The 132,618-nt window shown below is 42.8% G+C and overlaps 3 protein-coding genes across 6 annotated transcripts; 2 read left to right on the forward strand and 1 right to left on the reverse strand.

Annotated features, from left to right (window-relative positions):
* The first annotated feature begins 2,543 nt into the window (after window positions 1-2,543).
* Window positions 2,544-64,887, forward strand: LOC115204100 (nuclear pore complex protein Nup214). 4 transcript variants are annotated; one of them, XM_029769420.1, is made up of 37 exons: window positions 2,544-2,822; window positions 4,998-5,193; window positions 5,347-5,501; window positions 5,846-6,044; window positions 6,166-6,236; window positions 6,358-6,421; window positions 6,560-6,663; window positions 6,750-6,856; window positions 7,041-7,107; window positions 7,632-7,758; window positions 10,243-10,401; window positions 10,571-11,045; window positions 11,154-11,293; window positions 13,347-13,429; window positions 13,529-13,612; window positions 17,531-17,680; window positions 17,903-18,061; window positions 18,286-18,392; window positions 18,525-18,716; window positions 19,772-19,854; window positions 19,934-20,017; window positions 20,108-20,398; window positions 20,640-20,807; window positions 21,541-21,649; window positions 33,496-33,574; window positions 34,173-34,245; window positions 34,524-34,626; window positions 34,752-34,801; window positions 35,363-36,898; window positions 44,934-45,001; window positions 45,260-45,440; window positions 47,827-47,994; window positions 49,455-49,626; window positions 52,379-52,530; window positions 55,905-55,938; window positions 64,627-64,667; window positions 64,764-64,795. In XM_029769420.1, the coding sequence occupies exons 1-36, from the start codon at window positions 2,781-2,783 to the stop codon at window positions 64,628-64,630; spliced, it is 6,036 nt and encodes a 2,011-aa protein (XP_029625280.1). In that variant the 5' UTR covers window positions 2,544-2,780; the 3' UTR covers window positions 64,631-64,667; window positions 64,764-64,795. The 4 variants fall into 4 exon arrangements, with proteins under 4 accessions (XP_029625280.1, XP_029625279.1, XP_029625277.1 ...); XM_029769419.1 differs by lacking the exon at window positions 64,627-64,667 and having other exon boundaries at window positions 64,764-64,887; XM_029769417.1 differs by lacking the exons at window positions 64,627-64,667; window positions 64,764-64,795 and adding an exon at window positions 57,755-57,915.
* A 15,519-nt stretch (window positions 64,888-80,406) lies between these two features.
* LOC115204102 (protein FAM78A-like) lies at window positions 80,407-93,535 on the reverse strand. Its single transcript, XM_029769421.1, has 2 exons — window positions 91,576-93,535; window positions 80,407-84,969 (listed from the first exon to the last, which is right to left on the reverse strand). The coding sequence occupies exons 1-2, from the start codon at window positions 91,896-91,898 to the stop codon at window positions 84,444-84,446; spliced, it is 849 nt and encodes a 282-aa protein (XP_029625281.1). The 5' UTR covers window positions 91,899-93,535; the 3' UTR covers window positions 80,407-84,443.
* Window positions 93,536-94,037: 502 nt separating this feature from the next.
* Window positions 94,038-103,865, forward strand: LOC115204103 (inactive phospholipid phosphatase 7-like). The gene is made up of 2 exons (XM_029769422.1): window positions 94,038-95,197; window positions 102,474-103,865. The coding sequence occupies exons 1-2, from the start codon at window positions 94,720-94,722 to the stop codon at window positions 102,860-102,862; spliced, it is 867 nt and encodes a 288-aa protein (XP_029625282.1). The 5' UTR covers window positions 94,038-94,719; the 3' UTR covers window positions 102,863-103,865.
* The last annotated feature ends 28,753 nt before the right edge of the window (window positions 103,866-132,618 follow it).

A 132,618-nucleotide genomic window follows, 5' to 3' on the forward strand; every position in this document is an offset into this window, starting at 1 on the left:
GGATTTGATTTGGCCTTTTGTCTCCAGCACAAGGTGAACCTGTATAATGATCATGCAGTTTAATCAGCTTCTTGATATGCCACACCTGTCAGGTGGATGGATTATCTTGCTCACTAACAGGGATGTAAACAAATGTGCACAACATTTTACATGGGTTTAAAAGAGTGCTGGTGACTGTAACGGTTGTTGTCTGGAATGGAGGACCAAAACGCAGCAGGAATGTGGATGCTCATCTTGATATTTATTTGAAAATAAAGTGAACACCAAAATAACAACGCACTCACGAACAACCAAACAGTCTTGTCATGCTCACACACACACACACACACACACACACACACACACACACACACACACACACACACACACACACACACACACACACACACACACACACACACACACACACACACACACACACACACACACACACACACACACAAAACAAGAAACAATCTCCCACAAACACTAAACCTAACACATACCCATATATAGGACTCCCAATCAGAGGCAACGAGAAAACACCTGCCTCCAATTGAGAGTCCAACCCCAATAAACCAGACATAGAAATACAAAAGACCAGAGACCACATAGAAATACAAACATAGAACATTACCCAAAAACCCGGAAATAATAAATCAAACATAAAACAAATACCCTCTGCCACGTCCTGACCAAACTACAATAACAAATAACCCTTATACTGGTCAGGACGTGACAGTGACTCCTTACTCCACCCACTCCATTCACTGCAATGCAATACACTGAGTAAACCAAACATTAGGATCACCTTCCTAATATTGAGTTGCACCCCTCCTCTCCCCTTTTGCCCTCAGAACAGCCTTAATTTGTTGGGACATGGGCTTTACAAGGCGTCGAAAGCATTCCACAGGGATGCTGGCCCATGTTGACCAGCAGTGTTGCAATTCTTGACACAAGCTGGTGTGCCTGGCACCTACTACTATAGCCCATTCAAAGGCACTTAAATATTTTGTCCTGCCCATTCACCCTCTGAATGGCACACATACACAACCCTTGTCTCAATTGTCTCAAGGCTTAAAAATCATTTTATAACCTGTCTCCTCCCCTTCATCTACACTTGAATTTAACAAGTGACATCAATAAGGGATCATAGCTTTCACCTGGTCAGTCTATGTCATGGAAAGAGTAATGGTTTGTACACTCAGTGTTTATGGGACAGTTACTGGCTTGTAAAGAGAACTTTTCATACTCGTCTCAGCTAAGGTGGTGTGGGAAATACTCTGTAGGGCATCTAGTAACCAAATAACTCCTAGTAAAGTATAAGTGTTCAACTGGTTTAAAGTGTATTTCATCCTCATATTGTGCTTGCTTAGGTCTTTAAATAAGGCAAGACGAAGGCTAAGTAATAATCACTTTTTCTAAGAAATTACAATTTGGAGAGATGGAGAGGTGGGTTTAAGAAAATTGTTAGAACGCTGTACATAATTGGGGTGATATAAACATATATCAACATGATTTTGCTAGCATACTACCTCAAAAATATTTTATTTGGTCAGGCCAAGCGATTAACATGATGCATTTTTTGGTTCATGTCAAGACTGGCCTTGGGCTGGTTTATATGTGTAAAGGTGCAGCCATTTCCATTACCATTAGCTTAATCTAATTACTTTAACAGATATGTTAGTCCATCATTGTTTACATTGTGTTTTTGAAGCAGTTGACTTCTCAAGTAATCAATTGCTAATAATCGGCATTTGGTACCTCCATTGGGGCAAGGCAAGAGTGTATGAAAGTCTAGTATGGAATGACATTTTATTTCACACTGGAAGCAAGCAGGGTAAGCAAAAGAAAAAGTGTTATGGTGTTTTGTCTTCCCAAGTGATATTCATCAAAATAACAGTACATTTATTTATTATTTTGGAATAATATAACATTCAAAACTAAATGCATATGTCTATAACACATGTTTATAACACAGTCCCCCTCCAAAGTTACACATATTTGGTTAGTAGAGACATTACTGAGTATTTTCCACCCCACTTTAGATGATACGGGTAGAAAGGTTTTCTCTCTGCAATTCAATATGTATTCTATGTACAGTGTATTGCATAGGGGGCTATGGAGGGGGTGGAGTGAAAAACCATCAGCAGGCGGTGGGACACAGTCCCCCTCAAAAACGTAACATATCTGGTTAGTGTAGAGACCCTACTGAGTATTTCCCAACTCACTTTAGTAGAGGCAGGTAGAAAAGTTCTCTTTGCATCCCAATATTGTATTCCCCACATTTAAAAAAAAATGTTTTCATAAATTACTTATTGACTTTTCTTGTTGGCACAATAAAAGTGGCCATTGATTAAAACGCAATATCTTTTGAATAAGTTGTCCACATTGCAATGTTTTGATATTCAGGCTTATATTTTCAAGGAATTCCTCATTACCATACGACAGTGACGTCATCATTTGTGCTGCTGGCAGAATACCCGTTCTTATATTATGCCGCGTTCAACACAAATCGGAATTAGGAAACTCCAACATTGCTGACTTGCTGTTTTTTGAAAGTGGGACGTGTGAAACTACAACCAAACAGCATAATCGAAATATCCGATTTTCCTAGTTCCGACTATTACATGAACGCGGTATAATACCTTCGTGAATAATGCTTGTGTCACTTCCGTATTGCATTTCACAAAATTCGAGCGCGGTATGATTTCGTTTCATGTGGAAACGAAAAGTTAAGCCGTGTATATTTCTTAGAGTTCGGCTGTAGCCAAAACAAATATACCTGCTGTTATTTCAACATGAGTGACGACCCTGACTCTCCTCCCGAAAGGGAAATGAAGGTAGGCACACTAGTGTACGTAGTGTAGCTTGCTAGGTTCAGGTTGCGGCAGTAGCTTACTTGCGCAGCAAGTGGTTTGTTAGCTAGATAGATAACGTTAGCTAAAGGCAACATAGACGGGTTAACTCGTATTTGTTTCGGCCTGGGGATAACCTTCCAACTGAAGTACTGTATGGGCTATTCCTTACTGCCAAATCCCCACAATGTTACTGGCTAACGTTAGAAGCTTGCCTGAACTTTAGTGAAAGATAGCTAGCTAAGGCAGACTCCGCTAGGTAGCTAACAACAACATCACGAACATCAATATGTCTCCATAAAAGCAAAGGAACTTTATGGATTAACAGTTGATAGCTAACGTTACCTAAGCTAGCTGTGTACAATTGGGTGTCTAACACTGACCTTAAGCTGTAACTTAGTAAGTAACGTTAGTTAGCTACTAACCACTGTACATTTATTTGTTACATACATTTTTTGAATGAACAATAGCACACGTACAAAAACAGAAATATACAGACAAGCGTGCATAAACATAGCTACGTAGACAGGGGTATTACATGTCAAAATACATTTTAAATTTGTCAAAGTTTTATGGTACGTACTTTTTTGTTTTTACATTTACTGACCATTTCGTTTCAGTTCTATCTTAAACAATGTAAAGATGGGTTTGTTCTTCGCCCACTTCATCTATATGGATAAATAATCTTGACCTTTTAGGCATAGTGACAAAGAAAAAGCCATATCTCAGACTGGCCAATAAAAAGAAAAGATTAAGATGGGCAAAAGAACAGACACTGGACAGAGGAACTCTGCCTAGAAGGGCAGCATCCCGAGTCGCCTCTTCACTGTGGACGTTGAGACTGGTGTTTTGCGGGTACTATTTAATGAAGCTGCCAGTTGAGGACTTGTGATGCGTCTGTTTCTCAAACTAGACACAAATGTACTTGTCCTCTTGCTCAGTTGTGCACTGGGGCCTCCCACTCCTCTTTCTATTATGGTTAGATCCAGTTTGCGCTGTTCTGTGAAGGGAGTAGTACACAGCGTGGTACGAGATCTTCAGTTTCTTGGCAATTTCTCGCATGGAATAGTTCTCATTTCTGTTTCTGGCCATTTTGAGCCTATAATCGAACCTGCTGATGCTCCAGATACCCAACTAGTCTAAAGAAGGCCAGTTTCGTTGCTTCTTTAATCAGTACAACAGTTTTCAGCTGTGCTAACATAATTGCAAAAGGGTTTTCTAATGATCAATTAGCCTTTTAAAATGATACATTTGGATTAGCTAACACAACGTGCCATTGGATCACAGGAGTGATGGTTGCTGATAATGGGCCTCTGTACGGCTATGTAGATATTACATAAAAAACAAGCCGTTTCCAGCTACAATAGTCATTTACAACATTAACAATGTCTACACTGTATTTCTGATCAATTTGATGTTATTTTAATGGACAAAAAATGTGCTTTTCTTTCAAAAACAAGGACATTTCTAAGTGACACCAAACTTTTGAACAGTAGTTTATATTTACATTTTAGTCATGTAGCAGACGCTCTTATCCAGAGCGACTTACAGTAGTGAATGCATACATTTCATTTCATACATTTTTTATTTTCTTTTTTCTACTGGCCCCCCGTGGGAATCGAACCCACAACCCTGCCGTTGCAAACACCATGCTCTACCAACTGAGCCACAGGGAAGGCTATATCACAACAGGTGTAAATATATGGGTCAGGACAGTGTTATGTCTGCTGATATGACATTGTTATAACTGTCATAATGTGTTATAATGGTGGGTGTCAAGTAAAACCTACTACTAACCTACTAGTTACCTACTACTGATGACCTTTCCTTTAAATGTACCTCTTAAAACTGCTACTCTAGCGACAACCATTTATGAATGTTGTGCTCTAAATCTTGTTTTTGCTATTAATAGGAGCATTTTTTCCCCAGAAGGCATTCATTCAGCTACTAGCTATCCCAACATTGGTGATAGTGGTACTATAATAAAGCACCACTAACTACCTATTTGACTTATTTACAAATCTAACTCATCCAATCAACAACAAATGTTTATTAACATAGTCAAAATGTTCTTTACAGGTCTTAAACCAGCAGCCTACAGTACAAGACTTTCATTGCTATCACGGTCATTAATAAGTATTTTCTTATTATTTTATGCAGGATTTTCAGTTCCGGCAAATGAAGAAAACCCGGGTATTTGATTCACCTGATGACCTGCCAAAGGATAGATCAAGTCTACTTGCCATCTCAAACAAATTCGGACTGACATTTGTTGGACTAGACAAAAAGATCAAGGTGTACCGCACGCGGGACATCCTAGCTGCAGACAAAGTTGAGGGGAACTCCAATGAAATAAGTAAGAATGTCCTTAAATTGGTCATTCCATCGTGTACAGTTTTGGCTAAGCAAAGACTGTTAATGGCTTGCCTTGGCCAATTTGACTTGATTTCTACCTTTTTCTCTACATCTTACTCCCTTCTCTCTCTTATCCCCTTTCTCTCTCCCTTAGTTGAGGGGATAGCAGCCTTGACTGATGTACCTGTGGAGTTGCCTGTGCACAACCTGGGCCTCAGTAGTGATGAGCTCACCCTGTCAGTCAGCGGCATGTCAGAAGAGTCTGGCCTGTCATTGGACTTCTACGACGTCCGCACCTTCATCAACAAGGTGATTTACTAACTCTCATAACAACCCCCACCTGCTAATGGAGCAGATGGATCGGTTTATGTTCTAGTATCTGCTGCAATATGTGTGTTCTCTTCATTTTTCATTAGGATCTGTTATGGCCTGCTTTTTTGAGAGGCAATATGTCCATCTTTGGAGGACAGTGTTAGAAAACCACTTTTTTTCAGAGTGAAGTGATACGGTTTTGTCATGGTGAAACAGAGTTCAGAGTTCAAGCTTTGATATCAACCACAAGCACACTAAGACTAGTCACCCCCACTTCTTCAGTTCCATATTTTCCCCACACACTTAATCCCCTCACTTCTATGGCTGTCCCCTTTCTCCAGGCCCGACTGCAGAAGTTGCCATTTGTGACTCTGCGACCTGGAGTCGGCCTGGGCATAATTGTGCAGGACCTCAAATGGAACCCGGTGCAGGCGTCCATGCTGGCCACCTGTCTGTCTGACGGCAGCATGATGGTGCTTGAGGTCACAGACAGCGTCACAGTGCAGGCCCAGCTCCCCGCCACCGAAGGAATCACCTGTGGTGAGTGTGACATAATGTGTCATCACTTTAAAGATTACATGCTGAAATTATTTACATTTTCATGTGATTATCATTTATACAGTTTTGCTCACTATTTCTGTCATCTTCTCTCTTCATACAGTATGCTGGAGTCCCAAAGGAAAGCAAGTGGCAGCAGGAAAAATGAATGCAACAGTCAGTCAGTACACTCCAGTAAGTCTGACCCAACAACTCCAGCATAGTACAGTAATTGTAGACACACTCATTATTCCTGTGCCGTGTGTATGATGTAGTATACGCCCTGGTGTGACTCTGACTCTGCTCTCCTGAACAGGGGCTTCAGGAGAAGAAAGTAATCCCTTGCCCAAGCTTCTACAGTTCTGACAACCCTGTCAAAGGTAAACTAGACACAGATCCCGCTGGCCTGAAGCAATAAACCTCTTATCCTTTTTAGACATTTTCAGTGCCTTTATTCTCCGGCCAAATAACCCGAATCTCACAGATATGTTTTCTTTGTGTTGTCCTTTCTCTGCCAGTACTTGATGTGCAGTGGCTGAGTACGTTTGTGTTTGCCGTGGTGTATGCAGCAGCCGATGGCTGTCCAGAAACACCCCCTGAACTGGTGGTGATCTCCCTCCCTGTGAGTAGTACCGCTGCTCAGTGACAGAAATGTTTTCCTTCCTGATAGATTGTGACATTTTGACAATTAACATGATGATCTGACAGACAAAGACCGAGAAGAGGGAGGAGAGGTACCTGAACTTCAACGACCCCGTCTACGGCACCTGCACAGAGAGACAGCTGCACTACTTCCTCAGCCACATAGAGGACTGGTGAGACGCTGCCCACTCTGTATTCTGCCCTGCCTGTGTACAGAACACTGCGAAAGCTAAAAAGCTCTTGTTTGTAGAAAGTGGCTTTTGTATGCGTACTCAGTTGGTATAAGCTCTGTTCTGTTTTGAGGAACAACCGTGAGGTTGGTTAATCACATATACTCGTTGTTTCTCCTTCTTTCAGGGATGTTGTTCTTGCCGCATCGGCAGCCTCCATTGAAGTCAGTGTCATTGCCAAGCAAGAAGATAAGGTAATATTTGGGGACCAGCTATTGGTTTGATTCTCACCTTGGGTCTTAGAAACTATAGCAGGTCAATGTGGATTTCTCAACTTCAGATGTCTTTGTGCACCACATAGTCAGATCCATTAGGTACCTCCCACAAGCAAACATCACCTCAGCATCTTCTGATAAATTATTATAGAGTAGCAAAGCCTGGGCGGCAGGTAGCCTAGCGGCTAAGAGCGTTGGGCCAGTAACCAAAAAGTTGCTGGTTCGAAATCTGCCGTTCTGTCCTTGAGCAAGGCTGTTAACTCCAAACAACAACTACTCCCCGGGCGTGATGACTTGGACGTCGATTAAAGCAGCCCCCGCACCTATCTGATTAAGAGGAGTTGGGTTAAATGTGGAAGACACATTTCGGTTGAATGCATTCCGTTGTGCAACTGACTAGGTATCACCTTTCCCTTCCCAAAGGCCAACTGATGTTGATCAAGTGAGCAACTGAGTGTCTATGTTATGTAACATCTGCCATGTGCTGTTGTGGTGTTGTTCAGTCCAACTGGGAGCTATGGCTGCTGGAGGACGCCAGTAGGGGAGAGCTGCCTGTTTCACAGAATAACGACGACACGCTGCCTTTGGGCCTGGCCATCGTCTACACCAGCCAGCAGGAGATCCACATCAGTGAGTGGTTGCTGCTCTCTCCTCTTCCAACTTTCTAGATTCTTCTATGACCCCATTCCAAAACGGTCACTAGATCCTTGACCCGCATTAGGATTTGTAAATGTTTAAAGTAAGCTATTTGACAGACACTTCCGCCAACCTGCCATATTGTTACCAGTCCAGTTCGCTCAGATCTGAGAATGTAGAGTACACAGGAAGCTTCAAGCAAAATAAGATGGTGAACCATTTCGAATCAGCTGATATGTTGGTAAAACCAACAGTGAATGATGCACTTCAATTAGAAGCATAGTTCAACTTTTTTTAATACACTGTTGTCGTGTCTTTGGCTATGCCGGATTAAGTGATATGACATGCTAACTTATAAAATTATTTCTCTGTAATTGATATTACCTGATTAAGCTAATCATGTAAATGTAATTAACTAGAAAGTCGGGGCACCACAGAAGAACGTTTATAGAGCTGTTATCCTCTGAATAAACTCTTAAAATACTTAGTAATATTTTACATCGATAGCAGTCAATCTTAACCCGTATGTTGTTTCAGTCTCATCATGAAAGTTGTAATTCTTGGTTATCTGCACGAACCCAGTCTTTACTAAAATCATCCATACATCAATTGTCTTAAAATCATTTATTTACTACACTAAGTAATTAACAGAAAACATACAAACAGCAATTATCGTCACCAAGGATTGGCATAGTAATGTGCCCTACTGGCTAACAAGCATGGCTGGTCTGTTAGACAATGGGTCATAAAACGGTAAGCTGAGAAGTTACACAGAGTTCATTAATATTAACAATTGACAATTGAAGGCTCACTCATTCGGGAACATTTGCAATCAATATATATTTACGCTCATGTGTCGTCGGGATTCTTGTTGGAGAGTTTTGTTCTGATGGAGAGTTTGTCAGCGTTCTCTCTCTCTCACTCTCGGTTAGAATGGATCTGTCAGAGCGACATTCATGAATGTCGTCATAGAATGGATGTGGTTGGTCTTCGCGTTCGATGATATAATTTACTTAGCTGCAGACTAATAATTAATATCAAAGACTTGTTCTTATTCTGTCGATATCGATAGTCTAAAAGTTAACCACGTGGTATGGTTCACTTTCAGTAGAGTACTTGGCTGGTCAAACCTATGGGCCAAACTCACGATGGAGTGGAGGCCTGGTCTGTAGAAATGTAAATCAGGGGGTGTTTTATAGGGCCCAGAGAACAGGCTTGTCAAATGACGCCTGGTCCTGTATGTGTCCCTGGGGGCGTGCCTATGACTGAGCTAGACTTGGTTACAGAAATATAATTCTATCACATTAACATCAGTACATAGCATCTCAATGTATTACAAATAGCTTTATCCTTAATAATACATTGTATACAACCATGTGGATTCAGTCTCATCGCTGAGGCTATCATGTAGACCGTTTTAGGGTAATATGGCTATATTGTCTCTTCTGAGTATCACAAAATTGTACCAAGCGGATCAGTTCGTAGCTGGAGTCTTCATCAATCTTCCATATCTTCTCCAGAACACACATGTCGCTAGGTTCTCCAATTCTATGAGTTGGAAGAATTTCCTTTGTCTCTCTATGAAACATGTTGTAGTAGATTCTCCTCTTGGAATTTTTACAACCCTGGGTTGGGGGGGAAGGTAGGTTGGGTGATGGTACAAAGGGGAGGGGGTCAACTGTCCTTCCTGTACCCAAAGAGGCCAACGTCATGACACTGTGCAACGTTCATCTCCTTAGTAGCAGTTGGTAGGCAACGCTGGTTGGCGCAGTGGTCTTTTTGGGCAGCTGTGAGATGAAAAGTGACAAGCTACTGTCTCAGAATCTACTGTTTAAGCAGTCAGACAGTCACATAGCACCACTGATGTTGCTGTCTGGGCTACCCACTCAAAAGGACTCCACCAGCAAACCAAATCAGCAGTTTGTGCAGCATTTTGAAATGATTGTACTCTGATCAAACCCAAGTGAGACCTCAGCTGTATTGGAGAGAAAGAGCGAGGGAGAGATTGAGGCCCACGCTCATTACAATGACTCAGACAAAGGAAATGACAACAAACAGCATAGCCAGACAAGCATGTCTGAGAATGTTGATGAGGTTTACCTTGAGCTTTCCAAACTTGTGTTTTCTCTATGGAGAGCAGTCTCAGGCAATCACACTCATTATTTGTCTCATCACACTGGCCTTAGTGATGGTGCTCGGGGCTTTATTTCTTATTAAGACCTTAAGGTCTCTTAATTCACACAGAAATATAGCCCTTCCTATGCTCTGTCCTTGTACTTATCTCAGCTTTTGTGTGTGTGTGGGCGTGCATCTGCCTCAAGAGCTTTAGTGTGTTTGTGTGCCTTTCAATGGCTGTGTGTTTGCTTTTGTGTTGAAGTCTGTGTGTTTATGCCTGTGGGTTTCTCTCTGACTACCCATACTTGTACTGCACTTCTCATTGGCCCTCTAACATATCTATCACCTCAACTGTCATTACAGCTGATGAGAAGACTCTTCCCCCGGTACCCACTCTGCTGCTGCTGTCTACAGACGGAGTGTTGTGCCCCTTTTCACTGCTCAACCTTAACCCTGGGGCCAAGCAGCTGGTTGCTGCCCCCACCAACCTGGCTCTGGATGGAGAGAGACTGCCCCCTGCGGGTCTGGAGGAACTTTTTCATATTTACAAATAGTTGTATTTATTTTCTGTCTCACTGGAGACATTTGTCTTATGATACTTGCTATACCTATACTACTAACATACTGTGGAGTACTTATAATAGTGTTGTGATATGGCCCACTAAAACCAGCGCTCTCCTCTGCTTTGCAGGTTCTGCAGCTCCCCCGCCCCCTTACCCAACCACACTCTCATCAACCCTTGGGTCGTTCCCTCCTCTCCGCCCCCCCTCGTCCCCCACGCAGACTCCCCCTGCCTCCCTGTTCACCACCACAGCCCCTGCCCCAGCTCCAGTCTCCTCATCCGGCTTCTCATTCTCCATGCCCCCTTCCTCTTCCACTGCTCCTCCCGCCTTGTCCCTCGAGGGCTACACGGCCTTCAGCGCGGCCCCAGCCTCGGGCACCTCCGCTGGTTTCTCCTTTGCCTCCAAGCCCCTGACTGATACCCCCGCCGCAGCCTCCTCCTTCTCCTTCAGTGCCCCCAAGCCTCCAGTGGTGGAGACTACTCCAGACCCCTCCCCCACTTTGACGCCCACCCCCCAGCGCCTGGCCACCGCCTCCCCTATCACGGTGCTCCGAGGTACCCCCGAGCCAGCCACTCCCGCTGTGAAGATGAACCTCAATGACCGGTGAGAGGAGAGTTTGATATAACTTGTTGAATAACTTTTACTGTGTTCACATATCTCTTAGATGCTAGCTGGCTGACTTGGCTAGATATATTTGTTTCTGTTGCTCAGGTTCCTGGCAGTGGAGACCCCTGCTCCAGCTGCAGTTCCAGCCTCTCTGCCCTTCTCCTTCACCCCCAAACCTGCCTTCTTTGAACCCACTAGCCAGCCCGCCCCGCTGCCCATTGCCACAAGGCCTACAGCCTTGCCAGGTAAGGAGAATGATGAGCTTTACAGCATTATTTATACATATTTATATGAATGGCTTTGATAAAATAATACAATTTTAATTTGTATACCAACATTAGCATATTTGTCAAATCAAATTTGATTTGTCACAAACACATGGTTAGCGGATGTTAATGTGAGTGTAGCGAAATGCTTGTGCTTCTAGTTCCGACCATGCAGTAATATCTAACAATAATCTTAACAATTTCACAACAACTACCTTATACACACAAGTGTAAAGGAATTAATAAGAATATGTACATAAAAATATATGAATGAGTGATGGCCGAACGGCATAGGCAAGATGCAGTAGATGGTATAGAGTACAGTATATACATATGAGATGAGTAATGTAGGGTATGTAAACATTATATAAAGTGGCATTGTTTAAAGTGGCTAGTGATACATTTATTACATACATTTTTCCATTATTAAAGTGGCTTGAGTTGAGTCAGTATGTTGGCAGCAGCCACTCAATGTTAGTGATGGCTGTTTAACAGCCTTGAGATAGAAGCTGTTTTCCAGTCTCTCGGTCCCCGCTTTGATGCACCTGTACTGACCTCGCCTTCTGGATGATAGCAGGGTGAACAGGCAGTGGCTCGGGTGGTTGTTTTCCTTGATGATCTTTTTGGCCTTCCTGTGACATCGGGTGGTGTAGGTGTCCTGGAGGGCAGGTAGTTTGCCCCCGGTGATGCGTTGTGCAGACCTCACTACCCTCTGGAGAGCCTTACGGTTATGGGCGGAGCAGTTGCCATACCAGTCGGTGATACAGCCCGACAGGATGCTCTCGATTGTGCATCTGTAAAAGCTTGTGTGTTTTTGGTGACAAGCCGAATTTCTTCAGCCTCCTGAAGTTGAAGAGGCACTGCTGCACCTTCTTCACCACGCTGTCTGTGTGGGTGGACCATTTCAGTTTGTCCGTGATGTGTCCGCCGAGGAACTTAACTTTCCACCCTCTCCACTGCTGTCCTGTCGATGTGGATAGGAGGCTGCTCCCTCTGCTGTTTCCTGAAGTCCACGATCCTCTCCTTTGTTTTGTTGACATTGAGTGTGAGGTTATTTTCCTGACACCACACTCCGAGGGCCCTCAATCAAGCCTACCACTGTAGTGTCGTCTGCAAACTTGATGATTGAGTTGGAGGCGTGCATGGCCACGCAGTCGTGGGTGAACAGGGGGTACAGGAGAGGGCTGAGAACGCACCCTTGTGGGCGGGGTCGAGACCCAGGGACTCGAGCTTAATGACGAGTTTGGAGGGTACTATGGTGTTAAATGCTGAGCTGTAGTCGATGAACAGCATTCTTACATAGGTATTCCTCTTGTCCACATGGGTTAGGGCAGTGTGATTGCGATTGCATCGTCTGTGGACCTATTGGGGGGGTAAGCAAATTGGAGTGGGTCTAGGGTGTCAGATAGGGTGGAGGTGATATGGTCCTTGACTAGTCTCTCAAAGCACTTCATGATGACGGAAGTGAGTGCTACGGGGCGGTAGTCATTTATCTCAGTTACCTTGGCTTTCTTGGGAACAGGAACAATGGTGGCCCTCTTGAAGCATGTGGGAACAGCAGACTGGGATAAGGATTGATTGAATATGTCCGTAAACACACCAGCCAGCTGGTCTGCTCATGCTCTGAGGACGCGGCTGGGGATGCCGCCTGGGCCTGCAGCCTTGCGAGGGTTAACACGTTTAAATGTTTTACTCACATTGGCTGCAGTGAAGGAGAGCCTGCAGGTTTTGGTAGTGGGCCGTGTCAGTAGCACTGCATTGTCCTCAAAGCGAGCAAAGAAGTTGTTTAGTCTGTCTGGGAGCAAGACATCGTGGTCCGCGATGGGGCTGGTTTTTCTTTTGTAGTCCGTGATTGACTGTAGACCCTGCCACATACCTCTCGTGTCTGAGCCGTTGAATTGTGACTCTACTTTGTCTCTATACTGACTCTTAGCTTGTTTGATTGCGTTGCGGAGGGAATAGCTACACTGTTTGTATTCGGTCATGTTGTAGTTTGGTTTGTGATCCTTTATCCTTTCTGTCTCATCCCCAGTTCGCCCAGTCCAAACCAGTACACCCCCCATGGTTGCACAGAAACCTGCCCCAGCCACCCAGACAAGTGCACCCACTCCACAGGTATTAAAACATCAGCCTTCTCAGGTATTAGGCCAATCCATTTCTTGTAGTACTGGTCATAATTGTAGAGACAAAATCTGTCTGTGTTCCCTCCTGTAGGCAGCGCTGAGTGTGAAGGCCCTGGAGAGACAGCTGCAGCAGAGGAAGGACTCGGACCCAGTCATGGCTGGAATACTGGAGGAGGTAACAGATTCATCTAATGGTGTTTCTCTTAACCTCTTACATCTAGACATTCCGCTAGGGGAACACCTGCTCCAATATCCAATGATGGGCGTGGCGCGAAATACAAACTCCTCGAAAATCCGAAAACTTCAATTTTTCAAACATATGACTATTTTACACCTTTTTAAAGACAAGAGACTCCTTTATCTAACCACACTGTCCGATTTCAAAAAGGCTTTACAGCAAAAGCAAAACATTAGATTATGTCAGCAGAGTACCCAGCCAGAAATAATCACACCCATTTTTCAAGCTAGCATATAATGTCACAAAAAACAAAACCACAGCTAAATGCAGCACTAACCTTTGATGATCTTCATCAGATGACACTCCTAGGACATTATGTTATACAATACATGCATGTTCTGTTCAATCAAGTTCATATTTATATCAAAAACCAGCTTTTTACATTAGCATGTGACGTTCAGAACTAGCATTCCCACCGAACACTTCCGGTGAATTTACTAAATTACTCACAAAAAACATAACAAATATTTTAAGAATTATAGATACAGAACTCCTTTATGCAATCGCGGTGTCCGATTTTAAAATAGCTTTTCGGTGAAAGCACATTTTGCAATATTCTCAGTAGATAGCCCGGCCATGATGGCTAGCTATTTTGACACCCACCAAGTTTGGTACTCACCAAACTCAGATTTACTATAAGAAAAATTGGATTACCTTTGCTGTTCTTCGTCAGAATGCACTCCCAGGACTTCTACTTCATCACCCAATGTTCTTTTGGTTCCAAATAATCCATAGTTATATCCACATAGCGGCGTTTTGTTCGTGCGTTCAAGACACTATCCGAAGGGTAGCGAAGGGTGACGCGCCCGGCGCGTATCGTGACCAAAAAATTCAAAATATTCCATTACTGTACTTCGAAGCATGTCAAACGCTGTTTAAAATCAATTTTTATGCGATTTTTCTCGTAAAAAAACGATAATATTCCGACCGGGAGTCGTTGTTTTCGTTCAAAAACTGAAAATGTAAACATGGAGTCGTCTCGTGCACGCGCACCCCAGTCTCATTGTTCTCAGATCGACCACTTACCAAATGCGCTACTGTTTTTCAGCCAGAGACTGCAAAGTCATCATTCAACGTTCTGCCGCCTTCTGAGAGCCTATGGGAGCCTCAGAAAGTGTCACGTTACAGCAGAGATACTCTGTTTTGGATAGAGATGGCAAAGAAGGCCAAGAAATGGTCAGACAGGGTACTTCCTGTACAGAATCTTCGCAGGTTTTGGCCTGCCATTTGAGTTCTGTTATACTCACAGACACCGTTCAAACAGTTTTAGAAACTTTGGAGTGTTTTCTATCCAAAGCTAATAATTATATGCATATTCTAGTTTCTGGGCAGGAGTAATAACCAGATTAAATCGGGTACGTTTTTTATCCGGCCGTGAAAATACTGCCCCCTATCCATAAAAAGTTAAATCTGTAGTCTGCACAGGTGAAACAGCACCACTGTTTGTCCCAGCGCCTTTGTTATTGTTTTTTTTTGGTTGAGGAAACAGGCGAGAGTTTGGACACACCTACTCATTCAAGGGTTTTTCTTTATTTTGAGTATTTTCTACATTGTAGAATAATTGTGAAGACGTCAAAACTATGAAATAAAACCCCAAAAAACAAATAAAAATATATTTTAGTTTCTTCAAAGTAGCCATCCTTTGCGTTGATGACAGCTTTGCAGACTCTTGGCTTTCTCTCAACCAGCTTCATGAGGAATGTATTTCCAACAGTCTTGAAGGAGTTCCCACATATGCTGAGCACTTGTTGGCTGCTTTTCCTTCACTCTGCGGTCCAACTCATCCCAAACCATCTCAGTTGGGTTGAGGTTGGGTAAATGTCCCACTAAGCGCAAACCAGATGGAATGGCGTGTTGCTGCAGAATGTTGTGGTAGCCTTGCTGGTTAAGTGTTTCACCTGTTCACCTGTACATAGCCCATCTATAATTTAGCCCAAACTACTACCTCTTCCCCTACTGTATTTATTTCTTTTATTTATTATTTTGCTCCTTTGCACCATATTATTTATATTTTAACTTTGAACTTTCTTCAAATTATAAATCTACCATTCCAGTGTTTTGCATGCTATACTTTATTTACTTTGCCACCATGGCCTTTTTTGCCTTTTTTGCCTTTACCTCCCCTATCTCACATCATTTGCTCACATTGTATATAGTCTTATTTTTTTCTACTGTATCATTGATTGTAGTTTTACTCCATATGTAACTCTGTTTTTGGATGTTGTCGAACTGCTTTGCTTTATCTTGGCCAGGTCGCAATTGTAAATGAGAACTTGTTCTCAACTTGCCTAACTGGTTAAATAAAGGTGAAATAAAATAAAAGTGTGCCTTGAATTATAAAAAATCACTGACAGTGTCACAAGCAAAGCACCATCACACCACCACCTCCATGCTTCAGGGTGGGAACCATACATGTGGAGATCATCCGTTCACCTACTCTGCGTCTCCTAAAGACACGGCGGTTGGAACCAAAAATCAACAATTTGGTCTCATCAGACCAAAGAGCAGATTTCCACTTGTCTAATGTCCATTGCTCGTGTTTTTTTGCTCAAGCAAGTCTCTTCTTCTTATCGGTGCCCTTTAGTAGTGGTTTCTTTGCAGCAATTTGATGATGAAGGCCTGATTCACACAGTTTCCTATGAACAGTTGATGTTGAGACGTGTCTCTTACTTGAACTCTGAAGCATTTTTTTGGGCTGCAATCTGAGGCTGGTAACTCTAATGAACTTATCCTCTGCAGCAGAGGTAACTCTGGGTCTTCCTTTCCTGTGGTGGTCCTCATGAGAGACAGTTTCATCAGAGCACCTGATGGTTTTTGCAACTGCTCTTGAAGAAACTTTGAAAGTTCTTGAGGTTTTCCACATTGACTGACCTTCATGTAATGATGGACTGTCATTTCTCTTTGCTTATTTGATCTGTTCTTGCAGTAATATGGACTTGGTCTTTTACCAAACAGGGCTATCTTCTGTATACTACCCCTACCTTGTCACAACACAACAGATTGGCTCAAACGCATTAAGAACATATTAACCTTTAGCAAGGCACACCTGTTAATTGAAATGCATTCCAGGTGACTACCTCATGAAGCTGGTTGAGAGAATGCCAAGAGTGTGCAAAGCTGTCACCAAGGCAAAGGGTGGCTACTTTGAAGAATCTCAAATATAAAATATATTTTGATTTTGTTTGAATGCTTTTTGGGTTACTACATGATTCCATATGTGTTATTTAATAGTGTTGAAGTCTGAACTATTATTCTACAATGTAAAAAATGTAAAAAATGGTACTGTATAGAAGAAAGTATGTGGACACCCCTTCAAATTAGTGGATTTGGCTATTTCAGCCACACCCGTTGCTGACAGGTGTATAAAATCATGCAATCTCCATAGACAAACACTGGCAGTAGAAACTAGTGAAGACATCAAAACCTTACTGAAAAGCTCAGTGACTTACATAGTTTTGATGTCTTCACTATTATTCTACAATGTAGAAAATAGTAAAAATAAAGAAAAACCCTTGAATGAGTAGGTTTGTCCAAACTTGACTGGTATTGTATATTCTGGTGTTCTGTTGCGCGTGCAATGATGGCCGTTGTTTAAAGTAACTTTGTTGTTATAATATTCCAAACTGGCGTAGCTGTTTCACCAAGTAAGGATTCCAGATTTAAACTACTGCTATTTAATTACTTTTTAATTGTATTACTTAATGCTGTTTGTTGTCATAACCTCACATAATCACTGTAGTTAACCCACAAAGGAATCGAACCAACCACTTGGCTATTTCCAGCACCATGCTCCAATCATTTTACAGTGAGTATATTGTCATCATGGTAGCTTTATGCTGATTGTGTTCCTCTCAGATCGGCCATTTCCAGAAGGAGCTGGCTGACCTGAAGTCGCGCAGCCACAAGGCAGACTTTAGAGTGGGCACCATGGAGGAGATGAAGGAGCTGAGGAAAGAGTCTAAGGACCTGCACATCTTCACCCTGGAGATAAAAGAAACCACTGAGGTACGAACTGAATTTGATTACATTGTATTAAAATGAGAGGTAAGGCCAGTCTGAGTCAGGACATGAAGCTTGGTGAAGTTGCCATTGTTAATGTATCCAGTTGTGTCCAATTCTAAATAACACACAACAAACTGGTACCACACACACTATAACCTCCTAAAGACCTAGACCCTTTCTATCCCTCATAGGCTCTGACCATGTGTGTGTTCTTGTTCTCCCCAGTCTCTCCATGGGGACATCAGCACTCAAAAAACCACCATGCTGGAGGGCTTTGCCGGTGCAGAGGACGCCAAGGCCATGAGTGAGCTCAACAGAGACAGGGGCTACCTGCAGCTGCTGTACAAGAAACCACTGGACCCACGCAGTGAAGACCAACTCAAGGTAAGCCTGGGGGGAGGAGGGTGATGGCTCTATACATTATGGTAGGAAGAGATGGATGGTTGGGTGTGTAAAGGGAACTTCCATGATTCATCAGGGTGGATGTTTTAGAAATGGCAAAGGCAGAACACTATTGAAAAAGATGACCCATGTTAAACTGTTTTTCGTATAGCAGACTTTGTTTTGTTGGGTGATCATTTCCTCTTGTGGTTTTTCCCCATAACCAGGAGATCCGCAGGCTGTACCAGTATGTGAAGTTTGCTGTGGAGGATGTGAACGACGTGTTGGACCTGGAGTGGGAGAAACATCTGGAGAAGAAGAAGAAGAAACAGAAGTGAGTGAGAAAGAAAATAGATCACTTTCATTTTTGACCTGTAATTAATTTCCTATGACAATTTCTCATTATCATTGTATGTTAAATGTTTCCTTTCTAACCAATTCCCTCTGTGACTCCTGTCTCTCCCAGACACATGATTGTCCCAGAAAGGGAGGCTCTGTTCACGGCCCTGGCCAACAACCTGGACATCATCAACCAGCAGAAGCAGAGACTGGACACACTGGTCAAAGACCTCCATGCCCTGCGGCTCTACAACAAGACTGCAGCCTGGAGTACTCCTGGCCCCACCCAGCCCGCTGCAGCCACCCCCACAGAACAGGGGTATGTACAAGGGTGTATACCTGAAAAACAATGGCCAGATATGTAGCAGCACGAGGATGTTTTTGGTCTGTTTAGTTTTTTTTATATGTCAAATGTTCACTGGGGCGTGTGTGTGTTGCAAATAATTATGCATAGTGGATAAAAAATGAAGTAGGCTCATGAACTCAGTTCTCATGCTGCCAAACATACCCTCGTAAACTGACTATCCTACCGATCCTTGACTTTGGCGATGTCATTTACAAAATAGCCTCCCAACACTCTCCTCAGCAAATTGGATGCAGTATATCACAGTGCCATCCGTTTTGTCACCAAAGCCCCATATACTACCCACTACTGCAACCTGTATGCTCTCGTTGGCTGGTCCTCGCTACATATTTGTTGCCGAACCCACTGGCTCCAGGTCATCTATCAGTCTTTGCTAGGTAAAGCTCCGCCTTATCTCAGCTCACTAGTCACAATAGCAACACCCACCCGTAGCACGCGCTCCAGCAGGTATATTTCACTGGTCATCCCCAAAGCAAACACGTAATTTGGCCGCCTTTCCTTCCAGTTCTCTGCTGCCAATGACTGGAATGAATTGCAAAAATTGCTGAAGTTGGAGACTTATATCTCCCTCACTAACTTTAAGCGTCAGCTGTCAGAGCAGCTTACAGATCACTGCAGCTGTACACAGCCCATCTGTAAATATCCCATCCAACCAACTATACCTCATCCCCATTTTTTGTTTTTATGCTCTTTTGCACACCAGTATTTCTACTTGCACATCCTCATCTGCACATATATCACTCCAGTGTAAATTGATAAATTGTAATTACTTCGCCACTATTGGCCTATTTATTGCCTTACCTCTTTACATCATTTGCACACACTGTATACTAATTTTTCTATTGTGTTATTGACTGTACGTTTGTTTATTCCATGTGTAACTCTGTTGTTTTTGTCGCACTGATTTACTTTATCTTGGCCAGGTCGCAGTTGTAAATGAGAACTTGTTCTCAACTGGCCTACCTGATTAAATTTGGATGAAATAAACATTTTTTTTTTGTGTTTAATAGTTTGGACAACGAGCTGGAGAGTTTGAGAGATGCACTCCTGAAAGCCAGTCTAGAGACCATTCCTAAGACCTCAAAGTCTTCAGGTAAAATACTTTCCAACCCGTGTCTCACTGTGTTAACTATTGTGATGTAAATGTATTATGACTCTTTCCACTTCTTCAGCCAAGATGTCTCCAGTGAAGCAGTCTCAATTGCGTAACTTCCTCTCCAAGAGGCAGACACCACCAGTCCGCTCCACCGCTCCAGGTACTCCCAACACACAGAACATAGTGAGCAGTGTAGTGTCAGTAATGTGTGGAATGTACTTCTCCTGAATGGTTCCATCTTTTACCCCAGCCAACCTGTTCCGATCGGCCTTCCTCTCTCCCAATTACTACGAGAATCTGGACGATGTGAGCTCCACCTCCTCCCTGTCTCAGACCCTGGACCCTGACTACTCCCACTGTTTTGAGGAGGAACCGGAGCCCGAGCCTGCCCCCCTCCCCGTGCTGCCCACCTCTATGCCCCGCCACCCCACGGTGGTACGCACCCCTTCCATAGCCCCAGGGTTTGGTGCCATCCAGTCCACTCCTTTCAGCAAGGTGCACCAGGGCATGGGCCTGGGACTCAGCCCCATCCTAAGCACAGGTAGGAAACTCCATTGACTTTTTAGTTGATCTTTATTTAACCAGGTTGGTCAGAGAACAAGAGGTTCTAAAACTTTGCTGTTGTACTATGTAGTTTGTATTGTTTTATGTTCTAGTAACAACCATCAGGACAGAGGGGACAGCCAACCATATGACAAAGTGCTGTTCAATGTGGTTTTCAGAGAGCTGGTCTGTTGTACAATAAGTTATCAAATGTGCTAACATCTTTAGCGATTTTCTAGTTCCAACCAATAAGATCAACATGGGAGGTGCGGACAGCACGGCACTAGCCACTAAGACGGTGAAGCACGGAGCCCCTCCCACTGAGAAGGCCACACCCGTCCCCCTCCCTGCCCAACAGGCTGCTGCTAAAGCCGCTTTCCTCAGGCAAATGGCTAATCAGAAAACAGGTAGGCAGGGCATGACCTTTGTAGAGGTTGCAAATAATGGAAAGTGTATTGCCTTTGTGACTGTTTTTCTGTCACTGTAACTCCCATACAACGTTGCATTTACCTAGTAAAAAAATCTATCAATGTTTCATTTTCTGCTCTGCACAGGACATGGGACCTGTTTCCGTATTGTTCGACCATATTAGGCTCTTTTAACCTTAGTAGTATAACTTGCTAGTTTGTTAATTTTTCTATCTAGGAAGAAGCTTTCATTGGCTTTCATTCATCACTACACTGAAAACAGTTTGACAATCCGATGTATTGACCAGCAGAGCTTTAGTGACCGGTAAAGCTTTTCTGCTCACCATCTGTCTTCATGCCATATTCATACTCCGACACCATGGGGAGACAAAGACCAGGATCACTGGTGAACTGACAACCCCATGGTTTTACTATGCAGAATTATGGTTGATAAAACTTTAGTCAACAAATTAAATTATTTAAACAGTACTTCTAATCAATTAGGCCTATTCATGACAGTATACATCTGTGTGTCAGTAACCCAACATAACGTGACATTGAGTACTGTTAGATGCACACAATTATGCTATTATTGTGGATAGTCAGATTAATATAATAGTTTGATTAAAATGTTTACGTGCTTTGCAAGAATAGCAACATGCTTTTGCATGTATTTTATCACTTTTGTATAATGATGATGATCGTTTGATTTTTCTCCTTTGTGGACAACCAGTGGTCAGTTCCTCTCTGGCAGAGTCTACCCTGAAGACCGTTCCCCAGGTGGTCAACGTCCAGGAGCTCAAGGACAAAGGACCGCCACTGCCTGTATCCACTGTGATCAAGTAAGTCTTTATTACCATCCCTCTTCATCAGGGCTTTACCTGGGGCCTACTTTCAACAATGCTAGGCACCTTTTCTGATTGCTGTTCCCAAAACATCAAATAGATGCACATTATATAAAAAAAGATATATATGTAGGTAAGAAATGTGACAAAGTAAATACATTTATCGTGATTAGGAACACGGCTGAATGATTCCTATCTCATACCACTACAATATTACAATAATTGGATGATTCCAATCTGACTCACCATTACTGTACACAGAACCTACAGTCCACATAAATACTGTACACAGCAGCTTTCTTGTGTGTGTTTCTGTTTGTCTAAGTTAAAGTCCTGTGCACTGCAGTGTTGGGTCTGCTGACAGTGCTGTGTCCCTCACGGAGTCCCTTAGGGTCTGCCACAGTGATTCTGTTTCTCTTTTTTTAAACAACTCAAGTCACGGAAATACAACGTCTCCCGTAGTCTAATAAGCATAACGTGTATTTTTTTTGAGTTTGAGCGATGCAGGGTCTTCCGATTGGCCAGGCTTTAAAATGAGGTCACGCTAGAGGAAGAGAGGGGTAGAGGGAGAGAATCGCTATTTTAGCTTGGTGAGACATGTTTACAATGACTCACTGAGGCAGAAAGATACAGCCACACACAAATAGGGGCAATGAAAAGAATGTGGTGAGCGAGTGTGCCATACACAGTACACAAAACATACTGTGAACTATTTTCACTGGTCCGGCACATAGACGGTCACAGCACTAGACTGGCGCTGCATGGAGGGGCTGTGTATGATGGGCATACAAGTGGGCAATGGACCATGATATAAAGTATGTGTGTAAGGGGGCGGCGAAGGCCCACGTCAGTACTAGCCTATGCCGTTTGTCTATGCGTGTGGCTGCATACGCCCATATACAATATGTGTGGTTTGGGATCTTTTGTGCGAGTCCCATCACAGCTGGCATATCCCTGGGCTCTATTCCATATGCTGGGGGCCAGAACAGCACGAAGCACAGCACTGCCATTCTCTCTCTCTCTCTCTCTGCCTGTCAGGTCTGACATTTAAAACCTCGCCCCCCGTCTCCCTTATCAGGACAAGATGACCAGCAATAAACTGATCAATTAATCTGAGAGCACAAACACACACACAGAATTGAGCAATCATAAAACACAAGGGTGAAATAAACAAGTGTAGGACACCCAGGTTGTAACGCTAATGGGGTATATGTGAAGGTCATTGGTGTATAGACTAGACCAATGATATTGAACCCTTAAGATCAACACGCACAAAAAGACATCACATATTTTTATGTGAATATGTCTGGAGACTGAAAGCATTAAAGAGATTCTCCGGTACTTTTGTATACTTTTTAGCCAGTAGTTCTGAAAGTAGCGCTCACAAACCGTAAATTGCATACTATGTCACAAATTTGCACCACTTCATTGCTCTCTCTCACGCTGCTGTGTGTGCATCTTGCTAGCTGTCACTCAAATAGTGAGGGGCTGAAGTTCATTGGCTATAAATCGAATTGCTAGGGGGCTCGCCCAGGAAAAATGGCACATCAGTTTCCAGAAAAAATTACTTTCGAACTATGGATTTTGTGGCTAATTGAGGTAATACAGTAGTACTGCTCATAGATTATGCATATATGAAGTACACATTGACACACTCAGCCCAAAGCGGGAAAATTATTTTCAGTAGTCATCAAAGTTCCGGAGCATGTAACCAGCTGTTTTTGAGGCTGGATTGGCAAGATCAAGACCCTCCAAACATGCTTAGAGCAGCATTCATACAACAGTCCCAGACTTCTACCAACCATAAGCCTGTCACATGCTTCCCAGTGGAAACAGTTTGCGCACAAATTATGGAAGTGTTCGGACTTTTGGCGTTCGTCAGGTTTCTTTAGGCTGTTCAGCCACACACTTTTTTCTTGAGGCAAGTAGAAGTTCGGTAGCCGAAGTCTATGCCCCTTCGTCGGTGATTGGTCAGCAGTACTACTCCTAGTTGGAGTGGGAACTGTGGACGGGAGTCTTCAATGAAGTGTTTGTTATTCAATGAGAGACGACTAGCTTTCATGCACATTTTTTCGCTTGAGAAATACTGCACCAAACATCTTGGTTAGATGTTCTGCTAGGATCAAACCGAACCTAGTGTGCAGGCACCTTTAGAGCCTAGTGTAACGGTTAGATGGATGACGTCCTGACCTCGTGACTTTAAGAGTCAGATGGAACGCTGCTAAATAAAGACTTCACATTGCTCAATAATATGAGACGTGTATTAAAGAGCTTTGAGGTCACACACACACACACGTGTACACACGCGCACTTCCCAAAAAGTACATCCATTGGATGCACACACAGACTCCCGTCACGCTTGTGTGAGTGTGCTCAATTTTTGACCTCTTGTGTCACTGCAATTGCTGATATAAATGGCTGTTGATGACAGCTGTGCATGTCATGTGTCAATGCCAGAGGGACTGAGCAGTGCAAGGTTGGACAGAATGGACAGATGTTGGCAGCTGGCATATGGGTGCAGGCTAGTGATGGGGGGATAAATAGTTACATATTGGGATATTATTTTTGACGATGTATCGTTTTGATGTCGTAATATTGTTTTTATGCTAGTTAGTTGTACCTGCACCAAAACTCCAGTATTTTTCCTTCATAGTGTTGTTCTCCATCTTTTTAAATGGGGAGCAAATTTGCTTTCAGCACTTATTTCCATGACTGATCAAAACTAATTTACTCATGCTCTCTCTTGTCCCTCTGTAGCAGACATACGGTGAGCAATATGTTTGGAACATCGAATTGCAATAAAAAAAATCACCATATCGAATCACATTACATATAGAATCGTGAGAATCACATTACATATAGAATCGTGAGAATCGCACTACATATCGTATCTGCACTTAAGTATTGTAATATCTTGAAGCCCCTGGCAATTCCCAGCCCTAGTACAGGCCTGTGTCCCTGTTATCATAATGCCAGAGAGAGAATGTCACTCCCCAATGTCATAGCACATTCAGACTGGAGGGCGGAGGAGGACCTTCAATTTGTACCGTCAGCGGTTTCTGTTTTTTAATAATTGTTCTTGGGGGGAAGGAGCAGTTGAAAGTGCATTTATGCTTCTGAAGTGTAGATAACGAATAAACTCACAAATGTTCTACTCTTTGTAGACAGTAACTGGTATTTGGGAATGAATAAATTGATTTATTCAGAGGACTCCTTACATTTTCATTACATTTAAGACTGTTAAATGCACATTACCCATCATCCTTGTCTAGGGAGATCTTCTTTGTCTCTTACTTTGATCCTGCTCCCTATTTTTCACCATAGCATCAAGCTAAATCACCCATAGCTAATAGTCACCTATAAGCAGATGATTACTTCTCAGAAGAGCTGTACGCAGGAACAGCCATTTACTAATCCCATGTCCCCAGCCTGTCCTGCCCCAGCCTGTCCTGCCCCCGCCACGGTGTGTAACTGGGGACATAGTATAGATTATCAGAGCTGCTGCTGCCAGCCAGATGCCAAGAGCCACTGTGACCTTTCACTTGATGGCTTGCCAACGTCCAGACGGAGAATGGGATTTGGTGTATGGGGGAAAACCTAACCGCAGCAGTAATAGTGTTTTCTCTCACACAACCTCTCTCTCTCCTCTGTCTTCTGCTCTCCCATTCCTTTCCTGTATTTCTCTTTCTTGTTACTACATCTGTCATTTCATGCCCTTTTACACACACACACACACACACACACACACACACACACGACTGACAAAATGTATCTTAATCATGCCAGTCATTCTTTTTTTCCTATTAAGATTTACTTTGATTAATTCATTTCATTTTATCCGTGGGTGGTCTTTTAATTTCAAGCTTCAGTGGCTGTGTGATAGTACACTGTAACTCTATGTTCCAATTAACAGCAGGAACATTGCACTGGAGTGGGTGGTCACTGGTGCCTGGCCTAGCCTGGCTGGCAGTGTCAAAGCCGGCTGACTTGTAAACCTGGGCTGATACAAAGCAGTGCTTGTAAAGGTTACGCTGCACATGTGTGCGTGTTTAGGGCTGGCTCAGTTACCATGTAACCAACGGTTATGGATGAAGACCGTCATGGGGCGGCAGGTAGCCTAGTGGTTAGAGCATTGGGCCAGTAACCGAAAGGTTGCTGGATCGAATCCCCGAGCTGACAAGGTAAAAATCTGTCGTTCTGCCCCTGAACAAGGCAGTTGTTCCCCAGTACGCTGTCATTGTACATAATAATTTGTTCTTATCTGACTCGCCTAGTTAAATAAAGTTTTTTTTTTTTAAACAATGAATAACTGTCATAAAAAAAGTGTTTATTAATATTTTCTGGGAATGAACAGCTGATGCGTGTGTCTGCTTGACTTATAGCACCTAGGAAAGAGCAGGTGACAGCAGAGCTCTCTCCCATCTGAGTTAATGCACTGCTAAGGCCTGCCCATGCAACTTTGATGGAGAGACACTGAATAATTCAGTGGGTGTGGCTGACCCAAGGCAAGCCGCAGGGGGAGCGGTCAACACACAGGTGCTGCTCACTAAACTGACATGTTTTTAACTATGGATGTGTTGTAGCATGGAGAAACAACTCCTAGCCGCAGCCTTTGCAGATCTGAAATAATTAGTTGGGTGTAAGCAAAATGGAGGAAGCTCCAATAAAAACCAGCCATCACCATTTTGCTTACACCTATCTAATCCTTACCGTGCTTGGAGTAATTCTGAAATATTGCATGCTTCACTGTTGGTTAACTGCTTATCTACTCGTGTTCCAGTACACCGTACTGCCACAGATGGAAGGAGCCAAATGTCTCACAGGATGTAGAAATCTGAAACACCTGTTTAGTCTAGTGGTGTGAAGTGAGAGAAGATGGATCTAGATGAAACTTGGTTGACATTCTGCTAATTTTCTCATCGATGAAACATTTGATCTCAATTCAGGTTTCTGTTCCCAAAACTAGAATCTATTAAGAAGAGTACACCAAGTTTTGTAGACTTGATCCATTGCCAAAGTTTTAAAAAATGGCCTTGTTTAGGAGTGTATGGGCGAATTGAGTCATTGGATAACGGAAATATGCTAAAACACACCAGTATGATCTCGCCAGCTTGTGCTTGGCTATGCCCACCACCTTGCTTGTTCTGCGCACAATGCTTAATTTGCTCCCATTGAAAATGACACCGGTGACAGATCTTGAGTTAGTTACCAGTATCTTTGGCACTGCCTGATGAGTGAGCTTATCCCTGGAAGGGGCCCTGTTGGCAATGGGATTTCACTGGCCATTCTTGGCCTGACTTGGGCATGCTTGAGTGAGTGTGGGCTTCAAGATGACAGCATTGGCACCCCATAGTTCAAACTCATCACCATGTGATTAAACTTTGTCAGAGGATCAACTGTCACTTTACACTACACATCCTCCTCTGTCTGTAACCTCACTGGCTATACATCTATAGTGGATGATCCAGGATCTATTAGCGTTTAGATAGACACATTGCATATCTGTCAAGCCTGTTCAATCTTGTTTAGTGCTTAGGCTATTTCCTCCACACACACACCAGTCCTTTGCTTGTGTGTCTATTGATCCATGCGGGCTGCCCAGGGTGACTTGCTCATACTGATGCAGCACTGAGACGGCCGTGAGGAAAGCGGCTGATGAGCTGAGTGATCATCCCCAGCTCTGTCACCTGCTCTTCTCTGTCTCTGCGTCTCTCTCGAAATAGTTACAATGCAATTTCAGTTAACATGGAATTCTGAAGGCAATTTAGTTCTTAAAATGACAAGGCAATGCATTCTTGTAGATATTTTACAAAATAAATAATGTATTTCAAAATAACCAGGGTAAAGCAATGAATGTACAGGATGATGTGATGGCAAAATGATGCACTAATGTGATAAGATACAAAATCAGAGTCACAAACAGGGAATGGGGATTAGAGGGCCTAAGATCAAACAAACAGTTATTTTTGATATTTCAGAATGAAACAAGGCAGGCAGGGATTATAGGAGAAATATAGATTGTAATGATAAAAGTAACGGATACAGATTACACACACATTCAAAGCAGGGAAAAGATAGGTGGAATAGCATTCCTCGTGAAGCTGGTTGAGAGAATGCCATGAGTGTGCAAAGCTGTCATCAAGGCAAAGGGTGGCTACTTTGAGAATATTTGAGAATCTCAAATATATTTTGATTTGTTTAACACTTTCTTTTGTTTACTACATGATTCCATATGTTATTTCATATTTTTGATGTCTTCACTATTATTCTACAATGTAGAAAATAGTAAAAAATTAAGAAAAACCCTTGAATGAGTAGGTGTGTCCAGACTTTTGACTGGTGCTCTAGTCAAAATGTTTCAAAGCAATACCGTGTAAAATTCAAGTCAGTTGGGAGTAAGTTTGCATCGGGTCTATGAACTGACGTATAATACAACAATTGACACATCAATCTGTTCGTTTTGATTTAAGCTATTCTATAAAATACTTTCTACAAAAAAGAATCCTCAACATATGGGGCATTGAACAGTCAGCCTTGTGCAGACTCTCTGCCACGAGGAAGCAGAATCAATAGAACATATTTTCTGGTACTGTCCATCGGTGGCTCGCTTTTGGAGTCAGGTCCAGGAATGGTTGTTATGTCATAATATCAGGGTTCAGATAGAGCTACAAACTGTATTGTTAGGGGCTCTGAAAAACCAAGATCAGTCAATGGGAAATGCATTACATGACCAAAAGTATGTGGACACCTGCTATTCCAAAATCTCATTCCAAAATCATGGCCGTTAATATGGAGATTGCATTGCTGTGCTCGATTTTATACACCTGTCAGCAATGGGTGTGTCTAAAAAAGCCAAATCCACTAATTTGAAGGGGTGTCCACATACTTTTGTGTATATATATAGTGTGTCATTATACTCTTGGGTAAAGTATTTATTTTTTGGGCAATATTGGTAGAAATTGTACAAATAGGGAGGTCCAGGACCCTCATAATATATGATAGTAAAATGGAGGGATGTATTGCAATAGGAAATGGCAAAATGGCATTATACTGGGAAAGATGGGTTCATTTGTGGACATCGGAAGGTTGGCGTTAAGATCAGAATGAATGGTGGATTGGCCACTGTGGGTGAAAATCCTGCACTTAAAGAAAATTAGGAATATATGTATAATTATTTAACTACAGGTACTGTAGAAAATAGCTGTAAGTAGCAGTAAAAGTATTGCTGTCTGTTTACTCCAATCAGGGTAGGGTAAAAAAAATGATCAGAGGGAAGGTTTAGCATCAAACCATGGAAGCTGTCTGTTCAATGTCTAGGTAAGAGGAGTACTAATCCCACACGCTTAGTGGAGTTCCTCACAAATTCTAACGGTGTGAAAAGTCTGACTTCAAGTTGACTACGAGGACTATACACTAGAGCTTTACCACAAAGATTAGAAGATTAGAATACACAACCAAGACAATTGTTTATGGATAACCAATAGTAACTAATATACTATTCTGCAACTAAAGGTAAAGTTCAAATACATCTATATGTATGTGGGATACTATTTAGCGTTATCTGAATGCACATCTACCAGGGAGTGCCTGGCTTACAGAACGTGGAAGACCGTATAGGGTTTGGCTAACCCTGGGGCATTGCTGTACAGTCTATGACCAGAGTGAGACAATTTAGCATAATTTTGAAGTTAAAATGATGGTCACCCCCCTGGAACTCTTTTTGAGTTGCTTTGCAAAGGGGGTGTGACTGGTTGAAATTGGGAACAAACTAGGCAGATTTTGCCAGTAACTCAACTCAGAGGCACTATATTTAGCGGAGAAGGTAGGCTAATTCAATAATCACTGTTAATTAAAACACTACCTTAAAGTACGCCTTGACCAAAGGGGTCAACACCATGTCCACCAAGTTACAATATCAGAATAATATGATTTGTCCAAGTCCATAGGTTACACAATGCAATAGAATCCAACAATACAAAGGAGACATACAACGTGGGTCTAATCATTAGGAACAACTTCATAGGCTTAATTCACAATAAGGATTTACAGATTACGCACCTGTTTCAGGCTAACATAATAGATTCTTATTGACTCAAACTCACATGGGCTCTCAGAATAAGGACTGTTGTGTTTGGACGACGACCAGCCATATGGTTACTGTTATGAACTACAAAACAGTCCAAGGACACCCCACTCGGAGGACCTTCCAAGAATTCTCTGGACTACTGAAATGCTTTGTTTGAGCCAATCAATTGTGTTGTGACATGGTAGGGTTGATATACAGAAGATAGCACTATTTGGTAAAAGACCAAGTCCATTTTATGGCAAGAACTGCTCAAATAAGCAAAGAGAAATGACAGTCCATCATTACTTTAAGACATGAAGGTCAGTCAATACGGAACATTTCAAGAACTTTGAAAGTTTGTTCAAGTGCAGTCGCAAAAACCACGCCCTGTGCTAACTGGCTCTCATGAGGACCACCACAGGAAAGGAAGACCCAAGAGTTACCTCTGCTTCAGAGGATACGTTCATTAGAGTTACCAGCCTCAGAAATTGCAGCCCAAACAAAGGCTTCACAGAGTTCAAGTAACAGAAACATCTCAACATCAACTGTTCAGAAGAGACTGCGTGAATCAGGCCTTCATGGTCGAATTTCTGCAAAGAAACTACTACTTAAGGACACGAAGAAGAAGAAGAGACTTGCATGGGCCAAGAAACACGAGCAATAGACATTACACCGGTGGAAATCTGTCCTTTCGTCTGATGAGTCCAAATTTGATATTTTTGGTTCCAACCGCTCTGTCTTTGTGAGACGCAGAGTAAGTGAACGGATGATCTCTGCATGTGTGGTTCCCACCGTAAAGCAAGGAGGTGTGATGGTGTGGGGGTGCTTTGCTGGTGATAATGTTGTGATTTATCTAGAATTCAAGGCACACTTAACCAGCATGGCTACCACAGCATTCTGCAGTGATACGCCATCCCATCTGGGTTGTGCTTAGTGGGACTATAATTTGTTTTTCAACAGGACAATGACCCAACACACCTCTAGGCTCTAAGGGCTATTTGACCAAGGAGAGTAATGAAGTGCTGCATCAGATGACCTGGCCTCCACAATCTCCCGCCCTCAACCCAATTGAGATGGTTTGGGATGAGTTGGACTGCAGCGTGAAGGGAAAGCAGCCAACAAGTGCTCATCATATGTGGGAACTCCAAGACTTGGAAAAGCATTCCAGGTGAAGCTGGTTGAGAGAATGCCAAGTGTGCAAAGCTGTCAACGTAAAGGGTGTCTACTTTGAAGAATATTAAATATATTTTGATTTCTTGAAGTTTTTTTTCCCCCCTAGTTTTGATGTCTTCACTATTATTCTACAATGTAGAAAATAGTAAAAACAAAGAAAAACCCTTGAATGAGTAACCACCTGTATCCCTTACTTTTGTCATTACTATCTATATTTCTCCTATAATCCCTGCCTACCTTGTTTCATTCTGAAATATCAAGAATAACTGTTTGTTTGATTTTAGGCCCTCTAATCCCTGTTTGCGACTCTGATTCTGTAGCTTATCACATTAGTACATCATTTTGCCATCACAATATCCATTATTCATTCATTAATCCTGCACATTCATTGCTTTACCCTGGTTATTTTTGTAAAATATCTACCGTCTTGCATTTCCTTGTCATTTTAAGAACATAATTGCCTTCAGAATTGTAACTTAGTTATAATTGTAACTATTTGGTGCCCCGTCAATAATTGCATAGTAATAAAGCGTACACATTCCATTTCACTACCCACCAACCTTATATGAAACACACACACACTCTTATAACACACTCCCTGGCATATCTCCACTAGAGCGGGAGATGAGCTATGCCCCTAGTCAGGCTGATATACAGTATCTCTGATGTAGAGAGTCATGGCACAGTCGAGGTGAGTCCATCACACGAGCCATCAGCCCTTGTTTGTGTATGTGGCCCTCAGCCGAGATAAATAGACCCCAGCTAGATAGCAGGTCACTGCCTCCATCGCATCTGATTCACTGCCAGCATAGGCTAACAATCTGAGTGCATCTCTCCTCTCATTTCTCTCCTCTCCCAACTGTCTCTCCCTCTCTTTCATCCCTCACAGCACTCACTGCCCCAATCTCCCTTTTTTATCACTCTTTTTTTTCAGCCTCTCTCCCATTCTCTCAATCAAACAGCTCCCTCTCTGTCCCCTCCCTCCCTCCATCTTTGGTTCTTCCATCTCTCTCTCCCAGTCGCTCACTGTCTTTCATTTTCTCTCTGCCTTCTCCCAATATTTTTCTCTTTCCATCTACACTAGTGCTGAACGATTAACCAAATTGTCATTATTTTGTGGGGGTTATTAAACAAGTAATTGCCCGATGTCGGTTCATTCACACCGTTTCTCCAGAGGGAAATCAAATAATTCACAAGAGAGTTCAAGTCTAGAACTATATGGGACACTGGGCTGAAGGAAGTTGTAGTTTTCAGTAAGAAAATATTCAACCTAGTTCAGCACAGAAACATGGTAATTGTCTACAATGACCACAATCCATTGTGCCTGTTCTTTTCCGTCTATGACACAGATGAATACACTTTTACACCTGCTACTTTAGGTTAGATACACACAGACTGCATACGCCACCGCATGAGAGAGGAATGAACACAACGAGAGAAAGGGATAGAGTTCGTGAAAGTATGTCTTATCTACAAGTTAAATTATTTCATCTGACAGCTCTGCAACATATTTAGGCAGGCTAGCCTAGCTAAATAGATTGATTAAAGACTGTACAGTATGGGGAGAACAGAGATAACGTTAATGGTTGGTTGGCTGGCTGCTACTGCCTAAGCAGAGATGAGATGATGAATTTAAGGAATTAAAAGTTTTATAAAGTCATCAAATTAAACTAAGTAATATACACAACTGAAATATTTTTTTATTTAACAGTAATTTCCTATTTCTCGATGTGGAACATTTTCAATGTTTTGGCAATTGAATATGTTAATGTTTAAGAAAAATAATTGAAATCAGAAACAGTGATTTATTTTTTAATAATCGAACCGACCAGGCCTCAAAAACCACTAATCGCTCAGCCCTGATATCCAACCCTTTCCACTCTCTTTCTCGCCATCTCTATCGCTCTGAGATGATGTAATTAATGGACCTCTCTCACTTTCTGCTGGGCCAGGCCTCGTTCCACTGTTGTGTTGAGGTTGAATACATTTTAGGCAGGACTCCCCCTGGGGCCATTTTCCAAATTAGCCCTGCTCACAATAACGAGTCCACCCCAGCCAAACCGTCAGATAGGGGGCTTATTTTAGAGATGCACTCCCCAGCCAGTCAGTCTCAGTCACAACACTGGGCCTGTAATGTGTCTATCCACGTCAGTATGGTTCAGTTGGCTGTGGTCTGTCTGTGGCAGTAGTTATAGGGTTGATGCTAGAGAATAATTAGTGAGGCAGTGCAGTTCTCCATGGCTTTTGTTTTCTGTGTTCTATTCACTACTGTAGGTATTGTGCATGGCCCTGGCTTTTATCTGGGATGACATTAGCCTTGGATTATGCCACGTATTTGCAGATGGGGCAGTAAATTATAGGCTGATACAAAGTTCTAATGCGCGCACACACCCCAATTAATCAACGTGGCGTGAATTGTTATCATACCTCATTTGTAGATATGTGCATGTCTCCTCATGACTGACTTGCATTCACTTATTTTCAGAAAGCAAATCCTGATGAGATAGTGTGGAGAAGAGAAATTAGGCAACATTTAAAATGTGATGTGCGGTGTAAATCCAGCTCGTTGCTCACAATTATTTTATTTTCCCTCTCTCCCTCTCAGCTCGTCGGTCCCAGCCCCGGTCGGTCAGGTTGTTCAGCAGGTTTTGGCGACGGTAGCCAACACCAACCAGGCCAAACGAGTGAGTATGAAGAGTCCATCTGACATCCTCCCAACTGTCAAGGTGTTTCATCTGTGTGCTTTCCGCTATCAGAGGCTGAATATCTCTTGTACACCCCATCTCTAAGAACTCAGCAACTCTGTGTAGTTCCTGGAGTTCCAGTGTACTTGGCTGACCGCTGGCCTGCGATGTTATAGGATAGAGTGGAAGGTCATTATGACAGGGCTGTGAAATGCCCCAGGTTTCTCCCATGTGCCGGCGGAGGAGTGATACAAGTGGCGACTGGGTGGGAACTGATTCATACAGGGGAACTCTCTCACACATTACACCTCAGTCCGAACCAGGTTCAAGTTCATGGGATGCATGACTCATAAACCTACACACAGAAACACTCACAGAAAACACTGCGTATACGAACACTAAAACACTGTTTTGCAATAAACAGAATCCAAAGTCTGAGTAGTGAGATGAACTAAATTACATTTAGCTTTGACTTAAGATGAACATGAACATTGATTGTTAGGTTCTCTAAAACACCCTCTTACTTTGTGTTTAGTTATTCTTGAAGCCATGGCAATGAGAGATGTATAAACTTTCCTTCTGTTGTTTTTCTCCTCAGAATTCTACTCAAGGCATACTGAAGATGTCTGCTGAGAGTATCCGCTCAGCTTCCCCCCAGGGTTTTGTGTTTGGTAAGTACATAAAGATGAGATGTTTTAGATGCTCATCATATCAAGACACATTGGAAAATGCCTTCCACCTACTGTTGATGTATTTTTCCCAGGTAATATTTTTTTCAAGGGTTTTTATATACTACAAATCTACACAATTTCTGGGTGAACCATTCATACATTACATCCGTTTGATTACATTCATTATATTACATATTTTATTAGCTCTTAGTATAAGGTGTGTTAGAACTCTTTTGTCATGCTTATTTTAATGCCATCTCCTCCTGTCCCTATCCCAGGCGGACCCCCTAAACCTGACGCCCTAGTTGCCCTGGCCTCCTCCAGCTCCGCCCCGTCACTAGGGGAGCAGAGCAGCAAAGCCTTCTCCTCCTTTACCACAGCGTGAGTCACTGGGGGTCAGGGGTCAGAGAGGGAAACTTCATGTCGGACCTTGATCAGAAAACAGGAATGTTTTTTTTAGCTATGGCTGACTGTGTTTTCTCATACTTTATGATGCTTTCGGACAGGTCTGCCGGGGGCTTCAGTTTCTCCTCTGTGTCCCAAGGAGCTCCACCAGGTACCTCTCTCAAATGTACAGCCATATATGCCACTCATTGGTGTCATTAGACAGTAAAGTCAGTGCAATAGTTCATTGAATACCATATCAATGAATTACAGTAATTTCAGTTAATAGCCTGGGTGTTTATTTTCTTAAATTACTGAAGACGGGTGCATTAGAGACAGGCGGAAGACACATTTAAGTTGAATGCATTCAGTACTAGGTTTTCCCCTTTCCCTTTCTATTTGAGCCAGATGTCTATTTCTTTAATGCACACAGCTTTTTCTCATTTGCATAGTTAATTGTTTAATTCCAGCATTCACTTACATAATTTAAATCAATTAACAAATAAAGCATTAAACCTCGTAAGCAATTAATTTAGACCCGCCATTTATTTGACACAGGCAAGTATTTACTTAAATGTGTGCGGTTGCCCGGCTATTAAAAAGGACAGGCGGCTATTTGAGACTCAGCATTTAATTGAAGTTTTACGGTAGTCATGTATTAAATCTAGTTGTTCAAAGTGTTTCAATGTCTGGCATAGTTTGTAAATCTGCTGTCCATGTTTTTTCCTCCCAGTGAAGGACGCAAGTAAATTCTTCTTTGGCAGCGCTGGCGCCACCGGCAAGATGATGTTCAGCTCCTCTGCCGGGGAGGAACCCTTCTCCTTCATCCCAAAATCCACTTCCCCCGCCCTAAGGAGCACAAGCTCCCCTCCTCCCAGCATGTCAGGGGAGCCTGTGAGGCCCACCCCCACCTTCAGAGTGGAGCCCCAGGCACCCAAGGTGGTCGGAGGAGAGACCCTGGGGAGTTTCTCGGATCTACGCGTGGGCCAGGGGGATGAAGAGAAGCCCTCAGCGGCCACGTTTAGCTTTGGCCAGCCGGACAATGGAATGGGACTAGGTTTAGGCACGGGGACGACCCAGTTTAGTTTCGGGTCGACCCTCCAGCAAGGGAAGCCAGCTGAGGCTGCGTTTGGTGAGGCGGATTCTACCGTGACAGACTTATACAAGACTGCATTCAAGCCTCCCGAACCGGCAGCCCTGTCGATCACCAAGCCTGCGTTCTCCACGTCAGCAGCCACCTCCTTCAGCAGCCTCCTAGCTACACCTCTCTCTTCCCCGTCCCCCACCTTGGAGAAAGAGCCCCCCAAAGCCCCCACCCCCCCATCAGACCCCACTCCACCCCCAGAGCCTGTTCCCTCACAGCCCAGCCCCGCTGTTGCTGAGCCTGAGGTTACTACCTCCCCAGTTTCCTCAGTCATCCCCACCCATACCATTCCTGAAAAAGCCCCAACTCCCCCTGCCTCGGCCCCCTCCCCAGCTCCCCCCATTGCCTCCACCACCCCTGTCCCTCCTGCCTCTACCACCCCACCAGCCCAGGCAGCCCCCAGCACTACCCCAGAACCTGCCCCCGAGGCCCCACCACCCGCTATCACCCCTACCCCGGAGGCCCCACCACCAGCCTACCCGGCCCCCAGCTCTGACAAACCTGGCTCCATCTTCACCCAGCCACCAGCCATCACCACAGATAGCACCACTATAGCTGTCACCAGTCTCACGACGGTCATAAACACCGCAGCCCCCGCCGCCGCCACCACCACCACCCCTACTGACTCCAACACCGCAGCCCCGGCCACAGGCTCAGTTTTCGGACAGCCTGCTTCAGCGGCTGCCGGCGGCTTTAGTTCCACCGGCTTTGGTGCTCCACCTGCAGGTGCAGGGGCTGGCTTTGGAAAACCTGTATTCGGGCAGACAGTTGGCGGGTTCGGTCAGCCTGTTGCTAACGCAGCCGGTGGCTTCGGTTTTGGCCAGTCTGCGTTCGGGGCCAGCCCTGGATTTGGACAGCCTGCAGCAGCCATCACTGCTGCAGCTGCTAGTACCGCTGCTAGTGGAGGTGGTCTGTTTGGAGCCCCCAGTGCCAGCAATGCCAGCAGTTTTTCTTTTGGCACCCCCAATGCCAGTACGGCCGGCAGTACGGGCACAGGCCTGTTTGGGCAGCCGAGCGCAACCCCGGCCTTCGGGCAGCAGAGTGCTGGGTTTGGACAAGGCTCTGTGTTTGGAAGCAACACCACCACCACATCCTCTATTGGCTTCAGCTTTGGACAGCCTGCAGGTGAGTGCATCTGTGATATGTCACATGTTTGTGAAAATGCACTAATACGAAGTAGCTGTTAGTCCTCTGCATTCCATATCACAAAACTGGAAATGAATCGGCAATGTAATGTTATGTATTTTATATGTGGCAGACAGCTCAGGACAGTGGTCTTATTGGAAGAGTATCCCTTGGACATCACCATGACACTATTAAGTTGGTTTAAGCCTCTAGCATTTACACAGACGGCCACTCAAGCTGCCAATCTGTCTTATTGACTGGATGTACAATCTCTTTAGGAATCAGATGATACCTTAAATGTTTATGGATTGGATTACCAGATTCTAGTTGATTTTGATTGATCTCCAATATCCATATTTAAGACTACTAAGCTGGTATTATTTCAGCCATGGTATGTTGACCTATACAACTGCTGCATCAGTGCCTTCGGAAAGTATTCAGAGCACCTGACTTTTTCCACATTTGAAGTTACAGCCTTATTCTAAAATGTATTAAATATGGATTTTTCCTCATCAATCTACACACAATACCCCATAATGACAAAGCAAAAACAGGGTTTTCAAAATGTTTGCTTGGTTATTCAAATAAAAAACGTCATCATATTTACGTAAGTATTCAGACCCTTTACTCTACTTTGTTGAAACACCTTTGACAGAGATTACAGCATTGAGTCTTCTTGGGTATGATGCTACAAGCTTAGCACACCTGTTTGGGCAGTTTCTCCCATTCTTCTCTGCAGACCCTCTCAAGCTCTGTCGTGTTGGGTGGGGAGCGTCGGTGCACAGCTATAGGACATTGAGACTTGTTCCAAAGCCACTCCTGCATTGTCTTGGCTGTGTGTTTAGGGTCGTTGTCCTGTTGGAAGGTGAACCTTCTGAGGTCCTGAGTGCTCTGGAGCAGGTTTTCATCAAGGATCTCTCTGTACTTTGCGCCGTTCATCTTTCTTTCGAACCTGACTAGTCTCCCAGTCCCTGCCGCTGAAAAATATCCCTACCGCATGATGCTGCCACCGCCATGCTTCACCGTAGTGATTATGCCAGGTTTCCTGCAGACTTGACATTCAGGCCAAAGAGTTTCATCTTGGTTTCATCAGACCAGATAATCTTGTTTCTCATGGTCTGAGAGTCTTTAGGTGCCTTTTTGGCAAACTCCAAGCGGCCTGTCATGTGCCTTTTACTGAGGAGTGGCTTCCGTCTGACCACTCTACCATAAAGGCCTGATTGGTGGAGTGCTGCAGAGATGGTTGTCCTTCTGGAAGGTTCTTCCATCTCCACAGAAGAGTTTAGAGCTCTGTCAGAGTGACCATCAGGTTCTTGGTCACCTCGCTGACCAAGGCCCTTCTCCCCCGATTGCTCAGTTTGGCTGGGCGGCCAGCTCTAGGAAGAGTCTTGGTGGTTCCAATCATCTTTCATTTAAGAATGATGGAGGCCACTGTGTTATTGGGAACCTTCAATGCTGCAGTATTGTTTTTGGTACCCTTCGCCAGATCTGTACATCGACACAATCCTGTCTCGGAGCTCTACGGACAATTTATTCAACCTCATGGGCATGCACTGTCAACTGTGGGACCTTATATAGACAGGTGTGTGTGCCTTTCCAAATAATGTCCAATCAATAGAATTTACCACAGGTGGACTCCAAGTTGTAGAAACATCTCAAGGATGATCAATGGAAACAGGATGTACCTGAGCTCAATTTCGAGTGTCATAGCAAAGGCTGAATACTTATGTAAATAAGGTATTTCTGTTTTTATTTTCAATAAATATGCAAACATTTCTAAAAACCTGTTTTCGCTTTGTCATTATGCTGTTTTTTTTATTCATTTCTGAGGAATTTTTATTGTCGTTTTAGAATAAGGCTGTAATGTAACAAAATCTGGAAAAAGTCAAGGTGTCTGAATACTTTCCGAAGGCGCAGTATGTAGGGAACGAAGCAATGGGGCATCCTTGATCAAAGCAGTTACCTCAGTTACTCATCCAGTCAGAGCTGCTGCCAAAGTGCTTAAATTAATGTAGTTGTTTTCCCTCTGTGGGACTGAGCAGCATCATTAGGATGGGTATTTATCACACCATTAGGATAATGGAGCTTAGAGAGAAGGCCACTACTCTCTGATGGTCTTATCCAGTCCAATCCCATCCATCCATCAGGGCCTGTTAGGATCTGCTGGTATTGGCTGGCAGACCATACTCCTCCATGTGTCCATGGGTCATAGGCCTCTTTGAACCACCATGCTGGAGGAAGTTGGCATTGACCACTGGTATAGGGTCAGTTTTGTTTCACCTGGTACCGATGTGATTAGGGTTGAGGATGGTGGTTAGCTGATCCCTGATCTTTACTTCTAGGGGTAAGCTCTACCTTGACCCTGTAAACCCAAGTATAAGGTAAACACTCTACTTATTGCCGGGACGATACCATATTTCAATAGTCGTTAGTATCGTCACAAGGAAAACAAAAACAATGCAAATTTAACTTCTTTAGGAAAACAGCCCTAATTTTGGAAACAAACATTGTTTATATCCAGAGTCACATTTATTTATTTTCCAAAATATAGCCATATTTTACATACTACAGGTTTTTAAAGAACCAAAGAGTTTCTGTTTAAAATGTTCACGTTACTGGTATTGTCACAACCCTACTGTACATGTTAGCAAAAATTGCAGAACTGCAAATTATAGAAGATTCAATGTTTTGTTTGATTATGCAAATGATAGCATTTTAGCAACATTAAATCTTATTATAATCTGTTCATATACACCCCCAGGAAGAATATAACAGTTTCTTTACATTTTCTGACAAACGAGCACTTTAAATATGGTAATTTTCATGTTTTCATAAATTCTTAGAATGTTTGGGAATTATGTATACTAAGGCATTTGTGAATATTCTATAGCAATATAGTGGGAAAGCAGCCTTGCCTTTGGACAATTAATAGACACTGCAGGAAATAATACCTAATAAAAACATATCTCCTCCAGGACCGGAATCTATGGAGACCGGTGTGCCATAGCCAATCGGAGCTTCAGTAGGCCTTTATACAAATAACCCATTTGCCACACGGGCCTGCCATCATTCACTTTGAACTGTACTGTGTGTTTACAGGCAGTAGCAACTGGCGACTTTAGATCATTAAAACGCATTCACCAAAATCCACAAAATACACCTGAATGGATTTTTTCAAAAATGTAAATACCACGAGTTCTCTTACATTTTGGAACTTTACAGTCCTATTGATCAAACAACCATGAAAAGGTAGGCTCTCTCTCCCTCAGTTATGCACATCAACAATAAGATCAACAACTAATGCTAGTCAGAGCGAGATGAGCTAAAATCTAACGAGGGAACATTCCCTTTCACACTTTTTCAGCTTGTTGGCCATCAGAATTTCACTGATAAAAGATGGGTAGCCTGTTTGACCTTCTGCAGCTTGCCTGCCAAAGCATATTTGTCCCAACCAAGCACCCAAGCTAACTGGCTTAAGTTGTCGAACTTGCTAGCTAGCTACTTCCAGACACAAAAAGAACACCTCACTCTGACCGTTTTACTCGCACCAGCAGAGCTGATTATCTAGAGCGTTCTTGACTAACTTACTTTTTTTGCCTACGTTTACTGACACTGGTCATATTCAGTGGGTGTTGCACGTTTATGTTCATCAGTTATTCTGCACACTCAGATGAGTGCTCTGAAATCGGAGTAGATCGAGTGAATTTGGAAACGCAGGAGATATGCTAACTGGATAACAGTTGTTCAGCATAGCTAGCTAGCAAAGCAAAGCGATTCACATTTCTTGCTAGCTAACCAAATGACACCTGCATCTCTAGCTGTGTAGCCACCGAAAAATGATATGAGTGGAAAAAGTCACTCACCCACTCCACTGTGTTTTGAGCATGCTACATAAATATATATACTAGCCTATTTGCCACGTTATGACTGACTTGTCATCATTGCCCTTGCTAGTTTGATTGTATTGACATTCCCAGCCTTGGACTACCAAAAAAATGTATTGGTAAATAATGTTAATCAAACATTGAACTGTATCCATTTATTCTGCCAACAGTGCCTTACTGTATGTCATGGAATGTTGAATCAAACCAAACCTGTTTTTAAAACCTCTTGTAACATTGGTTTTGTAGCATAAACTGGGAATTTGATATTTTTTACTGCTATGATTCTGTTTCATAATTGCAAAGTAGTTAAAACACTGTCAGTTCCACTTTAATTAAGCCATTATTATGGCACCACGTAAAAAAAGAACTTGGGTGGTGAAGTAATGTTGAGCCAGGAGTTGCCCTATTCCCAGGGATTCTCTGAATTCCCACCCGTGCTAAGAGGGGCTGGGCCCCAGGAAGACAGTTGACCTGTCTGTGTGTGTCACAACAACTCAGCAGTTACTGAAGCAATGTCTCGGTTCTGACTGTCCTAATGTTATATAATAGTGACAATGTGTCTAGAGCGTTCTTAGCTAATGCCCGTCATGTGATCGGGTCCTTCTCACATGCAGCTCAGCCCCGAAGTAGGCTACAAGTGAAGACGGACACATCAGGGACGCAGCTGCGCATGTCCTTATTATCGAATTCTGAGGCGCATATTGAAGATGTTAAAACTGTCCACATTTTATGCATGTACTAATAGTGGAGATAGGCTTACACTTCAAAGCCACGTTGGGATTACTTTTTCATTTTAATTACACAAAGAATTGAATGTTTAATGCCCCACCGGCTAACTACGCAAGACTTGTGGAAGCAGGGTTAGTCACGCTGTCATAGTGATGAGGTGAACAGGATATCTGAACTAGTTATCTGTAACGGAGGAGGTTGTGATGGGGGTTAATTGAGCTCACTGGTGCGCATGGTCTGTACCACTGCCGGTGCCTTTCAGTCTTTACTGTATTAGATAGGCAATATGTGAGGAGAGCAGGCCTTGGTCAGTCATTTATCTGCGGAGCCCCACAGCAGGTTAAACATGAATTAGGCCTACTTACCCTGCATCAGAGCAGGCCTGGTCGATGTCACTCTTAACAGAGCTTGATTAAGATGTTATAGCCAAAGACCAGACTACATTAAATTCGTCTTGAAACAGAGGAGGAACTGCCTGAACTTGTCTAATAAGAAAGCTCGATTTTACATCATAGACATGGAAGAAATCGGAGCGACTTTGACTTTGCTCTGTAAGCCCAGGGGCGATTTCTCTTAACTCTATTAGCAGTTTGGTAGAGAGGGCAGTTAGAGGTATCTAAGGGAGTGTTAATAGCCAGGGTCATGTTTGTTTCTAAATGTCTTTGTGCAGGTCTGAGGTGACAGCAACCAGTCTTATAGCTACAATAGCCAACTAGCTAGTAACGCCAGGACAGCAACAGGTGTTACACTATAAATGGCCCTAGAATTCCTATTGAGTCTCTATGTGTTATGCATTCCCATGTATTATTTCTGTCCCCTTCATGGCTGGCTATTTCAGGCAGTATATTGTCAGCATAGCTATGTGAACTAGCAAAAGGGCTGCTGTTACATTTTATTTCGTTGCACGTCCGTCGTCCGCAAACTGCACATGAACATTCGTGAATGTATTCGTTAATAAAAATGAATGTTGACTGTTCCTTAGGTCTGTCCCCGGAGAGAGGAAAAAAAGACTTGTCACTTCTTTCGACCAATCGACTGGTCAGAATTTAATATATATATATTTTTTTCCATATATAGACACACCTTATGTGATTTGATAAAATCAACTATATGTAGGCTACTGCGCTTGTCTGATGCTTTAAGCACACTGTGATTAAATACTTAACACACAAATGACTCGAGGGAGCCAGAGATCAAGATAGCCTAACCAAAAGAGAAAAAAAATATGTTCCCAAATCTCCTCCCTCTGCTGCTAGCCTTCGCACAGTCTGCCACTCGCTCTAGAAGTTGCCGGTAATAGGCTACACCAGGGGTCAGTAACCTTTTTCCATTTGGAGTGCCAATTTATCTTACCATTTCTACCGATCTGTGTGCCAGTTACGATTTTCATATGCACATTCTTGTGGAACAGTTCAATTTATTTAATAATAAAGTCTTCGTATATCAAAATCATTGTCATGTGATTAATAAAAATGATATCTAAATGAAAATTATACAAATCTAAAAGTTACTTATATTGCCATTGCCAACTATGTAAAAATAGCCAAACTGAAGCCAACAAATAAAAACATTGCAGCCTGCAGGTAGAAAAGATCCTGATAAAAATAAATGACATTGGCTATTCATGGCCTGTCTGCCAGGAACTTCAGAAATTGTATCAACTATCAACTTTGTCCAGCCTGAAGCTTGCACTAACAAACTTGCAACATTGTATAAAATATTAAGGACCCTCAGTTTCCCAGGCCAGTGAGCTCCAGACAGACACAGCTGTAGTCTATTTGCTTAAGGGATAAGTAATCAGGTATGCCTATTTTAAGACGTTTCCACCGGTTTGGAGCATGACATTTTTCCCCCACTTTTTTCGAAAGGGAGAGCTGGAAAGATTTTTCAAATAGGCTACATTGAGGAACTATTGGCATTCTCAACAGACTAAGTTTACTTGCTGTTTGCGGTGAAGAAAAAATTCCTTTGACGCTCCACAGCTCATTAGTGGTGGTGAGTTAAGAAAATCTGAAATGCTATCAGATCCCCAAATGGACACATTTATAAGCCTACGTTTACACGCAGGCCAGGTAGCCAAAGCCTACTTTTGTGTAATCCGGTACGTGTCCTTACTCAACATTGACAGGAGCCCTCCATACAAAACACAATGAATAAATAAATGGACAACTCGTAAATGGAATGAATTTAACCAAAACTTGTTTCTCACAAGTGTAACCTAGGTTGTGTGCTCTGCAAACAATGTGTCCACTCCGACAATGAGAACTGTAAAAGATTGTAATATTGAATGCCTATATTGAATGCATTAACAGAAATGACTGTAACCAAACATTGTAGATGATAAATGATGGGAATTAACAGTACATGTGATACTGGTGTGCCATCCCTGCGTTCTCCACAATAGATTAGCCCACTCAGACAGGCGTCAATCAAGACATGTGCAATACATTTTTGTTGTTGCAACTGCTCAACTAAAATATTCTCGATCGACCAACAGCCTATCAACCAAACAATCGATCAGTCAACTACATGGAGTCAGCCCTACTGTTTCTTTTATAGAAAATTAGCATACACAGTCAGAAGCATTTAATCTACGCACTAAACTTGTTCACAAAGTCACCACATGGACTAATTCAAGCCACAGTAAATGATAAGGTGGGTGTCATGAATGAGTGAGTCATTGCCAAGTCCCAGGTCCAGACTAAAGGCAGTCCCAGCATTCATTTGTAGACCTGTCCCCATACTCTGAGAGAATAACATTTCATGTTCCGCCTGATTATTGTAGGGGAATTGACTCTCGGCATGAGGGATTTAATGGACAGTCGTACAGCCCGCTTTCTAAAAGCCACCAATTTAAAGGGGGAACGAGCAGAGGCCCAGGCAAAATGGAAGTGGAATAAAAGGGAAATGTGGAGTTGACTGGTGGAAGACATCCACCAGCCAGTATGGCTGGCTTTGTCACACACGCAGGCACGCCCACACACACAGCTTACGCTCTGCCACACACACAGCATGTACGCATCCATCTAGAGTTTGTCAGAGGGCTGATCACACTGCATGCATATCCAGTGTACATGGTGGCATTGTGTCAGAGATAAATGTGGGGATTTGTCTTTTTCTGCTCCACTGTCTTCCAGCCTTAGTCATCTATAACCTGCAAAGAAAATAGTTCTGTCGCCAAAGTCTAATGCTGCTGGAACGAGACCATCCATAAAACGACTGCACTGTCAGCGTACACACACACACACACACAAACACACACACACAGTTCTGATTTCCTACCACTGACATCATCGCTAACCTTAAATGACTGCACGTCTAAAGGACAAATTGTGATAGTTTGCATGGTTGTATTGGTAGTACAGAGCCTGCTTAATGTATTTTATGTGCTACTTATTATTTTCTGTCCTCTTCCCTCCCAGCTTTTGGAAGCTCCTCCACTACCTCAGTGTTCGGTCAACAGCCCAGTACTGGGAGTGTCTTTGGACAGGTAACGTTCACATTTGACAGTGTGTACAAATAGACAACCATCCTACCATTTTGATATGTAACACTTCAGGGAAAGACTCCCAAATGCCCCTCTTCAAATGTGCACACGCCGCACCACTCACATACACATTAGATGTATTATTGCATTTTGGTAAGAATCATGGACAGAACTCATCAGGGAGGCTCATATGTACTTATTACTGCATAACCAACACTGATCATTGTGACCTTGTTGTGACCGTGGCCCTATCCTACCCAGCAGCAGCCATCCAGCGGTGGGGGTCTGTTTGGATCTGGCTCTGCCCCGGCTGCAGGCTCCCAGCAGGCAGGGGGAGGCTTTTTCAGCGGCCTGGGGGGCAAACCCAGTGAGGACGCCGCCAACAAGAACCCTTTTGGCACTGCCGCTGCCACCGGGGGCTTCGGACAGCCCAACCAGACAGGTGGGAGAACCCACAGGGGCTGAGAAGGGTTGTAGCAGAAAGGATGACTGATCTTAGATTTAAACTTCCTGTTCAATTTTAAGACGGACGGGTGCAGTTATCATCAGCAGGGGGGACCCTTTGATTGACATCCCTCTTGCACAGGATGATAAAGTCCACTGCAAGCAACACAATGCAAATTACCAGAGTTCTTAAAATTATAGCTCAAATATTTTTGCATTAATGTTATCAAGACCGATGTTTTCATGTGGGGGGAGGTAGCGAATATAATCATATTTTTTGTTTCTAAACACAGCCTCACGTAAATTGATTTTCCTCAGCATTATGCTGCAAGTCTTAATCTCAAAAGCAGAGCAGTGATTTAGCCTGTTGCTGGAGGCACTGACAGCGTATGTATCTGTGCTGTCCTATCTATGACACAACATGAGTCTGCACCATCCTCTATAGCTCCCGGTCTTATGTTACTGCTCAACAGACTGGCATAGTTTTCCATAGCAAATAGGCTTGTTTCTGTATGTTTTCTTATTCCTCTAATGCACACAAACTGCATCGAATCATCCATGTTTGTTCTGTAGATGAATGCAAATATGCTCATATTTTCCCTACCTTTGAGACCTTGAGGTGGAACGTGATTCATTTGTGTTAAACGATGTTAATGAAATCATTAGTCTACTTTTCTTCCAAGCTATATTTCACTGTGGTACTGTACATGTAGGTTTGATGAGTAGAAATGTCCACTTGAGCCACCCCCATACTGTGCTCCTATGCCCTCTTTTGTTCCGAATTGAAATGGTGCAGTATTCTGATTATGGCTATGTGAATATGTATGACCCATTTCATAGGGACTATGTGATAGTATACTATATCCCTTGTTTGCCCACGGCTTTGATTCTTATGAGATATGTCATGCTATGGCACTCATGTATTGCTTTTTATGACATTTTCCCTGAACATATTCTTACCCACATTTTTACCCATGTCTTTGCTGCATGCAGACCATTCGCTTTTAGTCAAATTCCTCAATTCCATTGTTTCTTGGACAATCACCCTTGAGAAGAGCACTGCAAATTACTATTTTCCTTGAGTAGCTCTTAACTGACAGTAGGCGTTGTGCCATGCTGCGTAATACATCAACTGTCCGTCCTAATGTCTTCCACACACACCTAATACCATTCAGCCCCATATCCATTTCCTCCCTCCTTGTCTCTGATGAAAAGTGACCCCCTTTATCTGGTAGTCAGTCAGGTAACTTGTCTATGTAACCACCCAGCCACAGGAGAATCCATTTTGATTTGAAAGGTGATTATTTTATTTTCTCAAGTTGTTTGCTTTCAAGTTACTATGTTGCAAATTGTTGGAGCGTGAAGTGCTAAATTGCATCTCAAATAAGATTTCAGTGTTGCGTGTCATTTACACACAAGTACTTTCCATGCGCAGTATTACCATTATGGTGAAAGCATTGTGCAAAAAAAGTATGAAAATGGCTCCTAGAAAATAGTCTGGACTCTCTATGCTGATTTGATATATGATGTCTGGGACTTGGAAAAGATGTGTGAAATGAACATTGCTAGAAACCTTAATTCGAAAACTAGAATTTAACGATCGGAAATTAGGCTTTTAAACATCTCTCCAGTGTCTCTCTATCAAAAAGAGAGGAAAGATTTAAAAGATTCTTGAAACATTGGCAGCATTGACATGGGGGCCACATCTGCCAGTGCAGTCGGAACAGAAAGTGACCAGTGGGCTGTGAGGTTGCAACTGATCCCAGGTCTGATGAAGAGGCCGACTTCCCAGCCATTTAAAAGTGAGACGCACTGCACTGTGAAAATCAAAAGACAGAGGGAGACCTGGGTCAACCGGAAAGTGTGTTCTCATGACAACCCGAAACAATATTCCATCACATTCTAGAGATGAACATCTAATGAGCTTGGAGGGAGATGGATGGAGAAAGAGAGCTGAGTGGATGTGTCTGAGTACGGATTCGTGGGCAGAAAAGAGAGCTCTGTGAAGCTGTCAAGGGTTTCCCATAGCATTGCTTAGGCAGGATGCTTAGCTCAGTGGCGCTCTGTCTAGAAATCTTTTGGGATCATTTTACGTCTTTAAAACTAACTCTGGGAAATATATGGTTGGTTTACTTTTGTGTAGAAACTCTTGTTTTTCTCTATCTTTTGGAAACACTAAGGCTGTTGACTTAACTATACGTTAACTGGAACTGAGTACCGGCCCTCAAATGTTCTGCTGCTTGAGTTCCTGCACCTCTTATAGAATATTAGCTCAAAACTATTGCACCTAAATATGAACAGTCCCAGCACTCAAAATGAGTACAGGCACCTATTTCAGTTTAGCACTGCTATAAATCCACTGTTAACCTCTGTTTGTCCTACAGGAGGAACTACCCTGTTTGGGAACAGCGGAGCCAAAACCTTTGGCTTTGGCTCCCCAGCGTCAACATTCGGAGGGGGGGAGCAGACAGCCAGTGGAACCTTCAGCACGGGAGGGGGGAGCGTGGCCGCTCAGGGGTTCGGCTCCTTCTCCACCCCCACCAAACAAACAGGTAGGCTACACCCTCACCCCAAAACAAGTGACAAGTCACCCAGCTCTGTCAACTCCAGACTTTTGTGTCCATGGTGATGTACTGTATATGTTCAAAAGTGTTATCCAACAATGTTACAAATAACCCTTCTGTTGTTAGCCGCACTGCTTCTTGACACACTGCCCGCTTAACCGAAGTCAGCGTGCATGCGCCCGGCCAGCCACCAGGAGGCGCTAGAGCACGATGGGACAAGGACATGCCGGCCGGCCAAACCGTCCCCTGACCCGGACGATGCTGGGCCAATTGTGCGCCGCCTCATGGGTCTCGGGTTGCGGCCGGCTGCGACACAGTCCGGGTTCGAATCCGGGTCTGTAGTTATGCCTCTAGCACTACGATGCAGTGCCTTGGGCCTCCCGAGTGGCGCAGCGGTCTCTTTACAATACTTTCTACCCTCTGTGAACGCATTCCCCATCACTATCCCCTCCATTATCTCTCCCTCTCTCTGCCAGTACAGCACTAGTGGATCATGGTTAGGCTACATTCCACAATGTAGCATCTTTCCGAGCTACAGATAAACAGATATTGGCATCTACTTGGCTAAAGAAGTCAAAGCATCAATCAATTTAGTCAGCGCAGTTATATTTCCTCAATTTAGCAAAAATATGGCATATTTTTAACACCACCGCAGTTTTGTCTTGGCATTTTACTCAGATAGCTATATAGCGGTAGCATCTACCCCTAAACTCTTCTGGTCATATTCACAACGCATCTAAGAATAGGAGTGCTGATCAAGGATCAGGTCATCCCTCTTATTCATTACCTGATCCTAGATCAGCACTTGTACTCTGAGACGCTTTATTAATACGGAACCTGGGGGTTTTTGGTACTGCTGTCACTTCTATAGCTACTATCACTGGTCAGGGTCCAAGGAATGTAATCCCATTACATTAGCCCAATCAATTATTCACTGGGCGTGCTCGTAGCCAGGCTGTTATTTCAGTGATCCCCTCTCTTTTCATCCCAGAGTGTGTGGTTGGAAATTGATTCCCATCAAGCACTCATAACCCCAATGATGTGTGTGTGCGTGCGTGCGTGCGCGCGAGAGCTGTTGTCCCTGAACAGAAATGGAGGTGTTGTAGAGCAGACCATAATACAATAAAAACTTTATTAATCATGTTGGGGCAATTAGTTTCAGGGCAACAGCAGGTGTGACATACACATCCATAAAAGTTGAGGAAGAATATAAACATTGCCTGTGTTTGCTTCTATTTTTGAAGTATTTACTTATGTATGGTTAGTATTAGACTGTGGTAAGTGTCCCCTGAGACATTCTGTCCTGCCCGCCCATCTCAACGAATTCAAGAATATTGCTCATATACGTGTCAGCTTTATTCATGTAACCGTCCCTCTCACATATTGTTATCAAAGCAAAGTCAGCCAACTTACTCTTCCTCACACCCCCTCTATCTGTACCCCTTCAGGTGGTTTTGGGAGCGCCCCTGTGTTCGGTAGCCCCCCCGCTTTCGGGGGCTCCCCAGCATTTGGGGGGTCAGCAGCGTTTGGCTCGGCCCCATCCTTCAGCAGTCCCATGGGCTCCTCAGCCAGCAAGGTGTTTGGAGAGGGCACGGCAGCCGCCAACGTGGGAGGATTCGGGTAAGAGAGACACCCCTCTTAGACATTTATTGGATATGCAGAGTGAGATGTTTTGTATTATTCTAAAATGACAGTGTAGAAGAGCTCAATATTCTTGATAATACTGACCATAAAGGCTGTAGAATGTCTTGCAAAGTTTTTATGCATTTATTGCTGTATATTTGTTATTGTCTTGGTTTTGTTATGTATATTATGTATAGGGGCGGCAGGTAGCCTAGAGGTTAGAATGTTGGGACAGTAACCGTAAGGTTGCTAGTTCGAATCCCCGAGCTGACAAGGTAACAATCTGTCATTCTGCCCCTGAACAAGGCAGTTAACCCACTGTTCCTAGGCCATCATTGTAAATATGAATTTGTTCTCAACTGACTTGCCTAGTTAAATAAAGGTTAAATAAATAAAAAATAAATATGAAAAAGGTTGCCAAATTAAAGGAAAGCAATATAGGGACAAGGGGCTTTAGCCATTCCAACTGAGAGCACGCTGACACCTCCTAGCCACTGTTTTCATATTAACACATTAACACATACATTTTAACACATGGATTTTGTGTTATTTACTTACTGATAATTAAATAATACCTTGCTAACCCCCAACCTCCTTTCTCAATTTGGGCATAATACCCTAAACCCTGCTCGGCTACACTGGCACACGTTAATGAGTTTGACATTTAATTTAGAAAAGTCCACAATAGTTGAGTATTGAAGATTTACTTACTGCATTTACGTCAAGTATTTTTGTATTTCTGGTATTTGTTTATCAGTCAGCTATAACCACCCAGACCTCCTGCAGAGTCAACCTTTTTTCTGAATTTAACCTCAACCCTCATTGTACAATTATGGGAGAAAATGGGATTATTCCTCCATCGCCTCCCGCTCAGCTCCCTCTCCCCCTGGAGCAGTCCCCCTCTCCCCCGGAGCAGTCCCCCTCTCCCCCTGGAGCAGCCCCCTGGCACGTGCAGGCCTGCTGAGGCGTTGGGCACCTCTGCCAAGCCCCAAACCACAGAGGCATGCAGAGCTAGATTATTCCAGATAATCCCACTCTGAGGTCATACCGCCAGCAGATTAAGATGGGCTAGTTCCCCCCTTCTCTCTAGCCTCCCTCTCTCTCTCCTCCCTGGGGTTGTTGTATTAGGCACAGGTCTTCTAGAGGGAATTGCCAACTAAACCCCCACCCCTCAATTCTCTACCACGCCCTCTACACACTCACACACACACGCTTTACACCCTCTGCCTCGGGTCCTGTTGGCTGCAGGGAGATGGGAGCTAGCCTTGCTGTGCGTGAACTCATCTCTGTTTTTCTTATTCTTCTCCCATTCTCTCACTCCTTTCTCTATTTAAGTTGTCAGGGTTTCATCCTATTGGGCTGTCAGATGGCAGCAGGCCCAGTGGCTTGGTGTTTTCATTCATTCCCTTCCTCCATTCAGTCACACTTACTTCTTTTTAAAAAAAAAGTGTTATTATGTCAGGACTCGTGAGGTAATTTTTTTTGCACTTTATCTCACTTGTTATCACACCGTCGTCTTGTTTATAAGGATAAATATTAATAAAGTTGTTTACGAATGCCTGTCCTAGTTTTGTTGTTTTCCAAACCCCTGCAAATATTTCTTGAAAGATGGTTCAATGATACAGTACCTCATGACTCCCTACAACCAGTAAATGTCACCCTCCCTGTCTTTTTAAAGTGGCTCCTCAATTTAGCAGTGGGCCGTACAGAGAGATGAGGCGATTGACCCAAGGGCGGTAGAGGTGGGCGGGCTGACCAGCAAGAGATTGGCTCCTGTATTAGGGTCAGAGGTCAGCCTTTATTTCTGTCCAGGGGTCTACCCATGCTGCCTCCAAGATTAAAACCAGCAGAGCAACTGAGCTGGCTGGATGGCCCGGACTATTCTCTAACCCTCTCTTGCTTTCCCTCTATATTCTCACTCTCTTCTTTCATGTCTTTATTCATCTGTCTGTTTTTCCTCTTTCCCTCTCTCTCCGTCTCCTCTCTGACCACTGCAACACACTTATTACACATGCACATAGTATAGTATATCTGTCCTTCACTCATCCTCATCCCCTCAACTCTCTGCTGATGTTTGATGACTCTAGTCAAATAATCCTGGTTCGGTTGTGTGACTGGCACTGGTCTTGTCTGTCTCGCTCAGTGCACCTGAAGCCTCTGTCAGAAGTAGCTTCCCCTCACACTGTTCTACAACACATTTAAACTCAATAAAACATCAAACACATTCTGCTCCCTTACTGTGTCGCAGCTTCCACACACAGATCCCAGATCAGTAGGGGAAGAGTCGTGGGAGCATTAGCTACTTATTCCATTGTAATTTAAATCAAGGCTTATTGCAATATGCTTTGATGTAAAGGGCTCTGATATTATTCCAGGCAAGGCTGTTCCTCTGCATATTTTAGGTTACCTCTCCTCTCTGGGTTAGAATGGTAATGGGAACAGAGTAGAGGGACTGGGGTAGTGTGCTAGACTAGCTGTACTAAACAGTCTACAGACTGGAGGGAGAGAGAGTTAAGGAGTACAGAGCATAGTAATTCTTCCTCTGACTGTATGGTGTCAGGACTGACATAGAGTATTATAAAGTGGATGTAAACGGACCAGTGCGTCCATAACGTAAGAAATCAATTGTACCAATGGTTATTCAACACAGCCTCATGAAATGTTAATTAGGCTATTGTTAGACTGTAATATTGAATATTCAGTCTTTTAATGTTTTTAATCTTTTATGTGCGTTTCTCTTCCTTCACAGCTTTGCTTCCACTCAACAAAGCACACCGTCGTTTGGTGCTCTGGCCAACCAGAGTGCCCCATCATTTGGTAATCTGGCCCAGCAGCAGCAGGGGTCAGGGTTCGGAGCTCCTCAGCCCAGCGGCTTCTCTGGGTTCGGACAGCAGGGAGGAGGTGAGTCGTAATATCTCACCCATTCAGTTCTTTCAGATCATTGCATGGGAACACCGCTCTAGATTATCCAAGCCTTAATTGACAATTTCCCTTCCCTCCCCTCCCTATTCTTGTGACTGAACTGTACCAACAGTATGAAAGGAGTCCAACCCCCAGCTTAGTCATTACTGCCCCTACAGTCTCCTCCCCACTCCCCCAGCCACGCTAATAAGGAACAAATAAACAAGGTCCTCGTTTGAAGCCTTGCCAGTGAGTCCCTTCCCCTATTCCCCTGAAGTTTTTTTTATGTAACCTTTACTTAACTAGGCAAGTCAGTTAAGAACAAATTCTTATTTACAATGACGGCCTACCGGGGAACAGTGGGTTAACTGCCTTGTTCAGGGGCAGAACGACAGATTTTTACATTGTCAGCTCTGGGATTCGATCCAGCAACCTTTCGGTTACTAGTCCAACCACTCTAACCACCTGCTGCCCCTGGTTAACTAAGCCCATTAGTGACTGTTTAAATAGCAGTCATTTAGGCTAGTGGCTAATGATATCCCCCAGCACTCTGTCTGCTGTGCAGTACATCAGGGCCACAAGATGCAGTGCTAGGTTAATTCTAGGCTTGGCTAGCCGTGGGGATGGTGGAATCCCACAAGTGGCTTCCTATTAACCCACATTCCTACTACGGTCACATGCTGCCATGCAAGTTATCTTTTTTGTTTGTATATGTCACAGTTTTCTCAAGATGGGAAGAGGAGGGTGGGAAGAACTCTTTCAGAATCTTACTCTGAACAAAAATATATACGCAACATGTAAAATGTTGGTCCCATGTTTCATGAGCCTGAAATAAAAGATCCCAGAAATGTTCAAGAAGATGATTAAACAGCATGATCATTACACAGGTGCAGGGGCAATAAAAGGCCACTCTAAAATGTGCAGTTCTGTCACACAACACAATGTCACAGATGTTTCACGTTTTGAGGGAGGGTGCAATTGGATTGCTGACTGCAGGAATGTCCACCAGAACTGTTGCCAGAGAATTCTCTACCATAAGCCGCCCTCCAATGTTGTTTTAGAGAATTTGGCAGTATGTCCAACCGGCCTCACAACCGCGGGCCACATGTATGGTTTTGTGTGGGTGAGCGGTTTGCTGATGTCAATGTTGTGAACAGAATGCCCCATGGTGGAGATATGGTATGGGCAGGCATAATCTATGGACAATGAACACAATTGCATTTTATTGGTTGCAATTTAAATGCAGAGGTACCGTGATGAGGTCCTGAGGCCTGTTATGAGGCCCATTTCTTTGTAAGATAGAGTACCAGTCAAAAGTTTGGACACCTACTCGTTCAAGGGTTTTTCTTTATTTTTACTATTTTCTAAATTGTAGAATAATAGTGAAGACCTCAAAACTATGAAATAATACATATGGAATCATGTAGTAACCAAAAAAGTGTTAAACAAATCAAAATATATTTTAGATTTTAGTCTTCAAAGTAGCCACCCTTTGCCTTGACGACTGCTTTGAACACTCTTGGTATTCTCTCAACCAGTCTTGAAGGAGTTCCCACATATGCTGAGAACTTGTTGGCTGCTTTTCCTTCACTCTGCGGTCCAACTCATCCCAAACCATCTCAATTGGGTTGAAGTCAGGTGATTGTGGAGGCCAGGTCATCTGATGCGGCACTACCATCACTCTCCTTCTTGATCAAATAGCCCTTACACAGCCTGGAGGTGTGTTTTGGGTCATTGTCCTGTTGAAAAACAAATGATAGTCCCACTCAGCGCAAACCAGATGGAATGGTGTATTGCTGCAGAACACTGTGGTAGCCATGCTGGTTAAGTGTACCTTTTTGAATTCTAAATAAATCACAGACCGTTTCACCAGCAAAGCACCCCCACACCATCACACTTCCTCCACCATGCTTCACGTGGGAACTACAAATGCGGAGATCATCCGTTCACCTACTCTGCGTCTCATAAAGACACGGCGGTTGGAACCAAAAATCTCAAAGTTGGACTCATCAGACCAAAGGACAGATTTCCACCGGTCTAATGTCCATTCCTCGTGTTTCTTGGCCAAAGCAAGTCTCTTCTTCTTTTTGGTGTCTTTTAGTAGTGGTTTCTTTACAGCAATTTGACCATGAAGGCCTGATTCACGTAGTCTCTTCTGAACAGTTGCTGTTGAGATGTCTGTTACTTGAACTTTATGAAGCATTTATTTGGGCTGCAATTTCTGAGGCTGGTAACTCTAATGAACTTATCCTTTGCAGCAGAGGTAACTCTGGGTCTTCCTTTCCTGTGACGGTCCTCATGAGAGACAATTTCATCATAGCGCTTGATGGTTTTTGTGACCGCACTTGAAGACACTTTCAAAGTTCTTGAAATGTTCCCTATTGACTGACCTTCATGTCTTAAAGCAATGATGAACGTTTGTTTCTTTTTGCTTATTTAAGCAGTTCTTGCCATAATATGGACTTGGTCTTTTACCAAATAGTGCTATCTTCTGTATACCACACCTACTTTGTCACAACACAACTGATTGGCTCAAACGCATTAAGAAGAAAAGAAATTCCACAAATAACTTTTAACAAGGACCTGTTAACTGAAATGCATTCTAGGTGACTACCGCATGAAGCTGGGTTGAGTGAATGCCAAGAATGTGCAATGCTGTCATCAAGGCAAAGGGTGGCTGCTTTGAAAAATCTCAAATATATTTTGATTTGTTTTTTGGTGAGTATGTGTTATTTAATAGGTTTGATGTCTTCACTATTATTCTACAATGTAGAAAATATTAAAAATATAAATCATTGAATGAGTAGGTATGTCGAAACTACAGATGCATATCTGTATTCCCAATCATGTGAAATCCATAGATTAGGGCCTATTTCAAATCCTGTTAGGTCTAGAGGAACTAGATAAGCAAGCACATTATTATGGTTTGTGTTGGCACCCAAGTGGTTGACTGGCTCTGGAACAGAGGTAATAGGGTGGAAGTAGTAGTAACTCACCTGGGGTTTCTCTCCCTGTTATTCAGTCAACATTTTACAGAGTAATTTTAAATAGTCTCTACTGAAAGTTCTATCTAGATCAAGGGTGTCAAACATCTGGGTGGGCGGGCAACTCAATATAATTTAAAATGACTAAAACCAAATTGGAACTGTAGAAATGATACTGAACCTACATTCATACAGTTTCTTGACTGTGTCCATCTGGCTAATAATCACAGAAATGAAAGCTAGACAGTCAGAGAGCACTGAAAATACCAAACAATTTTTGCACATTTTGACGACAAGGAAATCTAATCAATTTTCAGTGCCCCTGGGGCAAAATGAGTTTGATCTAGATTAAGTGTGTTTTGTTTTTTTGTGTGTATTTTTTTGTTGCAGGCTTTGGGTCTGCTGGCGGTTTTGGATCAAATCAGTAAGTATCACTCATCTTTGTGTGTGTGTGGATGGGTGTTTTGGTGTCTGTTCACATTTGTTGTATTCATGAGTGTCTTTGTCTTTGCTTGAGTGTATACATTTGTATGTTGAGTGTTTGAACCCTCCCTCCACGCACTCGCTTGTGTCTCTGGCAGTAGCGTGTGAAGGAAAAGTGTGACCACAGCCCACTTAAAAAGAATCTGATGGGCAGCACGAATTCATAACAAGCTGCCTTAATATATCATCCCTCCTTCCCCCCTTTGTCCCTCCTGTACCTTATTCGACCCTCACCATTCTCATCTCTAACACCACTGATCTCCTCACCCTCGAGGCCTCACCCCAGACACTCGCCTACTCGAGCCGCTTCCCCCTTTTTGCTCTTCTACCTCTTCCCTTTCTCCCTCCTTTCTTTATCTCCTCCCTCCTTTCTTTCTCTGCCCTCCCTCGCTCGCTCCCTTCCTCCCTCCCTCTCTCCTCTTTCCTCCCTCCCTCTCTCCCCTCCTGCCTCCTGCCTCCTCCCTCCCTCTCTGCCTCCCATCCTGCCTCCTCCCTCCCTCTCTCTCTCTCCCCTCCTGCCTCCTCCCTCGCTCTCCCTCCCTCCCTTCCTGCCCCCTCCCTCCCTCTCTCTCTCTCTCCCATCCTGCCTCCTCCCTCCCTCTCTCCCTCCTTTTGTGTCTGCCCTCCTTTTCCTCCTCCCACTCTCCCGTGCCTCCTCTCATTGTGCTGCTGTGTCACATGGCCCCTGTGTATTCCCCAGGGTGCATTGCAGTGGAATGCGATCTGAAGTGCTCAGGAGAGTGTGGCGACACCGCCCAGCTCAGAGTCATTCACACGCTGTTAGATAAGCTCCTCTGTCTCCCTCCATTCCGCTTCACCCTCTCCCCTCCTCTTCTCCCTGTTCTTGTCTTCTATTGCTTGCTTTCTCTTCCTCGTCCCTCCTTTAACCACCCCCATTTCCGACCTTGCTCCCTCCCTCACCCCTACTCTTCCTAATTCTCCTTCTCACTCGCTCTCCTCTCCCTCATCCCCTCATCGTACCCATTTTATAATTGTTGATGAGAGCAAAATGCTGGTAAATGCTCTGATGGATCCTCTGTGTATGTTTTAGTTTCATTTGATGCAACTAGAATGTATGCTTAAAGAAACATGGTTTATATTAATACTCTTTGACACAAGCAAGCGTTGCGTTTTTAAAAATTAATAATAATAAAGTCTTGATGTCATTCTGAATACATTTTCATGAGGCAAAGTGTTTTCATGTAGACAGAATTTACAGTGCATAACTACAGCTATATGTAGTTCTTAAATGAAGTTAATTTCATCCCCTCCTCCGTCCCATAAAAACTGATGCCACTCTTTATGTAGCTGCATCCTAGTATGACTCTGACTACCTGGACAGATCTCAAGTCCCTCTCATCACTCTTCCTCTCCTCCTTCTAGTCCCATTCCTTCTTTCTTCTCTCCACCTCCCTCAGTTCTCCCCCCCCGCCTATCTCGACCCTATCTCTCCTTCTCTGTTCCACCCATCCATTTATGCCTTCATCTTCCCTTTTTAGTGTGCAATGTGTTTATGTGTGTCGCGTTCCCTCCAGGACTCCCTCCTCATATATGTTGTATGTCCCTGTGTATACAGTATGTACATCCCTCACAGTACTGTCAGACAGCAGTAGTATTCCTCATAATCGTCAGTCAGGGCAAGGCAGGGCCTAGGGGGAAAAGTCCAAACCATCACATAATAAGGTAGCTAACTTTCCAAGCAGAATTGTTTTTTTTTGTTGTTTTTTTTGTCTTCATTGTTTTGTTTTTTTCTTCAGATCATCTTCTCAAACGTTTGGAGCCGGTCCGGGTTGGAGAAGCTAGTTTTTGTTGAACCCCCCCCCCCCTCCCCACCCTTCGCCCCGGGCAAGTGCACCCCTGGTGTGTGACCAGCAACACTGCTCTCTGCAATCAAGCTCTTTGAGTAGACGACACCTAAAGGGAGAAGGGGGAGGAAGGGTGCGCATGTTGGGGGTGGAAGGAAGGGGGGTTGTGGTGAGACAGTGCAAACTAGTTGTAAAGTATGTAGACTGACCTTATAGACCATCGTAATAGTCTTACGTCAAGTACATCAGTGGTGACTACCATGTGGAATGTGTATTTGGATGAATGAATTTACATTTTGTGTGTATTTTTCAAATCAGAAGAGTAATTATTCATCACATAAATTGATCATCCACTGTGCAAAAACGTCAAGGGCACCTAATGTAGGTTTTTGTCATAATCCCATTAATACATTTATTATAAACTTTATTGGAATATTTAGATACTTAATAATCCATTCACTTTACTTCACCTGTGCAACACCTGTATTCATATGAAATAGAATATTGTGCAGATGTCTTCATTTCCATCCACCATTGGCTGTAATGAACATTGTTTTCCTCTATAATAATTCGGCAGTTCATAATTTAGCCTCGTTCTTACATTTTGAATCTGGGAAAGTTCTAAACTTTCAATTGAAGTTTTAAGATATCTTATATTCCAAGCATTAGTAGTTCTGATAAGAATCAAATTCTTAATGTTTCTCAAAACTTGTCTTGTCTCACTAAATGGAGTAGAAAATACCATCCTCCGCAACAATAATTCATAATTTACTGACTCCAGGCAAGACTTAAGCAGGTCGTTGATAGAAGTATCAACTCTTGATTGCGTACAATGAACTGCAATATGAGAAAATATTTTGTTTTTTATAATGCCTACTGCTGGTACCCCCTATTCCTATAAATATGTATATTTTATACATGGAAAGTGGGAAATAAACTTGGCAATTCTCAAATCTGTATCTAATGTAGTCTCTCATTTTTTGACAACGCACTGAAGATGAGCACTAATTGATCGCCTTTTGTTGTTTTAATGATGACAGCCTCTGGCTATTTTCCTATTGCCTTTGTCTGTTATATTTATTTTTTATTTAACTTGGCAAGTCAGTTAAGAACAAATTCTTATTTACAATGACGGCCTACCCCGGCCACATCCTCCCCTTACCCGGACGACACTGGGCCAATTGTGCCCTGCCCTATGGGACTCCCGATCATGGCCTGTTGTGATACAGCCCGGGGTCGAACCAGGGTCTGTAGTGATGCCTCTAGTACTGCGATGCAGTGCCTTAGACCGCTGCGCCCCTCGGGAGTCTGTCTGTCTGCTTATTTAACAATTAGATGTCTTTGGACTAAATACTTTACTGACTATTGTATCCATGGGGAAAATTCTTTGCAAATTTGTGGCAGTATCATGTAAGTTGATGTATTTAATTTATGTAATTCATTCATCAACCTTGGATTTAAGAGTATTTGAATCAGAGAAGAGCTGCTGAAGAGGGTTGTCTCTGGCATTAGCTGGCGAAAAATGAAATAATTGAAGGCAGCATAAGTAAGGTAAGGGAGCTCCAGGCGGGTGGAGGATGTGGAGGAATTCACTGGCCCTTATTAAGTATTAGACATTTGGATGTAAGCCTGAGACATTGCAGGAATAAGTGTATAGTGAAAAGAGGGGTGCTAGTGTTTCGTAGTGGTATCTGGTGTTTGTGGCTGTCACCAGAATGCCATCCATGGTCACCGCAATTGAGAATGTCACCGTTGCTCTGTCCCCTTAACTCTGGCGGGCCTGGCAATGGGGTGAATGTTGCAAGCCCGGACACTCAAGTGATTGGGGAATGTTGCAGTCACAACATGTGACCTAGAGTCCTAGCTTCCCACTGTAACAGTTGAATTTATCCTCCCCTGTTTGCTAGGATATGATTGGTCACACACACTGTGGTCAGGACAGATAATATTAGAGATGGATAACAGTCAGTGGTATCAGAGGTAGGCAAGACTACAGAGAGGGAGTTACATTTGTATTGGGCTTCTGGATGTTTTCTACTGCTTATCTTTCATACTAATGTACAGTACCAGTCAAGTTTGGACAGACCTTTTTCTTTATTTTTACTATTTTCTACATTGTAGAATAATGGTGAAGACATCACAACTATGAAATAACACATGGAAACATGTAGTAACCAAAAAACTGTTAAACAAATCAAAGTTGCCACCATTTTCCTTGATGACAGCTTTGCACACTCTTGACATTCTCTCAACCAGCTTCATGAGGTAGTCACTTGGAATGCATTTCAATTAACACGTGTGCCTTGTTAATTTGTGGATTTTCTTTCCTTAGTGTTTTTGAGCCAATCAGTTATGTTATGACAAGGTAGGGGTGGTATACAGAAGATAGTCCTATTTGGTAAAAGACCAAGTCCATATTACGGCAAGAACAGATCAAGTAAGCAAAGAGAAATGACAGTCCATTACTTTAAGACATGAAAGTCAGTCAAACATTTAAAGAACTTTGAATGTTTCTTCAAGTGCAGTCGCAAAAACTATCAAGCACTATGATGAAACTGGCTCTCATGAGGACCGCGAGAGGAAAGGAAGACCCAGAATTACCTCTGCTGCAGAAGATGAGTTCATTAGAGTTACCAGCCTCAGAAATTGCAGCCCAAATAAAGGCTTAACAGAGTTCAAGTAACAGACACATCTCAACATCAACTGTTCAGAGGAGACTGCGTGAATCAGTCCTTCATGTTTGAATTGTTGCAAAGAAACCACTACTAAAGGACACAAATAAGAAGAGACTTGCTTTGGCCAAGAAACACGACCAATGGACATTAGACCGAGATTTTTGGTTCCAACCGCCGTGTCTTTGTGAGACGCAGAGTAGGTGAACGGATTATCTCCGCATGTGTGGTTCCCACCGTGAAGCATGGAGGAGGAAGTGTGATGGTGTGGGGGTGCTTTGCTGGTGACACTGTCTGATTTATTTACAATTAAAGGCACACTTAAACAGCATGGCTACCACCGCATTTCAACTGGACAATGACCCGACACACCTCCAGGCTGTGTAAGGGCTATTTGACCAAGAAAGAGAGTGATGGTAGTGCTGCATCAGATGACCTGGCCTCCACAGTCACCCGACCGCAACCCAATTGAGATGGTTTGGGATGAGTTGGACTGCAAAGTGAAGGAAAAGCAGCCAACAAGTGCTCAGTATATTTGGGATCTCCTTCAAAACTGTTGGAAAAGCATTCCAGGTGAAGCTGGTTCAGAGAATGCCATGTATGTGCAAAGCTGTCAAGGCAAAGGGAGGCTACTTTGAAGAATCTAAAATGTATTTTGATTTGTTTACCACTTATTGTTACTACTTGATTCCATATCTGTTATTTCATAGTTTTGATATCTTCACTATTTGATATCTTCACTATCTACAAATAGTAAAAATAAAGAAAAACCTTTGAATGAGTAGGTTGTCCAAACTTTTGACTGGTACTGTATGTTTTGCTTTTATTGCCCAAGGGGAGGTGTGTGTGTGTGTGTGTGTGTGTATGAAATGTCAGTCATAGGTATACGTATGTGGAATATCTGATCCGTTTCAATATCTCACTTGGCAATTAATTATACATTTTGCTACCCGGGCTATCACGGAGCCAAAACTGCACCGTTTGGATTGTAGGTTTACAGCACAGTATCCTCCCTCCTTCCCACTATTGACTTATTTGAACAGATCAAGAACAGTCTACTTTGTGTTGTGGATTTGCTGCTGCTGCGCAATGCTGATACGTACTCCGTGTCCTGTGGTGCTCAACAATGACTCCCAGAGTGCAGCACTGCCTTCACTCTCGTCCTTTTCTCTCCCTCCGTTGTTGCATCGCTCTGACAGAGAGTGGGAGAGTAGAGCAGTCATACAAGCACCCGTGGGGACAGCAGCTGTTTTTGAGGAATTCAGATAAAAATAACCACTCGGTCGGTTTCTCTCTCTCTTTTTACAGAGGGATGATTGGCATTGTTCACGCTCTCGCTGCTTCATCGGTCCAGCCTTTTCTGCTCGCTGGCTTGTCTACAAGACGGCAGAGTGTGTAATGCAATAAGCCCACCCAGTGTTGGATGTGGAGGGGATTTCTTGGGGGTCAACCTATGTTGATGTACCCAGAGACATACAGTTGAAGTTGGAAGTTTACATACACTTAGGTTGGAGTCATTAAAACTTGTTTTTCAACCACTCCAAAAATGTCTTGTTAACAAACTACAGTTTTGGCAAGTCGGTTAGGACATCTACTTTGTGCATGACAAGTAATTTTTCCAACAATTGTTTACAGACACAGTGTATTAAGTTAAATAATCACAATTCCAGTGGGTCAGAAGTTTACATACACTAAGTTGGCTGTGCCTTTTAAACAGCTTGGAAAATTCCAGAAAATGTCATGGCAGTAGAAGCTTCTGATAGGCTAGTTGACATAATTTGAGTCAATTGGAGGTGTGCCTGTGGATGTATTTCAAGGCCTACCTTCAAATTCAGTGCCTCTTTGCTTGACGACATGCGAAAATCAAAAGAAATCATCCAAGACCTCAGAAAAACAATTGTAGATCTCCACAAGTCTGATTCATCCTTGGGAGAAATTTCCAAACTCCTGAAGGTACCACGTTCATCTGTACAAACAATAGTACGCAAGCATAAACACCATGGGACCACGCAGCTGTCATACCGCTCAGGAAGGAGACGCTTTCTGTCTCCTAGAGATGAACGTACTTTGGTGTGAAAAGTGCAAATCAATCCAAGAACAACAGCAAAGGACCTTGTGAAGATGCTGGAGGAAACAGGTACAAAGTATCTATAACCACAGTAAAACGAGTCCTATATTGACATAACCTGAAAAGCTCCTCAGCAAGGAAGAAGCCACTGCTCCAAAACTGCAATAAAAAAGCCAGGCTATGGTTTGCAACGGCACATGGGGACAAAGATCGTACTTTTTGGAGAAATGTCCTCTGGTCTGATGAAACCAAAATACAACTGTTTGGCCATAATGACCATCGTCACATTTGGAGGAAAAAGGGGGAGTCTTGCAAGCCGAAGAACACCATCCCAACTGTGAAGCACGGGGGTGGCAGCGTCATGTTGTGGGGGTGCTTTGCTGCAGGTGGGAACTTGTCTACTTCACAAACTAGATGGCATCATGAGGAAGGAAAATTATGTGGATATATTGAAGCAACATCTCAAGACATCAGTCAGGAAGTTAAAGCTTGGTCGCAAATGGGTCTTCCAAATGGACAATGAATCCAAGCATACTTCCAATGTTGTGGAAAAATGGCTTAAGTACAACAAAGTCAAGGTATTGGAGTGGCCATCACAAAGCCCTGACCTCAATCCTATAGAAAATTTGTGGGCAGAACTGAAAAAGCGTGTGCGAGCAAGGAGGCCTACAAACCTGACTCAGTTACACCAGCTCTGTCAGGAGGAATGGGCCAAAATTCACCCAATTTGTAGAAGGATACCTGAAATGTTTGACCCAAGTAAAACATTTTAAAGGCAATGCTACCAAATACGAATTGAGTGTATGTGAACTTCTGACCCATTGGGAATGTGATGAAAGAAATAAAAGCTGAAATAAATCATTCTCTCTACTCTTATTCTACTCTAAGCCACTCTAAGCCACTTTTAGGTTATGGGAAAGTTATTGGCTTTAAGTTGAAGGTTTGGTCGCATGTTGTCACTGGCTAATAGAGCTTACTTGCTTTACAACTCGTTCATCCTAGGAGAATTGGATTTGATTGTCTTCAAAGCCCCAGTGACTTGTTTAGCAACAGAGGCATGGGTGCCAGAGCACACCAGGGACTCCAAATTCAAGATCAGTGAGAGGTTTACAAATTCGCACTTCAAACTGTGGTTGCTTTCTTATTGCCTGATATACAGTGGCATTAGAGGTGTAGTTAGATGAGGTGTGTGTGTGTGCCATCTCCCAGCTGCCCAGTGCTATCCCAACAACACCATGTCATGCCAAGTGCATGTAGCCAATGTTTCCTTAACGTGGTCAGAGGTTTTGAAATACTGCTTGCTCTCTGTGTGTGTGATAGATAGATAGTTGACCCTACTCCCAGTCTGTATTGCCTTGTCTGATTGGACAGTAAGGGTGAGTGCAGGAATCAGTCTGTGTGCCCTCTAGGGCTTTTACAGTAATTACATGCAGACATTTCGTATTTGATCGCCGTCTGTGCGAGGGTGCGCCAGTGAAATCAGCCATGCGACCCTGATTTTAACATCACATCAGCCAGCCAGTTATCTGATGGAGCCACAATCCACTAACTGAGGAGAGAGGAAATAACCTTCCATATCTTAAGCTGTGTGCTGTCAGTGTTTCTGTGTGGATGTATAGATTTACCTCAGCCGAGATAAGAGTGCCGCGGGCGTACATCGTAAATGAAATGAATCACAATTAGTGTCCACGCTCATCACTGATACCGGAAGAAGGCCGGTATGTTATTTAAGAGGCTCTCGGTCTTAGCGCTGTTAGCGGAGGCTGGTTATTCATGCCCGGAGTGGAAGCGCTCTTTACTGTAAAAACAACCTTCTCTCTCTTTATACTCCTGTCTGATAATATAGTACTCAATGTGTAGGTTTATATATGCCATGGGTTTAGACTGCTTGCTGTGAGTTCAGCTGCTGAATGCATCCCATGTGATAGCCCACTATTCCTCTTATTTCATCCAATGATTTAACTCACCCCTTGGTTGGTGTTACAGTTAATGGTGCCCCCCACTTTCATTGTTTGGGCATTAGCTTATCAAGTAAGAAATTGTCTTTAAACACAAATAACCTAAAAAGAAGTTGTTTCTTTCAGATGATCCAGTGGGGTCCCCTAATCCAGGAGGAAACTAAATGGTGTGTTTTCAAGTTGAGAACAAACCTGCTACAGTTAATAATGGAGGCCTGCGCAGCCATGCCGTGTCTAACACTGATGTTTCTGTGCTTTTACAGACCAAGATGGCCTGGACTACAATAAAGAATCTACGCTGTTTTCATTTTGGAGGGAGGGAGATCTGTTATTTTTGCCCACAAGATGCTTATTATGTAAGCTTGGTCTACAGTATCCATAAAGAAATGATCTATTTCATCACAGGAAAAGAGCCTAATTAAACTCAAACTTGATGTTTTTAGTCATGCTTTACTGTACCTTTACAATATTGCGAGGGATTATGCTGAAAAATACTAGCCTGACAACTCAAACTAAATTCTTCCTCTGTTCTGTCGTTCGCTACATACTTTAGTCTGAGACTGCCATCATTTAAGTTTTTTGTGGTGACGAGGCATTGTACAAAATGTAATCAGCAATTGGATTGTCTCTGACCAATCAGAGTATGAAAGCCAATGACGAACTTTCAAACCACCGCTTTACTCACGTGTGTTCTGGCTCTGGCCCAACCCATAGGTTTCTGGACCAATCAGACGGTACCAAATGTGTTCCTATTCGGTGAAGGAGGTACTCAGATACAGACTCATTGCAGAGAAGAAACTAACATCCGTGGGCATGGTGTAGTGTTTGACCTGAACAAGGAGTGTGGGTAGCCAGGCAAGAAATACACTGGACCCTTGCAGTTTTTAGAAACAGTAGCACATTATTGACCTTTCACGGACACCATATTAGGAGTCTATCCAAAAATAGCAGAGTTGTGATTAAATTCCCTTCACATGATCAAATATTTACAGCCTGATATTCTCGTCATGATGTGGGAATATCCCCATGCTCTTCTTCGTTGGACATGGTAACCCTAACACGTACTTGTGTGTACATGGAGGTATTTCTAAAATTTTTGGTGACTGGGAGATAGATTTCAGGTTGACTACAGCGCTCAAATCATGACTTATTGCTCCCTAACTGCATTTTTTTTTTTACCACAGTTAAAGTGCCAGGGTCTATGGATGTTCTTATTATGTTTCAATAAACTGCAAACTCCTTTGGATATTTGGATAATTGTAGATTCTTGCAGTTATGGAAGCTACTCTGAAATATAGTTTATCAAGCTAGCAATTACTTCACAATGGAAGAAGTTAAGCTACATTAAAGCTACCTGTAAGAAATTGTTTACTTAATTAAAGTACTTAAATACGTTTTTTCACTACTTCCAAACTACTTTGTGAAAATAGCATATCTAATTCTGAAATGTCAGACTACAAATTGCAAGAACAGATTACTCTTGTCAGATGTTAACATAATGTGTGAGTTAGCCTATTAAACCCAAAAAGTGAGAATTAAGCACAGTGTTTCAAGTGAGAATTAGGCAAGTTGATGCCGAAGAGAGGAAATGGTTGCCTACTTCACCCATATTTTATTTTTGATTAAAATAATTGTGTGTAGTTCCTGTATTTAGCTGCTACACTACATGGCAGAAAAAGTAATTAACTAGTGAAAAACTACCAAGATTTGAATCAAGTTCAACGACCACCAAGGTACTGCAAAATGTCATTAAAAGACTAGTTCACTACTCCCCAACACTGGATTCTTGCATGAGCCGCCTTCGGAAAGTATTATGACCACCTTGACTTTTTCCACATTTTATTATGTTATAGCCTTATTCTAAAATCGATTAAAAAAACGAAAAAATCCCCAGCAATCTACACACAATATCCCATAATGACAAAGCGAAAACAGGTTTTTAGAATAAAAAAATTAAACTGAAATACCTTATTTACATAAGTATTCAGACCCTTTGCTATGAGACGTGAAATTGAGCTCAGGTGCATCCTGTTTCCATTGATCATCCTTGAGATGTTTCTACAACTTGATTGGAGTCCACCTGTGGTAAATTTAATTGATTGGACATGATTTGGAAAGGCACACACCTGTCTATATCAGGTCCCACAGTTGATAGTGCATGTCAGAGCAAAAACCAAGCCATGAGGTTGAAGGAATTGTCCGTAGAGCTCTGAGATAGGATTTTGTCGAGGCACAGATCTGGGGAAGTGTACCAAAAAATGTCTGCAGCATTGGCGGTTCCCGAGAACACAGTGGCCTCCTTCATTCTTCAATTAAAGAAGTTTGAAACCACCAAGACGCCCGGCCAAACTGCATAATCGGGGGAGAAGGGCCTTGGTCAGGGAGGTGAGCTCCAGAGTTCCTCTGTGGATATGGGAGAACCTTCCAGAAGGACAAGCATTTCTGCAGCACTCCACCATTCAGACCTTAATGGTAGAGTGGCCAGACAGAAGCCACTACTCAGTAAAAGGAACATGATAGCCCGCTTGGAGTTTGCCAAAAGGCAAGTAAAGGCTCTCAGACCATGAGAAGCAAGATTCTCTGGTCTGATGAAACCAAGATTGAACTCTTTGGTTTGAATGCCAAGCGTAAATTCTGGAAGAAACCTGGCACCATCCCTACGGTGAAGCATGGTGGTGGCAGCATCATGCTATGGGGATGTTTTTCAGCCGCAGGGACTGGGAGACTAGTCAGGATCGAGGGAAAGATGAACGGAGAAAAGTACAGAGAGATCCTTGATGAAAACCTGTTCCAGAGTGCTCAGGTCCTCCGCCTGGGGCGAAGGGTCTCCTTCCCACAGGACAACGACCCTTAGCACACAGCCCGATCAAACATTTCTGGAGAGACCTGACAATAGCTGTGCAGCAACGCTCCCCATCCAACCTGACAGAGCTTGAGAGCATCTGCAGAGAAGATTGTGAGAAACTCCCCAAATATAGGTGTGCCAAGCGTGTAGCGTCATACCCAAAAAGACTCGGCTGTAATCGCTGCCAAAGGTGTTTCAACAAAGTACTGAGTAAATGGTCTGAATACTTATTTCAGTATATTTTTTTAGAAATTAGAAACAACAAAAAAATCCTGTTTTTGCTTTGTCATTATGAGGTATTGTGTGTAGATTGAGAAAAAACAAATATCATTTTTAGAATAAGGCTGTAACCTACCAAAATGTGGAGGGGTCTGAATACTTTCTGAAGGCACTATAAACATATTGGTTTCAAAATCAATAGTGGTGTTTGAGAAATTAGTCCCATAAAATTCCAGCGCAATGAATATTTCATATTTCATGTCAAACCTTGCTTGTTGAAGATATGCAACATTTCAGACCGTGAGATGTGACTAAGAACCACAACAATATGAATACATCTCATTTGAGTTTAATTCCTTCTCAAAACTTCCCTTCCTGTTCCAGCAAATCTATAGCAGAATGATTAACTGTAGCACTGTAGAGGCAGATCTTTAACTGTTTCTGGTGATCATTCATTCTTCACTATTAGAAAAATAGGATCCAATTTATGCACAAGTCTTGCCTGTCGATCAGCTGCCTTGCTTTAGCATGGGAATAGTAGGCAACATGTTCGTGACCGGTTGTTGTGGATGTTGTAAGGTGTTACACTTGAAACAGGCATGTGGAATTTGAAGTGCACACCGATTAGACCCACACTTGGAGTGCAGTAAAAATGTTTTGTAGGTGTGCACCGTATAATGGCCTGGAGAAATGTAATCTAGTTTCAATGTGCAAAACGTTTTATTAATATGCTGGTACTATTGCAAGGCACATGCAACTGGATGCGGACGTGCACTCTACACAACTCTGACCATTACATTTACATCATTTAGCAGACGCTCTTATCCAGAGCGACTTACAAATTGGTGCATTCACCTTATGATATCCAGTGAAACAACCACTTTACAATAGTACATCTATATCTTTTTTGGGGGGGAGGGTAGGGGGGGAGGGTTAGAAAGATTACTTAATCCTATCCCAGGTATTCCTTAAAGAGGTGGGGTTTCAGGTGTCTCCGGAAGGTGGTGATTGACTTCTCTGTCCTGGAAAGTATATGGAAAGTATATGGAAAGTATATTGTTTCAAAGGGGCACTCCTTGTTCTGTCACACACAGATGCCAGTTGGCAGTGGTGCCCCCCCCCCCCACCTTTCTTAATCCTGCCATTCTTTACCTCGGTCCCCATCGAGTGTAATCCCTGTTGGATGATAAACTGTGGGGGATTGGAAGATCTGGGTGAAATGAGAGGAATCGGCCACATGTTTTATTAATGGCGGTGTGTGGGTGTGGGACTGACAGTGCCAGCTTAAAACTCTGACAGGAGAAGATCCCTTGCACAAGCCTATTTTCCTCAGTAATCTGTAAGGAAGCGTTGGTGAATTTGAAAGCAGTGTTGAAGCAACTGATCTCAGATGCAACCTCTCATAAATAAATTGCATTGGTTAAGTATATTATGCTTCAAAATGACTTTTACTGTGTTTGTATTGGTTGTAACAGTGAGTCTTGCAAATTATGCTGAATGGATTGAATTCTGCATGGATCCGATTTCAAAAGGCTTTGTGATTTATTTGACACACAGTATTGTAGTATCATTATTCAAACTGGCCTTTCACCACATCTACTTTTTCTCTGTTACCCATGCCGTTTCCCCCAGCTGCACTCTGTCAACTCTAATCTGCCCACGTAGCATCGATCAATCTGTTACATAATGTAGACATGAAGGTCGCAGCCAGGTTTTCTACACAGATCTATCTTTTTCCAAGGAACTGTTTTTGCACCCATTACACAGCATGTTACCACCATTGCAACAAAGCTTAAATAATTACAATTCTTAACAGGTATAAAACACCTGATTCTCTCACTGGCAGCTGTTGCTAAGGTGTTAGACTGACCAGGTGAATCCAGTTGAAAGCTATGATCCCAGTGGTGGAAAAAGTACCCAATTGTCATACTTGTGTAAAAGGAAAGATACCTTACATGTACATATTCTCATTCACCCCTTTAGATTGGTGTGTATTAGGTAGTTGTTGGGGATTGTTATATTACTTGTTAGATTTTACTGCACTGTCGTAACTAGAAGCACAAGCATTTCGCTACACTCGCATTAACATCTGCTAACCATGTGTATGTGACAAATACAATTTGATTTGATTTGACCTTCATACAAAATGACTCAAGTGAAAGTCACCCAGTAAAATACTGCTTGAGTAAAAGTCTAAAAGTGTTTGGTTGTAAATATACTTAAGTATCAAAAGTAAAAGTATAAATCCTTTCAAATTCCTTATTATGGAACACTGGTCATTTGTATAATGTACATACTGTTACATACAGTACTTACCTATTTCATATGTATATACTGTATTCTAGTTAAGTCCATCCTATTCAACTATTGCTGTACATATACTATTCTATTCTTTGTATTCTTCATATATATTACATATTCTTTCCACATACTGTCCATAATGTCTATACATCCCTTCACATACAGTGCCTTCGCAAAGTATTCAGACCCCTTGACTTTTTATACATTTTGTTACATTTGCCTTATTCTAAAATGTATTAAATAGTTTTTTCCCCCTCAATCTACACACAATACCCCATAATGACAAAGCAAAACATTTTTTTTTACATTTTTGCTAATTTATTAAAAATAATATCACAACATAAGTATTCAGACTCTTTACTCAGAACTTTGTTGAAGCACCTTTGCCAGCGATTACAGCATCAAGTCTTCTTGGGTATGACACTATAAGCTTGGCACACCTGTATTTGGGGAGTTTCTCCCATTCTTCTCTGCAGATCCTCTCAAGCTCTGCCAGGTTGGAAGGGGAGAATTGCTGCACAGCTATTTTCAGGACTCTCCAGAGATATTCGATCGGGTTCCCTCCGTTGTCTTGGCTCTGTGCTCATGATCGCTGTCCTATTGGAACATTCACCTAGCTGTGCAGCGACTCTCCCCATCCAATGGATCTGTAGCGTCATACCAAAGAAGACTCAAGGCTGAAATCGCTGCCATCTGTACTTCAACAAAGTACTGAGTAAAGGGTCTAAATACTTATGTAAATGTGATATTTCCTTTTTTTTTATACATATGCAAACATTTCTAAATCTGTTTTTGCTTTGTCATTATGGGGTATTGTGTGTAGATTGATGATGGGAAAAAAACTATTGAATCCGTTTTAGAATAAGGCTGTAACGTAACAAAATGTGAGAAAAATCAAGGGGTCTGAATACTTTCCGAATGCACTGTATGTTGGTGTTTCATTTATTTTGGCAGTTACATGTTTTAAAATTCAATATTGGTCCACAAAATATCAAAGGGATGCAAAATGAACCTATGTCATGGAAAGACCCTCCAATTGAAAAAACTACCCCCAGTTTAACTAGACACTAATGACTACATCAATTAATGTATACATACAATCAGGTCCATGATTATTGGGACCCTTGATAAAGATAAGCAAAAATAAATAATACAAATACTGAGCTATATTGTATGCTAAAAATGTATACAATGTATATTATTTTATACTAATACAATTGCTCAGATAAATAGTTTTTGCTTAACAAGTAATAAAAAATAAATAAAAAAAGATAGGGGTCAAAATTATTGGCACCCCTGTTTTCAATACTCTAGCAACCTCCCCTTGTGAGGACAATGACACTGAGCCTTTTTCTAAAATGTTTTTTTGAGATTGGAGAACATGTTTGGATGGATTGACCATTCCTCCAAACAGAATCTTTCCAGATCCTTGATATCCTTCGTCTGCTCTTATGGACTGCCCTCTTCAATTCAAACCACAGGTTTTAAATGGGTTTCAAGTCCGGAGACTGAGATGGCCGTTGCAAAATGTTGATTTTGTGGTCGATTAACCATTTCTTTGTGGATTTTGATTAGTGCTTGGGGTTATTGTCATGCTGGAAGACCCACTTGCAGCCAAGTGTCATCCTCCACGGCTCCACAGTGAGTCCCTGAGCCATAGGAAAAGATCATGGATTTTCCTGGCTCCTAGGTCTTGGAAAGCTTATTCTGAACTCCAACGTCTTCCATGTATACTGGGATGATATGCTATTTTATCAATACAATTCAAAAGGACTGGAAGGTGTGCTTTTAGAATCTTTTTGACATAAGGCTGAAGATTAAACCAAAGATACCCGCAGACTGCTTACAGTATTTCATTCGCAATGCTTTTTTTGAATGAGAATTTCTGTGCCACCGAATTCAATTTGTCTTTGTATACACAGCACTTGAGAAACACTGGATCTGTGTACACCGCTGTGAGACTTTGATTCTAGTTGCCAGTGTGTTATGTTACAAACCTGTGTTTTGTTTGTTTGTGTTTGTACCCCGGGGTGTATTTCTGTAGGTTAGCACTATGATTCTTAGACATACACTATGAGTTGGAACATGCATTCTATGTCCCTATGGGAATCTGCGCTGTATACACACACAGTATATCTCCCTGTTGTCATTTCCCCTGTGTGTCTGTCTAGTTGGCTATATCTATTCCTTTCTGTCTGTCATGTGACTCGCATCCCCACTCCCAGTGGAATGGCTACAGCCAGTATCAGACATTTGATTGGTGCCTCCCGGAGCAGACCGTTCCATCCCAGCGCTCCTCTCTCTCTCCATGGGGGACACAGGGTGCGCTTTGATTGACACACGTATGAGTCCATGTTCCGTGCCGCTAGTCATGCCCCATACCACGCTGGCAGCACTGTGACAGTCAGGCAGAGAGTCCAGTAATGCAAGTCCAAGGGGAGAGGGACTTACAGACAACGCATAGGTGGGGAGATGGCAGCTACTTCTCTTGCTTAATGTCTGTCTGCCTTCCACTTTACCGTGATAATTTAGCATTTTAGAGTCAATAGCGCCTCAATTGTCTACCCATGTGTTTATATACGTAGACATTCTTATTGTCTACTGGGGGAACAAATGGTTGTACGATCGGAGCAGTGAATATTTTCATTCATACAGTAGGAGAAAGGAATGGCTATTCCCAAAAAGATCTGTGAGATGGAAAGAAGGGATGAAAAGGAAGAGAGAGAACAGGGTAGAGCGATGGAGTGACTGTCTCCCTTAAAGGTTGTTTACAGCTGGGCCAGTGGGGGAGTTGATATTCTGCTCACCGCAGCAGACGGTACAGCACAGTCCACCCCTGCTTCAAAAGCACCAGCCAGTCAGTCGCATGGACTTGGCTTCAATCAAAGAAGATCCATCATTACTGTTTCAGTTATTTACTTTATCACCCAGAGAGGAAACGATTGAATCCACACAACCATGAGCTGTCAATCATTCATTACAAATGGCTAAAAGAAGGTAGTTGATGAAGAGAGAAAAGAGCTGCCATTGAATGAAATTACTGATTATCCTGCCCTGATTGAATCCATTGAGGTTCACACACCATACTCTATAGTACATGCCTTTATATAACTCGTGCTGTGTAGTTATATTGAAGCAGTGTAGAAATATGCACGTCAATTAAACATGTATAACATATAAGTTATAAAGTTTGTGAAAGGAGCTATTCTATACAAATGTAATTCATAATTCATGAACACACGACTTTAGCAAAACTTTAGAGCCCCCAATCTTCTGAAGACATACTTTTGGAATGTCTGAAAACTAGCTCACGGTGTGGTGGCTGTGATTCTATTTGCCTGCCCTTTCATACAGTTTGTCGAGATATCTCAGAGGAGCAGCCTTGGGATCCAATCTAAATGTCACCTCTCCCCATAATACCATAAGCCCCAAGGCTGGTCTGCTTGATGTGATATTTCAATCAGTCTGGACTGCTGGTTGCTCCTTGAAGGAGGCTTGGCAGACATACTCTCTAACACATGCACACACACAAACACATACACACGTGAGGAAGGTTAAGATCAATCAAGTAAGCTTTTCCATGTTGGTTGCTGATCTCATTCTAGGTCATTTTAACAGAAGCATTGGTCTTGAAGTCTAGTCACAAAATCATCACTATCAACCCAAGATGGGTGATATCTTTTAAGATTTCTCTCCCTCCAACTGACACACAGATGTATAAAACGTAAAGATATTTCCTCTAGGCATAATAAGGATTCAAATGTATCCAGGACAACTCTAAAGACTACTCTATAGTACCACAAATACACATCTGTTTTATTCTTCTGGATGTAGCAGCAGTTCTTGTCCCCCCCACTTAAAGAAAGTGCTGTGGAGGTGGTGAAATGGAGGTTTCGGGTCATAGCACAGGCTTGTCGCTGTCATGGCTTTGGATGTTGATGATGATGTCAGAGGTTATCATCACCACAGTGCTCTCTGTGCTTACACATCTCTCTTCCCAGATTATACTGCTCTCTATCAATCTCTCTCTATATTTATCTTTGTATCTATCCCCCAGGTTTATCCTTGTCTCTCTCCTCTCTCCCCCCCCCACTCTCCCCTCCTCTCTCTCTCTCTCTCTCTGTCGCTTTCTCTCTCTCACTCGGTCTGTCTCTCTGTACAGTAATGGTGTTTTTCAGAGGTATTTCACAGCCCATGCACATCAGCTCATTGATTTATTGCTCCCCTGTGGCAGAGACACTCACCAGGCCCAATGCCCGAGCAGCATCATTAATAACCTGCCAATCCCCACTTTTCCTTTTCTCTCTCTCTTGCTCTCTCTCACTCACTCTCTGACATCCTCCTTGACCATCTCTCCCTCGCTCATCCTCCCCTATTCTATCACTCTTTCCACCCCCCTCTTGTTTGTACAAGGCTTACATCATCAGAACTGATGAGATCAAAATAAGTCATGTTCAGCAATGTGTGTCCTATGCACAGCAAGGTGTCCAACCCCTGGCCAATAGGGGCCCTGATGCATACAGCGTTCTTTCCCTTGACACTATAAGTAAATTAGTCATTGCGGTGTCTACACACCTGAGGGGTACGCGACGAAGCAAGCTAGATCTCCTCAGGATTTTCGAAAGATTCAGTTAGCTTCCCATTTCAGCTAAGGCTTCATCCGTACAATGACGGTGGATATTGCTCTCCTCCTGCAGCTAACTAACAGGCTTGTAACTGCACGTGCATGTCGCACGTGGCTATCCGAACGCCAAACTCTTCATTGAGACAATGCTAAAATATCAATCCATGGGCAATTCAGTGTCATGTTTTTATTTGTGCCGAAATCAAATGAAAGAAAAATTGTTCCAAATTCAGCAGGTTGTGGTGTGAAATAGGCTTTCAGAAGGGCCGTCTTTATTTTATTACTTTGATGTGTTTGGGTGTGCTTATCAATGCACAAGCACCTTTTTTCTACTCCTATCGATTAAAATAATTGTATTAAGTCATACAAAAGTTTTACTGTGTATGAAGTTTCAAATGCATTTGTCATTACTGAATGTGTAATGTAATAGGTATTTTAACATGTTTTAGCACACACATACATGTAATAATAAAATATTTAATCAGTTGTCTTCCTCAAATGAAGTGGATGATGATGCAATCTTTGCGAGAGGGAGGGGATCTGATTTCATTGGTCCTCAACTCGGGGCTCAGACCCTTCATCAGAGTAAATGGAGTTAGTCCTGAGTTATCCTGCCCCGGAGCAGGTTAGATCTGAATGATTCGTTGCCATAGCAATTTACCTGGCTTAAAGGTGACCCGCTTTCGTGGTACCGGTTTTTCCAAGTTGATCTCTGAGTTGACCAAAGTTACCTTACTAACTCCTCAAACTACATTCGTAGTATAGGGCTCTGATTTTGCTCTGAATCGGCAGTTTAGTAGTAAGAGGAGACAAAAAAAACAGCAGACACATCATATGTGGTCCTTGTGTCCTTGCATAGACACCCACTTAGTCAGGGTGGCGCAACATTAAATCAAAATCCATATAAAATGTTATTTGTCAGATGCGAATACTGTGAAATGCTTACTTACAAGCCCTTAACCAACAATGCAGTTAGAGAAATGTAGTTAAGAAAATATATACTAAATAAACTAAAGTAAAAAATAAAAAAATATATATAAAAAGTAACACAATAAAATAACAATAATGATGCTATATACAGGGGGTATCGGTACCGAGTCAATGTGCACAGGGTACAGTTTAGTCGGGGTAATATGTACATGTAGGTAGGGGTAAAGTGACTATGCATAGAAAATAAACAGCGAGTAGCAGCAGTGTCAATGCAAATAGTCCGGGTAGCCATTTGATTAGCTGTTCAGTAATCTTATGGCTTGGGGGTAGAAGCTGTTAAGGAGCCTTTTGGTCCTAGACTTGGCGCTCCGGTACCGCTTGCTGTACGGTAGCAGAGAGAACAGTCTATGACTTGGGTGACTGGAGTCTTTGACAATTTGTTGGGCCTATATAGGTCCTGGATGGCAGGAAGCTTGGCCCCTGTGATGTACTGGGCCGGACGCACTACCCTGTGTGGCGCCTTATGGTCAGATGCCGAGCAGTTGTACTTGGCGTTGATGCAACCGGTCAGGATGCTCTCGATAGTGCAGCTGTAAAACTTTTTGAGGATCTGGGGACCCATGCCAAATCTTTTCAGTCTCCTGAGGTGTTGTCGTGTCCTCTCTTGGGGCGGCAGGTGTGGTTAGAGCGTTGGGCCAGTAACCAAAAGGTTGCTGGATCGAATCCCCGAGCTGACATAGTATAAATCTGTCATTCTGGCCCTGAACAAGGCAGTTAACCCACTGTTCCCCAGTAGGCCGTCATTGTAAATAAGAATTTGTTCTTAAATGACTTGCCTAGTTAAATAAAGGTTAAATAAATAAAACATTATAATAATTCACAACTGTCTTTGTGTGTTTGGCCAATGATAGTTTGTTGGTGATGTGGAAACTCTCGGCCCACTCCACTACACCCCCGTCGATGTTAATGGGGGCCTGTTCGGCCTGCCTTTTCCTGTAGTCCACGATCAGCTCCTTTGTCTTCTCTTGTCAGTGTGGCAGATATATTGTTGCCTACCCTTACCACCTGGGGGTGGCCCGTCAGGAAGTCCAGTTGCAGAGGGAGGTGTTTAGTCCCAGGGTCCTTAGCTTAGTGATGAGCTTTGTGGGCACTATGGTGTTGAACGCTGAGCTGTAGTCAAATAACACCATTCTCACATAGGTGTTCCTTTTGTCCAGGTGGGAAAGGGCAGTGTGGAGTGCGATTGAGATTGCGTCATTTGTTGGGGCGGTATGCAAATTGGAGTGGGTCTAGGGTTTCCGGGATGATGGTGTTGATGTGAGTGATGACCAGCCTTTCAAAGCTCTTCATGGCTACCGACGTGAGTGCTACAGGGCGGTAATCATTTAGGCAGGTTACCTTTTGCTTTCTTGGGCACAGGGACTATGGTGGTCTGCTTGAAACATGTAGGTATTACAGACTCGGTCAGGGAGAGGTTGAAAATGTAATTGAAGACACTTGCCAGTTGGTCCGCACATGCTTTGTGTACATGTCCTGGTAATCAGTCTGGCTCAAAATTGTGCCCTGTTACTCAAATAATTAAATTATGTAATTTGTTACACTATACCCCAGCCTGACTCATAGCACTGGAATACAATGTTTCAAATGTTGCAGAGAGAAATGTCATGTATAGAGCTGATGCAATTCCCTATTGAATAAACTGGAGGATCATTTCTGTTGTAAGCAATACATTTCTATCTTAAGGCTCTGTCATGGTGGTAATGTCTTCAAGGAGGGGGACACTAATCCGGACGCTTATAAGAAATCCTGCTATGAGGCAAGCAACACTGAAGCATGCATGAGTACACCAGCTGTTTCGGATGACTGTGTGATCACGCTCTCCGTAACCGATGTGAGCAAGAACATTAAACAGGTCACCATTCACAAAGCCGAGGGGCTGCAAGCCCGAGTTGGAATTCCGAGTTGGATGACCATTCAAAACGATTTTCCCCAGTTGTCTTGAACACACTGAAGTCGGAAGTCAGAGAATTCCCAGTTCCCAGTTGTTTTGAATGCGGCATCAGATTGTAACTTTGGTACTTCAGAGTTGCCAGCTCAGACACCCCCTTTCCAGGGGTTTTATTTTTATTTAGCGTATAAAATTATCGTGTTTGCCCCCCATTTATTGATAAATCTCTCATCATTGTAATATTTCCTGCATCATATGCCCCCACGATACCTTTGTCCCCTCCAAACCCCCCTAAAATGGTTTTGGGTGATGATCTGTGAGGTGATAACATTTTATTTGCTTTGTGATTGGTCAAAAACTGAAAACAACTTGTCAAGTCATGTGCTCCGGTTCTTGTATACACTAACAAGTACATTAACAATTTGTAATATGCTGAAAAGTGGCTAAACTAAGTTAATATTTTTCAGGTAATGAGCGCAGCCATCTTTGACTTTGTTTATATGCGTCTACAACATTACAGTAGTCTCTTGTGCTCACCAGAGATGTGGTACATTGTAAACTAGTCTAGCTGTTAGGTCGCTAACTTATGTTTTGTTTTTTTATTAGCGCAACCTGTTATTTAGACTGCTTCATGGAATGAGTTTGGCTGTGGATGTGTTCCGTGTGATGCTTGGATGATGAAGTTCGCATTTATCTTTTACAATAAAAGGTCAAATTGAGGAATAAAGTGTAAGACCTTTATTTTCCATCAGTACAAAAACAATATTTAGATGCTGTTTAGACATCAATGCTGTTTAGACGCGTTTGTTTCGTCATACGTTCTGTTGCTACTGTTCCAATCACATATTTGAGATCGTTCGCTGCAGGGACCACTCAACAATGATCACAAATACATGATCATATGGGTCAAAGGGTTAACAAGTATAACACTAGATTGGGGTGAATAGACTAATTAGTCAAATACATACAGTGGTAATTGCCCATTAAAGCTCTGGCATTCTGATCAAAGCCTGGAAATTCATATTAGCAGGGCCAGAGCAGAGGGGAAGGACGAATGCCTCTGGTCTTCAATGGGGAGTTAAATTAATACTCTCAAACTCTAAACCAAGTCTGCCTTAGTGAAAAAATAACAAGAAAATGACTGAATTTACTGATGTTAATAGATAGTACAGTGAGGGGGAAAGGTATTTGATCCCCTGCTGATTTTGTACGTTTGCCCACTGATAAAGAAAGGATCAGTCTATAATTTTAATGGTAGGTTTATTTGAACAGTGAGGGACAGAAAAACAACAAAAATATCCAGAAAAATGCATGTCAAAAATGTTATAAATTGATTTGCATTTTAATGAGGGAAATAAGTATTTGACCCCCTCTCAATCAGAAAGATTTCTGGCTCCCAGGTGTCGTTTATACAGGTAACGAGCTGAGATTAGGAGCACACTCTTAAAGGGAGTGCTCCTAACCGCAGCTTGTTACCTGTAAAAAAGACACCTGTCCACAGATGCAATCAATCAATCAGATTCCAAACTCTCCACCATGGCCAAGACCAAAGAGCTCTCCAAGGATGTCAGGGACAAGATTGTAGACCTACACAAGGCTGGAATGGGCTACAAGACCATCGCCAAGCAGCTTGGTGAGAAGGTGACAACATTTGGTGCAATTATTAGCAAATGGAAAAAAAAAAAAAAAGAACTGTCAATATCCCTCGGCCTGGGGCTCCATGCAAGATCTCACCTCGTGGAGTTGCAATGATCATAAGAACGGTGAGGAATCAGCCCAGAACTACACGGGAGGTTCTTGTCAGTGATCTCAAGGCAGCTGGGACCATCGTCACCAAGAAAACAACTGGTAACCCACTACGCCGTGAAGGACTGAAATCCTGCAGCGCCCGCAAGGTCCCCCTGCTCAAGAATACATATACATGCCCGTCTGAAGTTTGCCAATGAACATCTGAATGATTCAGAGGACAACTGGTGAAAGTGTTGTGGTCAGATGAGACCAAAATGGAGCTCTTTGGCATCAACTCAACTTGCCGTGTTTGGAGGAGGAGGAATGCTGCCTATGACCCCAAGAACACCATCCCCACCGTCAAACATGGAGGTGGAAACATTATGCTTTGGGGGTGTTTTTCTGCTAAGGGGACAGGACAACGTCACTGCATCAAAGGGACGATGGACGGGGCCATGTACCGTCAAATCTTGGGTGAGAACCTCCTTCCCTCAGCCAGGGCATTGAAAATGGGCCGTGGATGGGTATTCCAGCATGACAATGACCCAAAACACACGGCCAAGGCAACAAAGGAGTGGCTCAAGAAGAAGCACATTAAGGTCCTGGAGTGGCCTAGCCAGTCTCCAGACCTTAATCCCATAGAAAATCTGTGGAGGGAGCTGAAGGTTAGAGTTGCCAAAAGTCAGCCTCGAAACCTTAATGTCTTGGAGAAGATCTGCTAAGAGGAGTGGGACAAAATCCCTCCTCAGATGTGTGCAAACCTGGTGGTCAACTACAAGAAATGTCTGACCAATGTGATTGCCAACAAGGGTTTTGTCACCAAGTACTAAGTCATGTTTTGCAGATGGGTTAAATACTTATTTCCCTCATTAAAATGCAAATCATTTTATAACATTTTTGACATGCGTTTTTCTGGATTTTTTTGTTGTTATTCTGTCTCTCACTGTTGAAATAAACCTACCATTAAAATTATAGACTGATCATTTCTTTGTAAGTGGGCAAACGTACAAAATCAGCAGGGGATCAAATACTTTTTTCCTCCACTGTATTTTATGTATTCCAAAGTTGACTAATGGACATTTGACTATTGATTATGGTTAAGAAATAGTTTATAAGCAGACTTTCAAATAAATGTCACCAACTCTTTTCCTTCATAAAGTATGACATGGTATCAGAGTTGATAAAAGCTAGGGTGTTGTGGGTGTGTGTGAAGCATCTTGGCAAGGCGCTTCTGTAGATAGAATCACCATGTCACAGGGTGTATATTCTCCCATCACAACACTTTAGGAGACAGATGCCAGGGAACAAATAACATTTGCAAAAAAATATTTTATCATGAAAAATACCACTCTTTTAGTTTTCAGTATTTTTTTTATCATTGTGCATTTTCACAGTTTTAAATATTTACCAATACTATTCCATTTTCAAGTATCGAGTATCAGTGTCAATGACAAAGCAAAACAAGAAAATACCGTATTTTTGTTTCAGTGCGGTGAAATATATTAGAGCATTTTTCAGAAGACAAACCAACAAACCCAAAGAAATTTGAAATACATAGCCTATTGTGTATAATCTGCTACAGTTAGCCATAGGGCTGCTCTACTGAAAACCTAGTCAGAGGTGAAGGGAGCGAATAGTAAGATGGACAGACAAATGGAATATCCAATCAACTCTTTTGTTTACATGGGGTAAGCCAATAGCAAAGGCTAGGAAACAATGGTGGGTGATCCTGAGAGTGAGCTTGGGCCTGTTATTGGTTGAACTAAAGCGAAATCTTTTCTGCTGGTCTATGAAGAGTTGCTGGACTGTTTACAGGACTCTTTTACATAAAGATCCATAGAAAAGGTGGTAGCCCTCAACTAGGAGTTGTGGTTTTAGGAAAGGAAGGCTCTACCCAGTGGCACAACCCCAGAAGGAGAAACATGAAGTCCATGAATTCCGCTCATTCAATGATGGCATCGTAATCTCATAAGAATGTTTACGTAAATGTCCATTTTTAAAAACAGAACTCAGTTAGAGGCGTGTTTCCAGGAGGCGCTTGTACATTATGAGATGGCCTCATCAGTAGCACATAACAACACGGTCAGAATCAGAGACACATTGAGGCAATCATCTCCTCTGTGACCTCCCTCTCGTGTGTGTGTTTTGCTGGGGGCCACGTGCTCTACCAATAAGCGCTGTTCACACTCGGTCCCAGTGTGATGTTGTGACGATCCGATAGGATGCAAGGAGAGACCGCCCCCGGGGGCCTCTGTCCCTGCTGTCTTATGACAACTGTGTGTGTGCCCCACCCCTTCTAACACTGACCATTGCCCTCTAGCCCTAAGAGCCCATCATATATCACTCCAGCCACCCTTGGCACAGCCCAACACAGTGCATCTGAAGGGAACTCAGTATTTCACAGCAGATATAATAATGGCAGCACTTCCCCCACCAGTCCCCTCCTCCCTCCTCCTCCCTCCTCCCTCAGCCCAGATGATAGAGACCAGAGCAGAGGCTATTTCACAGAGCTGACGCAGGGCAACGAGGGCCATCTGATTAGGCTATTATGCGGGTCCAAAATGTAATTATAACAAGGGAGAGCTGCAGTATACATACTGTATCATAGCTATCATACTGAAGATCTCATTTGGCGAGGCTATCAGTCTATCTAGTTTCCTAACCCTGTCTCTTTTTTAATTATGTTCAGCTGCTACACACTTGGCTGCTCTGTCTTTTCTCATCAGGCAAAGATGTCACATTAAGGTTGATATTTGGTTGAGACGTCAACAGATTTGAGTAATTTTAAATAAACCAAACCACGAGGTAGGCTAAAATAACGAAGGAAACAATGGTGACTCAACACATTTTTGGCCAGTTGTTGGTAGCATTTGATGGTAATATTATTACTCTATCAAGAAAGCTTTGCCTCCAAAAAATATCAAACCACAATGGCATAACATCTATACTAAAACAATACCATCTTTGACAAAAGTGGAGATGCTGTTTTCTCAACCACTTCAAAATGGTAGCTTGACCCCAGTGTTACAAAACACAAACATTGGTCCCTGTTCCTTTTTTTTAGCTCTTGTTGTCATTGATTATGTTATAAGGAGATAAAAAAGCCTGATGCCAAATTCTGCCCCACAGTCGTCCCTCTACCACACTCCCTCCCTCCCTCCCTCCTCCATGAGAGAGATTTCAGCCCGGGGTAAAGCTGCCCTTCCCACAGATAAATGAATGACTAGACATTGTCCTGTTTATGGAAGTATTTAGCTAGCCGGGGCTCTGTGCGTTATCCCTGCGAGAGGAGGAGAAAAAGCACCACATTTCTACAGCGGGCTACAACTGTCAGTGGCTACCCCTCAAGTGGGTTCATCTATATGCCAGGCTGAGCCTCGCTTTTCTACTACTGCCTGCCCTTCCTCCACACAAGGAAGACAGAGGACAGCGTGAAGAGAGGAGGGATGGAGGAAATAGAGAGATGGATCGAGGGGAGCAGAGAGAGACAGATGGATCAGAGAGAGGAGAAAGTGGGGACAGGGTGAGAGAGGGTGAATGGGGACGAACATCAGAAGTGGAGGGAGAGAGGGTGAGGGGAGCGGGGGGGACAAGGAGAGAGAATAGAGAGGGAGGGCAGTGGACTACATCCAGTTAACCTCTGCAGAGCCACCCCACACACAGGGACCCTAAAGCCAAGATTATTTATCTCCAATAGCATTGCATGGAGGACTGCTTTCTTATTGCCCCGGGATTTGAAACACAGTCATTTCCCCTGGCTACTGCTTGCTGTGATTGCTTATTAATACCAATATTGATTAGGTGCTAGCATGCCCCTCTCTTCTGACAGCTGTAGAGAGGAGAGAAGAAAGGCAGAGGGATGGATGGATGGGGCGTGGGAGGTGTGTGTGACAAACACTTTACAGTGGCAGGGGCCCTGAGATGTAGGGAGTGGTGATAAATCAAATAAAAGATAACATGATGAAAGACAGTATTCTCTCTGTAAAGGGAGGTTGTTGACAACCCTTGCTGTCTATCTGAATGTCAGCTGAATGTCACTCTCAATGGGTTTGAATGTTGTCAGAAAACCTTTTACACTGCCAAACATAACATGTGCGTTTGCATTGATGAGATGAGCAAACTGGCATTGTGAAAGGGTTTGTTTGAATGATTTTTCTCTGTATGTTCTGTGGGAGTAAAAGAGTTCTAGCAGTATTAGGACCCAATTTGGTTCCCAGTAACCCCGTAAATAATGCTAATTTAACCATTCTCCCATTTGTATAAAATGCTATATATCCTGCTACAGTGGTAAATATTTCTACAAGAATGACAATTGCTGAATGTCATTACACTTTTTGGTGTTTTGTAACAGATGTCTCACATGTTTGGGATGCTGGAATTATTTTGGTGTGGATGAACATGTGCAGGTAGCCTACTTTTTGAAGAGATTTGTTTGACAATCAGATGAAACCATCATGACTGGTTTTGTACATACCACATTAAAAGGTAATATATTTAAACTGTTAAATGACATGTGTTTACTATTAGGCCCGTAAAAACATGTCACGGTATAATTTGCACTCTGTTGCCACTGTTCCGTTCCTAAACCCACACACAACAGCACCAACAATCTGGATGGAAGAAGAGACGAGACATGTGAAGGAATATTGCATTGCACATGATTAAAGGCTAAAAGTTAAAAGCGATGTAAACTTAAGGCAGCATGGATTGAATGTCTCGCATGTTTAAAAAAGTACTAAAACTACATATGTCTCCCCGATGTGGTTCGTATTCTCTATCCCTCATGTGGAGCACAGAATAGCGCTTATTCACAAAAAGTGCACTCTCTCCAAGACCATAAATAAAAACACAACTTTGTGCATGTACCATGTACATACACACGAACATAAATACTATGTTATTTTTTCAACCCACACACGCTCCCCAACCCTCCCAAATTCCAATCCCCAAAATGCAACAAAAAATGCAAAGTTTCTGTGGGTAAATATTTTTCAATGACTTAATCTAGCACAGTGAAACCCGACCCAGATTGAAGGTAGAATGGTTGCAGTTTGTTCATTCCTGTTTTTAAAGTCCGCTCCAGCTCCCACTTATAGGCAACGAGTGTCCTCTTTCTCCAAGCTGCTCTTGTCCTTGTTTCACTTTCTCTCTCTCCCTCTCTCGCTCAATTCTTACAAAAAGCGAGAGAAGAGGTAGAAAACGTAGAGGCAAATAGAGGCAACGAGCTTGAGGGAAGGTTAAAAGGAGAAGAAAGGAAAAGGAAAGTAGATAAAAAGAGAAGAAAGGAAAAGTTAGGTGTAGGTAGAAGAGTGGGAGAAGAGAAAGAGCATTTTACCCCTAGAGGTCAGTCAGTATTTGGGCGGGATGACCACGACGGCTTCCCCGGTCTTTGGCCGCCACATGAGCACCTGAGCGTCGTTGGCATTGGGCTTGACCATGGCATTGGGGGGGATGGGTTTGTTCTTGCCCAGGATGTGGGGCTGCTCCTGGGCCACGGGCTCACGCAGCATAGCCCTCTGGCCCAGGGGCTTGTCAGAGTCCACCTCGATGTGGAGCTGCATCCTCCAGCGGATGGTCTGCAGCACCAGGGTCTCGGCCGAGGCCTGATTGATGGCCACCAGCCAGGTGGTGAAGCTCTGGTCGCGGCGGATGCTGCTGAGCTGCGGCAGGTTGCTGTCGCTCACAGGCACTCCCCACGTAACGCTGGGGTAGAAGTTGTCGTTCATGCTGACCGTGAACTTGGTGTCCTTCTTGGTGGGGCCCACAATGGTGCACGTTTCCGTGGTGTTGCCATACCAAGGGTAGTTGACGCCATCCGAGTCGCTGATGGCCTGGATCTTGCCATCCCGCAGGTCAGGGAGTTCCCAGCTCGACCTGGAAGTGGAAAAGCAGGTAGTTAGATTTAACCCGGAAGGTTAAAAAACAGAGTGAGGCTTAAAGTTCACGACAAAATCAAAGATGGTGCCAATCACTCACATTCATATGGGATTGAAGTATCCTTGTGTGTATATATATATAGCTAAATCTACACAACAGATGGTGTGAACTGTCAACGGAATTCAATTTTAGAGCACTTTTTTATGTGAATTTTGGAAAAATGATTCCTTTAACCTGGAAGTGGAAACAAGGGGAAACTTGTTTTACACATGGGAATCTCTCTGCATTTGGTTACTGCTTTCCTGACAAAACTTGTTTGAGAGATGTGTCAATCGTAATAGGCTTTTACCCACTGTTAAATAATGGCTGGAGGATAAGAAAAGTGGAGACTATCTCCCTGAGAGGCTGAAACAGCCTGGCTGAGTGGGTTTGTTATTGAGAATCAGGGCAGGGCAGCACAATCACAGCACATCCCAGGTTCCCATTGTTAACAGCCTCCCCGCCTGCATAACCCACTCCTGTGTAGTAAGTCACAGTAGATGCATGTCAATGATCTCAAATGGCTTCCTTTTCTCATTTCTCACTAACCAATGATCTGTCAGCACAGGATAGGTGAAAGCGATATGTCCTAAGCCTATCGGGATTGCTTTGCCTCGTCCACCCTTAATTCAGATCTGAGTGAATTAAGTGAAGGTGAATTTTGTAGTATTGAGACGTAGCGGGTGACATTGTGGGACAGAGGCACATCATAAACAATCCTGTCCTCCCCCTCGGCAGGAAGAAAATTAGTTTCTCCCAGAAGTGGAGGATCAGCAGAACTGCTGTAGATAACAGTGTGATCACCAGCCACATGACAGGTCTGCATGGGCATTGGTTCAGTTTCTGTATAAGCACTTTGTGACAACTGCTGATGTAAAAAGGGCTTCATAAATCGATTTGATTTATTTATTTATTCAGAGGTTCTAGATTGTGATCTTTAGGCAAGCCCCCCCCCCCCCCGTGTGTGTGTGTGTGTGTGTGTGTGTGTGTGTGTGTGTGTGTGTGTGTGTGTGTGTGTTATCCGTGTCCATTCTTGTCGCTACAAATCACTACCCTCTCTATCGATCTGGCTCCAAAACAACTTGAACAATCTTTACATCTATAAATATATCTCTGACAGGAGCCAAATTGTAACATCAATTTCACTGTGAAGGGCCAACGACTACAGACAATGGCCAACAAAGCACTACCCGTATTTTTATCTTGATAACACATGGTTTCATGAGAACAGAACATGCCCCAGAGCAAGAACATTTGGCTTTTTCTTTCTCCCCCTATTGGAGGTCTAACGATACTACCGGATCTACCTACTCTTTATAGACGGTATTGTATTATAGTACTATACTATTTTCAGTACTGTATTCAAAACCATGGGAGGTGCTCTATTGAAATAGATACTAGGAAGAACCCAACAGACATGTATTTGTGCCATCTGAGGTGATAGCTGCTCTGAGAGAGAGAGAAAGGCCTGTTAATACCAGTTTCATCTCTCTCTCGCTCACTACCCTCTCTATTCTCTTTTCATATTATGTTTCGTTTGCAGAGCCGAGGGACGTCTCTAATCTCCACACAGCATAAAAAAAAAAAATTTAATTATGTTTTTTCCATTCAGTGGCTCTTTAGGCCCAGTGCGAGAGATTAACACACACACACACAAACACACAGACAAACACACAAACACACATCTCAGAGCAGCTATCACCTCATATGGCAGAAATACTGCACACATCCTCTATTCTGGGCAGATCAATGGCCAAAGTAAATGTGCCTCTCCTATTTCATCTAAGCGACACATTTCTGCTGGTTTGGGGTTCAAAAGAAGAATGCCCCGGTAGTCTGATTTGTAAGAGGGCACAACAACACCTATTCCCCCTCTGGAGACTGAAAAGATTTGGCATGGGTCCTCAGATCCTCAAAATGTTCTACAGCTGCATAATCAAGAGCACCCTGACTGGTTGCATCACTGCCTGGTATGGCGAATGCTCGGCCCAGTACATCACTGGGGCCAAGCTTCCTGCCATCCAGGACCTCTACACCAGGCCCTGAAAATTGTCGAAGACTCCAGCCACCCTAGTCATATAATGTTCTCTCTGCTACCACATGGCAAGCAGTATCGGAGCGCCAAGTCTAGGTCCAAGAGGCTTCTAAACAGCTTCTACCCCCAAGCCATAAGACATAACATCTAATAAAATGGCTACCAACTATTTGCATTGCCCCCCCCCCCCTCTTTACACCACTGCTACTCTCTTCTGTCATCTATGCATAGTCACTTTATTAACTCTTCTTACATACATAACCACCTAAAATTAGTTCACCATCTACAGTTGAAGTGGGAAGTTTACATACACCTTAGCCAAATACATTTAAACTCAGTTTTTCACAATTCCTGACATCACCACTTTATTTTAAGAATGTGAAATGTCAGAATAATAGTAGAGAGAATGATTTATTTCAGCTTTTATTTCTTTCATCACATTCCCAGTGGGTCAGAAGTTTACATACACTCAATTAGTATTTGGTAGCATTGCCTTTAAATTGTTTAACTTGGGTCAAACGTTTCGGGTAGCCTCCCACAAGCTTCCCACAATAAGTTGGGTGAATTCTGGCCCATTCCTCCTGACAGAGCTGGTGTAACTGAATCAGTTTTGTCAGCTTCCTTGCTCACACACGCTTTTTCAGTTCTGCTCACAAATTTTCTATAGGATTGAGGTCAGGGCTTTGTGATGGCCACTCCAATACCTTGACTTTGTTGTCCTTAAGCCATTTTGCCACAACTTTGGAAGTATGCTTGGGGTCATTGTCCATTTGGAAGACCCATTTGCTACCAAGCTTTAACTTTCTGACCGATGTCTTGAGATGTTGCTTCCATATATCCACATAATTGTCCTCCCTCATGATGCCATCTATTTTGTGAAGTGCACCAGTCCCTCCTGCAGCAAAGCACCCCCACAACATGATGCTGCCACCCCCATGCTTCATGGTTGGGATAGTGTTCTTCGGCTTGCAAGCTTCCCCCTTTTTCCTCCAAACATAATGATGGTCATTATGGCCAAACAGTTCTATTTTTGTTTCATCAGACCAGAGGACATTTCTCAAAAAAGTACAATCTTTGTCCCCATGTGCAGTTGCAAACCGTAGTCTGGCTTTTTTATTGCAGTTTTGGAGCAGTGGTTTCTTCCTTGCTGAGCGGCCTTTCAGGTTATGTCAATATAGGACTCATTTTACTGTGGAAATAGATACTTTTGTGCCTGTTTCCTCCAGCATCTTCACAAGGTCCTTTTTTCGCACCACAGTACATTCATCTCTAGGAGACAGAAGGCGTCTCCTTCCTGAGCGGTATGACGGCTGCGTGCTCCCATGGTGTTTATACTTGCGTACTATTGTTTGTACAGATGAACATGGTACCTTCAGGCATTTGGAAATTGTTCCCAAGGATGAACCAGACTTGTGGAGGTCTACAATTGTTTTTCTGAGGTCTTGGCTGATTTCTTTTGATTTTCCCATGATGTCAAGCATCATGAAGGTAGGCCTTGAAATACATCCACGGGCACACCTCCAATTGACTCAAATGATGTCAATTAGCCTATCAGAAGCTTCTAAAGCCATGAAATCATTTTCTGGAATTTTCCAAGCTATTTAAAGGCACAGTCAACTTAGTGTATGTTAACTTCTGACCCACTGGAATTGTGATACAATGAGTTATAAGTGAAATAATCTGTCTGTAAACAATTGTTGGAAAAATTACTTGTGTCATGCACAAAGTAGATGTCCTAACCGACTTGCCAAAACTATAGTTTGTTAACAAGAAATTTGTGGAGTGGTTGAAAAATGAGTTTTAATGACTCCAACCTAAGTGTATTCAAACTTCTGACTTCAACTGTACATACTACCTCAACTAACCGGTGTCCCCGCACATTGACTCTGTATCAGTACCCCCCTGTATATAGTCTCGTTATTGTTATTTTACTGCTGCTCTTTAATTACTTGTTACTTTTATTTATTATTCTTATCCGTATTTTGTTTTAACTGCATTGTTGGTTAGGGGCTCGTAAGTAAGCATTTCAGTATAAGGTCTACACCTGTTGTATTCGGCGCATGTGACTAATAACATGTGATTTGATTTAGATTTGACATAGCCAGACTAGGGCAAGGGGAGGAGGTCATGTTTGGGATTGTAGTATTTGGACAGTGTGTGTAATCTTTAACATGCAGACCCGAAACATCCCATCCTGCAACAGGTGAAGATAAACCCTCTGCATTCTGGGTATACAGTGCCTTCAGAAAGTATTCACTCCCGAGTGAATCCAGGCTGCATCACATCCGGACGTGATTGGGAGTCCCTTAGGGCGGTGCACAATTGGCCCAGCGTCGTCCGGATTTGGCCAGGTTAGGCCGTCATTGTAAATAAGAATTTGTTCTTAACTGACTTGCCTGGTTAAATCAATAAAATAAAAATTCACACCCCTTGACTTTTTCCACATTCTGTTGTGTTACAGCCTAAATATAAAATGGATTAAACTGAGATGTTGTGTGTAACTGGCCTACACACAATACCCCATAATGTCATAGTGGAATTATGTTTTTAGAAATGTGTACAAATGAATAAATAATTAACTTCTGAAATGTATTGAGTCAATAAGTATTCAACCTCTTTGTTATGGCAAGCCTAAATAAGTTCAGGAGTAAAAATGTGCATAATAAGTCACATAATAAGTTGCGTGGCCTCACTCTGTGAGCAATAATAGTGTTTAACATGACTTTTGAATGACTACCTCGTCTTTGTACCCCACACATACAATTATCTGTAAGGTCCCTCAGCCGAGCAGTGAATTTCAAACATTGATTCAACAGCTGTAATCGCTGCCAAAGGTGATTTTAACATGTATTGACTCAGGGGTGTGAATACTTATGTAAGTTAGATATTTCTGTATTTAATTTTCCAAACATTTGCAAAAATGTCCAAAAACATATTTTCACTTTGTCATTATGGGGTATTGTGTGTAGATGGGTGAGGAATAAAAATAATAATCAATTTTGAATTCAGCCTGTAACACAACAAAATGTGAAACACGCCAATAGGTGTGAATACTTTCTGAAGGCACTGTACGTCAACTTATGGTCCCCTGCCACAGGATGTGGCACGAACTGAATTTGTGTAAATCACAGACATCTGTCAATAGACAGGGGGAAGTCAATTTGAGCTCACTTTAACTCATTTTGTAATATTTGGAAAATAATGTGATTTCTCATCCCATACAGTTTCTGTTGACTCCAGTAGCCTACCTAACAGAGTGTTTATGAAAGCCTTGGCTTTAGAGAAAATTGTGGACTCAGTCCTTGCCCACCACCGCTCTATAGAATCCAACAGTGCTAAAGCGTACTGCATCTTCAAGGACACTATCACCTCTCTATGCACCAGAGACAGTGAATTGATACACTATATATGCCAACGGACGATTCTGGGTTTGGCGGATGCCAGGAGAATGCTACCTGCCCGAATGCATAGTGCCAACTGTAAAGTTTTATGTAGGAGGAATAATGGTCTGGGGCTGTTGATTCGGACTAGGCCCCTTAGTTCCAGTGAAGGGAAATCTTAACGCTACAGCATACAATGACATTCTAGACGATTCTGTGTTTCCAACTTTGTGGCAACAGTTTGTGGTAGGCCATTTCCTGTTTCAGCATGATAATGCCCCTGTGCACAAAGCGAAGTCCATACAGAAATGGTTTGCCGAGATCTGTGTGGAAGAACTTGACTGGCCTGCACAGAGCCCTGACCTCAACCTCATCAAACACCTTTGAGATGAATTGGGACACTGACTGCGAGCCAGGCCTAATTGCCCAACATCAGTGCTCGACCTCACCAATGCTCTTGTGGCTGAATGGAAGCAAGCAATGTTCCAACATCAACTCAATATTTAAAAAACTGTTCTTAATGTTTTGTACACTCAGTGTATGTATTACATATCTATCCAAAAGGCTAAAGTTGCCTATTAATATTTGAGGCTTTGAATGATATAGGGGCATAAGGTTTATCCCCATGGACATGGGATATATAAGTGGATTTTTGTCTTGATGGTTTGGTTTTTTCAATCCAATAATTGATTTGATTTCGCAAAAGGATGGATTTGCAATATGAATAAAAATGTGCCTTGGCTTTTCTGCCTTTCCTAATTTCCACTAACTTTTCTCGGGAAGTCATCATGACGCAAGTGTGTTACAGCATCGAGGTACATACAGTAGACTGTTGGCGTTCTGAAGTTAGCCCTCCAATCTCCAGAAATATCTTGGAGGTGTCAAAGCCCCAGCGCCATTGAGAGGTGAATATGAAAAATGAAGTAGATTACGGATGGCAGGTATGGTCTGGAATTTTAATTCAGGGTAATTTATATTAGGTCTTAGTCTACTCAAATGTGATTGCCTCTGCACCTGACCAGACTGTAGCCCTAAATAGCCTAGTCCATCACCTGCACCGGTGGTGAACTAGAAGTAGGCCTAGACCTACATTTCACATGGTTGTTTACGTTCCCTTGTAAGGTGGGTTGAGTTTAGGTTGATACTCACATCCCTTTGGTTCCATATTTGTTGTAGAACTCCATGTGGTTGCATGCTTGAATCCAGCCAACAGTCCACGTCTCTTTACCGGCCACCGGCGGCACTAGTACTCGAGCAGAGGCTCGGAAGTGCGGTGTTCGATAGCGCAGAACCACGTTGGATGACTCGTCGATGCTGGTTGGATTGGAGTCAATGGAGGAGTTCACCTCGAGAACGATGATACTTTCACGGAAACACTTGGGCTTACACCTGATACTCTGGATACAGCCCATTGCATTAAATAGCAACACAATCCACAACAACGTCCTGAGATCTGGAGGAGAAAGACGCATGGAAACAGCAACTAATTCACAATTGCATCCATATTTTCAATAGTTAAAAAATACAAAAAAAAACGAAAAAGGGTGGCACTGGCAAATGGCCACTCCACTGTTCTCCGTTGAGAATGACTAGACTATCACTTTGCTGACATGTTCATAAAAGCAATGCATTTTGCAACCAGTTTTGTATTCCAACACTATGAGGGAAAATTTAGTGTTTCACTCAATAATGGAACAGTTGTGAATACATTCACAGCAGTATGCTTTCTGCTTTTCTTTGGCGATCCGCTCACATCACCAAAAAAGGGCCGATGCAACTTTCTTTTCCGCGTCTTGAAGCTTCCTCCATCAATAGAAGTGCCTATTCAGATGTCTGTGCTGTGTGATCTGTTTCACCCCCACAAAAAGCGTGAAGTCGCCCGCGATCACTGGCAACTTGCGACCATCGGAGATGTACACCAGAAAATATTCACATTTAGGCCTACTTTGTGATCTAATAAAGCAGACGAAATAGCTAATTGTGACGCATAATTTACAAAAACTGCTAACGTAACATTTCGACGTCATATTGGCGGAGCTCAGCGCCTCTCATCTGTGAGCCTATTCATTTCCACTTTCATTATCCTCCTGAGTGTGCGTAAAATCAACTTTCCCTCGGATACGCATTCTGTTTTCCATAAGCCACCAGTTCGGCCACAGGTGAAAGGGTTTTATTCCAAAAAAAATTGTTTTGTGTGGATAAGAGGGCTGCAGCCAGCAACGGCTTGCATTGAGCAACGTCTTAATTATTTAACAATAAACGATTAACACTTAATGCAACAGTAAAATGGCCCCTTTCACTGACCCCAGTGTTACGACAATTATAACAATGTCACATCAAAAATACATTATGACTGAATGAGGTGCATGTACATAATAAATAACCCATCTAAAATAAGTTGCTGAAGGTCTTCACTACAACAGACACACAGCCCGCGTGCAATCCTACAATAACTCTATGCACAGGGATTATATGAGGGATAAGAATAAATATTGCTGTCAGTACCCGAAGTCGACGAACATTTTAGACATGGTATGCAAAAGGCAACAGGGCAAGTGAAACGGTTAGCTTAAAATTAAACAATTGGACGTAGTATCATTGCAAAACGCCTGTTGTAGCAGAAACCCAATATATTCTATAAAAAAATAGAGGTCCACCACACTTTTGGACAATGCAAGGCTTGTCTCCTCAAGACAGTTTATTGGACTGCCCTATATGCGTGCGCACGTGGTTGGAGTGGTAATTCCGTTATCTTCCCAGTTGGTTCCTTTCTCTTTTATTGTTACGATCAATTGCAAGGTCCAGTAGTGGTAACATTTCAATGTACAGTTATTTCATCGTCGGTTATTATAATGAACACCGCGCAACATTCAAAGGCAACCAGGTCAACTTTCCCCTCTCCGTTTGGATCCCTATCTTCTTGTAGATCAACTAATAAAAACCTATTTTAATTCTAATCATGGAATGTCCGATAACCCAACCTGGCTCCCTCCTCGTTCCCTGTCCTTTGGATATAATTTAGTCCCAATTCCAGATCAGACTGTCATTTCTCTGCGCTTGTCCCATCGCGGCTACAGGAGGTTTACCCTCCCGTATTGGTCTATTTCAGCGGCTTGAGCTGCAGCTCCTTTAAGTAGCCTACCTTTGAGACGACACTTCCCCTCGCCATTGCAAGCATTCTGGGAAATGTAGTGATGGGCTTTTTTGCTATATTTATTTAATGACACATATTTCAGGCTATAATTTGCCTACTTCTATCAGTCAAAGTGAAGTCAATAGCCCTAATTTAATTGAATATTTTGAGCGACGTTATAGGCTATAGTCTATAACTCACATCAATTTGGATGCATGACCAATTATAAAATATAAATGGGTGAATATTCAATAACAAAATAAATCATTTAAATGTAGGCCTACTTTGAATGCTCCTGAGAAAACCCATTTTATTATCTATAGGATAAAGTAAGTTTTCATAATTGAATGTTTGTTGTTTTCTTTTCATCTATTTTGGTTCGTGCTGAGAGCGTCTCTGTCGCTGTCCATTTAAGCACCTTGGAGAACTCCCATCTGGAAGAGCGCGTCCGTAGATGAGCGCGGTGGAAGTGGGATTGCGCGTAGGCTACGTCATGTCCACGGAAAACGACTGACTATCGAAAGAGCTCTCATCTTTTGTAAATACTGAATGACTCGCCGAGCTGACTATGGATGCTTGTTCCTTGATTGACTTTAATAGTATCGGGGCTACAGTCGATCTGTCTAACTAAGAATTCCTTGACGCGTTCTCCAAATTCCAATCGTGTTCCACACGAGAGGGATCTGAACGATAGCCCATTCTTAGACATTGGCCTGGTAAGACGATAACAAAAATGTGTCTTTGTCGTTGAGCATAACAGACAAAGTAAAACCAGTGTATTTAGTTTCTGCCGTTCAGGATCAAAACAAAACATTATGCTATTCCATGTTAGTTGCTGATGGTCGTATATTTTAATTCATGACATGTTAAAAGCTGATGATGTTTCACTGTAGATTGTATCTCGTTTGATTGGCCCAGGCAGATGCCAGTCAAGCCTCTTTGTGCCTGCATGGATCCGGTTGTAGGCTTAACACAGCATCATGGGCAGCGCGCATTCCAACCGGCCTAAATATATCTGGTAGGGACGCAGTGGGGGAAGGAGGGTGCGACAGGGCTTAGCTTTGGATAATTAGCCTTCGTGGTTAAAACGAGAAATTGACCTTCTGAAACGTAGTACAGTAACTTTTTTCACCAAGGAGGCGAAGTGGGACCAACCCAAAATGCCCGCAATTCCGAGTTCTAGGTCCAGGACGCGGGATCGGAACAACGTCCTGAGCAGACCCGAGTTCATGTCCCTGAACCAGCCCCTTTGGAGCGGCAACTCGGAGAGCCGGGGAAACTCAAGGCGACCTGGTCAACCCAAACACCAAGCAAGCCAGCTGTGCGACCCGCAGGAACCTACTGACAGTGCCAACAAGGATCGGAAAGAGCCCACGAAACTGCCTGAGGAGGACTGTATCCAGCTGAACCCTTCTTTCAAGGGGATAGCGATGAGCTCCCTCCTCGCCATTGACATTTGTCTGTCCAAGCGCCTGGGGGTCTGCGCCTACACGTCGTCGTCTTGGGGCACGGTTCGTTCCATGGTCACCCTACTTGCGTTTACGGGACACGGCATCACGTGGATCATTGGCACTATCGTGTGTCTGACAAGGAGTAATACGCTGGCGGGACAAGAGGTCTTGGTCAATCTATTACTTGGTAAATGCACGCCTCACTACCCAAAACACATTGTGTAATAATTAAGTTATTTAATTGTACACGTATGATTCAGCTCTTCTTTAATGGTTTTGTTATTATGCTATAGTGTGTCTATCAATGCATTTTTAATGGGTATAAGCTAGGCAGTCTACTGATATGGTCACATCTCTACTTCCTTATCCCAGGGCCTGTATTAGGCCTATATAACCCATGTCAATAGGCTAATATTTATGCCATGATTGTTAACTGTTAATGCTTCTCACTAAAATATGTCATTGTCCACCAGAAGTTAAAGCATCCCATGGTAGAGGATCAGAAGCAGGTAATTAGGAAATCCTATCCCTTAATGGTCCCTCTCTCCTTCACCCAGCACAGAAACAGGCCTGGGGAACAGGTGCTAGGCTCCACATATCACAAGTTTACTTTGGACTGAAGAACTATAAGTAGACATTTTACCAAGCCAGGGGCCTACATCGAAAGACTCAGTGAAGTCATTATCATCAGTGTCAAGCATAGCACTTCTTATCCCCACTATGGCAGCTGGTACAAAATCTACAGTGGAATCATTTTCCAAAGTACCTTATTTAAGTAAATATACTTGATTATACTTACTTCCTTAATAGGTGTTTTCCCTACATTAGCTATAGCCATGTGAATGTAACAGACTGTACCTAAAGTACGACCCCTATTTCTCTAACTAGCGGTAATGGAATCAACCTACAGTTGAAGTCGGAAGTTTACATACATACACACTTAGGTTGGAGTCATTAAAACTCGTTTTTCAACCACTCCACAAATTTCTTGTTAACAAACTATAGTTTTGGCAAGTCGGTTAGGACATCTACTTTGTGCATGACACAAGTCATTTTTCCAACAATTGTTTACAGACAGATTATTTCACTTATAATTCACTGTATCACAATTCCAGTTGGTCAAAAGTTTACATACACTAAGTTGACTCTGCCTTTAAACAGCTTGGAAAATTCCAGAAAATGATGGATCGGTATTCCGTCAATGGGACAGTTGTAAATTATGCAGCGCGTTGTCAAGATCGCAGATTTTAGAAAAACAACAAATGTCGGTACATATAAGTGTCTTATATGATGAAACAAAAATAGAACTGTTTGGCCATAATGACCATCGTTATGTTTGGAGGAAAAAGGGGGAGGCTTGCAAGCCGAAGAACACCATCCCAACCGTGAAGCACCGGAGTGGCAGCATCATGTTGTGGGGGTGCTTTGCTGCAGGAGGGACTGGTGCACTTCACAAAATAGACGTCATCATGAGGAAGGAAAATTGTTTGGATATATGGAAGCAACATCTCAAGACATCGGTCAGGAAGTTAAAGCCTGGTCGCAAATGGGTTTTCCAAATGGACAATGACCCCAAGCATACTTCCAAAGTTGTGGCAAAATGGCTTAAGTACAACAAAGTCAAGGTATTGGAGTGGCCATCACAAAGCCCTGACCTCAATCCTATAGAAAATTTGTGGGCAGAACTGAAAAAACGTGTGTGAGCAAGGAGGCCTACAAACCTGACTCAGTTCCACCAGCTCTGTCAGGACAAATGGGCCAAAATTCACCCAACTTATTGTGGGAAGCTTGTGGAAGGCAACCCGACACGTTTGACCTAAATTAAACAATTTAAAGGCAATGCTACCACATACTAATTGAGTGTATGTAAACTGCTGACCCACTAGGAATGTGATGAAAGAAATAAAAGCTGAAATAAATCATTCTCTCTACTATTATTCTGACATTTCACATTCTTAAAATAAAGTTGTGATCCTAACTGACCTAAGACAGGGAATTTTAACTAGGAATAAATGTCACGAATTGTGAAAAACTTTGTTTAAATGTATTTGGCTAAGGTGTATGTAAACTTCCGACTTCAACTGTAGAGGGTGAACTAATTTTAGGTGGTTATTTTGACACACGTCTGTGAAGGAAACCAGCAGGCTATACCCTAGACTGATTGAGTCAATTTATGCATTTCTCAGAACAAATTGGGGCCACTGTGCCAATTTGGGGTGTGTGTGTGTGTGTGTGTGTATGTGTGTGTGTGTGTGTGTGTGTGTGTGTGTGTGTGTGTGTGTGTGTGTGTGTGTGTGTGTGTGTGTGTGTGTGTGTGTGTGTGTGTGTGTGTGTGTGTGTGTGTGTGATAGTTCAAAAGTACTATACACACACATTGTTCCCATTCAGCTATGTGCCACTGAAGCAAAGCAGGGTTGGTCCTGGTTGGTCCCTGGATGGGAGACCAGATGCTGCTGGAAGTGGTGTTGGAGGTCCAGTAGGAGGCACTCTTTTCTCTGGTCTAAAAAAATACCCCAATTCCCCAGTGCAGTGATTGGGAACATTGCCCTGTGTATGGTGCTGTCTTTCAGGATGGGACGTTAAACGGGTGTTCCTCACTCTCTGTGGGCTTCCGACATGGGCTGGTTCATACCAGTGAATTCACCATGTCCCTTTTGACACCTGAAATCTTGAGGGATTTTATTGTTACTCCTGTGCTGGATGCCTGGTTGCTTTGGGCTGATGTGTGTGGGAGGGTTGTGTGTGTTATACCAGTAGAGTGATTACTCAGAAAAACACTGTAAATCTGTGGACTGAATCTACATTGTGTTCAGTCTATAATCTGTTTAATTTGGTCAAATTTGGGGTATTGTGTTTGTAGCAATGTTCAGGTCATTGTTCAGGTCATTAATGGTGATCCTGGATAGGATAGGGAACCACCGTGTTTGAACAAGCATCCTGATTAAGGCAGCTGTGAATGCAGTATCATTCACAATAGCATCTCTATCTCGCTTCATTTTGCCTTCAGGTTGAGATCCGGTGGCAGTGCTGGCCACTCCATTATAGACAGAATACCAGCTGACTGCTTCTTCCCTAAATAGTTATTGCATAGTTTGGAGCTGTGCCTTGGGTCATGGTCCTGTTGTAGGAGGAAATTGGCTCCAATTAAGCACCATCCACAGCATGGCATTTCAAAAGGGAGTGATAGCCTTCCTTCTTCAAGATCCCCTTTACCCTGTACAAATCTCCCACTTTACCACCACCAAAGCACCCCCAGACCATCACATTACCTCCACTATGCTTGACAGATGGCATCAAGCACTCCTCCAGCATTTTTTTCTGCATCTCACGAAAGTTCTTCTTTGTGATCCAAACACCTCAAACTTAGATTCGTCAGTCCATAACACTTTTTTCCAATCTTCCTCTGTCCAGTGTTTGTGTTATTTTTCCCATCTTAATATTTTATTTTTATTGACCAGTCTGAGATATGGCTTTTTATTTGCAACTCTGCCTAGAAGGCCAGCATCCCGGAGTCGCCTCTTCACTTTTGACGTTGAGACTGGTGTTTTGCGGGTACTATTTAATGAAGCTGCCAGTTGAGGACTTGTAAGGCGTCTGTTTCTCAAACTAAACACTCTAATGTACTTGTCCTCTTGCTCAGGTGTGCACCGGGGCCTCCCACTCCTCTTTCTATTCTGGTTAGAGACAGTTTGCACTGTTCTGTGGAGGGAGTAGTACATAGCATTGTACTAGATCTTCAGTTTCTTGGCAATTTCTCGCATGGAATAGCCTTCGTTTCTCAGAACAAGAATAGGCTCACGAGTTTGAGAAGAAAGTTCTTTGTTTCTTGCCATTTTGAGCCTGTAATCGAACTCACAAATGCTGATGCTCCAGATACTCAACTAGTCTATAGAAGGCCAGTTTTATTGCTTCTTTAATCAGGACAACAGTTTTTAACTGTGCTAACATAATTGCAAAAGGGTTTTCTAATGATCAACTAGCCTTTTTAAAATGATAAACTTGGATTAGCTAACAAAACGTGCCATAGGAACACAGGAGTGATGGTTGCTGATAATGGGTCTCTGTACGCCTATGTCGATATTTCATAAAAAAATCAGCCATTTCCAACTACAATAGTCATTTACAACATTAACAATGTCTACACTGTATTTCTGATCAATTTTATGTTATTTTAATGGACAAAACACTTGCTTTTCTCTCAAAAACAAGGACATTTCTAAGTGACCCCAAACTTTTGAACGGTAGTGTACATATTTTTAGCTTGGAAGTGCATCATAGATAACATTGACTCTAGGCTGGTGAAATCCGTGGCTTGGCTCTCCTCCTCCCTCACCTTCAGTAGTGCTGAGGTGGGCTATATCAGGGGGCAGAGTTGGGTCCTGTAGCTGGCACCATTGACTTTCATTGGCAGCTCAGCACTGTGTCCCCACTGTCCCAGAATGACCCCAAGGTACCTCATACTCACTTCCATGCTGTCCATTCCCCTCTCTCTGCCTTCTTTCAATTTCCTCAACTTTCCTTTTTCAGCCTTCCATCCTTTTTCATCCTTCTATCCTTAACTCCTTCCTTCCTTTCTTCCTTTCTTCCTATCTTTCCTTCCTTCATTTCCACCATCTCTCCCTCTCTCCTTCCATGCTTCCAACCTCCTTCATTCCACCAACTCCCAAATCTTAATGGTCTGTGAACACTGTGAATTCTAATTGCTAGAAGTCTACTTTACATAGAACTAGGGTGTTGTGTGTGAGTGGTTGTACAGGAAGGAGACAGTGTCATCAATGTCTGAATCCTGACAGGTTCCACAAGGTGGGGTGGAAGCCGGGTAATCAAAAATGATAGGTGGGGATTGTGGGGATATTTTGGGTTCACATAGAGGGTTGGATGCTGCTAAAAAGAGACTGAAAAGAGACACTTTAGGACGGGATCAAGTACTGTAGGTTAGTCATATCCAAATAATTAATAATGATCTATCACATCCAATCATAAGTAAGTCTATTATACTGTACATCTATATTATTCAAGTCTCTTCCATTCTTATTACAAAGGTTTCAGGTGGAAAACGTTTCTATCTCAGTATTTCACTTGCAAAAACTCTCAGCGACAGTAGCCTCAGATCAAATCACTACACAGATAGCCAAGTGCACATACAGTAAGCCAAAGCTGAACTATAAGCTAGGTGCTCTCTCAGTTCTGTGCTAGCTTCCAGACCTATTTACAGAGTAACTGGGCTGCTAGCCTGATATTGTGGCCGATTGGGATGCTGTAGCACAGAGGCTTATACATTCTGATCACACACAGGGAAGAGAGAGGGCATGTAGCGATGCGCACCTGTTCCACAAACTCTTGGCTCTTAACCTTTTACTGCAGTGGGCTAAATCAGGGTCACACAGAGTGTTTCTTGGAAGTCTGAAACAAATCTACTTTGAAACAAGCATACACTTCACACACATGTTTATGGCCTTTCAAAAAATAAGACACCTGTACAGGTCATATATATAGTGTTGGAATGCATTCAATTTTGAGTTTATATACACTACCGGTCAAAAGTTTTAGAACACCTACTCATTCAAGGATTTTTCTTTATTTTAAATATTTTCTACATTGTAGAATAATAGTGAAGACATCAAAACTATTAAATAGCACATATGGAATCATGTAGTAACCATTTTTTTTTTAAACAAATCAAAATATATTTTATATTTCAGATTCTTTAAATATCCACCATATGCCTTGATGACAGCTTTGCACACTCTTGGCATTCTCTCAACCAGCTTCACTTGGAATGCTTTTCCAACAGTCTTGAAGGAGTTCCCACATATGCTGTGCAGTTGTTGGCTACTTTTCCTTCACTCTGCGGTCCGACTCATCCCAAACCATCTCAATTTGGTTGAGGTCGGGTGATTGTGGAGGCCAGGTCATCTGATGCAGCGCTCCATCTCTCTCCTTCTTGGTCAAATAACCCTTACACAGCCTGGAGGTGTGTTTGGTCATTGCCCTGATGAAAAACAAATGATAGTCCCACTAAGCACAAACCAGATGGGATGGCGTATTACTGCAGAATGCTGTGGTAGCCATGCTGGGTAATTGTGCCTTGAATTCTAAATAAATCACAGACAGTGTCACCAGCACACCATAACACCATAACACCTCCTCCTTTGCGCTTTACGGTGGGAAATACATATGCGGAGATCATCCGTTCACCCACACCGCTTCTCACAAAGACACGGCGGTTGGAACAAAAATCTCAAATTTGGATTCCAGACCAAAGAACTAATTTCCACCGGTCTAATGTCCATTGCTCGTGTTTCTTGGCCCAAGCAAGTCTCTTCTTATTGGTGTCCTTTAGTAGTGGTTTCTTTGCAGCAATTCGACCATGAAGGCCTGATTCACGCAGTCTCCTCTGAACAGTTGATGTTGAGATGTGTCTGTTACTTGAACTTTGTGAAGCATTTATTTGGGCTGCAATTTCTGAGGCTGGTAACTCTAATGAACTTATCCTCTGCAGCAGAGGTAACTCTGGGTCTTCATTTCCTGTGGCTGTCCTCGTGAGAGCCAGTTTCATCAAAATGCTTGATGGTTTTTGCGACAGCACTTGAACAAACTTTCAAAGTTCTTGAAATGTTCCATATTGACTGACCTTCATGTCTTAAAGTAATGATGGACTGTTGTTTCTCTTTGCTTATTTGAGCTGTTCTTGCCATAATATAGTCTTGGTCTTTTACCAAATGTGGCTATCTTCTGTATACCCCCCTAACTTATCACAACACAACCGATTGGCTCAAACGCATTAAGAAGAAAATTAATTCCACAAATAACTTTTAAGAAGCCACACCTGTTAATTGAAATGCATTCCAATTGACTACCCCATGAAGCTGTTTGAGAGAATGCCAAGAGTGTGCAAAGCCGTCATCAAGGCAAAGGGTGGCTATTTGAAGAATCTCAAATATAAAATATATATTCATTTAACACTTTTTGGTTACTACATTATTCCATATGTGTTATTTCATAGTTTTGATGTCTTCACTATTATTCTACAATGTAGAAAATTGTAAAAATAAAGAAAAACTCTTGAATGAGTAGGCGTTCTAAAACTTTTGACCGGTAGTGTACATCACAGAAGACTGAAATATAACAAAACTGTTTGACATAGAAACTTTGTTTTAAATAATGTTTATTAGTTATGAAATTATGAAAAATATTAATAACATTCCACCCATGAGGCCACAAGGTCATTTGACTGCAGGAAAGGGCTACACGCCACTGTGTCATTGCTGGGGTACCGCCTGGCCTGCCTCGTTGCTTCATCACTGATGCTTAGCCCTATAACAGATATAGAGCAAATTACACAAACTACAAGCTAATTGGTCTCCATGGGTTCTTGACTGGAGATATTGTGTGTTGTGGTTTACTGACCAGTGGTTAATTGATTTAGTTTGTCTTTTTCATGCAACATCTTCTCTCCTCAGCCCTCCTGCTTGACGTCATGACAGTGGCCGGAGTCCAGAAGCTGATCAAACGCAAAGGACCCTGGGAGATGAGTCCGGGATTCCTGGACTACTGTGTCATGGATGTGTACTCCTTCCCAGCGGCCCATGCCAGCCGCGCTGCCATGGTGTCCAAGTTCCTGCTTTCCCACCTGGTCCTGGCCGTCCCGCTTCGCATCCTGCTGGTGCTCTGGGCCTTCCTGGTGGGCATGTCCCGGGTGCTGTTGGGTAGACACCACCTGACCGACATGGCGTGCGGCTTCGCCCTGGGCCTGCTGCACTTCAGCCTGGTGGAGACGGTGTGGCTGTCGTCCAGCGCCTGTCAAACCCTCATCTCTATAGGGACCCTCAGCTGGAGCTCCTTCTACTGAGCACTATCTATCAAGGCTCTCAACGCCTTTTTGAAGCTGTAAAGCCCTGGCTTTATAAAGCCTTAAAAGTAGGGCCAGGAGTTCTTCCTGATGTGATCTGGAACAGAGTTTTCCCTGATCAAATCCTACTGTCGAAGGCTGCATTAGACCTACGTATAGGCTTCATCTTGATTTCCTTTCAATTATGTTGTTTGTATTTTTCTGCTGGAAACTATCATTTGTTTAAGCTATACATTTTTGAGAAACAGGTGGACTGGACTCCAAATGTGAATAGATTTTTGCTGTCATTGAATTGTGCTGTATGTGTTAAACAAAAACATGATTGTTGTCTAGAAGATCAGGGATTTTGCTACAGGGTTAAATATTTATCCTATCCAAATAAGTTTCAAAAGATAGTTTTGATTAGTTTAAGGCAAGCGGTTTCATCATAGATCTGTATGTTGTATATTCCACATTGTTTGCCTTCTCTGCTGCAATCTAAGCATTAACCAAACAGATAGACACAGTTAATTTATGGTGCTGATTTCATGCCTCACTGAGTAACTGAACAACGTCTGTGTGAAGTCATCTACAGTACATCAGGCTTGGGGTTACCATTGATACTGTGACATATGTGTGTATATATGGGTGATTGTGTGTGTGCATATGTCTGTGTTTGTATGCCTCCATGCAAGATTTCTTATGTGTGTACCTTTGTGAGGCAAATGTAATGTCTTTTGGAGGGTAAAAGTCACTGAGTAAACCTTTGCTGGGTAAAGTCCTGAATGTTCACTGGCATGTACAAAAAATGAATTATACCCGATATCAAAGGCTTTTTATCTACTGTATGCCTTCATGTATTTCATTTATTGGTCTTCTACTATCTCTTTTGGTTGTTTATTTTTGTTGTGATATTATGGACTTGGGAACCAAACTATTTAAGCTGTAGCCTTTTTGCTTTCGCAAAAAAATATTTAATTGGGTTGAACCTGTATGTGTGTGTGTGTGTGTGTGTGTGTGTGTGTGTGTGTGTGTGTGTATGTATGTATGTGTCACGCCCTGACCTTAGAGAGCCTTTTTATTCTCTATTTTGGTTAGGTCAGGGTGTGACTAGGGTGGGTACTCTAGTTTTTTGTATTTCTATTCTGGCCTGGTATGGTTCCCAATGGGGCGGCAGGGTAGCCTAGTGGTTAGAGCGTTGGGCTAGTAACTGAACGGTTGCAAGTTCAAATCCCCGAGCTGACAAGGTACAAATCTGTCATTCTGCCCCTGAACATAGGCCGTCATTGAAAATAAGAATTTGTTCTTAACTGACTTGCCTAGTTAAATAAATAAAAAATCAGAGGCAGCTGTCTGTTGTTGTCTCTGATTGGGGATCATATTTAGGCAGCCTTTTCCCACCTGTTGTTTGTGGGATCTTGATTTTGTATTGTAGCTTTTAGCCCTACAAAGCTGTACGTTTTGTTGGTTACTCTTTATTGTTTTCTTGCCGTTTATCATAAATAAAAATTATTAACCTACCCCACGCTGCATCTTGGTCCGACCATCATTACAACGACGTTGTATGTATGTATGATATTGCATTAGTGCAAGTCAGCATGTTTTGTTTTGTACAAGGATGACAAGAAAGTCATCTTTTCATGCAGTGTTTGAATTTATCCAGTCTAATTTGCAAAATGAAGAAGATGGCTGTACTCTGAAAAAGTGGTATGTCTTTCCTGCGTTGTTTATGCATGGCCATAAATATACCATTTTCCATGACTTATGGTATATTGTTGTTTTTCTGTGTGTGTTTGTGTGTGTGTTTGTGCGTGCCCTGCGTGCAACATTCATTTTTTGATTGTGGTGGATGCTTTTAAGAACATGCCCATGTGCTAAACCCAAGTAATGGCTGTATTTGGGCTCATTGACCACAAAATTGATTGGTAGCCACCACCTGAAAACCATTGATTTACATGACTCCACTCCATCAATATGCCTCACTGTCCACAGTTACTCATCAGTAATGAAGCTGAAACAACAGCTTCCTTATTTATTACCGGCAAACCCATTGAGATACATGTATCACAGCTGACCACACACACAGAGACACACAAAGTTGCATGGTCAGCCTCTCACCATTTACATTCACTCACAGAAGGAGCTGAGCCACACTTGTCTTTGTCATGACTTCTGCCGAAGTCGGCTCCTCTCCTTGTTCGGGCGGCGTTCGGCGGTCGACGTCACCGGTTTTCTAGCCATCGCTGCTCCATTTTTCATTTATTCATTTGTTTTGTCTTGTTCCCTGCACACCTGGTTTTCATTCCCCAATCACACTACATGTATTTATTCCTCTGTTCCCCCTCATGTCTTTGTGTGTAATTGTTTTTGTGTTACGTGTTTTTGTACGCACTAGGCTTGCGTGCGTTTTTTCCTGTGTTATTTCACAAAGCATGTTTGTATTGTTATACATTTTGTGACTGTTTTGCATGCTTTACACTTTGCCTTGTTGGCTGGAGGTTTTTTGACGCAGCTGTGTCCGTCTGTATCTCTCTCCTGCCAAAATAAAGTGTGCGCCTGTTCACAATTCTCAGGCAGGGCACTCAGGGCACTCTCTAGTCGACCAATAGGGTCCGGGCTCATCAGGGAAGCCACCATCTCCCTGGCCATGGAGAAACAGGGGGGTCACGAGGAGAGAATCAGTCTCTTTCTCATTGACTCTCCCTGCGTTTCCCGTGGTACTAGGCCTTCCCTGGTTGGCTCTTTATAACCCCACCATTTCCTGGCAACAGAGGGCTCTCACGGGGTGGTTGCGAAAGTGCTCGGGGAGGTGTGTAGGGGTTTCCGTTGGTGCTACCACGGTGGAAAGTCCAGACCAGGTCTCCACCGTGCACATCCCCCCCAGAATATGCCGATTTGGCTCTCGCCTTCTGTAAAAAGAAGGCGACTCAATTACCACCCCATCGACGGGGGGATTGTGCGATAAATCTCCTGGTAGATGCTGCACTTCCCAGGAGTCACGTGTATCCCCTGTCGCAAGCGGAGACAGCGGCTATGGAGACATATGTCTCCGAATCCCTGCGTCAGGGGTACATTCGGTCCTCCACTTCACCCGCCTCCTCGAGTTTCTTTTTTGCGAAGAAGGATGGAGGTCTGCGCCCGTGCATTGACTATCGAGGTCTAAATCAAATCACGGGGAGGTACAGTTATCCGCTACCTCTTATCGCCACGGCGATTGAGTCAATGCACGGGGCGCGCTTCTTCACTAAACTGGATCTCAGGAGTGCGTACAACCTGGTGTGTATCCGGGAGGGAGGCGAGTGGAAGACGGCGTTTAGTACCACCTCAGGGCATTATGAGTACCTCGTCATGCCCTACGGGTTGATGAATGCTCCATCAGTCTTCCAATCCTTTGTAGACAAGATTTTCAGGGACCTGCACGGGCAGGGTGTAGTGGTGTATATCGATGACATTCTGATATACTCCGCTACACGGGCCGAGCATGTGTCCTTGGTGCGCAAGGTACTTGGACGACTGTTGGAGCATGACCTGTACGTCAAGGCTGAGAAATGCCTGTTCTTTCAGCAGGCCGTCTCATTCCTAGGGTATCGCATTTCCACATCAAGGGTGGAGATGGAGAGTGACTGCATTGCAGCCGTGCGTAATTGGCCGACTCCCACCACGGTAAAAGAGGTGCTGCGATTTTTAGGGTTTGCCAATTACTACCGGAGATTTATCCAGGGTTTTGGCCAGGTGGCTGCTCCCATTACCTCACTGCTGAAGGGGGGTCCTGTACGTCTGCATGGATCGGTTGAGGTGGACAGGGCTTTTGGGCACCTAAGAGCTCTGTTTACCTCGGGTCCCATGCTGGCCCATCCAGATCCCTCTTTGGCGTTCATAGTGGAGGTGGACGCGTCCGAGGCTGGGATAGGAGCCGTGCGCTCTCAGCGCTCGGACAGCCACCAAAGCTCCACCCTTGTGCTTTCTTCTCCAAGAAGCTCAGCCCGGCGGAGCGGAACTATGATGTGGGGGACCGGAAGCGGTTGGCTGTGGTTAAGGCTTTGAAGGCGTGGAGACATTGGCTTGAGGGGGCTAAACACCCTTTCCTCATTTGGACTGACCACCGCAACTTGGAGTACATCTGGGCAGCGAGGAGACTGAATCCTCGTCAGGCAAGGTGGGCCATGTTCTGTACCCGTTTTGTGTTTACCCTGTCCTACAGACCAGGTTCCCAGAATGTGAAGGCAGACGCACTGTCCCTGTCACGGGTGTCGTAGGGTTTAGACCAAAACGCTGCGGGAAAATGTATACTCATCTTCTTTTATTTAAGGACAAAGAAGGAAAACCAAAACAAACACGTATACAAAAAACACGACGACAAAGAACAGGCCGGTAAGGCACAAAGCTATACACAGCAACAATCTCCCACAAAATCCCATGACAAAAACACTCCTAAATATAGGACCTTCAATCAGAGGCAACGATAGACAGCTGCCTCCAATTGAAGGCCCCAATCCCCATTACCAAAACATAGAAATACAAACACCTAGACAGAACATAGAAAAACTAACATAGAACAATAACCAAAACCCTGGATTAATACATCAAATACCCCTCTACCTAAATACATAGCCCGAACCACATAAAACAAACACCCCCTGCCACGTCCTGACCAAACTACAAATAACAAATAACCCCTATACTGGTCAGGACGTGACAGTCCCGGCTGTATGACACAGAGGAGTGGCCCATGGATCAGACTCCCATTCTCCTGGCCTCCTGCCTGGTAGCGCGGTCGTGTGGGAGCTGGACGCGGACAATGAGCAGGCGTTGCGTACAGAGCCCGCTCCACTCCAGTGTCCCGTCGGCCGTCTGTACGTTCTGTCTGCTGTCCGTGACCAGTTGATCTATTGGGCCCACACGTCATCCTCCTCTGGTCATCCGGGGATCGGTCGGACGGTGCGCTGTCTGACTGGGAAGTACTGGTGGCCCACCGTGACTAAGGACGTAAGGGTTTATGTTTCCTCCTGCTTGGTGTGCGCCCAGTGTAAGGCTCCTAGACACCTGCCCAGAGGTAAGCTACATCCCTCACCCATTCCACAACGGCCTTGGTCACACCTGTCGGTGGATTTCCTGACGGATCTTCCTCCTTCACAGGGAAACACCACGATCCTGGTCGTTGTGGAATCGATCCTGGTCGTTAAGTCCTGTCGTCTCCTCCCTCTGCACGGTCTCCCTACGGCCCTACAAACTGCGGAGGCCCTGTTTACACACGTCTTCCGGCACTACGGGGTGCCTGAGGATATAGTGTCTGATCGAGGTCCCCAGTTCACTTCGAGAGTCTAGAGGGCGTTCATGGAACGTCTGGGGGTCTCGATCAGCCTCACCTCGGGTTTTTCACCCCGAGAGTAATGGGCAGGTGGAGAGAGTGGACCAGGATGTGGGCAGGTTTCTGCGGTCCAATTGCCAGGACCGGCCGGGGGAGTGGGCGGCGTTCGTGCCCTGGGCAGAGATGGCGCAGAACTCGCTCCGCCACTCCGCCACTCCTCCACTAACCTCTCCCCCTTTCAGTGTGTATTGGGGTATCAGCTGGTTCTGGCACCGTGGCATCAGAGTCAGACCAAGGCTCCTGCGGTGGACGATTAGTTCAGGCGCACGGAGGAGACATGGCAAGCCGCCCATGGTCACCTTCAGCTGGCCGCGCTGCACCAAAAGACCAGCGTGGTGAGGCCCCGGTGTTCGCACCGGGGGACCGGGTCTGGCTCTCGACCCGAAACCTGCCCCTCCGCCTGCCCTGCTGGAAGCTGGGTCCGCGGTTTGTGGGGCCATTCAAAATCCTGAGGAGAGTGAACGAGGTATGTTACAGGTTACAGCTTCCCCCTGATTACCATATTAACCCCTTGTTCCATTTGTCTCTCCTCAGGCCGTGGTGGTTGGTCCGCTCCAGGAGTCTGAGTTGCGGGAGGTTCCTCCGCCCCCTCTGGACATCGAGGGGGCCTCGGCGTACTCCGTCCGTTCCATCCTGGATTCGAGGCGTCGGGCGGGGGGCCTTCAGTACCTCGTGGAGTGGGAGGGGTACGGTCCGGAGGAGAGGTGCTGGGTTCCGGTGGCGGATGTGTTGGACTCTGAACTTCTGTTTGTGTGTTACGTGTTTTTGTACGCACTAGGCCTGCGTGCGTTTTTTCCCGTGTTATTTCACGAAGCCTGTTTGTATTGTTATACATTTGATGTTTTGTGACTGTTTTGCGCGCTTTACACTTTGCCTTGTTGGCTGGAGGTTTTTTGACGCAGCTACGTCCGTCTGTATCTCTCTCCTGCCGAAATAAAGTGTGCGCCTGTTCACAATTCTCTGCTCTCCTGCACCTGACTTCACCACAAGTACGCACACGCCTGACAGTCTTCCCTTTTACGGGGAAGAAGGAAGTGAACAAAGGAGGGATAGTCTGTCTCAGCAGATGGGAAAATGGCATTTACAGTGCCTTCAGAAAGTATTCACACCGCTTGACTTTTTCCACATTTTGTTGTGTTACAGCCTGCATTTAAAATTGATAACATTTTGATTTCACTGGCATACACACAATACCCCATAATGTCAAAGTGGAATGTTTTCCATTTTATTTTATTTTTTATACAAAATTAAAAGCTGAAATGTCATGATTCAGTAAGTATTCAACCCCTTTATTATGGCACACTAAATAAGTAAAAATGTGCTTAACAAGACACAATAAATTGCATGGACTCACTTTGTGTGCAATAATAGTGTTTTTTATGACTACCTCATCTCTCTAACCCACACAGACAATGATATGTAAGTTCCCTCAGTCAAGAAGTGAATTGTAAACACAGATTCGACCACAAAGGCCAGGGAGATTTTCCAAATCCTCTCAAAGAAGGGCAACTATTGGTAGATGGGTCAACAATAAAAAGCAAACATTGAATATCCCTTTGAGCATGGTGAAGTTATTCATTACACTTTGGATACTGTATCAATACACCCAGTCACTACAAAGATACAAGGGTCCTTCTTAACTAGTTGCCGGAGAGGAAGGAAATTGCTTACGGATTTCACCATGAGGACAATGGTGACTTGAAAACACTTACAGAGTTTAATGGTTGTGATAAGAAAAAACTGAGGATGGATCAACAACACTGTTTTTACTCCACAATGCTAATCTAAATGACAGTGTGAAAAGAAGTAAGCCTGAACAGAATACAAATATTCCAAAACATGCATCCTGTTTGAAGTAAGGCACTAAATTAAAACTGCTAAAAATGTTGCAAAGAAATGAACGTTGTGCCCTAAATACAAAGCATTATGTTTGTGGTAAATCCAATACAACACATTACTGAGTACCACTCTTCATATTTTCAAGCATGGTGGTGGCTGCATCATGTTAAGGGTATGCTTGGCATCGGCAAGGACTATGTCTATCAAGGACTATTTAGGATAAAAATAAATGGAATAGAGCTAAACACAGGCAAAATCCTAGAGGGAAACCTGGTTCAATCTGCTTTCCAACAGTCACGGGGAGACAAATTCACCTTTCAGCAGGACAATAACCAAAACACAAGGCCAAATATACACTGGAGTTGCATAGCAAGACGACATTGAATGTTCCTGAGTGGCCAAGTTACAGTTAGGACTTAAATCCTAAATCGGCTTAAAATCTAAGGCAAGACTTGAAAATGGCTGGGTTAGGGTTAGGGTTAGGGTCGCAATGATCAACAACCAGCTAGAGCTTGAATAATTTGTTTAAGAATAATGTGCAAAAATTTTATAATCCAGATGTGCAAAGCTCTTAGAGACTTACCCAGAAAGACTCACAGTTGTAATAGCTGCCAAATGTGATTCTAACATGTATTAACTTGTGTAATGAGATATTTCTGTATAAAATTTTCAATAAATTTGCTAGAATTTCTAAAAAATATATTTTCACTTTGTCAATATGGGGTATTGTGTGTAGAAGGGTGAGAAAAAAATCAATTGAATCGATTTGAATTGACTGTAGGGGGTATGAATATTTTCTGAAGGCACTGTATCATAATTCCTCCATCCTCTGCTTTTGTCTTGTCCAAAGGTCACATATTATTACACACATTTACATTCAATATTATTCATTATTATTCATCCATGATGGAATGTAAACAGCATTGCACTGCATAGCTTGTATTTGCCTGCCTGTGTGACAGATACGTCTCCCAGGGGTTTCCCAGACAGAGTTTAATTTAAGAAGCTAATTCTACTTAAATTAAGTAAGGACTAACCAGTTAAGTTCTTGGTGCTGACCAGAGGATGCTTAAAAAAACAGGGATGGGATACTAATAAATAAGCATTTTGTGGAATTGGAACAAGTCACCTAAACCAAACAATGAACTGAGGTAAAACAAAACGTTCAAAGAATTTCATTGACTTTGAAAAAACCATCTTGATGCAAATTGTGTCAAACCAACCAATTATCTAGAACAGCATGACTCATCAACAGAAAACAAAAAAAGAATGCCCGGACTACCATTTGTAATTAATTAAACTCAAATGAAAAAGTAAACAAAAGGTAACTTTGAAATTGTACTTTTCTTGTCTAGCACAACAAGGTGGGGCCTAAATGTATTTGTATGACAAAACTGTAACACAAACGATATCATACATAATCTCGGATATAATTTCTATATTGTCTAGTCTTTCTAAGGTCCTGTGGAAAAACAAAAATCAACTTGCTGTTGCTCATAGGGAGCCTTTCAAGACTGGTGCAGACCCCCAGTAAGACCAGAGACAGATGAGCTGGTGGACATGTTGACCGGGATCATTGATAGCCACCAACCCCTGGAAGGTATCCCCGAGGATGACCAATTTGGACAGTTCAGATGGGGGACTGTTCCAATCCTCATTTGGTAGGACACATTCATTCAACATGTACCATCCCCGGACTGCAGGGGATGGCTGCAGGGGATGCATGTAATGTTTCCAGTCATCTCTTGACTCTTGCACATAATAAAAACTATGTAATGAATACACCACTTAAAGAAATATTGTTCTCTAATGTTGCACTGTAATCATTTTCTAGAGGCAGATGATCACCATAGCTTAAAGGGGATAAGATAGGAAGTTTACCACATCAGTCACCGGGTTTATTAATAAGTGTATCGAAGATGTTCCCAAAGTGACCGTAAGTACATATCCCAACCAGAAACCATGGATTACAAGCAAAATTCGCAATGAGCTAAAGGCTAGAGCTGCCGCTTCCAAGGAGCAGTACACTAATCCAGACACTTTAAAAGAAATCCCGCTATGACCTCCGATAAACCGTGAAATAATAAAAACGTCAATACAGGGCCTAAGATCGAATTCTACTACACCGGCTCTGATGCTCGTCGGATATGGCAGGGCTTGCAAATTATCAAAGGAAACCCAGCAGCAAACTGCCCTGTGATGCAAATCTACCAGAGGAGCTAAATTCCTTCTATGTTCGCTTCGAGACAAGCAACACTGAACCATGCATGAGAGCACCAGCTGTTCCGGAAGACTGTGTAATCTCGCTCTCCGTAGCCGATGTCAGTAAGACCTTTAAACAGGTTAACATTCACAAGGCTGCAAGGCCAGAAGGATTACCAGAACGCGTACTCAGAGCATGCGCTGACCAGCTGGCTCTGGTCAGCTGAACAGCTTCCACCCCCAAGCCATAACACTGCTAAATAGTTAGTTAAATAGTTAACCAATAGCTACCTGGACTATCTGCATTGACCCATTTTACACAAATGAATCACTTGTATTTATAAAGCCCTTTTTAAATCAGCAGATGTCACAAAGTGCTATACAGAAATCCAGCCTAAAACCTCAAAAAGCAAGCAATGCAGATGCAGAAGTACAGTGGCTAGGAAAAACTCCCTAGAACCTAGGAAGAAATCTAGAGTGGAACCAGGCTCTGGGGGGTGGCCAGTCCTCTTCTGGCTGTGCCAGGTGGAGATTATAAGAGTACATGGCTATTAAGGCCAGATTGTTCTTCAGGATGTTCAAATGTTCATAGATGACCAGCAGAGTCCAATAATAATCACAGTGATTGTAGACTAGAGGGTGCAACAGGTCAGTAAGTCTTTTGACTCATCACGCTGCTGCTACTGTTTATTATCGGTTACTTAGTCACTTAATCCCTACCTACAGTGCCTTCAGAAAGTACCCCTTGACTTATTCCACACGTTTTACAGCCTGAGTTGAAAATTAATTAAACTTTTGTTTTCACACATCTACACACAATATCCCATAACGACAACGTGAAAACATGTTTTTAGAAATGTTTACAAACGAATTGAAAATTAAATGCAGAAATATCTAATTCACATAAGTATTCACAGTGATTACAGTGGTGAGTCTTTCTGGGTAAGTCTCTAAGAGCTTTGCACACCTGGATAGTACAATATTTGCCCATTATTATTTATAACATTCTTCAAACTCTGTCAAATTGGTTGTAGATTTGGCTTTGTGTTTTAGGTTATTGTCCTGCTGAAGGTTGAATTAATCTTTATTTTTTATCCTGAAAAACTCCCCAGTCCTTAATGATTTCAAGCATACCCATAACATAATGCAGCCACCAGTATGCTTGAAAATATGGAGAGTGGTACTCAATAATGTGTTGTATTGGATTTGCGCCAAACATAACACTTTGTATTACAGTATTACAGTAAGACTTTAGTGCCTTGTTGCAAACCGGATACATGTTTTGGAATATTGGTACAGTTGAAGTCAGAAGTTTACATACACTTAGGTTGGACTCATTAAAACTCGTTTTTCAACCACTCCACAAATTTCTTGTCAACAAACTATAGTTTTGGCAAGTCAGTTAGGACATCTACTTTGTGCATGACACAAGTCATGTTTCCAACAATTGTTTACAGACAGATTATTTCACTTATAATTCACTGTATCACAATTTCAGTGGGTCAGAAGTTTACATACACTAAGATAGCTGTGCCTATTAACACCTTGGAAAATTCCAGAAAATGATGTCATGGCTTTAGAAGCTTCTTATAGGCTAATTGACATCATTTGAGTCAATTGGAGGTGTACCTGTGGATATATTTCAAGGCCTACCTTCAAACCCAGTGCCTCTTTGCTTGACATCATGGAAAAATCAAAAGAAATCAGCCAAGAGTTAAGAAAAAAAATTGTAGACCTCCACAAGTCTGGTTCATCCTTGGGACCAATTTCCAAACGCCTGAAGGTACCATCTTCATCTGTACAAGTATAAACACCATGGGACCACTCAGCCGTCATACCGCTCAGGAAGGAGGCGTGTTCTGTCTCCTAGAGATGAACGTAGTTTGGTGTGAAAAGTGCAAATCAATCCCAGAACAACAGCAAAGGATCTTGTGAAGATGCTGGAGGAAACAGGCACAAAAATATCTATATCCACAGTAAAACGAGTCCTATATTGACATGACCTGAAAGGCCGCTCAGCAAGGAAGCCACTGCTCCAAAACCGCCATAAAAAAGCCAGACTACGGTTTGCAACTGCACATGGAGACAAAGATCGTACTTTTTGGAGAAATGTCCTCTGGTCTGATGAAACAAAAATATAACTGTTTGGCCATAATGACCATTGTTATGTTTGGAGGAAAAAGGGGGACGCTTGCAAGCTGAAGAACACCATCCCAACCATGAAGCACGGGGGTGGCAGCATCATGTTGTGGGGGTGCTTTGCTGCAGGAGGGACTGGTGCACTTCACAAAATAGATGGCTTCATGAGGAGGGAAAATTATGTGGATATATTGAAGCACCATCTCAAGCCATCAGTCAGGAAGTTAAAGCTTGGTCACAAATGGGTCTTCCAAATGGACAATGACCCCAAGTATGTTTCCAAAGTTGTGGCAAAATGGCTTAAGTACAACAAAGTCAAGGTATTGGAGTGGCCATCACAAAGCCCTGACCTCAATCCCATAGAAAATTTGTGGGCAGAACTGAAAAAGTGTATGCGAGCAAGGAGGCCTACAAACCTGATTCAGTTACACCAGCTCTGTCAGGAGGAATGGGCCAAAATGCACCCAACTTACTGTGGGAAGCTTGTGGAAGGCTACCCGAAACGTTTGACCCAAGTTAAACAATTTAAAGGCAATGCTACCAAATACTAATTGAGTGTATGTAAACTTCTGACCCACTGGGAATATGATGAAGGAAATTAAAGCTGAAATAAATCATTCTCTCTACTATTATTCTGATATTTCACATTCTTAAAATAAAGTTGTGATCCTTACTGACCTAAGACAGGGAATCTTTACTAGGATTAAATGTCAGGAATTGTGAAAAACTGAGTTTAAATGTATTTGGCTAAGGTGTATGTAAACTTCCGACTTCAACTGGCCCCTGGTCTTTGTGGTTGAATCTGTGCTTGAAATTCACTGCTCGACTGAGGGACCTTTGATTGTATGTGTGTGGTACAGAGATGAGGTAGTCATTAGAAAATCATGTTAAACATTATTATTGCACACAGAGTCCATTCAACTTATTATGTGACCTGTTAAGCAAATCTTTACTCCTGAACTTATTTAAGCATGCCATAACAAAGGGGTTGAATACTTATTGACCCAAGACATTTCGGCTTTTAATGTTGTATTAATATGTAAACATTTTGACATTATGTGGTATTGTGTGTAGACCAATGACAAAACATCTCAATTAAATTTAGTTTCAATTCAGGCTGGAAGACAACAAAATGTGGAAAAAGTCAAGGGTTGTGAAGGCACTGTATATGTACATACAGTATCTACCTCAATTACCTCGTTCCCCTGCACATCAACTTGGTACTGGTACCCTGTGTATATTGCCAAGTCATCGTTACTCGTTGTGTATTTATTCCTTGTGTTATTCTTTTTATATTATTTCTATCTTTTTTCTCTTGCACTGTTGGGAAGGGCCCATCAGTAAGCATTTCACTGTTAGCGTATTCCTGTTGATTTGATTTGATTTACAATGAAATGCCTAACTTGCAAGCCCTACCCAACAGTGTAAGCCCTACCCAACAATATCAAAATAGTATAACTAATAAGTCTTTGGCAATTGTTTGGGCCTTTCTCAGACACCGCCTGGCATGTATGTCCTGGATGGCTGGGAGCTCACCCCAAGTGATATGCTGATCCGTTCACACCACCCTCTTTAGGGGCACCGGTCGAGGGCGGTGCAGTTGCCATATCAGACGGTTATACAACCAGTCAGGATGCTCTCGATGGTGCAGCTGTAAAAGTTCCTTAGGAACTGAGGGGCCATACTAAATCGTTTCAGCCTCCTGAGGGAGAAGAGGTACTGCTGTGCGTTCTTCATGACTGTGCTGGCGTGAGAGGACCATATTAAGTCCTCAGTGATGTGGACACCAATAAACTTGAAGCTCTTGACTGCGGCCCCGTCGATGTGGATAGGGTTGTGCACCCACCCCTGATTCCTGTACGCCACAATCAGCTCTTTGGTCTTGCTGACATTGATGGATAGGTTGTTGTCCTGGCACCACACTGCAAGGTCTCTGACCTCCTCCCTGGTGATCAGGCCTTCCACCGTCGTGTCATCAGGAAACTTGATGATGGCACTGGAGTTATGCGTGGCCACATGTCATCTGACTTATGAACCATAAAATAGATTGACTCCAGATTTTGTATATAGACTTAATGAATTAGTCTCTAACAAATTTGAGAATGATTCGTTGCTACATTCGAAGTCGGCCACGTTACACCACTAGATATCACCATATCACACCAGGGTTATAAGAACTGAACCAATGGACCTGACGGGGCCATGACATTTTGCATGTCAAACGTATGTATGTCCTTAGAATCTGTGGGAATATAAAGTCACTGCAACCTTAGATGGCTGCACCAGAACAGTTGGTGGCACTATAGACGTAATTGGCAACACTGGCACCATAGGATACTAGAGCAATGACCTCTGATAAACCATTAAGCAATAAAAACGTCAATACAGGCCTAAGATTGAATCCTACTACACCGGCTCTGACGCTCATCGGATGTGGCAGGGCTTGCAAGCTATTATGGACTACAAAGGGAACACCTATGTGAGAATGCTGTTCATTGACTACAGCTCAGCGTTCAACATCATAGTGCCCACAAAGCACATCACTAAGCTAAGGACATTTGGACTAAACACCCCCCTCCGCAACTGGATCCTGGACTTCCTGACGTGCCGCCCCCAGGTGTTAAGGGTAGGCAACAACACATCTGGGGCCCCTCAGGGGTGCGTGCTTAGTCTCCTCCTGTACTTCCTGTTCACGCACGCCTGCGTGACCAAGCATGACTCCAACACCATCATTAAGTTTGCTGATGACAGGAGGAGGCCTGATCACCAACAACGATGTGACAGACTATAGAGAGGAGGTCAAAGACCTGGCATTGTTGTGCCAGGACAACAACCTCTCCGTCAACGTGAGCAAGACAAACGAGCTGATCGTGGACTACAGGAAAAGGAGGGCCGATCCCTCCCCCATTCACATCGACGGGGCTGTAGTGGAGTGGGTTGAGAGTTTCAAGTTCCTTGGTGTCCACATCACCACAAACTACCATGGTCCACATTTTTAGCAACAAGAAAAAAATATATAAATACGTTTATTTATTTTTTTTAATTGGGGGCCTTGACGGTTTTGCATGTTATTTTGGTATTAATACGTGTCACATATCAGTTTGCAAAACATGTAAAAATATATATATATCATAGAGTTAATAAAGCCGCATACACACATGGTCTCTTTTTTGTTTTCTTGAGTAAGGCAGCTCCAAAATGCAGGTGTTTCAGCCTAGCTCAGTGCTTTCTGTGGTGGTGGGGTGAGCCAGCAGAAAATAGGAGCATTGCGCCGTGATTGGCTCAGTGTTCTGTCACTCATGGGGACACTACGTCATTGCCAGGTTTAAGTCCAGAGTAAGGGTAGACATCCAAAATTTCAGCCCTTTGGGTCCTGCCGTAGAGTTATATTACAAGTGCCCTTCCAAGAAGGCTCAAGGTCATTGGCCACAGGTAAAATGACGTCAAATCACGTTATTTGTATAGTAGTTTTGATTGGACTGATGTCAACATCTTACTTTCAAAGCCTTAGCTAGCAGTCATCATCATGAATCAAGTCGACAATCTACTGGCAAATCCTTTTTTAATCCTTGACATATGAAGAGAAATAATGAGGAGAAATTATAGATAAAGCGTATTGGTGCTCATTGGCCATTGGACATAAAGATTACACAACAAGATGGAAATCGCAAATTCAACAATGAGTCGTTTGGAAGGAATCAGTGGCTAACTGCAAGCATTGCAAAGCAACCACTAACGTTAGCCTGCTATTCAATGGAGGGGCAGTGCGTTTTTCTTTCCAGAATTCCCACCATAAATCTAGAGAATGCCAGACTTTGATGATAAGGTTCGATGACAAAATTTGCCCCCAATGGACCACCGCGCCACCTTCACAAGGTGAATCCAAAAATGTATTGTATGCTGCTGCGTAAATGATGTAAAATGCAAGGGAGTTATGTATACTGTAGCTAAGAAAGTAATACTAAGTGTATGTTGTCTAGTAAGCTATTATTAGCCCATGTGCCTCACCCTAATAATTTGGTCTGTTTTCACCAACGTATTGTAAACACATCTTTCATTGCCCTTGTTTGCTTGTTTGCCAACTTTTTTTTGTTTGCCAACTTTGATAGTGCTACTGATAGTAGTGGTGGCGTTTGGCTTGCTTGTGCAAATTCAGCATACACAAGATTCTATAATAGAATTGTGTTATTTGACATGTATCTTTTTTGACACGCAAAGACCCAAATGGCGTTCTATCTGCCTCACACCAATAATTTGGTAAATTTTTACCTCTTAATTTCGCCTACTGTTCTAACTTGGTGGTGCACATGTAGCCTATAACCTGTTTTAGAAAAATGTAATCATCGAATATTGTAAGAGCTTTCATTGACTGTTTATATACCCCCTTTATTTATCTTATGGTTCTGACTTGTTGTACAGGGAGTACACTGTAAGAACGGCCCATGTTCTGAATTCTGTTGCTGTACATTTCAAAGGTGCTGAACAAATAGTTATATTGACTATGTCCGTTGTCACTCACTTATTCATGTCGTAATCGAAATTACGGATTGCCTCTTATCTGCTTGTTATCCCCTTATGCCATAGTTTGTATTATGGCATCTCAATTGTTAGTAGAAACCACATTTGTTCAAGCAAGTCAGCCATACAGTGGCTTACGAAAGTATTCACCCCCTTGGCATTTTTCCAATTTTGTTGCCTTACAACCTGGAATTAAAATTGATTTTGGGGGGTTTGTATAATTTGTTTTACACAACATGCCTACAACTTTGAAGATGCAAAATATTTTTTCTTGTAAAACAAACAAGAAATAAGACCAAAAAAAAATGAAAACCTGAGTGTGCATAACTATTCACCCCCCCCCCCCCAAAGGTCAATACTTTGTAGAGCCACCATTTGCAGCAATTACAGCTGCAAGTCACTTGGGGTATGTCTCTATAAGCTTGGCACATCTAGCCACTGGGATTTTTGCCCATTCTTCAAGGCAAAACTGCTCCAGCTCCTTCAAGTTGGATGGGTTCCTCTGGTGTACAGCAATCTTTAAGTCATACCACAGATTCTCAATTGGATTGAGGTCTGGGCTTTGACTAGGCCATTTCAAGACATGTAAATGTTTCCCCTTAAACCACTCGAGTGTTGCTTTAGCAGTATGCTTGGGTCATTGTCCTGCTGGAAGGTAAACCTCCGTCCCAGTCTCAAATCTCTGGAAGACGGAAACAGGTTTCCCTCAAGAATTTCCCTGTATTTAGCGCCATCCATCATTCCTTCAATTCTGACCAGTTTCCCAGTCCATGCCGATGAAAAACATCCCCACAGCATGATGCTGCCACCACCATGCTTCACTGTGGGGATGGTATTCTCGGGGTGATGAGAGGTGTTGGGTTTGTGCCAGACGTTTTCCTTGATGTCCAAAAAGCTATATTTTAGTCTCATCTGACCAGAGTACTTTCTTCCATATGTTTGGGGAGTCTCCCACATGCCTTTTGGTGAACACCAAACGTGTTTGCTTCTTTTTTTCTTTAAGCAATGGCTTTTTTTCTGGCCACTCTTCTGTAAAGCCCAGCTCTGTGGAGTGTATGGCTTAAAGTGGTCCTATGGACAGATACTCCAATCCCCACTGTGGATCTTTGCAGCTCCTTCAGGGTTATCTTTGGTCTCTTTGTTGCCTCTCTGATTAATACCATCCTTGCCTGGTCTGTGAGTTTTGGTGTGTGGCCCTCTCTTGGCAGATTTGTTGTGGTGCCATATTCTTAACATTTTTTAGAATGGCTTTAATGGTGCTCTGTGGGATGTTCAAAGTTTCGGATATTTTTTTATAACCCAATCCTGATCTGTACTTCTCCACAACTTTGTCCCTGACCTATTTGGAGAGCTCCTTGGTCTTCATAGTGCTGCTTGCTTGATGGTGCCCCTTGCATACATGAAGGGACATCACGTGCGCCATCCGTATGGTTAGTGAGAAAGTCCATATTGCAAATGTACGCTCCCTTACTAGACGTCCGACTACGTCCGATAAATCCGCGGACGGCGTCGGGCCGCTCACAGGGGCCGGATCTTCCAGGAAGTCATCGAACGGAGTCTCTCGGACCTTCCGTTTCCGTTTAATTAAATTTTCAAATTTTGGTCATTTCCTTGCAGTCCCGGATTATTCCACGAGAGGGCGAATGGAATCATATTGCAAATGTAACATATATCACCAATCACGACACGGCTTTTTCTCCTAAACGGAAAATAATTCGAAGACGAAACTCGGTCTGCGTGGGTTTGGCATAATGGGCAGTTGGCCCCGAACAGGATGGAGTCGAGGCCTCGATGCTTTTCGAGTTAAGGCTATTTTTCTGGGATTGAAAGTCAAACAGGAAAATAGAGTGCTGATTTGACCGCTTCACATCAAACTACATGAGCCTACAGTGTCAGGAGAAAAGGAACCATGCATTTACCAATGTTCATTTCAGAGAAATTGTACAATGACACATTGGTGATATTCAACAACAAGAGGTTTTTTTTTCTAAAAAGTTACATATCCAGTTGCAGCGTGTTCAGATGAGTCCGTTAAGGCAGCTCTGCGAGATTTCTGTGATTTTCTGAAACAACACACACATGTTCAACCCTCTGTAAATAAGTCAGTTCTTAACAGAAACACTTAAAACTCAATATTCTATAAGAGCCTAACGTTCAGATTCCTGTGTCAACCAGAAATGCCTTAAAATGGTGTCATAGGGGCTGTTTTGAAGGGTTAAAAAGGTCAGATCTTTCCACAACTTCATATGTGTGACTAGGCAACCCTCATGAACTGTAAATCAGTCATTTATCCCATCAGATGTCAAATAAAAGCTCTCTCAAACACACACACAGCAAGGACGGAGTGACACAGTGCGGTGCTTAAAGACACAAAGAGCCTGCAATGGCATTACCATTATCTCTAGGCTGAGACGAGTTCAATGAGACGCCCCGCTTGACCGTAGCTTGCTCGGTATGAGCGCAGCGACCGTGAGAAAACTAGGCCCAAAATGATGCCTGCACCAATATGTCAAGTGCTTATGGGTGACAGTGAGAGAACCATTAGGGTTAGAAGCACAATTCAACCCCAGGAGCGTTCCTGAGGTCCTCCCGATCTGTGCAAGCCTAACCTTGACCCTGTGGCATTAACCCTTCACAGTGAAAAGAAGGTGTTTAGATCAAACTGTGTGCAATGACTTCTCTCCCCATAGGAATACATTGACAATTTTCCTAAATTCAACCTGAAGTCTATGTGGGTTATGAATGCCTTATGAACCTGTCTTCTATAACAATCCATCAGGCTACTGTGAGGTCTACCTGTGTCGATTCTAAGGTTCCTGGAGCAACCGGAAAATGTTAAAATCACCCTAGAGCTATTGTCATATAAGCAACATGCAGATTGTGAAAATCACGCAACTCAACCATCTGTTATTCAGTCAATTCTTAAGGTAGAGACTTCATATTCAGGATTCTGTTTATGTCTAACCCAAAGACAACGTGTGTGAAGCAAGAGCTTCCTGTGACAACCGGAAGTGTTTAAAAACAGCCTAGAGCTATTGTCATATGGTCAACCTGCATATAGTGAAAATCACGCAACTCAACCATCTGTCATTCAGTCAATTCTTAAGGTAGAGACTTCTTATTCAGGATTCTGTTTATGTCTACCCCAAAGACAACGTGTGTGAAGCAAGAGCTTCCTGTGACAACCGGAAGTTGTTAAAAACAGCCTAGAGCTATTGTCATATTACGTGCGCATAGTGAAAATCACGCAACTCAACCATCTGTTATTCAGTCAATTCTTAAGGTAGAGACTTCATATTCAGGATTCTGTTTATGTCTACCTCAAAGACAACGTTTTTGAAGCAAGAGATTCCTGTGTCAACCGGAAGTGGTTAAAAACAGCCTAGAGCTATTGTCATATGGTCAACCTGCATATAGTGAAAATCACGCAACTCAACCATCTGTTATTCAGTCAATTCTTAAGGTAGAGACTTCTTATTCAGGATTCTGTTTATGTCTACCCCAAAGACAACGTGTGTCTATTCTTTTTGCAAAAAAAAAACACACACACACAATTTGGCCATAGGTACATATTGTGGGGCTTAGAGGCTTATACCGCCTTCAATAGTTACTTTTGTTCAAAGATTCAAGAACCGTCAGACCTAGAGCTCCGAAATTTTAGAAACCTGTTCTAGAGCTCAAGTCAATAGTGCACGGTGATTTATGGGGCTCTAGAAGGTTCTCAGACCGAGAAACCGCCTCGTGCATTTGCAATATGTTCAATTCATTTTGAATATCATGGACATGGCGACATGTAGAAATGTCCCAGAGTCGCAAGACTAGGTGCATTGAAACCGGCTCGGCCCATAGAGACGGACCCCAATGTCTCTGTCCGATAGCTCATTCAGGGACCCCGTAGTAACGCCCTGAAAAAGTGGATTTTCAGCACCAATTAAGGCCATTGCTCGGGCACCGAATGACCTATCGAGCCGAAACTTGAGATTCGGGGTCGCCTCACATAGGCCTACACATAATGTCAGAGCTGGACCCGCAGCTATAACGTAACTATGTGTTTTATGTTTTTTTATGGTTAAAATTGAAAGCACTGTGAATTATGGGCCTTCTCTGACATATGTGATAGTTGGCTTCTATACGAGTTGGAAAAAGTGGATTTGGTGTCAGATGCTATCAGTTTGGTGTCAAAATGACATCTAATTGACTGATGGACGCTGACTGCTGGGTGACGAGCAATGGAGAGGAACCACAGTCACTGCCCGGCCATCCCGAGTTCATCGAGCCAGTCAATAATGCATTTCTGCAGTATTTTTGAGCATGCCTAAATTCGTGATGCTAAATGCCCATTGAATCATATTGCAAACGTAACGCGCAATATTGCAAATGTAACGCGCATTTGCAATATGATTCAACAGCAAAAAATATCACCAAAGTTGACATGATGAAATCAACACAACGAGCGATGGAGAGGAACCACAGTCACTGCACGGCCATCCCGAGATCATCGGGCCAGTCAATTATGCATTCTGAGCATGTCAAATTCGTTAAAAATGTTAAAAGCAACAGAGTCCCACTTCTCCCTCATCATACATGACAAGTAGACCATCTGCGTTGATTCATGGCTTAACATAGGGATATATATATCATTTGGGCAGTATAAATGCCATTTGGACCATGGTTCACTGACTTTTGGGTTTGGAAACTGACTTCCTATGATCGTACATGGCAAACGGACAAACATACTGATTTGGCACATTCAATACTTTCATACATGTATAATTGACAAAAAAAGAATTGGACATTTCATTTGCACATTTCTAATGGCATTTGGCCAAAAATATAAATATGTCACTTTTGACTTCCTATGAAATCATATTCCAAATGCACAAATCATATGCCTTATGCACAAGCAAATATGTCACTTTTGACTTCCTGTGAAATCATATTCCAAATGCACAAAACATATGCCTTATGCACAAGCAAAAACAACCCAAAAAATTATGTCAATAAAATATGTCAAAAGTATGTCCATACAGCTCTTATACATGTGTAATTGACATAAAAATCGAAAAAATTTCGAAAAACGGTCCAGAAACCACTTTTTAAGGGTTGAAAAGTTTTCAAAAAATATGTCATTTTTTCTAAATTTGACTCTTGGGACTTGAATTGTGTTACATTTGCAATATGAAAATTCACTGCGGAGAGCTCTAGCTATCTATTGGATATTTGCTGTGATTTGGCACATGCAATACTTTCACAATTGACAAAAAAAGCATTGGATATGTCATTTTGCAAAAAAAATGTCACTTTTTTCCTATGAAATCATATTCAAAATGCACAAAACATATGCCTTGTGCACAAGCAAAAGCAACCCAAAAAACGACGTCAATAAAAAACGTCAGAAGCATGTTCATACAGCTCTTATGCATGTGTAATTGACATAACAATTGAAAAAAATTCGAAAAACGGTCCAGAAACCACTTTTTTATAAGGTGATAAGTTTTCAAAAAAAATTTCATTTTATCAAAATCTGAGACTTGGGTAAGAATTTTGTATCATTTGCTGTATGAAAATCCACGGTGGAGCGCGCTCGCCATCTAAAGGAAATTTGGGGTGTTACAATTGGCAATTGCCATCGGAAAATTGCCATATGATTGGCCCGGAGATGGGCCGCTTTGGGTGGTTTTTGCAATCGTGTGTATGATTCGTGCTGTGCCAATATGTTCCCATATTATTTTGTCCAAATCAGGGGGGTATTCCCTTACTTAGTGGTGTTGCAGACTCTGGGGCCTTTCAGAACAGGTGTATATATACTGTAATGTGACAGATCATGTGACACTTAGATTGCACACAGGTGGACTTTATTTAACTAATTATGTGACTTCTGAAGGTAATTGGTTGCACCAAATCTTATTTAGGGGCTTCATAGCAAAGGGGTGAATACATGTGCACCCACCACTTTACAGTTTTTTATTTTTTTCATTTCACTTCACCAATTTGAACTATTTTGTGTACGTCCATTACATGAAATCCAAATAAAATTAATTTATTACAGGTTGTAATGCAACAAAATAGGAAAAACGACAAGGGGGTGAATATTTTTGCAAGGCACCATATAAGCTATGTTTTTTTAAAAGGCAATAAATGAGGCTGAATGATCTGTTTCGCTGCCAGACAAGGCTCCACTGAAAGCCAGGTGTAGCAGTGGTAAGGTGTTGGGACTCTGCTGTTGGGACAGCTTTATGTAGGCCTTAAAAGTTTATGGGTATTGTTTGTCACTGTTGTAGTGAAAGTAATGTATTGTTTGGTGTTGTGTCGTGTCGTGGCTTTGCTGGCATGCATCCCAAGTTATTTTTTTACCCCACCATGATTTACATGCTAAAATCGCCATTGCCTACAGCACTAGACTAAACTTAACTTGCATCATCCTTGTGGTATTGAGAGATAAACATGGTAATGCATTCACTGATTGCAGATAATTCCTAGATGATAGAGAGCTTGCGTTATTATCCAACTGATTTTGCATCCTTTCTGACATCCTGTGAACCCCATTCATTGCTGCTAGCAGCTATATTTCGTTATCTTTTTCTCTCACATTGCTCATGTTCACATACCTATGTTACAGTTGTCTAACGCTATCACAAGGAGATCATTTGAGAGATGATTTGCTTTTGTTACCAATGCCTGGGCGCGTGTTCTGAAACGGTTGGTGACAACTCTGTCCCACTTAAAGTTAATCACTTATAAAGCATTCATAGAGTGCATTCGTTGATTTACAAATAATTGAAAAGCAAAATCATACTACATAAACTTCTTTCTCAGACTTCCTTTTTTCCTGATCTACTTACTTCTCTACCCATTTCTCACTTTCTTCTTCTCTATCTGCATGGTCTATCTGCATTCTCTCTCCCCACTTTTTCTTTCTTCCTGTTAGTTTTAGAGTTCCTGTTCTATTTTTACATTTATGTCATTTAGCAGACGCTCTTATCCAGTGCGACTTACAAATTGGTGCATTCACCTTAAGATATCCAGTGGAACAACCACTTTACAATAGTACATCTATATCTTTTTTTGTGGGGGGGGGTTAGAAGGATTACTATATCCTATCCCAGGTATTCCTTAAAGAGGTGGGGTTTCAGGTGTCTACGGAAGATGGTGATTGACTCCGCTGTCCTGGCGTCGTGAGGGAGCTTGTTCCACCATTGGGGTGCCAGAGCAGCTCTCTCTTATTCTATGAATAATACTCACATTATGAAGGCCATCCTTTACTGAGAGGTCCTTTCAGCCCATTCATACTACCTCTGCTAGCGTCGGCCATATAACACCATCATACATCACCTCCAGATCTCTTACTCATAATGTTCATAATTAATCATTCAACAATGAGCCAATGTAATTACACCACTGATAACATGCAAAGCATTTCCTACAGATCCACTTCAAACAGCCCAGTGAAAAGCAGCTGGCTGAGGAGGGCAGTAGGCTGTATGTACAGAGAGAGAGAGAGAGAGAGAGAGAGAGAGAGAGAGAGAGAGAGAGAGAGAGAGAGAGAGAGAGCGAGAGAGGGAGAGAGAGAGAGAGAGAGAGAGAAAGAGAGAGAGAGAGAGAGAGAGAGAGAGAGAGAGAGAGAGAGAGAGAGAGAGAGAGAGAGAGAGAGAGAGAGAGAGAGAAATGAGTGTCCTTCAGGGGGTTCTGTTGCTGTCTGGCAGTAATGTTAGCGAGACGGATAATTCTGACAGCCGGAAAGAGAGAGAGAGTACTTTATATGAAGATAACCCACCCCCCTACATTGCTGCCTGCCATAAAATGAGGGACAGTGTCTGACAGACCAACCAAGGACAATGATATCAATCTCTACAATATACATTATCTTGGAAATATATGGTACCAAGTGGGCCAGATTAACCTGGAAAACTTTGGCTCTAGTGTGTAACTTCAAGTCTCTTTCACAGCGTTGTCATTGTCCTATCCTTCTTTGTCTCCTACTAGTATTCAGGCAGCTGTCAGCTCCCACTCCCTGATAACAATAGTGGTCAGGTATCCTTTGCTCAGTCTGTGGGCCAGCCCTGACTCAGCACTCTATGAATACTGGTTGCGAGATCCTATACCCCAAAACGAACTGCATCAAACACACACACACACACACACACACACACACACACACACACACACACACACACACACACACACACACACACACACACACACACACACACACACACACACACACACACACACACACACACACACATCTACACAAGCATAAGACAGCATTACTTTCAGTTTGGTTTAGAATAAAAACCTACAGCAATAATGACAGTATTGATTAACCCAATAACTTGAAAATGAGTGTTTCATTCATTTAATTTAATTATTCATTTAATTCATAAAAGGTCGTTTATGGACAGAATTACATCTAGAAATGTGTAGTTACAACACATTGTTGCAAAAAAAAATGACAACTCTTTCTTTATTGACATCGCTTATAGCCTGATATCTGTAGGCATACTTACTGCATCTAAAAGGGAAGTGAAAGGAGTTGAACGCCCCTCTGACTCATCATCAGACATGTTTATGCAGCCGTGCAATAGGCTTTCTTGCCTAACGTAACTGAGAGAGGAAGTAGCTGTTTTCCTCTGTCTTGACCATATTCTGAAATACTTTTTTTCAGAGCATTTCTGCCATATTCAAGCAGGAAGTAAAACAGATGCTGTGGATTGCACCAATCCTAATACATAGTCCAGTATTCCTTTGAACAGGAACAATAATTGGTAAAGTGTCAATGTCTAAAATTACACAATTCGGGTTATTTTTTATGTGACTTTAATAATGGAATAGGTTTTGATATTATGTGACTAAAACTGTATGTTCTCCATCTCCCCAGTATTCCCTCCCAATGCTAAAAGGGTTTCTGTCTTTAACTCTTCATTTAAAAAATAAAAAAATGTCACCTATATTTAACCAGGTAGGCAAGTTGAGAACAAGTTCTCATTTACAATTGCGATCTGACCAAGATAAAGCAAAGCAGTTCGACACATACAACAACACAGAGTTACACATGGAGTAAAACAAACATACAGTCAATAATACAGTAGAAAAATAAGTCTATATACAATGTGAGCAAATGAGGTGAGATAAGGGAGGTAAAGGCAAAAAAAGGCCATGGTGGCGACGTAAATACAATATAGCAAGTAAAACACTGGAATGGTAGATTTGGTAGATTTGCAGTGGAAGAAAGTGCAAGTAGAAATAGAAATAATGGGGTGCAAAGGAGCAAAATAAATAAATACAGTAGGGGAAGAGGTAGTTGTTTGGGCTAAATTATAGATGGGCTATGTACAGGTGCAGTAATCTGTGAGCTGCTCTGACAGCTGGTGCTTAAAGCTAGTGAGGGAGATAAGTGTTTCCAGTTTCAGAGATTTTTGTAGTTCGTTCCAGTCATTGGCAGCAGAGAACTGGAAGGAGAGGCGGCCGAAGGAGGAATTGGCTTTGGGGGTGACCAGAGAGATATACCTGCTGGAGCGCGTGCTACAGGTGGGTGCTGCTATGGTGACCAGCGAACTGAGATAAGGGGGGACTTTACCTAGCAGGGTCAGCATGAGTGAAGGATGCTTTGTTGCGAAATAGGAAGCCAATTCTAGATTTAACTTTGGATTGGAGATGTTTGATGTGAGTCTGGAAGGAGAGCTTACAGTCTAATCAGACACCTAGGTATTTGTAGTTGTCTACATATTCTAATTCAGAACCGTCCAGAGTAGTGATGCTGGACGGGCGGGCAGGTGCAGGCAGCGATCGGTTGAAGAGCATGCATTTAGTTTTACTTGTATTTAAGAGCAGTTGGAGGCCACGGAAGGAGAGTTGTATGGCATTGAAGCTCGTCTGGAGGGTTGTTAACATGGTGTCGTCTGCGTAGAGGTGGATCAGAGACTCACCAGCAGCAAGAGCGACATCATTGATGTATACAGAGAAGAGAGTCGGCTCAAGAATTGAACCCTGTGGCACCCCCATAGAGACTGCCAGAGGCCCGGACAACAGGCCATCCGATTTGACACATTGAACTCTATCAGAGAAGTAGTTGGTGAACCAGGCGAGGCAATCATTTGAGAAACCAAGGCTATTGAGTCTGCCGATGAGGATGTGGTGATTGACAGAGTCGAAAGCCTTGGCCAGGTTGATGAATCCGGCTGCACAGTAATGTCTCTTATCGATGGCGGTTATGATGTCGTTGAGGACCTTGAACGTGGCTGAGATGCACCCATGACCAGCTCTGAAACCAGATTGCATAGCGGAGAAGGTGCGGTGGGATTCGAAATGGTCGGTAATCTGTTTGTTAACTTGGCTTTCTAATACCTTAGAAAGGCAGGGTAGGATAGATATAGGTCTGTAGCAGTTTGGGTCAAGAGTGTACCCCCCTTTGAAGAGAGGGATGACCGCAGCTGCTTTCCAATCTTTGGGAATCTCAGACGACACGAAAGAGAGGTTGAAGAGGCTAGTAATAGGGGTTGCAACAATTTTGGCAGATAATTTTAGAAAGAAAGGGTCCAGATTGTCTAGCCCGGCTGATTTGTAGGAGTCCAGATTTTGCAGCTATTTCAGGACATCAGCTGACTGGATTTGGGAGAAGGAGAAATGGGGGAGGCTTCGGCGAGTTGCTGTGGGGGGTGCAGTGCTGTTGACCGGGGTAGGGGTAGCCAGGTGGAAAGCATGGCCAGCCGTAGAGAAATGCTTATTGAAATTCTCAATTATAGTGGATTTATCGGTGGTGACAGAGTTTCCTATCCTCAGTGCAGTGGGCACTGTCTCTCTGCTTAGAGACCAATCCATCAATTTACCCCTCAGAGCAGGGAAAGGAAATAACACCTTCTTCACACATTAATGACAAAACGCTGATGAGTGCATGTGGGTAAATGCCAAAGCCTCTGTGTCAAATCAAGGTTTGGCATTTAAATGCTTGTCTAGTTATTCAAATGTCTTGATAAGTGCGCTATCTAGTGGACATTATAAGCTCTTACACTGTGAGACTGGTTCTCAATCAATGAGAGAATCTCAGTTGCATACTCTTCGTGTCCTCTCTCCTTGCCTCCTTCTCAAAACCCATTGGATGAGAAAGCCAGAGGTCTGACCTCCTCCAATGGTTTTTGAGAAGGAGGCGAGGAGAAAGGAGAAAGGAGAAAGGACGCGAGGAGTATGCAATTGAGATTCTCCCTATATGTGAGCTGGTACAATGCTGGCAAATGACTGTTATTGCTCTGAAATATTGATATGTTGGTCTTTTAATTCGGATGTGTAAGTAGTGTGTACCTTTATGTCTCAGTATAGGTATTGATCGATAGTTTCAGTATGCGTTCAAAATAAAGGCCATGTGAGACTGTGGTCATGATACATGACATACACTGATAGTAGTATGCCCAAGGTTTCTTTCTACTCAACCAGACGCTTCTATGGATGAGTCATAAAGGTCAGTCTTCACAATGACATTGTAAACAACAGTCGCCGTCCTCATCGCACACCCTGACACAGACATACTCATGGACGCACTCAAAGACACACACACGCAGACGCATACACACACCACAAAAAAATATGCACACACAGATGAGGGCACACAGATACACACACACACAAATAAACACACCTCTTCACTGGTTTGAGTGACCTAAAATCTCATCAACCTGTATTCCAAAAAATAACTGCATTCATTAGTTCCACACTCACAATCACAAGGCTTCAAAAGCTGTCCAAGTGAGATTAGTAGACAATGACTGGATTCTGCTCTAAATCATAATCTGAAAGAACATAAGCAAGTACAACATCACAAGACAAATAAGGGAATTCACACACACAAACACAGAGAGAGTGAGACAGACAGAGAGAGTGAGACAGACAGACAGAGAGAGAGAGAGAGAGAGAGAGGAGAGAGAGAGAGACAGAGAGAGAGACAGAGAGAGAGAGAGAGAGAGAGAGAGAGAGAGAGAGAGAGAGAGAAAGAAGAGAGAGAGAGACACAGAGAGAGAGAGAGAGAGAGAGAGAGAGAGAGAGAGGAGAGAGAGAGAGAGAGAGAAGAAGTGAACCCAGCCATGTTAGTAGATACCTTTAGCACATCCACCTATCCCAGCTGCCTTTGGGAAGTAGTGGAGACTCTTTTGCACCCTCAGGTTAATGGGATTACTCTGGTCATTGTCTACCTCGCTCTTCTTACCCTCCAGTCACTCAATGCCTCCATTGTAAATACATGTATTCTGCTCACTGGAGATGGATTGTTGGCATCAGGTTTGGCATTATTTGCCAATATAGTTATTAAAATTCATGTGATACAGTGCTGCTGGCTGCAGTTTGTGTTGTCCACCACTGAACTTCATATTGGAGCCACAGCAGTTAAGGGTAAGATTTCTGTCATTGGTCGAGTAGACTGAGCAAAGCGTTGGTACTGACTCATTGATCTTTATGAAAACAGTGTTTTTGGCCATGAATCAAGGCATCGTTTTCTTAAAGCAGAGGATAGACAGGTTTTCCACAAGAAACATGACATGTTTTAATGCAAGAAACTATCCTCCTTTTCAACACCTAATTATTACAAAGAAATACAACCTAGAGAAGAACCTAAGGGAAAACCAATCACAAAAGTGATATTACTGTAGCCTACGTTGCTTGCAACCAAATTACAGTTCATACAGTTTACTGTAACTCAAATGCAATGTTCTTAAACGGACACCAGCAGAGCCATGTATTTAGCAGTGTTGGAAAAAGTACCCAATTGTCATACTTAAGTAAAATAAATATACCTTAAAAGGGAAAGTAAAAGTGAAAGTCACCCAGTAAAATCCTACTTGGGTAAAAGTCTAAAAGTATTTGGTTTTAAATGTGCTTAAGTGTCAAAAGTAAATGTAATCGCTAAAATATACTTAAGTATCAAAAGTAAAAGTAAAAGTATAAATCATTTCTTATATCAAGCCAACTAAACGGCACGGTTTTCTTGATTTTTTTTAATGAACGGATAGCCAGGGACACACTTCAACACTCACGACATAATTTACAAACGAAGCATTTGTGTTTCCTGAGTCTGCCAGATACGAGGCAGTAGGATGACCTCTTGATGAGTGCGTGAATTAGACAATTTTCCTTTCCTACTAAGCATTCAAAATGTAACTTGTACTTTTGAGTGTCAGGGAAAATGTAAGGAGTATAAAGTGCATTATTTTGTTTAGGAATGTAGTGGAGTAAAAGTAGAAGTTGTCAAAAATATAAATAGTAAAGTAAAGCAGAGATACACCCCCAAAAACAACTTAAGTAGTACTTTCTAGTATTTTTACTTAAATACTTTACGCCACTGGTATTTAGAGAGTTGGGCCAATGTGGTTACTGCATTATGATGCATTTACATGACACTCCAATATTGTATGGCAGCCATGATAGCTCCCTATTAATATTACATGGGGAATATTTAAACAATATTACTGTATGTACTGTAAGTGAATGTCTAGAATTCTCGAAGTCGGTCTAACGCTGTTAAATATATGGCTCTGGACACCAGGTGTCGCTGTTACATTCGGTACGTCATATCCGTATACAGCCACAACAGAGTCGAAGAGAGCAAAGACAAAGATATTTATAACTAACCCAAGATAGTTCATCTGTGTCGTTTATAGCGGGAGCAAAGGAAGCATAGTGGGTTGAACAAGCAAGGAGGTGGCCAAAGCCATGCACAAGCTAGTTAGAT

The sequence above is a fragment of the Salmo trutta genome, chromosome 12 (genome assembly GCF_901001165.1).
Source record: "Salmo trutta chromosome 12, fSalTru1.1, whole genome shotgun sequence".
Lineage (NCBI taxonomy): Eukaryota > Metazoa > Chordata > Actinopteri > Salmoniformes > Salmonidae > Salmo > Salmo trutta.

Bases quoted from the DNA above. Each gene is read 5' to 3' on its own strand.
- LOC115204100 (XM_029769417.1), top strand. From the start codon at position 2,781: ATGAGTGACGACCCTGACTCTCCTCCCGAAAGGGAAATGAAG. The intron at 7,108-7,631 runs GTAATATTTGGG...GGTGTTGTTCAG, and splicing joins TTGCCAAGCAAGAAGATAAG to TCCAACTGGGAGCTATGGCT. The intron at 7,759-10,242 runs GTGAGTGGTTGC...CTGTCATTACAG, and splicing joins CCAGCAGGAGATCCACATCA to CTGATGAGAAGACTCTTCCC.
- LOC115204102 (XM_029769421.1), bottom strand. From the start codon at position 91,898: ATGCGTCTTTCTCCTCCAGATCTCAGGACGTTGTTGTGGATTGTGTTG. The intron at 84,970-91,575 runs GTGAGTATCAAC...TTCCACTTCCAG, and splicing joins AAATATGGAACCAAAGGGAT to GTCGAGCTGGGAACTCCCTG.
- LOC115204103 (XM_029769422.1), top strand. From the start codon at position 94,720: ATGCCCGCAATTCCGAGTTCTAGGTCCAGGACGCGGGATCGGAACAAC. The intron at 95,198-102,473 runs GTAAATGCACGC...TTCTCTCCTCAG, and splicing joins CTTGGTCAATCTATTACTTG to CCCTCCTGCTTGACGTCATG.